Source organism: Hyperolius riggenbachi, chromosome 6, assembly GCF_040937935.1.
Source record: "Hyperolius riggenbachi isolate aHypRig1 chromosome 6, aHypRig1.pri, whole genome shotgun sequence".
Lineage (NCBI taxonomy): Eukaryota > Metazoa > Chordata > Amphibia > Anura > Hyperoliidae > Hyperolius > Hyperolius riggenbachi.
In genome coordinates this window covers 26,353,084-26,497,262 of record NC_090651.1, presented here as the reverse complement: position 1 = coordinate 26,497,262, position 144,179 = coordinate 26,353,084, and the positions used below count along the sequence as shown (strand labels likewise).

At 46.0% G+C, this 144,179-nt stretch overlaps 1 long non-coding RNA gene across 1 annotated transcript; it reads left to right on the top strand.

Moving 5' to 3' along the window:
• Positions 1-74,349: 74,349 nt before the first annotated feature.
• LOC137522386 (uncharacterized) lies at positions 74,350-142,160 on the top strand. Its single transcript, XR_011022278.1, has 4 exons — positions 74,350-74,729; positions 123,143-123,330; positions 133,576-133,687; positions 142,000-142,160. It is a non-coding gene; the product is annotated as an uncharacterized lncRNA (long non-coding RNA).
• Positions 142,161-144,179: the final 2,019 nt, after the last annotated feature.

Below are 144,179 nucleotides of genomic sequence, written 5' to 3'. Positions count from 1 at the left end.
CCGCCTTAACCTGAATGGTGAGCCGCTAGTGTGCCTGCGCAGGATCGCGGTAGGTAAATATTTACCTCACCGCTGTCTGGGGGACACAGCACGCTGGATTGCTGGTACACCGGAGGACGGGTGGGAAGGGGACCCCCTTAGGATCCAGAGCCTCCCCTCTCCAGAGGTAAGTATCAGCCAGAGTGTTTTGGGTTTATTTCAGTACAGATTTTCTTTAAAGAAATTTGAGCACTGTGTTTTGACGGCTCCCAAAATACTGCCTAAACGACCGCTATAGCCGTGATTCCCATTACGGCCTATGACATCGCATTGTGTGCCTAGATTTCTGCTCCATGAGATAGGGCTTGTGAACCGAGATGTAGAGTAGCCAGATAGCTCACAGTGGCTCAGAGCCACTAGAACGGTATACGGGGCTTAAAGAGCTCCTTAGAACCAAGGAGTGAAAAAGATTCCTAAGCCAAGGGCCGAAGTATGCATTACGGCGCTATCGCATAAGTTGAAAAGTTGGCCCCGTGACCATGACTTTGCCCCCTTCCATATTGCCTGACTTACTAAAAACATGTGCTCCCCTTCTCCAATACCTGCAACTGTTGGGGGTGATAGAAAACACCCTACAAGGAAAAAACAAAGAGACAACAGGAGCCCAAATGGTGCAGTATGTCACAGTAGTTGGAGGAAAAAGCGGTGGTAAGTGAATGATACTCACAAAGGCGGGTTGCAGAAGGGCAACCGACCGCTGTAGGCAGGTGGAGATGTATAACCCCAACTCCACTCGGGTATCCAGACAGAGCTAGAGATGATCGCACTCTTGTATCAAAAACACAACTCGATTGACCTAAAAAGTGGTCGGAGCCACCGAGGATCAATGAGAGATTAAACCCCTCCAAAAGGAGGGTAAAGGCACAAGGTAGGGGTGAAGAGGCGCTCAGATGTAATAAAATACGTTAAAATCAATAAAATAGAGAAAAGGATGAAGTGGCTTACCTCAGTGAAGACAAATTTATGTATTAGATGATTTTTTATTATGCACTGGCAAAGCGTTTCGTGGGTACATGCCCACTTCCTCAGGCCAAATAAAAAGTGCTAAACAGTGCTGTTAGCCACAAGTCAGGCACCTCCCTCCAATACCTGATATACCCGAGGTCAGGTCCGTGGCTATGTCAGGCCCGCCTCCCCTCTAATCATTGGTGGGAGTGCCCCCTCCCAGAAGTCAACATGGGAGGCTGGGCTACTGTGATGATTCAGCAACCCACAACTGGGTTGATAACGTCATTTTATGTTGTTTTTCTACACGTTTACATTGTGATGCGCTTGTGCCAGGATGATGTGTTTCCTGCTTATGGAGGGCTTGGATGTCACTATCAAAAAGCAACATTCCTGCCAAAATAAATAAAATCGTGTTATACCGTGTGCAATTTTTTAGCTACCAAACCCTTTTAGTGTTTGTTGTGATTGCATTCAGTCATGAGTGAAAACGCAGATATTCTTTTTCTCATTAATTTTTGTGAAAAATAACTTTAAATTCAACTTTCGAGCGAAAAATCCAATAAAAAGAAGTTTTGTTATTTTTTGTGCTTTTCATGAGTTTTTACGGTAAGAATAGTTTTTTTCGCGTTTTGCAGTAAAAATATAGTTTCCCGCGTTTTTATGCTTTTTGCTGTAAAGTATCGATTTTTGCATTTTCGATGTGAAAATTAATTTGGCGAAAATTCACCAGCAGCACTGATTGCATTACACTGCATGTCAAATGCAATGTGCATTATTATTATTTAGTATTTATATAGCGCTGACATCTTCCGCGGCGCTGTACAGAGTATATTGTCTTGTCACTTAACTGTCCCTCAGAGGGGCTCACAATCTAATCTCTGCCATAGTTATATATCTATATCATGTAGTGTATGTATCGTAGTCAGGGCCGGATTTAGGCCAAGGCCACCTAGGCCATGGCCTAGGGCACCACAGAAGCAAGGGCACCAAAGCAGCAGGCTAAACTGGTGCAGCATTTGCAAGCTTGCAAATGCAGCAATGCAGGGAGATCAGGCGAGCACCTGACCGCGGTACTCTGCTGCTAGCCGCCTGTGCAGCAGCCACCTTGCTCTCTGTGCACATTTGCATTATAGCCGGTGGCTATGGACTTGGACAGCATTGGAGACAGAAAGGAAGAGGAAGCTTCTGCACTGGAGACAAGTGGAGAAATGAGTGACACTGATGGCTGCTACAGTTTGAAGGCAAACTGGCTACCTATACTGAAAGGGAAGGGGGGGGGGGGGATTAAGGGAGTCATCTGGCTTCCTATATTGGAGGGAAAGGGGGGAGGGGGTCATCTGGCTACCTATACTGGAGCGAAAGGGGGAGGGCTGGTGACTGTGGCCTTGGACGGTAAAAAGTACAAATCCGGCCCTGATCGTAGTCTAGGGACAAATTTAGAGGGAAGCCGATTAACTTATCTGTATGTTTCTGGAATGTGCGAGGAAACCGGAGTGCCCGGAGGAAACCCACACAGATACGGGGAGAACATACAAACTCCTTGCAGATGTTTGAACCAGGGACCCAGTGTTGCAAGGCAAGAGCGCTAACCACTACGCCACCGTGCTGCCTAGTATGACACTACCCTAAAATATATATGGAAACAAGATTTAGAAAAATCACGCACATTAAAACATTAACAGACATACACAATGTAATTTCCTTATGCTCCACAGCCCGTCTATTCCCTTACTGACAAGTGAAATGGGGTGCTAAAAATAAACATGATGATTATGGCCGGTAAGGATGGATGGACATTCAGGATGATGTATTATAGCTCATTAATGCAGATTTTTTTTTTCCACCAAACCTGACGATGGAGATGATGGGAAGTATTGGCTGAACTTTTCACAGCCCCAGACATCTTCCAGAGCCTCGACAATCCAAGGCCTCGTGCGTTTTATCTGCCGCAACCTTTCACAGCAGTTCATGGCCTAAACAGAGTCCACAATGTTAACAAAAGTGTCATGTATAACAAATATATAAATACATAACATATGCATAGCTCCCAACTGTCCCTCTTTCAGAGGGACAGTCCCTCTTTGGGAACCCAGTCCCTCTGTCCCTCTTTCTTCCTCATTTGTCCCTCTTTCAGGACCCATTCACACTTAGAAACGCAAAACGCCAGAGATTTTTGCCGGTGTTTTGCAGGAGTGATTTTTCCGCAATTTCACGTGAAAAAAATCACTGAACACTGCGGTGATTTTGCCGCGATCGCGTTTAGTGCTTCTATAGCACTGAAACGCGATCGCCAGGAAATCGCCTGAAAATGGTGCAGGCTACGCATTCGCGTTTTGCGTTTTTGGCCGTTTGTGGGCGATTTGCAGTGATTAGCGCAAATCACCCAAGTAAGAACGGGCCCATAGGCTTTCATTACACTAGCGCTAGTGTGAATGGGCCCTCAGGACTCATGTGCAGGTCTATGTAAATGTATGTATTTTTCTACTGAAAAATGTGTTTAACTGACTCTAAACTTTATTCCCAGTCTTTAAATGTATACATTTCTTATTTTCATGTGTTAATATGAAGGAAAATTAACCAGTATAGAAAGGCCTAGTGTGGTTTTAATTATAAAACAACATATTTTTCTTTTGAAATCGTTATGGTCTATGTGACTAGGGGTGTGCCATAGGCGTGGCTAGGGGTGGAGCAGGGGCATGGCTAGGGTTGTGACATGGGCGTGGCCAGGGGTGGGTCAGGGGCGTGACTAGGGGTGGGGCAGGTGCGTGGCTAGGGGTGTGCCATGGGCATGGCTAGGGGTGTACCATGGGCGTGACTAGGGGTGTGCCATGGGCGTGACTAGGGGTGGGGTATGGGTGTGGCTAGGGGTGGTGCAGGGGCGTGTCTTAAGTGCCCCATTTTCTTATCTCACAAAGTTGGGAGGTATGAAATATGTTTTGTATTCATACATACTATTTATGTTTATTTACCTACATACATACAATTTATTTGTCTTCTGGGCCAGTGGTGTACCTACAATTCATGGGGCCCCCCAGCTAAACTTTGATGGGGCCCCACAATGTTCCCACCCCTTCCCTTCCCTCCCCTTGGTGCCCTTCATGGCCTTGGGGCCCATCTCACAAGGGTCAGAAAACAAGTGAGCCCATCATGATCTTCCCACTTGCCTCATGTGTAGCCGCAAAACACCTGATCTGAAGGATGGTCCCCTGTATCGGAACAAGGGGAGGTTAGTAGTGGGGGCCCCCCGCAGCTCTGAAATCCCCCTCTAATTAAGCCCCCTGCTAAGGGCGTAGCAAAGGACATCCAGACCTTTTGGCAAAATAAAATTATTCTAGGCCCCCTGCAGAAACCCCACCCATTATTGGCCAGTGATGCAGAAGCCCCTCCTCCCCCAGTATTAGTGCAGTGGTGATATCTGACTATATTTAGCTGATCCAGATGCCTTGCTTTTCCGCCACCTGCTCTATGCTGCATACACTGCTCCTAATGTCACATGATCGGGGATGTCACATGATCGGGGATGTCACATGATCGGGAGTCGTGTATGCAGCACAGACTAGTGAGTGGCTGCCAGGAATAGGAGGAAATCAAGAAATCAGGATCAGATAAATATAGTCGCAGCATATGCTCTGCAAAGTGGATGGGAGGAGGAGCGGGCCCCATAGCCCCTGTCATTTCGGGAGTTGGGGGGCTTTTGTTACACCCCTGGACCTCCAAATGTCACCTTTAGTAATTTTTCAAACTGCAAGCAGTGACTTCTATGAATTCTGAATGTCGCATCTGGAATTTCAGTCTTTGACAAAAGACGTATACGGCGGCATGGGAGCGATCCAAATGGATGGGGCTGGAAGAAGCCCCAGGTATGTATAAAATATTTTTAATTTTCAGCTCTGGTTCACTTTAAAGCATGGTGTAGCATGCCCAGCTGATGAATGCTAATGTGTGCAATAAATTAGCTAAGTCATTCCTTATCTGCCTGATATTCCTAAGGTCCGGCAGGCTATGGAAGTAGGGAAAAAGCCTCTGCTAAACTCTCAAATGTAAACTTGAAGGTTTGTTTTTAGTAATGAGCCACAATATTAGCGTGCATTTTTAATGTGCTATTGAGATGCCCCCTGGGTGCTTACAATGGTGCTTGGTTGACTTCAATATGTCTCCTCCATGAATCCCATAGACCTGTACGTCATTTACATAAATGCAATAAACTACAAATAGCATCTTCCAAGAATAACATGTCCCATGTAGAGTCATCACTAGATTTTTCAAAGGTCACAAACAATCACCCCCATAGTTAGTTGTAAAGTTGACCCTTTTGTTGATATAATCCAATAAGAGTCATCTCAAAAAACTGCACCAGCCACGAGGACTTCACCTTCTGACCACAATAAGTAGCTCCAATGTGTCCACAAATTACTGAGAGTCAACTCCTTCATTTTAAGGCAATCCAAACACATGACCACCACTGTTTTCGTAGAGTCCAAAATGTCACCTCCAGGAAGAATACAAAGAACCGCGTGCATTATTGCCACAGACCACAAAGACTCACCTACATTATTTCTATAAATCATCTCCAGGAATTCCATACATCACCAGAAGACAGTCCAAGCATTCACATAAACCACAGAGCGTTGCCTTCAGTATATCATAAACCACAAAGAAAAATCATATCATCTCCAGGAATTCCTAATGATTCAGACTGTTACAGTAATTCCACTTCCAGAACAGTTTTCTTTTCTTTAATTGACCCAACAAATGCTACTATAATTCTCAAAAACACCTAGTATTTTCCAGCCGCCCATGCCAGAAAAACAAACCCGTTTCCAAATAGCAAATAGCCAAGCTTCTTACCAGAAATGTTATTACAGAAATGTATTAGCGTGGGCGCCTTGACTGTGCCAACGTAAAAGACTTATACAATGTACCTGTCATCGACTCGTATTTCCTTGCTGTGCCTTATTTCCTAAATGATGATTCCATTAGTGGACCTGATCAAGAAAAAAAGGTTTCTGTGCTTGAAGTTCAAAACATTAAAGGGAACATTAAGTGGCATTTGACATGATAAGATAGACAAGCGTATATGACGCGGCGAGCAGACAAATGACGGCGTTCCATTTTTTTCTCTCATTGCCTAAAAGAGTTAATATTCAGCTATGCAACTGATATTTTTCCTCCAGTCAGGACCCAATCAGACTATAGCGACCATTACTGATAAGGAATTACAGTCATAAAACACTTGGCAGCCAGGGGAGTAACTAGAAATCACTGCCCCCCCCCCCTGCAAAACTATTGTTGGGGCCCCCTCCCGCCAAACAAACACCCCCCTCCCCCAGGCTTCCCCTTAAAACAAATGTTATTCTATTGGCTAATGCACCCTTGTGCAAAGAAAAGAAAAAACATAAATAGTTACCTAAGGGTCTGAACTTTTTAAATATGCATTTCAAGGGGGTATACTATGAACATTTTTTAAATTATAAGCTTGTAAATAGTGATGGACGCAAAACTGAAAAAATGCACCTTTATTTCCAAATAAAATATTGGCGCCATACATTGTGATAGGGACAAAATTTACATGGTGTCATAACCGAGACAAACGGGAAAATAAAATACATAGGTTTTAAATATAGTGACGTGGATTATTTTAAAGCTATATTGGACAAAAACTGAGAAATAATGAATTTTTTCCATTTTTTTTCTTATTAATCTTGTTAAAATGCATTTATAAAAGAAATAATTCTTAGCAAAATGTACCACCCAAAGAAAGCCTAATTAGTGGCGGAAAAAAAACACGATATAGATCAATAAATTGTGTTAGGTAGTGATAAAGTTATTAGCGAATGAATGGGAGGTGAAAATTGCTCTGATGCATAAGGTGAAAAATCCCCGCGGTCTGAAATGGTTAAACCATACTGGTCCTTTCTTTCATCATTAGTTTAATTTCACAATAACCTTAAGAAATATTTAATAGGTAAGAACAAAGTTTAGAGTCAATTTAAAATATTTTTCAGGAGAAAAATAAAATGCATTTACATTGATCTTTACATCAGCTCTGAATGAGGGACAAATGAGAAAAAACAGGGACAGAGGGATTGTTGGAAGTGTCAACAGGATTATTACCTAAACTGCAGTATAGTAAAATAACCACAAGATGTCACTGTGTGTAAAACGTGATGATGATCTTTATGGGATTGGTATTCACTCTGTGTTTCTCTCTGTTCTAAGTAAGCTGCATTACCTGATGGGGGTGTATGAGTTATCTCTGCAGTTTTTTTCTTCAGCAAAGAGTTCTAACCGGGGGTCGAGGCTAGTGTTGGGCGAACAGTGTTCGCCACTGTTCGGGTTCTGCAGAACATCACCCTGTTCGGGTGATGTTCGAGTTCGGCCGAACACCTGACGGTGCTCGGCCAAACCGTTCGGCCACATGGCCGAACTAAGAGCGCATGGCCGAACGTTCCCCGAACGTTCGGCTAGCGCTGTGATTGGCCGAACGGGTCACGTGGTTCGGGCCCGAACGCGCTCTGATTGGCCGAACGGTCACGTGGTTCGGGTAAATAAATACCCGAACCACGTCATATCTCCGCCATTTGTCTGTGGGTTTAGCTTTGGGTAGGCAGGCAGGGTAGTTCGCTCTCCAGCCACGCTAGCCAGGGTCCCCCCCAGTCATTGTGTGTCGCTGCTGGGAACAGTAGTACACCGCTCGCTCAGCCACACTATATATAGCATTGTTTACTGCCACTGTGTACCTCGCTCAGCCACGCTATATATATAGCATTGTGTTTTCTGACACTCTGTGTACACGGCTTAGCCTGACTAATATAGCATTGTGTGTACTGCCACTGTGCACCTCGCTCAGCCACGCTATATATAGCATTGTGTGTACTGCCACTGTGCACCTCGCTCAGCCACGCTATATATAGCATTGTGTGTACTGCCACTGTGCACCTCGCTTAGCCACGCTATATATATAGCATTGTGTTTTCTGACACTCTGTGTACACGGCTTAGCCTGACTAATATAGCATTGTGTGTACTGCCACTGTGCACCTCGCTCAGCCACGCTATATATAGCATTGTGTGTACTGCCACTGTGCACCTCGCTCAGCCACGCTATATATAGCATTGTGTGTACTGCCACTGTGCACCTCGCTCAGCCACGCTATATATAGCATTGTGTGTACTGCCACTGTGCACCTCGCTCAGCCACGCTATATATATAGCATTGTGTTTTCTGACACTCTGTGTACACGGCTTAGCCTGACTAATATAGCATTGTGTGTACTGCCACTGTGCACCTCGCTCAGCCACGCTATATATAGCATTGTGTGTACTGCCACTGTGCACCTCGCTCAGCCACGCTATATATAGCATTGTGTGTACTGCCACTGTGCACCTCGCTCAGCCACGCTATATATAGCATTGTGTGTACTGCCACTGTGCACCTCGCTCAGCCACGCTATATATATAGCATTGTGTTTTCTGACACTCTGTGTACACGGCTTAGCCTGACTAATATAGCATTGTGTGTACTGCCACTGTGCACCTCGCTCAGCCACGCTATATATAGCATTGTGTGTACTGCCACTGTGCACCTCGCTCAGCCACGCTATATATAGCATTGTGTGTACTGCCACTGTGCACCTCGCTCAGCCACGCTATATATAGCATTGTGTGTACTGCCACTGTGCACCTCGCTCAGCCACGCTATATATATAGCATTGTGTTTTCTGACACTCTGTGTACACGGCTTAGCCTGACTAATATAGCATTGTGTGTACTGCCACTGTGCACCTCGCTCAGCCACGCTATATATAGCATTGTGTGTACTGCCACTGTGCACCTCGCTCAGCCACGCTATATATAGCATTGTGTGTACTGCCACTGTGCACCTCGCTCAGCCACGCTATATATATAGCATTGTGTCTACTGCCACTGTGCACCTCGCTCAGCCACGCTATATATATAGCATTGTGTTTTCTGACACTCTGTGTACACGGCTTAGCCTGACTAATATAGCATTGTGTGTACTGCCACTGTGCACCTCGCTCAGCCACGCTATATATAGCATTGTGTGTACTGCCACTGTGCACCTCGCTCAGCCACGCTGTATATAGCATTGTGTGTACTGCCACTGTGCACCTCGCTCAGCCACGCTATATATAGCATTGTGTTTTCTGACACTCTGTGTACACGGCTTAGCCTGACTAATATAGCATTGTGTGTACTGCCACTGTGCACCTCGCTCAGCCACGCTATATATAGCATTGTGTTTACTGCCACTCTGTGTACACCGCTCAGCCAGACTATATACCGTTGTTTACTGACACTCTGTGTACACCGCTCAGCCAGACTATATACCATTGTTTACTGACACTCTGTGTACACGGCTCAGCCTGACTATAAAGCATTGTGTGTACTGCCACTGTGCACCTCGCTCAGCCACGCTATATATAGCATTGTGTTTTCTGACACTCTGTGTACACGGCTTAGCCTGACTATATAGCATTGTGTGTACTGCCACTGTGCACCTCGCTCAGCCACGCTATATATAGCATTGTGTTTACTGCCACTCTGTGTACACCGCTCAGCCAGACTATATACCGTTGTTTACTGACACTCTGTGTACACCGCTCAGCCAGACTATATACCATTGTTTACTGACACTCTGTGTACACGGCTCAGCCTGACTATAAAGCATTGTGTGTACTGCCACTGTGCACCTCGCTCAGCCACGCTATATATAGCATTGTGTTTTCTGACACTCTGTGTACACGGCTTAGCCTGACTATATAGCATTGTGTGTACTGCCACTGTGCACCTCGCTCAGCCACGCTATATATAGCATTGTGTTTACTGCCACTCTGTGTACACCGCTCAGCCAGACTATATACCGTTGTTTACTGACACTCTGTGTACACCGCTCAGCCAGACTATATACCATTGTTTACTGACACTCTGTGTACACGGCTCAGCCTGACTAATATAGCATTGTGTGTACTGCCACTGTGCACCTCGCTCAGCCACGCTATATATAGCATTGTGTTTTCTGACACTCTGTGTACACGGCTTAGCCAGACTATATAGCATTGTGTGTACTGCCACTCTGTGTACACCGCTCAGCCAGACTATATAGCATTGTGTTTACTTCCACTCTGTGTCTGCTGGGCCTGGGAACAGTAGTACACCGCTCACCCGCCACTGTATAGCATTGTGCTCTGTGTCGCTGCTGGGAATAGTGGTACTGTATAGCATTTCTGTGCTGCCACTGTACTGCTGCCAGTCAGCGTGTACTGTAAGGATAAGTGAAATGAGGAAGAAATCCGGTGAAAGAGGAAGGGGCAAGGGAAGAGGTGTTTCCCCTGACGGTTCACGTACAGGCCACAGGGGAGCACCCAAGAAAACCCACTCAATACCGCCCATGTTGTCCAGGACAACAACCCTCACAAATCCAAAAGAACAGGACCAGATAATTACTTGGATGACCTCTCAAGCGTCCAGCAGTGGGTTAAGCAGCACCAGCACATCACGCACGAGGTCCGAGTCCTCAGCCAGTTACAAGGAGCCAGTGGGCACAAAGCTGACACAACCGGCAGCGACACCACGCACACAACTGCCAGATAACCAGTCCTATGAATTACCTCAGGACACAATGGGGTATTCGCAGGAGCTATTCCCAGCCCAACAAACTTCCACCTATGAAAGGTCAATGGAGGAACAGCCAGAAATGTTGTGCCCGGATTCACAACCATTAACTGTGGGAAATGCACCGCGCACTGAAATACAAGGCGAGTCCGAGGAGGACTTGGAAACCCAAATCCCAGAGCAAGTTGGGCAGGAGGGGTTGCAATTGCAGGAGGTCGGCCGACAAGATCTGGAAGACGACGTTGGAGTGAGCTGCGCAGAGGTTGTTCTGGGGAGCTCTACTCCACGGCGGCGGCCCCCCACAATGACATATGACGAGTTTGAGGAGATGGAAGAGGAGGGTATGGACAATGTGGACAGAGACCCAGATTTTATTTGTGAACGAGAACATCGCCGTCGTAGCAGCAGCACAGATGAGTCTGTTGAAGAACCCACTGCTGCACGAGTTCGCCTTGTGCCACAAGGTAGGCGGCGCGCAATTTCAGGCACCACAAGCGTGGAAGTTAGAGTGAGAGGCAAAGGAGGAGGAAACAGAAATCGCCAGCAAGGAGGCAGGTGCTCCAAAGTCTGGGCTTTCTTTGAAGACTGCACTGAGGATGTTACCATGGCGATTTGCAAGGTGTGCAAGACTCGCCTGAGCAGGGGGAAAAGTATTAACAACCTCTCCACCACCAGCATGAGCCGCCACATGCTATCCAAACATCCCACTCTGTGGGCAAACGCGGCAGGACAGGGTACCAGCAACACTGCCTCCCTTGGGTTCACCAGACTCACCACCAGACCCGCCTCAGCAGCAGCAGTAGCCCAGCCATTGCGTGGTTCACAACATTCACAAACATCAGACGACGCTGACACTGTCACTTTCCGGAGTAGTGCTCTTGAGGTCTCCCAGTGTTCATCAAACACAACAACCAACAGCCCTTCCGTGTGCAGCGCTACGGTTCAGTTGTCTGTGTCGGAGATGTTTGAGCGCAAGAGGAAATTGCCAGCAAATGACCCCCGGGCCGTGGCAGTAACAGCCAGCATAGCCAAGCTTCTGGCCTGCGAAATGCTGCCATATCGAGTGGTGGAGACAAACAGCTTCAAGGGCATGATGTCAGTGGCCATCCCACGTTACGTGGTTCCCAGCCGCTACCACTTTGCGCGCTCTGCAGTGCCTGAGTTGCATGAGCACGTGGTCAGCAAAATAACCCGAAGCTTGAAGAATGCCGTTGCCTGCAAGGTTCACCTCACCACTGACACCTGGACGAGTGCGTTCGGCCAGGGTCGATACATCTCCCTTACCGCGCACTGGGTGAACCTTGTGGAGCCTGGCAGCGATTCCTCACCTGCTACGGCGCGGGTGTTGCCCACGCCGCAAACAGCTGCACCGCCGTCCCTCCCACTGGATAACAACAGCAGCACCTACCTCTCTGACTCCTTCTCCTCCAACGCATCTCAAAGCTGTACCTCTTTCGGAAACGCTAACCCAGCAGCAGTAGGATCGTGGAAGCAGTGCAGCACAGCTGTTGGCATGCGTCAGCAAGCGTTGCTGAAGCTGATCTGCCTTGGGGATAAGCAGCACACAGGGGAGGAAATTTGGAGGGGAATAAAGGAACAGACGGATTTGTGGCTGGCACCGCTGGACCTGAAACCGGGCATGGTTGTGTGTGATAATGGGAGTAATCTCATTCGCGCTTTAAGGTTGGCTAAGCTGACACACATCCCTTGCCTGGCGCACGTGATGAACCTAGTAGTTCAGCGGTTCCTGAGGACATACCCAGGCGTGGCCGATCTTCTGTTGAAGGTGCGTCGAGTGGCCAAACATTGTAGAAATTCCAGTACTGCTTCGGGGGCACTCGCCAAGATGCAGGAGCGCTTCAATCTCCCCCACCATCGCTTGCTGTGTGATGTCCCTACGCGCTGGAATTCTACGCTGCACATGCTAGCACGCTTTTGTGAGCAGAAGAGTGCAGTGGTCCAGTACATGACGGCGAGGTACCGAGGCGCATCCGGACAGCTGCCAAGCTTCTGTGGATCCGATTGGGCCAACATGTTGGACCTCTGCCAAGTCCTCCAAAATTTTGAGCAATCCACGTTGCTTGTGAGCAGTGACAACTCTTCAGTCAGCATTACCATACCACTGCTGTGTTTACTGAAGAGGTCGATGTTAAAAATCAAGGAAACAGCTGTCATGATGCAACTGGGGGAATCTGAAGGAGAAAACGATCAGCGTGATGGTACCAACATCAGGCCATCCGCCTCAGGGAACGCTGGCCCCAGCAGCTATGACGAAGAAGAGGAGGAGGAACAGCTGGAGTTGGAGCAGGAATTTCATGCCACCACTGACGAGGGCCAGAGCGGTGCACGTTGGACTTCCACAATTCAACGCGAATGGTCAGCAGAAGCAGACCAGGAGGAAGGTGACGACTATGATGCATCACAACAACTATCACAACGCTCACAAGAGGATGATGAGGATTCTGGTAGGACTCTGGCACACATGGCTCAATTCATGCTAGACTGCATTGAACGTGACCCACGCATTGTGCGCATTCTGGACAACACCAATTACTGGGTTTATACCCTTCTGGATCCACGGTACAAACACAATGTTCCAAAACTGCTTGAAGAAAGAGTCAGACAGGTCAAAATGGAAGAATACCAGCAGGCCCTTGTGGAGACTTTAGAGAGGAGATTGACATCCTCCCCCTCCTCTAGCCAGTTGTACGCAGACAGACTGACTTCCGCAAACCCAGGACGACCAGGAGGGCAGCAAACAACGCAAGCCGCAGCTAGTACCCAAAAGGGAACGGTATCGGCAGTGTCCTTGGAGTGGGAAAATTTTCTGACACCCATGCAGCAGCAGCCCACTGAACAGCAAGCGTGCAGATCCACCTCCAACACCGATCGCCTGGAGAAGATGGTCAAGGACTACATGTCAGATGACGTAGCTGTGTCGAACAATCCATCTGCACCCTTCAACTATTGGGTATCGAAGCTAGACACCTGGCACGAACTGGCAATGTACGCAATAGAGGTGCTGGCTTGCCCGGCAGCCAGCGTTATGTCGGAACGCTGTTTCAGTGCTGCCGGAGGCATCGTCACAGATCGGCGTATCCGCCTCTCTACAGAAAATGCAGACCGTCTGACTCAAATTAAAATGAATCAATCCTGGATTGGAAATGACTACGCAACACTCCAGGACCCCAACCAAGTAACATGACCAATGAACATCTGGGATGGTGTAGCGTTTCCGGTCCCTGTTTATTGAACCTCTCATCTGTATTACATTTATGACTGCATGGCGGCAAAAAGCATTGCTGCTATATCCGCACGCTTTTTGTCCTCATGCAAGGCCTGGGTTGTTGTGTCTCAAAAACCGTGGCCTTCTCCTCCTGCGCCTGCTCCTGTTCCATCACGTCTGCTGCTGCTGGGTTAGCGTTGCCGCGTGGTCCCTGTTTATTGAACCACTTATCTTTATTACATTTATGACTGCATGGCGGTACAAAGCATGCTATCCGCACGCTTCTTGCCCTCGTGCAAGGCCTGGGTTGTTGTGTCTCACAAAGCGTGGCCTTCTCCTCCTGCGCCTCCTCCTGTTCCATCACGTCTGCTGCTGCTGGGTTAGCGTTGCCGCGTGGTCCCTGTTTATTGAACCACTTATCTTTATTACATTTATGACTGCATGGCGGTACAAAGCATGCTATCCGCACGCTTCTTGCCCTCTTGCAAGGCCTGGGTTGTTGTGTCTCACAAAGCGTGGCCTTCTCCTCCTGTGCCTCCTCCTGTTCCATCACGTCTGCTGCTGCTGGGTTAGCGTTGCCGCGTGGTCCCTGTTTATTGAACCACTTATCTTTATTACATTTATGACTGCATGGCGGTACAAAGCATGCTATCCGCACGCTTCTTGCCCTCATGCAAGGCCTGGGTTGTTGTGTCTCACAAAGCGTGGCCTTCTCCTCCTGCGCCTCCTCCTGTTCCATCACGTCTGCTGCTGCTGGGTTAGCGTTGCCGCGTGGTCCCTGTTTATTGAACCACTTATCTTTATTACATTTATGACTGCATGGCGGTAAAAAGCATGCTATCCGCACGCTTTTTGTCCTCATGCAAGGCCTGGGTTGTTGTGTCTCACAAAGCGTGGCCTTCTCCTCCTGCGCCTCCTCCTGTTCCATCACGTCTGCTGCTGCTGCTGCTGCTGGGTTAGCGTTGCCGGTCCTTGTTTATGGAACCTCTTATCTTTATTACATTTATGACTGCATGGCGGTACAAAGCATGCTATCCGCACGCTTCTTGCCCTCATGCAAGGCCGGGGTTGTTGTGTCTCACAAAGCGTGGCCTTCTCCTCCTGCGCCTCCTCCTGTTCCATCACGTGTGCTGCTGCTGGGTTAGCGTTACCGGTCCCTTTTCCTGGAACCTCTTATATGTATTACATTTATGACTGCATGCCGACAAAAAACATGTTACCTGTGCAAAGAAAACAGACATTTCCCGCATTTAAAAGACAGTTTTCCCTTTGAAACTTTAAAATCGATTTTCTCAAAAACTATAAGCTCTTTTTGCTAATTTTTTTTTCCTCTTGTACCCACTCCCAAGGTGCACATACCCTGTAAATTTGGGGTATGTAGCATGTAAGGAGGCTTTACAAACCACAAAAGTTCGGGTCCCCATTGACTTCCATTATGTTCGGAGTTCGGGTCGAACACCCGAACATCGCGGCCATGTTCGGCCTGTTCGGCCCGAACCCGAACATCTAGATGTTCGCCCAACACTAGTCGAGGCCTGCGTGAATGCGGATGGACGAAGTCCACCTACTTTTTTTTGGAGAATAGACGTTGTCCACCCTTGCATGTGGAGGTGTGGCAGGCTGGCAGCGCAGTGAAGGGGAAATGGTGGGTACAGCGGTGTGGAAGGGGCGACGTCTCCCCCCTTCCCTCCCCTTGAGGCTCCACCTCCCTCACTCTCCCCTCCAGAACTAAACATTTGCAGCGGCTGGCAGCAGGCATCAGTGGGCGGGGACTTACCTCCTCCTCATTTCAAGTGTCGGAAGAAGTTCTGCGTGCCGCTGCTCTGGTCTAGACCAGACTAGCGGCAATGCAGAGTTTCAACTCCCGCCGAAATGAGGAGGTAAGTCCCCGCCCACTGATGCCCGCTGCAAATGTTTAGTTCTGGAGGGGAGAGCGTGGAAAGGGGAGCCCCAAGGTGAGGGAAACATCCCCCCTTCCCCACCTCTGTGCCCACCACTCCCCCTTCACTGCGCTGCCATACCTCCTTCTGGGGACACCTGGCTACATATACTAGACTGGACACCTATACACCTGGCTATACACCTGGCTATACTGGGGACACCTATACACCTGGCTTCATATACTGGGGACACCTATACACCTGGCTACATATACTGGGGACACCTATACACCTGGCTACATTTACTGGGGACACCTATACACCTGGCTACATATACTGAGGACACCTATACACCTGGCTATACTGGGGACACCTATACACCTGGCTACATATACTGGGGACACCTATACACCTGGCTATACTGGGGACACCTATACACCTGGATACATATACTGGGGACACCTATAGACCTGGCTACATATACTGAGGATACATATAGACACCTGGCTACATATACTGGGGACACTCATAGACCTGGCTAACTATTCTGGGTACACCCATAGACCTAATTACATATACTGGGGACACCTATAGACCTGGCTACTTATATTCTAGGGACATCTATACACCTGGCCACCTATTCTGGGGACAGCTATACACCTGGCCACCTATTCTGGGAATATCTATACACCTGGCCACCTAGTCTGGGGACATCAATACACCTGGCTACCTATTCTGGGGATATCTATACACCTGGCTACTTATACTGGGGACACCTATAGACCTGGCTAGCTATACTGGGGGTATCTATTTTGGGGGAACTGCTGTCAGATCTGTATTTTCGGGAACTGCTGCCAGATTGTGTATGTTTGGGGGACCACTGCTGCCAGATTATATGTATTTTGGGTGATACGTGTATTTTGGGTGATCCGCTGCCAGGTTACGCTTATTTTGGGGAACTGCTTCCAGATTATGTGTATGTTGGGGGAACTGCTGCTGCCAAATTATGTTTATTTTGGGGGAACCACTGCCATATTATCTGTATTTTGGAGGAACCTGATTACGTGTATTTTTGGTGAAATGCTGTCAGATTAGATCTATTTTTGGGGGATACACTACAGCAGAGCTCAAACACCCCTGGCAGACCTTTTACACCACTGCTAAGGTAATTTATATTTGGCCCCACCCATGACCACGCCCACATTCTACTGCTTGACCACGCCCATTTTCAGCTAAAATACCCTCAGTATACAGTAGGTAGGTAGCCAGGTATAGATGCTCCCAGTATGGTAGGTAGCCAGGTATAGGTGCCCCCAGTATAGGTTGGCCAGGCACTCTCTTCACTTCCTGTTTCTGCCTGGTGCTCTCCCCACACTTTTGCCACCTGAGGAAGTTGCCTCACTTGGCATCATGGGCGGACCAGGACTGCGTATTGAACTATCTTTGTTATGTTCTCTGTACAGCACTACAGAAGTTGTTTGTCCATATAACAAAAAAAAATAAATAAAAATAAACTTCACGTCTGCATTACTGACTAGAGGGTCACTTTGCAGAAAGCGTTAATACAGCATTAAGTAGGTCCGTTCGATAGGTCCACATCCACCCCTTGGAGCGGTTACTCATCCATGTAGCTCAGTGTTTATTTGGTTGTGACGAGAAGCAGAGCTAAAGAACTGATTACACCGCGTAGAACCGCGGAGCGCAACCTTAAGGAACGTCCCCGCAGAAGTTCCTTTTTCATGTTTCGAGCGGTAGCTGCTTCCGACAAAACCACATTGAAATCAAACAGGATTATGAGACCCCTGAGTGGCAGTCGCAGCAGGCGCACCCCATACATTACGCCTTAATTGTCTGCTGAGTGAATGAGCTTCAAAGCCCAGAAGGAACAAGTGATCTGTTTCAGGAGCAAACGTTCCTTCAGACATAATTCAATTAATGCCACATCCTGCTTCCCATCTGATGCTGCTGCTGCCTTTCTTGTGGGAAGCAGGTTAAGTCCAGCCGACAGAAGGAAGGCAGAGGGATGCATCTGGCTTTTCTGTGCGCAGGTTTCTCGCTGTGAGTCAGTGTGAGTGGCATTCAGATGAGAAACAGGCCCGCATTATTCCAGGCGTCCTTCTTGGGCCTCTGAGGCCCTTCCAGTTCTCCAGATGTGAGGGACATCACCAGGTGTTCTTGTCCGGAGGTTGCATGTGAAGAACGCGAAGATGTACAGTATCTTCAGACACGGCATTAGTTGTTGCTTTTTATCGCTTCTGCTTTTCCCAGAGAATGTTAAAGTAGAACTGAAGTCCAATGAAAGAAATGGCCCATGTAGCAATGTAATGGTAGTAACATTTTTTTAGAAGTTCTACTTTAACCCTTTCCAATCCAATGGTGTTCAGATGGAACAGAAGTGCCAATCCTAGCAAGAGAAGGCGCCACACTTGCTAAGATTTGCACAGCAGCTACTCCTGTTTTACTGCCTGAGGAAGTGGACGTAGTCACACAAAACGTATCGCAACTTTTAGAGTACACAATAAATGTTTTTGATGACAAATCTCTTGCTCAATCTTCTATGAGGAGGTAAGTGCTATGTCCTACGTTTTTACTGATTTTTATTTATTTTAATCTGATTAGTACCTCTGTTCCATCTGTATACCATATATCAAGTCCACCATTGGTGAACCAATCTTACCCCGGTTCTTCCTAAATCTGCAGAGAGCGACATCTTAAAGGGAACCAGAGATGAACGTTTCACACAAAATAAACATATCAGTCGATAGCTTGTAAAGAATAAATGCTCTACCTGATAATTTCGCCGCTGGTGTGCCTTTTTTAGTGTTTTTTATCCATTATTGCTCCAGGAAAAATCAAATATGGTCGCCGGCTCATATCCCTTCTGCTTCCGGGTTATGAGTAGTTCTGGATGTGCTGTCTAGGCTATATGAGACTAGGCTGCTATCTAGACTATATGAGAAAGGCTGCTGCAGCCTTTCATCTGTGTGCTTTCATTTTGGTATGATGTGCAGCTGCCTGTAGGAAGTGTCTCTCATAGGAATGAAACTGCAGTCATCATCATTATCTATGCAGACAGAGTGCACACAGAGCACACAGATCATATTGCAGCCACACTTGTCTGTTTCAGAGATTCTCTCTCAGCAGCAGCAGCCCCTCCTATGTCATCACAGCTCTCAGTATGCAAAGCAGGAAATCTGAGCCAGGAGGTGGCAGGTTTGGGCTTGAAAAGACTCCACAGAAGAGTGACTCAGCTATAATGATTCCTGGTCAAACCTAGACTGAGCCAGTCGGGGATTCTTATCACAGCTGATAATAGACTAATTAAGCAGATAAAAATGAAACTAAAAGCAGGGTAGGTGTTTACTGTCATGTTCCCACTGATAAATGTAATAAAATACATGAGGGTGCTTCGTCTCTGGTTCTCTTTAAAGAGAATCTGTACTGTCCGATTTGTACAATAAAAAAGATACCAATCAAGTTACTGTGATCTCCTGAATTCCTCTTTGCCGTTTCTGCTGCTCCTCACCGCAATCCTGGCTCTTAATCGCCAGTTTTAGGCAGTGTTTACAAACAAAAAACATGGCCGCTAACCAGGAAGTGATGTATGTATATATATATATATATATATATATATATATATATATATATACATATCCGCCCAGCGGATCTCTCAGAAACAGCCAAATCAGTCTGCAGACAGACTGTACACATGCCGGACTGTCGCTGGAACGCCCACCCAGCGGGAGGTGACGATGGACCCGTCGTTGCCTGCAGTCCGGCGTGTGCACAGACCTTTACTTTGACGTCATTATTCAAAACAGGCCATAAAAAAGGAAAAATTCAGTCCTAGCATAAAATCCAAGACTTTAGAGATTAGATCAAACAGCCCTTAAATACTAAACAAATTAGTTTGTACACTTTGGTTACAAAGGAGAAGGAAAATGCCAGAAACTCCAGCAGGTTAAATGCCTTGATTTAATTAGGTTCTTTCATAGAAACGTGTATCGGTTACAGTGCAATGGGGGAACATGTTTGCGATAAATCACAGAGATAGGGGAAGGAGCACTTAAGAATGTCCTAATGCAGTCAGGAATTACAGGAAAACACATACAGCAATAACCCTTCCAGGAACCTGAAATAACATTTCCAACGGGGTCAGGAGAGTTTTGGACTTTGCGCATGGAAAAACGATAATGTCATCTACCCAGGACATGCTTAGGGGCTGCTTATCTGATGTAAATCTAAATGAGCCTGGTCACAGAGCTGCTTCCACAGGGGCTGTTTATTAACGGCCATGCAAACGCCATAGGTCATTTTTTTATGTGTTCATGTTATTCATTTACTGTACCGAGGGCCGAGACATTCCACAGAGGAGTAAATGGAACCACCCGCGTCCCATTCTGTGGTCTCCAGTGCAGTCATATAGAGGGAATGGTTTATGGGGATGTTAGGAGATTTCGATGTTAGTTGTGATTTCGAAAAAGAGCACATTTCCACAGTGCATTGTGGGTCATTTCCTGTTGGTGGTGGGGTAGTTCTGACATCATGTGAGCATGGTTCCAACCTCAACATTTTTACTAGATTGATCCAATTCAAGTCAGTCATGGTACTTGACAATTCTAAGCTGCATCTAGACTTCACCAGAAGGGGGAGCAGGGTGGGTTTTGGTGCCAAAGGGGGGAGCAGCAGGCGCAAAGGGGGGAGAGAAGAATGCAGAGAGCCTGCAACTAATGGACAATTTTGGCCCCGCCCTAGGCGCTAATGCAAATATCGGCTGCACAGCGAGTGCAGTGATTGGCCCTGTAACAGAGCCATTTCCCACCCTGCAAGACCATTGGCTCCAATAGAAACATAAGTTGCCATACTTCTCCCCCATAGCCTGGGTGTGGCATGGAGCTGGGGGACATCAGAGTACATGGGAACAGCACAGGAAAGAAGAGGATGTATCTGTAGAAGGACATGGGACAGCGGAAGACATAGTGGACACATAGGGGGCAGCAGAAGACACAGGGACATATGTGGGACAGCGGGGACACAGGGGCACATGGGGGACAAAAGAACACGCATAAAAGACACCTATCCACAGAAGCGATGAATCAGATTCCAAACTAGTCACCATGGCCAAGACCAAAGAACTGTTGAAGGGTTTCAGGGACAAGATTGTAGACCTGCACAAGCCTGGACCAGGATACAAGATTATCACCAAGCAACTTAGTGAGAAGGTGGAAACTGTTGACACGATAATTCCAAATAAAAGGAAACACAAAATGACTGTCACTCCCCCTCGGTCTGGGGTTCCATGCAAGATCTCACCTTGTGCAGGTGCAATGATCATGAGAATGGCGATGAAACAGCCCAGAACTATACGGGGGATATTTGTCAATGATCTCATGGCAGATGGGACTCTAGCCAGTTGCCACCAAGAAAACAATTGACAACACTCTACGCTGTGAAGGACTCAATTCCTGCAAGGTCCCCCTGCTCAAGACAGCACATGTACAGGCCCATCTGCAGTTTGCTAATGCATACCTGAATTATCCTGAGGATGACTGGGTGAAAGTGTTGCTTTCAGATGAGACTAAAATTGAACTCTTTGGCCTCAATGACCCCAAGAACGCCATCCCTACTGTCAAACATGGAAGTGGACACATTATGTTTTGGCTTTTGGGTGTGTTTTTCTGCTAAGGGGACAGGACACCTTCATAGCATCAAAGGGAGTATAGGTGGGGCCATGTACCGTCAAATCTTGGGTGAGCACCCTCTTCCCTCACTCAGGGCATGGGTTATACAGCATGACAATAACCCAAAACACATGGCCATGGAAACAAAGGAATGGCTCAAGAAGAAGTACATGAAGGTCCTGTACTTGCCTAACCAGTCTCCAGACCTTAATCCAAAAGTAAATCTTTGGGGAGAGCTGGAGGTTCAATTTGTCAAACATCAGCCTTGAAACCTTACTGACTTGAAGAGGATCTGCTAAGAAAAGTGGGCCTAAATCCCTCCTGAGATGTGTGCAAACCTGGTGGCCAACTACATGAAATGTCTGACCTCTGTGATTGCCAACAGGTACTAAGTCATCTTTTGATAGGGATTAAATAATGATTTCACTCATTACAATGCTCATCAAGCTCTTTAGAACACTGGGCTTTTTAAGAGTTCTTTTGTTCTTATTCTGTCTAGCACAGCTACAATAAACACTAAAATTACAGACTGGTCATTTCTTGGTCAGAGGGCAAACAAGCAATATTAGCAGGGGATCAAATAGTTCTTTCCCTCGCTGTATTCTCTTCTAGGAGATCAGATTACACCAAATTAAATTCATTAAGTTTTAGTAAGTTATTGAAAAAAACGTAATTTATAGACAGGAAGAGGCAGGCTTGCCCCAATGTACCCTCCTATCACCCTCCCATTCACTCCTCTTACCCACCCCATTCACTCCCTTCCGGGGGTGGGGAAGAGGAGGGAATGGGAGGGAGATAGAAGGGAACATCACAGTAAGCCTGTCTGAAAATGTAACTTAAGGGACCCGTGAGATGGTAGACTAGTGCTAATTTATAAACAATTGTTCAAAACGGAAGCGTCAGATAAGGATAAAATAGGTTAAAAAAACTTTAAAAAGGGTGAGGAAGTGGTGGACTTACCTCCCACATGCAGTCTACTTGTGGGAGGTACTGTAAGTCCACCACTTCCTCCTCCTTTTTAAACGTTTTTTAACTATTTTATCCATATCTGGCGCCTCCGTTTTGAACAATTGTTTATTCTGAGTGTCCATTCTTGGTGAAGGGGCGTTACCCCCTTTTTTCTACTTCTATGGAGAGCGACATTTTTAACCCGAGTGGAGTCGGGTCTAATCTCCCCACCTGCCTACTGAGTGGTTACCACTCACCTTTGTGAGTATATCCTCATATATTTACTCTTATGACCAATTGGTTTGACATACTGCACTATTGGGGCTCTCGATCTGCTGTTTTTCAAGTAGAGTTAAGTTATACTTACCTGGGGCTTCCTCCAGCCCCATAAGTACTGTGGCCTCCCTTGCCATCCTCCTCAGCCCCACCATTAAGCCACCATGACTTCCAGTATTCTGGACAGTTGACGCCTTCTGCGCATGTGTGGCTTGGCCACGCGCACACCCCTTATTGCGCAGGCTCAGAACTCTCCAGGGGATGGGAGCACACGGCCGAGCCATGCATGCTCAGGACTCAGGAGCCCTCGACAAGCTGCGACTGACTGGATTACCTGGAGACATATCACCAGAAGGGGGTGCCTGAAGAGGATGGTGAGGGAAGTCACGGTGCTTATGGGGCTACAGGAAGCCCCAGGTAAGTATAAATTAGCGCTAGTGTACCATTCCTGGTACACTTTAAGTCAAAGTTTTCAAGGAGTGAATATGGGGGCCAGGGGGGACGAGAAGAGGAATGAATAACACAGAGAGGTATGTGGATCCAGCATGAACGTACCTTTCTACTTAACTTAGGTAGCTTTGCTTCAGGTCAGGTATCAACCCTCTGCAACTCTCCCATCCTCTTCACCTGAGGCCATCTGTAAAGGCAGACCTAAAATGTAACTTTCTCAGAACAAGACTCTTCATATGACTCAGCAGTTCATGTTCCTCACTTTGCTGAGCAGTTGGCATTTGAAGCGGAGGAAATGGAGTGGCCAGTATCTCTGAAGATTTATTGTCTGTTGAACAAGTCATTTTTGGAATTTAAATACCTAAGAAAAAAAAACCACGCCTATGAAGAAACTGGTGTTACTTAGATTGTGGTAGAATGATGAACAGCGTGACGCTGACTTGCGCTGGACTCACTCGGAACACTTTCCAAGCTGCTCTTGGTGTCGCAAGCCCGGAGGTGTAGTTTGAGAAATAATGTTGGGAATGATATTCCCAGCCCTGAATGTGGAATGCTGCCGTTTCAGCTGTTTTTTTTTAAACAAGACACATTATTCTTCAAAGATCCGTATGGGGCCAATGCAGCCAAACGCCAAAGTACACAGTTATAAGAACCCACGGTCAGTGGTGTAACTACAATTCATATGGCCTCTGGGTGGAACTTTGATGGCCCTCTTCCCTTGCCTCCCTGGTCTTGAGGCCCATCTCACAAGGGTCATAAAACCAGTGTGGGCATCATGATCGTCACACCCAGGGCCGGCCTTAGGTTTCAAAGCGCCCTGAGCGTAACCAAATTTTGGTGCCCCCCCCCATCGTCTTTGCACGACCACTCACACGTGCCCATGTGCAAGATCCCCTTTAGGGCTTGATTCACAAAAGAGTGCTAACTGTTAGCACGGCCGTTTTCGCACGAATTTTACGCGCTCAAGAATTTTCGCACAAAATGATAACGGTTTTCGCGCGCAAACGCGAATTTTCATGCGAAATCGATAAACCGTTATCGTTTAGCGCAAAAAAAATGCGATTGCGCGCAATGCGAAAATTCGTGCGAAAACGCCTGTGCTAACAGTTAGCACTCTTTTGTGAATCAAGCCCTTAGTGTATATAGGCAGATCCCTTTTGGTGTATATAGGCAGATCCCCCCCCTCCTTAGTGTATACAGGCATAACAGATTCCCTTTTAGTGTATATAGCTCGACAGATAAATAGTGTATAGTATACAAGCAGATCCCCTTTGTCCTCTATAGGCCCCCACACAAACACACACACTTTTCTGCTTGTAGCTGGGGAGAGAAGATGGCCAGGAGTTTGTAGTGACAAGCAGGTCTCTCTCTGATTAGTGCGCAGCGCAGACATCGCCTGTGAGCAAGGGGTGGTGCTACTGGCATGCACGGCTCACACAGACTCACCAAGAGGCAGCACCCCCGGCGGCACCAGGGGGCGGAGCTACCACTTGCAGCAGCCACATACGGACCCGAAGCCCACAGCCAGCAGGTAAAAATGTGGCCAGGGCCAGTTTAATGCACATCATGTGCGCCCCCCTGGAAGCCGGCGCCCTGAGTGACCGCTCCGGTCGCTCAGGTCAAAGGCCCGCTATGGTTACACCCATAACAAGTGTAGCCACAAAATTACCTGATCTGAAGTATAGTCCCTCGCATTGAAGGAAGGGAAGGTTAGTAGTTGGGGACCCCCACAGTTCTTCCCTCCCCGCCATTACACTCTCCCCTCTAGTTAAGCCCCTAACTACGGCACATCTTCCTCTTGAGAAAAATGGACATGGTTATTTTGGGCCCATCAGTTTTGGCACCAACTAACTCTTCAAACTTGTGGAAACAAATGGTGAGTCATTGCTCTTGCCTGCCCACATTATGATTTGATCAGCAAGCAATATGAGTCTGCACCACCTTCATATCAAACATCTTAGTTTATTATATAAAGAAGTTTACATTAAAACAACTGTTGGGCTCCTGCCCTTCTTCAAAACCACCACCAATCAGATTACATATCTTAATGAGAAGACCTGATGGGAGACTGCTCAACTACTATGCATGTCCCTTCAACTCAAGTCAGCAATCCTATTGGTCGGCACCTTTCTCCAAAATATAGAGGTAGCATACCCCAAAACCTTTAATAATATGGTTCTTAAATATCTCACCTACAAGATGCATGAAGAGAAACCAGCTGATGCAGGCACGTTCCCATGGGTGCCAATCCTGAGTATGCCCCAAACTTGCATACATGCAAAGTATCATCACTCACCAGGAAGCCATCAACCAATCATGAAGTGGCATATCCTTAGACAACAGTGCCGACCAATCCTAAAACCACGCCCACATTATACCATCTACTTCCTGGTATGCGATGATGATTTGATGCAACAAATGAGGACAACAAATCCTAAGCACCTAATTGCAGACACATTTACCGATACTTAATGTAGCCAGGTTTGCTAAATCACTTATCATATCCCAAATCTAAATGCCTGGAGATGCCTTTGAAAGGCTCACATTATTCCTACCTGGCACTCTTGCTGCATACTATATATATTATCCAGTAAGGAATGCCCGACGTGCGTTTCGCAGCGCTGTGCCACTTCTTCAGAGCCTATTTAACTTTTGTCAATCTGCATCAAAATTCAGATTCCACTCACCATCAGCCTGGATAAAAGCAAATCAATTACATGCAGATGTAAACGAGAATCTGGGAGCAGAGATACACTAGTGTACGCAAGTTGAACAGTGCAGGGAGATCCCATCCTTCGATGTAGGTATATGCCTGAACTGTGTGAACGAGGTGCTCAATAAAAATTGTATTTCACCTTGCTGCAAGTCTGATCTCAAATTTTTATTTGGCAATGTGGTCTGATCAGTCAATTCAGTTCATTACAATAATGCAGACATGTCCAAAGTCCAGCCCAGGGGCCCAACGAGCCATTTCTGGTGGACCCCAAAGCTTTATACAGTTGTTAATTCGATGCGGCTCACAGCCATAGCTGCTGTGCCCAGACGCTCCTGATTAGTAGCTGCCACAGTTGCCACTGCGGTATATGGGTTATTTCCCGCTGAAATTTTTTATGTGACAAGATGTCACAGGCATAGTGTACCGAACGGCATCCATCAAAAATTGTGTTTAAAGCGGACCCTGAACTCAAAACTTCCACTGTAAAATATATGCAACAGCATAATAACCTTTAAAGAAAAACCTTTCTTTGTTACAGCTGATACAAATCCTGCAATAAACCTGCAGTGTGTCTACTTGCTGCTTTCATGGAAGCAGACATATTGTTAACATCCTGTGTTTTTAAATGAGCTTATCTGCTGTGGCAGTCAGGTGCCACAGGGGAGAGATCAAATTACAACTTGTGATTAGACAGAAATGAGGGGGAATTAGACAGGCTAAACTCTCTAAATACATACAGGATGCATTTCTCTGTTTTCCTTGTGTCCTGTGCAAGAGTTCAGGTCCACTTTCACTTGGCTAGTTTAGCCCCTTAGAACTCAAGAGCGGGGATATGGCCCTGGGCCTAAAAAGTTTGGACACCTCTGCATTAGTGGCTTTGAAAAATAGTTTCATGACATTTGAAGAAATTCATAAATAAATTTAAAGGGCGTTTTATACATTTTATGTGAGTCATCCTGTCTATGTGCAGGAAAACAAAGCTTGTGATAATTAAAAAAAAAATAAAAAGAAGCGTATGAGCAAAGCAGATTGCTGATGATTCTGCAGCACAGATGTTGAAATGGAGCTCTGAGAACTCTATAGCAGTTCTGGACTGGACAGAAAGACGTGAGTGCTACAGTATAAGGCCCACCAGACACATTTGTGGCTAAGAATGCCAAACCAACGAGGGAAACTTGTGTATTGAGTTCTGGCCACATTGTACCTGAAGTCATGGAGAGCCAAGTGCAGAATATTCATAGACTGCTAGGAGCTTTATTGTTGTTCTGTTACAAAAAAATCAGAGAAGCCACCGAAACTCCCACAGATCTGCAAATACATACCGGCCCAACTGACAAATGCCGGATTTGCCCGATTACACTCCAGGCCAAGAATAACATTCACTCCCTCAGTAGAGTTTTACTGTTTATTCGGAGACTAAAGAGGCTTAAAGAACACCTGTAAGGAAAAAAAAAAAGTGCCGGGGAGGGGGGGGGGTCGGGGAGGTTGGGGGGGGATTACTTACCTCGGGAGTTGGAAGCCTCTGGATCCTAATGAGGCTTACCACGTCCTCCTCGGCCAGCCCAATCCTGTGCTGGGACCCCTGTACAAAAATAAAACCGAAACGATCCATGTGCCGCTGCGCGCAGGTGCAGTAGCGGCTTCCGCTAGAACTCTGGTAGAAATAGCTGAGCCTGATCAGGTCTGCTCTGAGGCACCTACGCCTGCGCAGTAGAGCTGATCTGATTGGGCTCAGCTGTTTCCATTAGAGCCCAAGCGGGAAGCCGCTACTGCGCCTGCACGCACGCCAACAAGCGGACGAGAAGGAGGTCTTCGTGGATCCCAGCGCTAGAAGACCAGGAGCCCATATGACTTCACACTCTGGGAAAGCCCACATCTGCCAGAACCTCCCCCAAAAAAGCCTCTTTCCATAATTAGCTGCACACAGGTACTTTTTAATCTCCCTGGTGGTATCCCCAAGTCAGGCTCGCAGTGGAAAAAAAGCTGCCAGTAGAAGTAACCCCGAGCCTGACTCGTGGTAGCTGCGGGTCAGCTTGTGCAGAGCATAGCGTGCAGCATGAGTTTTAACTCGCCTCCCTTGGGATATGCTTAGAGCAGGGGTGTCAAACTGAAATACAAAGTGGGCTGAAATTGAACAGTGGGACCTAATCACAGGCCAACCTCAATGTCTACGGGCCACCTTCCTCCCTTAAAAAGTTCCCTGGTCTCTAATGGCCCCCCTCCAACTCCTATGCAGATCCCTGGTCTAGTGGTCCTCCTCCCCTCCCCTATACAGTTCCCTGGTTTCTAGTGGTCCTCCTTCCTCCCCTATACAGTTCTTTAGTGTTTAGTGCATTCCCCCACCTCCCCTATATGGCTTCTTGTATGTTCTAGGGCTTCACCTCCAATATAGCTTCCCTGGTGGCCCAGAGTGGGCCAAATATAATGCAAAGTGGGGAAACCACTTGAGGGCCAAATGTAATGGCTCTGAGGGCCAGATTTGGCCCACGGGCCGGAGTTTGACTTGTATGGCTTAGAGGAACCTGGGAAACTTCAACAATCAGTGGTGAACTGGAGTATCCAGCACAATTGAGAGTATTTATTGTTTATAACGTGCAAGCTCACCACATAGGGCATAGTGCAAGCATAATGAGCATGAGTACTTATCTTGATGTGACTCTGGATCAGAGAAGGTGGTGGTGGGTGCCAGAGGGTGCACAGCCTGATGACCGTTTGGCGGTGCTTAGCTTCTTCTTGAGGCCAAAAGTGCAGAACCTGGGATGCTTCTGGTCTAAAAAACACACGATTGGTTCGCACGATGGCCAGGGGCCCCGGACCTCTCTCACTGGCCGGGGCCCCAAGGCCAATATGCGATACCTGGAGGGGAGTGCAGGTGGGCCCGGACCTCTCACACCCAGGCTCTGGACCTCTCACATCCAGAAGACCCACCAACACTGCCTCCATACTGAATGCTAAATTCAACACACAACAACCACAAGCAATAGAACACAGCAGTCCATGCATCCAGCTACATTTAAGTGGTCAGCAGGTGCTCGTCAGCCAATCAGGATGCACTGTCATACACCCTTTACCTGCCATACCACATCTAGCAGCCATTAGCATTCAGGTGGGAGGCTTCAGTTGGACGCCATCGCAAGATTGCGCCGCTAGCAGGACCGCCCCGTGCAGGCATCCCTCCCACAGGGGTCCCTCCCTAACCGCTCACCTGTCCGCCATGTCCTAGAGCTGAAAGAAAACGTTTAAAAACACACGATTGGTTCGCACGATGGCCAGGGGCCCCGGACCTCTCTCACTGGCCGGGGCCCCAAGGCCAATATGCGATACCTGGAGGGGAGTGCAGGGGGGCCCGGACCTCTCACACCCAGGCTCTGGACCTCCTACATCCAGAAGACCCACCAACACTGCCTCCGTACTGAATGCTAAATTCAACACACACAAGCAATAGAACACAGCAGTACATGCATCCAGCTACATTTAAGTGGTCAGCAGGTGCTCGTCAGCCAATCAGGATGCACTGTCATACACCCTTTACCTGCCATACCACATCTAGCAGCCATTAGCATTCAGGTGGGAGGCTTCAGTTGGACGCCATCGCAAGATTGCGTCGCTAGCAGGACCGCCCCGTGCAGGCATCCCTCCCACAGGGGTCCCTCCCTAACCGCTCACCTGTCCGCCATGTCCTAGAGCTGAAAGAAAACTTTTAAAAACACACGATTGGTTCGCACGATGGCCTCACTGGCCGGGGCCCCAAGGCCAATATGCGATACCTGGAGGGGAGTGCAGGTGGGCCCGGACCTCTCACACCCAGGCTCTGGACCTCCTACATCCAGAAGACCCACCAACACTGCCTCCATACTGAATGCTAAATTCAACACACTGGACTATCTGCTAAGATATCTACTGGATTTTTTCTTTAACTTTACATCTCTTCAAGTTCACTTTAAAAACACAAGAATTCTGATTGGTTGATCTCAATAACCGCTCTGTTTCTTGCTCCTGCGTTGACCTTGATAAATCAGCTTCACAGTTTGATGTGGCACGTGATATCAGTTCTTTCTTCAAATGTTTAGGATCAAAGGTATCACCTGCCACAGGGAGGGGGAGATCAGCTGAAGAAGGGCTTGAGGGCTTATAGAAACTTTCAATGTTTTCCTTTTCCTTTCAACACAGTCTGACGTTAGAGTGGGCAGAAGATAAGCATATATATCACAACTGTTTACACCGGTATTCGTACATGTGATTTATCCCGGCCATATACCTTAGCACGTTTTTTTTAAGCTACGCTACCACGGCTTGGAGTCGATAACTTTTTTATGATCATTCGCTAAAACTAGGCTCTAAATCACTCTAGCAAATCTCTACCAAATGGAAAGTATGTACTCTACAGAACCTCCGCCTGTTATTTATCTGTTCCTGATCCGCTTTGATTTAGGGTTGCGCATTGGACCATGGTGGAAAAAATAAGTCTACAAACAACACAGTCCAAAAATGATTTGTTGTAAGAAATGCCGTGACTCCGGCAAATAAATCTAACATTTCAGACATCGTAGACAGTTTCCCGAGAGCTCTTTCACACATATGGAAGAATACAAATAACCACACACCCTTCTTCGGAATATTGGCATCGAATAAAGTATATGAGATTTAGGCCCCTTTCACACTTGGACATTTTCATTGCATTTTTATTGCAGGGTAATGTTAAAGCCGGTTTCACACTGTGGATTGGCGGTAGCGGTGCGGCCCGGGGCCACACTGCCAGACACAGGCCTTCTAGGATTACCGTGTTAGGAGGCCGTAATGCCCGTCTGGCAGGCAGCCAAGGAAGCAGGACGTGAAGCTCATGTTAGTGAATTGATGATGAAAGTCTATTGGACATTTTATACCTGACGCAGTGCGATGCGCCGAAAAGATCACATCTGACACGAAAGCTATATCGCTTTATCGGGTAACATGCGTCATCGGAAATCATGTAAGTCCAGGGCAACGCACGTATTTTACAATCTTTCATGCTTGCATTGCGTTGCGCATGCGCGGAAGAGTATGTTTTACTTCCGTGCAATTGCATTTCCGTAACATTCTTATTTCGGCCACAGGAAGTGACCGCTAGAGAGCCTTACTTATAGTTTGGCTGGCTGCTAAAATATACATTACCGCACATTACCGTGCGGATCTCCAAAACCTATTTTTAAAGTTGCGGTGGGATGGGATCATCCAATCGCACCGCAACTATAACGCTGGTTGTTGGTGTGAAACCGGCCTTACTAAAAGTGAACCAAATACATGTCTTTGATCTGAAAATGTGTATGGTTTACAGAGCAGTTACCTTTCACAGCCCGATTGCGCTCCTGTAGCTTGGAGGGTTCTGTGCCTGCGCAGTTAACTCAGACTATAACTGCGCATGCACAGAACTCTCCTGGGAGTGAGATTGGGTGGCGCATGGCTGGGACCGCGCATGCACAGAACTCTCCTGGGAGTGAGAATGGTTGGCGCACGGCTGGGACCGCGCATGCACATTGAAGCGTAATTGAGTCTTTCCGTGCGTCATTATGCTTACTGCTGTTTAGTGCATTCACCCCACAGTTACATAGTTTGTTGATTTGAAAAAATAAATTCGTATATCGAGTTCAACCAGAAAGCATGGTACTAGCATAACAACTAACACTAGCCCATATCCATATCTCAGGTGATCCAGACAAAGGTGAAAACCCATTATAAGGCTTGGACCAATTTGCCCCGAAAGGGACTCTTTCGCATCTGTAATCAGCAACAAGGATGTCTCCCTTGTGAAGACATAAGCAAAGCAAGCATTCAATAGCGCCAACCTACCGTACTTTGGTCATCCACCATTGAATGCCCATCCTCATCCTTTAGGACCAAAGAAAGGATGAGGTGGAAAAGACACCTTGAAAAAAAAACACAACAGACAATGGCCTCAATTCACTAAACTTATCTCCTGTCTTTAATAACTCTTCTAGAGTTATCACCATGGTGATAAGGCATGTCGTATTCAGGAAACATTTAACCTCAGGCAAACCTAAAGTTAACTCTTCTGTCTTTAAGTTAACTCTTCAATCCTTAAAATAACTCCAGAGTTAAAGACAGGCTGTTTATTAACTGCGTGTGAAAATAACTACAGAGGAGGTAAATTAACTACAGAGGAGGTAACTTAACTACAGGAGAGGTAACATAAGGAATGAAGAGATAAAATAACTCTCTCACTGTGTGGAGGTAAGTTATCTCTTGCCTTATTATCTCCAGCATGATCTTAGTGAATTGAGGCCAATGTCCTCCATTCACTAAGCTTATCTCCTGTCTTTAATAACATTTCTAGACATTTTACATCAGGCAAACCTAAAGTTAACTCTTAAGTTAAGGTGAGATCTCTAAAGTGAATTCTTCAGTCCTTAATTAAAATAACTCCAAAATTCTAAAGTTAAAGACAGGAGGCCATATGCAATTCACTTTTTCACCCAAGTTTTCTCCAAGGTGATATTTTTACAACTTGTAAATAAAATGCTTTTTAAACCACCAGCAAGCGAACAAATACTCAAAATAATTTGGATGGTACGTTTTCACGTACTTTTTGGTTCTTATTCCATTGCAAAGTGCTAAAAAGCTATTTAAAATCGAAAATGAAAAATGATCTCCTAGGAGACAACTCAGGTGAAAAGTGAATTGCATTTGGCCCAGGCTGTTAATTAACTGGCGTGAAAATAATTACAGAGGAGGTAACTTAACTACAGAGGAGGTAACTTAAAGTGAATGGGAACCGCATTTAAAAAAAAAATGAAGCAAATACTTACCTAAGGAGAGGGAAGGCTCTGGTTTGTATAGAGCCTTCCCTCTCCTCTCTCGGTGCCCTCTATCCTGTGCTGCCCCCCCCCCCCCTTTCAATCCCCCGCCAAAAGGGTATTTGGAAGTCTTCGGGAGCCGTGTCCTCCCAAAGACGTGCGGCTCCATACTGCACAGGCGTGAGCGTGCAAGAGAGCGTGTTTGCGCAGGTGCAGTACAGGGCCGCCTTTCTTCAGGAGCACTTGGGCTCCCTGAAGACTTCTGAAGCCTCCTTCGGCCGGATAAAGCAGTATTTGACTAATTTAGTCAAATACTGCTACCGGGCGAGCCAGCACTGGATCGAGGGGACCAGGAGAGGAGCTGGAAGGCTCTATAGGACCCAGAGCCTTCCCTCTCCTTGGGTAAGTATGTCTCATTTTTTTTAAATGCGGTTCCCATTCACTTTAAGGAATGGAGAGATAAGATAACTCTTTCACTGTGTGGTGGCAAGTTTTCTCCTGCCTTATTATCTCCAGCATGATCTTGGTGAATTGATAATAAGGCAAGAGATAACTTACCTCCACACATTGATCTTACCTTATTAAGGTATAGAGATAAGTTTTCACAGTGAGAGAGTTATCTTATCACTTCAGTCCTTAAGTTACCTCCTCTGTAGTTATTTTCACATGCAGTTAATTCACAGCCTTTTTTTTAACTTTAGAATTCTGGAGTTATTTTAAGGATTAAAGTGTTCACTTTAGAGATCTCGCCTTAACTTAAAGAGAACCTGAACTGATAATAAAAAGTCAAAATAACCATAAACATGTCATACTTACGTCCCATGTAGTTTATTGTTCAATCTCTTTCTCCTCTCCTGCGTCCCATTTGTCCACTGTGATCATTGGATTTCTCTGTCCTCCATTTTAAAAATGGCCATTACCACATAACAGCTTTCTGGTCAGCACACAGTTAAACTGTCATATCACCCACTTGGGCCATAGGGAAACATTGACATTACCTTGCACAGGCAGTTGTAACTGACAGCAGCTGATATATATAACTGACAGCAACTGGTATATTTCAGTTCTGACCAAATATTGTCAGAACTGGAAGGGATCACTGTAAGAAGAAAATGGTGAGCCTCTGAGAGGAATTGGCGGTGAGGTAAGTATGTAATATTCATTTGCAGCTACATCATGTGTTTATTTTAACCTCCTTGGCGGTCTGATTCTTTCCAGATTTTAGGGTCTAAAAGCGGTGCAATTTTTTTTCACTCTTTCAGACCCTAAAACCTGAAAAAAAATCATTCTGGCAGGGAGATCTGCAGCAAAAAAAAAAAAAAAGTACCTTCCTGGGCTCCTGTGCTGCAGTTTTCTCTTTGCCCACAAGATGGCGCTAATATACATATAAACAAACTTCTCTATATTTCTCTAATATAGAGAAGTTCGTTTTCAATATTAGCCCCGCCCCCGATGACGTCACGCTGCCACCACCGCTCTGCTGCTGCCACCACGGCTGCGCTGCTCCAACTGGCTGCCGGGTCCCCGGAAGAATAGCGGGGACATGGGGGATCCCGGCGGCCAGGGAAAGACCCCACACTGCCGGGGAGAGAGGCTGGAGTCCCGCTGCGCAGCGAGATCGCGCGCGGGACTCCGCAACTACAGGTAAAGCTCTGCAATGCCTACCCCGACCTGAGCTCGGGATCACCGATAGCAGCTGCTTTTTTCTACCCCGAGCTCAGGTCGGGAAAACCGGCAAGGAGGTTAAATAATTTTCCTCGCTTCAGGTTCCCTTTAAAGACAGAAGAGTTAACTTTAGGTTTGCCGGAGGTAAAAGGTTTCCTGAATACTACATGCCTTATCACCATGGTGATAACTCTAAAACATTATTAAAGACAGGAGGCCACAGGACTAGAGTCGGCCAAACATAATGCAAAGTAGAGTTGGGCCGAACCTCCGATTTTAGGTTCGCGAACCGGGTTCGCGAACTTTCGCGGAACGTTCGGTTCGCGTTAAAGTTCGCGAACCGCAATAGACTTCAATGGGGATGCGAACTTTGAAAAAAAAAAATAATTATGCTGGCCACAAAAGTGATGGAAAAGATGTTTCAAGGGGTCTAACACCTGGAGGGGGGCATGGCGGAGTGGGATACACGCCAAAAGTCCCCGGGAAAAATCTGGATTTGACGCAAAGCAGCGTTTTAAGGGCAGAAATCACATTGAATGCTAAATGACAGGCCTAAAGTGCTTTAAAACATCTTGCATGTGTATACATCAATCAGGTAGTGTAATTAAGGTACTGCTTCACACTGACACACCAAACTCACCGTGTAACGCACCGCAAACAGCTGTTTGTACTAGTGACGGCCGTGCTGGACTGGTGCGCACCATGGCGAGAGTGCAGGTTTTTGTGGCTTTACAGCCCATATGGTCGGCCTGGCTGATGTAGCTGAATGACAGAACAGTGACTGTCCAGCTGATCAAATTTGGTCTGACCACAATGAAGCAACGACCTTATTATCTTTTGTGTGCCCCCCGAGACACTCATCTAGGCGCCGGTCATTGCTTCATTGTGATACGCAAGCCCCTTCACCACGGCAAGGTAATGATCACGAAGGGGAATGGGCGCATGTACATGCCTTTTCTTTTGTTGTTGCAGCTGCCCTCAGTGCAGCCAGAAAAATTAGGCAGTCATGTACACGCACCATAAAAATTATTACAGCGGCCGCTGCTAGCAGCGGCCTAAAAAATTCAGCAATCCGCCTGGAGTCCCGGACCCTGTTGGTGGTGGCGGAGAAGGTAGTGAAGCGGCCTGCAGGCAGACATGCTGTGTGGAGGGACTGGGAGCGACTTAGTCTTTTTGGGGCAGGCCAGGCAGCCAGTCACACGGCGTGCAGGCAGAGATGCTGTGTGTGCGGGGACTGACTTAGTCTTGGGGCGGGCAGCAGCCCTCCGGGATCCATGCCTCATTCATTTTGATAAAGGTGAGGTACTTAACACTTTTGTGACTTAGGCGACTTCTCTTCTCTGTGACAATGCCTCCAGCTGCGCTGAAGGTCCTTTCTGAGAGGACGCTTGCGGCAGGGCAGGAGAGAAGTTGGATGGCAAATTGGGACAGCTCTGGCCACAGGTCAAGCCTGCGCACCCAGTAGTTCAAGGGTTCCTCATCGCTGTTCACAGCAGTGTCTACATCCACACTTAAGGCCAGGTAGTCGGCTACCTGCCGGTCGAGGCGTTGGTGGAGGGTGGATCCGGAAGGGCTACGGCGAGGCGTTGGACTAAAGAACGTCCGCATGTCCGACATCACCATGAGATCGCTGGAGCGTCCTGTCTTTGACTGCGTGGACACGGGAGGAGGATTAGTGGCAGTGGTACCTTGCTGGCGTTGTGCCGTCACATCACCCTTAAAGGCATTGTAAAGCATAGTTGACAGCTGGTTCTGCATATGCTGCATCCTTTCCACCTTCCGGTGAGTTGGTAACAGGTCCGCCACTTTGTGCCTGTACCGAGGGTCTAGTAGTGTGGCCACCCAGTACAGCTCATTCCCCTTGAGGTTTTTTATACGGGGGTCCCTCAACAGGCAGGACAGCATAAAAGACGACATCTGCACAAAGTCGGATCCAGTACCCTCCATCTCCTCTTGCTCTTCCTCAGTGACGTCAGGTAAGTCAACCTCCTCCCCCCAGCCGCGAACAATACCACGGGAAGGTTGAGCAGCACAAGCCCCCTGCGACGCCTGCTGCGGTTGTTCTCCTGCCGCTGTCCCCTCCTCCTCCTCCTCCTCCTCCACCAAAGAAACACCTTGCTCATCATCCTCTGAGTCTGACTCGTCTTCTGCACACGACCTCTCTTCTTCCTCCTCCTCCCCCCTCTGTGCTGCCGCAGGTGTTGAGGAAACAGCTGGGTCTGATGAAAATTGGTCCCATGCCTGTTCCTGCCGTAACGGTTCCTGGTCACGCTCATTCGCAGCTTCATCCGCCACTCTACGCACAGCACGCTCCAAGAAGTACGCGTAGGGAATTAAGTCGCTGATGGTGCCCTCACTGCGGCTCACCAGGTTGGTCACCTCCTCAAACGGCCGCATGAGCCTGCATGCATTTTTCATCAGTGTCCAGTTGTCGGGCCAGAACATCCCCATCTTCCCAGACTGTTTCGTTCTACTCCAGTTGTAGAGGTACTGGGTGACGGCTTTCTTCTGTTCTAGCAGGCGGGAGAACATGAGCAGGGTCGAGTTCCAGCGAGTGGGGCTATCGCAAATGAGGCGTCTCACCGGCATGTTGTTTTTACGCTGAATTTCTGCAAATCGTGCCATGGCTGTGTAAGAGCGCCTCAAATGCCCACAGAACTTCCTGGCCTGCTTCAGGACATCCGCTAAGCCAGGGTACTTTGCCACAAATCTTTGAACCACTAGATTCATGACATGTGCCATGCAGGGTATGTGTGTCAGCTTCCCCATATGCAAAGCGGCAAGCAGATTGCTGCCGTTGTCGCACACCACGTTGCCTATCTCCAGGTGGTGCGGGGTCAGCCACTCATCCACCTGTTTCTTAAGAGCAGCCAGGAGAGCTGCTCCAGTGTGACTCTCCGCTTTGAGACAAGCCATGTCTAAGATGGCGTGACACCGTCGTACCTGGCATGCAGCATAGGCCCTGCGGAGCTGGGGCTGTGTAGCTGGAGAGGAGAACTGCCACTCAGCCAAGGAGGAGGAGGAGGACAGCGAAGAGCATGTAGCAGGAGGAGAGGAGGTGGCAGGAGGCCTGCCTGCAAGCCGTGGAGGTGTCACAATTTGGTCCGCCGCTTTCTGCTTGCCATCGTTCACCACCAGGTTCACCCAATGGGCTGTGTAGGTAATGTAGCGGCCCTGCCCGTGCTTGGCAGACCAGCCATCCGTGGTCAGGTGTACCCTTGACCCAACGCTCTTCGCAAGAGATGACACCACTTGCCTCTCAACTTCACGGTGCAGTTGGGGTATGGCCTTTCTCGAAAAATAAGTGCGGCCTGGCATCTTCCACTGCGGTGTTCCGATGGCCACAAATTTACGGAAGGCCTCAGAGTCCACCAGCCGGTATGGTAACAGCTGGCGAGCTAACAGTTCCGCCACGCCAGCTGTCAGACGCCGGGCAAGGGGGTGACTGGCCAAAAGTGGCTTCTTCCGCTCAAACATTTCCTTCACGGACACCTGACTGCTGCTGTGGGCAGAGGAGCAGGAACCGCTCAAGGGCAGAGGCGGAGTGGAGGAGGGTGCCTGTGAAGGTGCAAAGGAGAAAGCGGCAGAAGCAGATGATGCACCTGAAGGAGGAAGAGGAGAAGGAGGGTGACTTTTCTTTTGTGTGCTGCTGCTGCTTTTGCTCAGGTGGCCATCCCATTGCTGTTTGTGCCTTTTCTCCAGGTGCCTTCGTAAGGCACTTGTCCCTACGTGAGTGTTGGCCTTTCCACGGCTCAATTTTTGTTGGCAGAGCGAACAGATGGCTTTGGTCCGATCTGAGGCACACACATTAAAAAATTTCCACACCGCTGAGCCACCCTGGGATGTGGGCACTATGGGGACCTCAGCAGCTGATGCTGAAGGGCAAGTTGGCTGGCTGTACATAGGTGGCGATACATGGTGCCGGACTCTGCCACCAGCTGTTTCTGACGAAGAGCTGCCCCAGCTTCTTTCAGCAACTTCTCTCCTCCTACTACTCTCTGACTCCCCCTCTGAACTGTCCCCCTCTTCATCTCCTCTATTGGGAACATACAGAGGATCCCTATTACCGTCATCATCGTAGTCATCCTGCCCAGCTTCGCTTGCCTCAGACAAATCCAAACTTGCACCATCAGTAGGTCCTTCATCCTCCTGACACGTTACATCCATAGTGTTGCCGCGTAACTCAGACATATTAGCTGGTGAAAATTCATCTGGCTGTAACAACAATGGCTGTGCATCAGTGATTTCAACACTAAATAATTCTTGCGAAGTGTCAAATGCAGCGGAAGTGGTGCTAGTAGTAGCGCTGGTGGCTGAGCAAGATGAGGTGTTCTGTGTCGCTAAATACTCAACCACGTCCTGACAATCTTGGGAGGTGATGGGACGTGCCTTCTTCCGAGCACTGTACTGTGGGCCAGGTCCACACGAAATTACATTTACACGACCTCGCGCAGACCTGCCGGGTGGCCTTCCTCTGCCTCTGCCACTACCTCTTCCTCTTCCTCTACCTGTTTTGTCCATATTGGGTATGCACGGAGTGGTATATCACACTGCGTGCACTCACGTAGGTAGGTGGGTTCACTTAACTGCACAGGTATGTGCACTGATGCGGTGGGTTCACTGAACAGAACAGGTATACAGTGGCGGGTTCACAGAACAGGTATGCAGTGGCAGGATCACTGAACACAATAGGTATGCAGTGGCGTGTTCACTAAACAGGTATACAGTGGCGGGTCCACTGAACAGAACAGGTATACAGTGGCGGGTTCACTGAACAGGTATACAGTGGCGGGTCCACTGAACAGAACAGGTATACAGTGGCGGGTTCACAGAACAGGTATGCAGTGGCAGGTTCACTGAACACAACAGGTATGCAGTGGCAGGTTCACTGAACACAACAGGTATGCAGTGGCGGGTTCACTGAACAGGTATACAGTGGCGGGTCCACTGAACAGAACAGGTATACAGTGGCGGGTCCACTGAACAGAACAGGTATACAGTGGCGGGTCCACTGAACAGAACAGGTATACAGTGGCGGGTTCACAGAACAGGTATACAGTGGCGGGTCCACTGAACAGAACAGGTATACAGTGGCGGGTTCACAGAACAGGTATGCAGTGGCAGGATCACTGAACACAATAGGTATGCAGTGGCGTGTTCACTAAACAGGTATACAGTGGCGGGTCCACTGAACAGAACAGGTATACAGTGGCGGGTTCACAGAACAGGTATACAGTGGCGGGTCCACTGAACAGAACAGGTATACAGTGGCGGGTTCACAGAACAGGTATACAGTGGCGGGTCCACTGAACAGAACAGGTATACAGTGGCGGGTTCACAGAACAGGTATGCAGTGGCAGGATCACTGAACACAATAGGTATGCAGTGGCGTGTTCACTAAACAGGTATACAGTGGCGGGTCCACTGAACAGAACAGGTATACAGTGGCGGGTTCACTGAACAGGTATACAGTGGCGGGTCCACTGAACAGAACAGGTATACAGTGGCGGGTTCACAGAACAGGTATGCAGTGGCAGGTTCACTGAACACAACAGGTATGCAGTGGCAGGTTCACTGAACACAACAGGTATGCAGTGGCGGGTTCACTGAACAGGTATACAGTGGCGGGTCCACTGAACAGAACAGGTATACAGTGGCGGGTCCACTGAACAGAACAGGTATACAGTGGCGGGTCCACTGAACAGAACAGGTATACAGTGGCGGGTTCACAGAACAGGTATACAGTGGCGGGTCCACTGAACAGAACAGGTATACAGTGGCGGGTTCACAGAACAGGTATACAGTGGCGGGTCCACTGAACAGAACAGGTATACAGTGGCGGGTTCACAGAACAGGTATGCAGTGGCAGGATCACTGAACACAATAGGTATGCAGTGGCGTGTTCACTAAACAGGTATACAGTGGCGGGTCCACTGAACAGAACAGGTATACAGTGGCGGGTTCACTGAACAGGTATACAGTGGCGGGTCCACTGAACAGAACAGGTATACAGTGGCGGGTTCACAGAACAGGTATGCAGTGGCAGGTTCACTGAACACAACAGGTATGCAGTGGCAGGTTCACTGAACACAACAGGTATGCAGTGGCGGGTTCACTGAACAGGTATACAGTGGCGGGTCCACTGAACAGAACAGGTATACAGTGGCGGGTCCACTGAACAGAACAGGTATACAGTGGCGGGTCCACTGAACAGAACAGGTATACAGTGGCGGGTTCACAGAACAGGTATACAGTGGCGGGTCCACTGAACAGAACAGGTATACAGTGGCGGGTTCACAGAACAGGTATGCAGTGGCAGGATCACTGAACACAATAGGTATGCAGTGGCGTGTTCACTAAACAGGTATACAGTGGCGGGTCCACTGAACAGAACAGGTATACAGTGGCGGGTTCACAGAACAGGTATACAGTGGCGGGTCCACTGAACAGAACAGGTATACAGTGGCGGGTTCACAGAACAGGTATACAGTGGCGGGTCCACTGAACAGAACAGGTATACAGTGGCGGGTTCACAGAACAGGTATGCAGTGGCAGGATCACTGAACACAATAGGTATGCAGTGGCGTGTTCACTAAACAGGTATACAGTGGCGGGTCCACTGAACAGAACAGGTATACAGTGGCGGGTTCACTGAACAGGTATACAGTGGCGGGTCCACTGAACAGAACAGGTATACAGTGGCGGGTTCACAGAACAGGTATGCAGTGGCAGGTTCACTGAACACAACAGGTATGCAGTGGCAGGTTCACTGAACACAACAGGTATGCAGTGGCGGGTTCACTGAACAGGTATACAGTGGCGGGTCCACTGAACAGAACAGGTATACAGTGGCGGGTCCACTGAACAGAACAGGTATACAGTGGCGGGTCCACTGAACAGAACAGGTATACAGTGGCGGGTTCACAGAACAGGTATACAGTGGCGGGTCCACTGAACAGAACAGGTATACAGTGGCGGGTTCACAGAACAGGTATGCAGTGGCAGGATCACTGAACAGGTATGCAGTGGCAGGATCACTGAACAGGTATGGAGTGGCAGGATCACAGTACAGGTATGCAGTGGGCTGAGGGCTCACTGAACAGAACAGGTATGCAGTGGCAGGATCACTGAACAGGTATGGAGTGGCAGGATCACAGTACAGGTATGCAGTGGGCTGAGGGCTCACTGAACAGAACAGGTATGCAGTGGCAGGATCACTGAACAGGTATGCAGTGGCAGGATCACTGAACAGGTATGCAGTGGCAGGATCACAGTACAGGTATGCAGTGGGCTGAGGGCTCACTGAACAGAACAGGTATGCAGTGGCAGGATCACTGAACAGGTATGGAGTGGCAGGATCACAGTACAGGTATGTAGTGGGCTGAGGGCTCACTGAACAGAATAGGTATGCAGTGGCAGGATCACTGAACAGGTATGCAGTGGCAGGATCACTGAACAGGTATGCAGTGGCAGGATCACTGAACAGGTATGCAGTGGCAGGATCACAGTACAGGTATGCAGTGGCAGGATCACAGTACAGGTATGCAGTGGGCTGAGGGCTCACTGAACAGAACAGGTATGCAGCCAGGAAGAAGTTAAGCCTAACTAATCTTTCCCTATATGAGAGACTGCAGCAGCTCGCCCTACTCTCACTAATGCAGGCACACGAGTGGCCGTAATGGCCGCCGCTGCCTGCCTTATATAAGGCGGGGTGGGGCTCCAGGGGCTAGTGTAGCCTAATTGGCTACACTGGGCCTGCTGACTGTGATGTAGAGGGTCAAAGTTGACCCTCAGTGCATTATGGGGCGAACCGAACTTCTTCCGCAAAAGGTTCGCGTGCGGTACCCGCACGCGAACCACCTACGTTCGCGCGAACCACGTTCGCCGGCGAACCGTTCGGCCCAACTCTAATGCAAAGTGGGGAAACCACTTGGGGGCCAAATTGTATGGCTCTGAGGGCCAGATTTGGCCCGCGGGCTGGAGTTTGACATGTATGGCCTAGGGGCACTAAAAGTATAAATACGGCCTTGGGCAGGTGGGAGCCATGCCCTGCCTCCCACTTTCCTCCCACGTTCCTCTCTTTACAGATTGACGGTAAAATAATTCCTGTGCTTTAGTGGAGTTAATAACTGCATAATCTGTTATAACAGGACAGACTCTGCGAGATGTGTCTGTTGTCATATTCATCCCATGAAGGGTATGATTGATGTTGGCACGCCCTTTCTCCATGTGAACGCAGAGATTTGTGCCCGCTGCACTCCAGTGCGTTCAGCCCTGAAACTTCCCACGATTGTTGTTTTCCTTTAGGATGAAATATATGGAGTGTTTGGAATCCCTGGAAATGTCGAGTCCTCTCTCTCTCTCTCAGTCCAGTGCACTCCCGGAATTCACAGGAACTATGGGCTGCATTTCTACAGCGTGAGCCAAACTCCGGGAGATAGGAAGGAGCGGGGTCTATTTATGCTGCGAGACCATGCACATAAAACGCACAAGACCAGACGCTTATCTGTGACCCTCGTTTTATTCTCAGGCATAAATAACCCGACTACAGGAAGCTCGCAAGACAAACCCCGACGACATAACACGCTAAGGAAAAACAAAGACCGTTCATTGACAAAACCAATGGCTACCATTGCTTCCCCAAAAATAATACAGTGCATTAAAAGATGTGGTGGGGCCTTTTTTCAGGGGATGTCTTATATTTCTATGAACACACAAGTTCCTGTGGGGTGTGTCGTCCTGCCTTCCCCACTGTGCCACCTCCTCCTCTGCTGGATCCACCTCTTGTGTGTGCCCCTGTGTCCCTCTTGTACCTTTAGTGTCCTCCTGGTGCCCCCCTCTGTATCTGTGTCCTCCTCTATCTCCTGTCCTCCTGTGTCCCATGTCCTCCAATGTCCCCCTGCATCCTCCTCTAACCCCCAGCGCCATGCCGCGCTGTCCCCCTTGTCATCTGGTGTCCCCCCGCATCCCATCCTCTTGTTTCCCCCTAGCTCCATGTCGATGTATCTCTGAGCTTCAGCCTACACGGAAGAAGTATGGCAACTTGTGTAGATGCCGGCAGAGGGGCTTAACCCACTTGCCTTGCCTGTTGGGTGTGCATATAATAACGGCTCCGGTTAAAAAGGGCACAAGATATAAAAACAATATTGAAGTTATCGTTTAATAAAATTTGCCCCAGTATATGCATTAAAATATACAGTAGCATTAAAATATACTGATATTCTACCATTCCCCACTATAACCTCTATTTCACCCCCTTCCCCCCTCCTCCCCCAGTGTTGCCTAAACGTAATCCTCAGTTTTGTTTGTGTAATATAAATTAGCATATGATTGTTTATGGTTTTATGTAACATAGAATTAAAAAAATGATAACTTAGGAGTCAAAACGTAAAAAGTTGTTTTTATAGTTTGTTGATTTGAGTTCTTTTGAATGCTGGGAGTTCTTTTGAATGCTGGGAGTTCTTTTGAATGCTTGGAGTTCTTTTTATCTATAATATATTCCTCCTCTTCCATTTATTTCCCTGCCTAGCTGATCACTTGTGTTTACAAGCAAGGCTGAGGTGACTCAGTGATTGGATGGGAGGAGGGCAGCTAATGAAAACACAATGAGTAAGAGTAGGGAGGGGGGAAACAAGAGTCAGGGAGGATATGATGTCAGCATTAGCTTGGCAAGATGGCCACTGCCTAGAATAGGATTTTCTGCTTTTCCTTTATAAAATTCACAGGAATCAGTACGTGGATTGCACAATACATCTGTTATGTAAGTAGAGGTAGTATTTATCTGGTATGTGGTTTTTATTTCTAGGTTAGCAAGGTGTCGCTTGTTCTTTAAAATACTATACATGGCACTATTTTTGTAGGTTTTTTTTATTTAAAGGACTACTACAGGGAAAAAAGTAAGCAGTTAAAATCTGACAGAATCTACAAGTTTTGGACTAGTCCATCTCCTCATGGGGGATTCTCGAGGTGTTTATTGTTTTCAAAAGCATTTCCTGAAAGACATTTGCTAAGTATATGTAATGATCTGCTCGGATGTCTGCATGGGCAGACAGCTGTTTGTCCATTCTTTAGGTCTGAAGGCTGCAGGTCTCTGGAAAAGAGACCTGTCTTCGCTTTGCAAGTTTCAGAGATGCTCTGCTGAGGAATTTGCATACACTTGTCATGCAAATTGCCTAGCTACCTCCTTTGAAGGCTTGCAGTATAAATACCATGTTCTCCCAGAATCCCTTGCTGGTCATGATGGTTTGTTCCTGCTAACTCTCCTAGAAGTATCAGCCTTGCTATTGTTTGCTAAGATTATCTTAGAGTGATTCCTTGGGACTGCACTAGGCATCCCTTCTAGTGCAGGCAGGTTGTATTATCTGTATTGCCTTGTTCTGTCTCTCTGTCTCGATTGTCTTGTCGCCAGCGGCGGTCGACAGGAAAACATTCTGTCTGTCTGGGAGTGTAGGCCAGAGCTGCGGTTGCTACTGGCTGCTCCATTTGTCTGTCTTGTCTGGTACGAACGCTTGCTGTAGGCTCGGTGAGGTAACCATTTAGCAAGCGTTCGCGTTCTCTATTTCGTGTTTGTGTTTCATTGCTTAGTTAGGGTGGCACGCTTATCACTGGGCACCTAACGCGCGGTGATCGTGTAGTAAACGCGTTCGCTGTTGCGAATGAGTGCAGTGTTCGCGTTTAGCTAGCGTTTGTTATTTTCCTTGATGTTCTGATTGTTCTTGCTTGCGGTGCCTTTTGCTACACTCGTGTTCTGTCCTGCTCGGTCTTGTGTCTCTTGGCAATCGCCAGTCTTGCGATTGCGTTCATACTTTGTTTCTGCGGATGTGTGTTCACCGTTGCTGGGTGGCGACTAGATTGGTGGACACACATTCATTCTGTCTCTGTGCTCTCTCTCTACACTTGTGCTCTGTCTAGTTCGGTCTTGTGTCACTATTGGCAATCGCTACACTTGCGATTGCGTTCCCACTTCGTTTCCGTTGTTGTGTGTTCACCGTCGCTTGGTGGCGACTGGATTGGTAGACACACATACATTCTGTCTCTGTGTTCTCTCTCTTTAAGGGCTATCTTGCCCTGCATTGCTTCAACTCGTACAATTCCCACCTGGCATCTGTGGCCGTGCAGAGGCTGTGCTCGTCTGCACTCCACAGCTCCATCTGCCGGTGGGAATCTCCCTCTACAGGTGCATAGCACCATAGCTGGGTTCTCTCTAATTACACGCTTGTGGAGGATTTCCGTAGTGTCGGCGCGCGTCCTGTGCGCTGACCACGGAAATAATCCCACAATCGTTACAGTATAACTGAAAAATAGTGTGCATGCAAGTAGGGAGGCTGGTGTCTTACTGTTGGCTAGACTTGGCAAATGCTGTTCAGGAAATGCTTTTCAAAACATAGAAAACCTTGAAAATCCCCCATGAAGAAATGGACTAGTCCTAAACCTGTCAGGTTTAAACTACTTACTTTTTTTTGCTATGGTGGTCCTTTAAAGTTTTTTTTAGTTCACTTCATAAAATCCTGGTTGTTTTATGTCAGCATAACTTAACTCAGTGCCCATATTGGTTTCATTTAGTGATTTTGGTGATTACTTTAAGCCAACATCCACTTTTATTTTTTTACAGGAAAAAAAAATCAAGGCAGGTTGAATTTTCCAGTCTCCCTCCTCTGCGCCTTCTTGCAGAACAACAGGAGGGAATGTGAGGCAAGGCCGTAGGATATATACAAACATATCAGGTTCTGGCATTTCTTTAAATAATTTGCCTGCGTTGTACTTTGTCTGCCCCAAAGAAAACAGAGATAAACGGGGGAAACTGGATCCGAAACGGAGAGCTTGCCTGGTGATTAAACAGCCAGCCGTGCGAGCAGGAGGCTCGAAGGAGAGCGCCTGTTCTGGAATGTCACAGCAGCAAAGGCTTCTGGGCCTGCCAATCCTCTCCGCCTCATTTACCTCTGCAACAAAAGACAAACAAAGTGCCTTTTTTCCATAAGTTGGGGCATCCTGCTGTCTCTACACATCTCCCATGCTAGGAGTCACAGATAGGTAATTCACTCTATAACTCCCAGCTATGCTTTGATTTGGGGGCCAGCCAGAAGGAATGAGCTGTGAAGTTTTTTCTTCCTTTTTTCCGTTACACGCAGTCACATAAATCATGAGCCCTGTGGAATGCCAAAGCCGAGCTCAGGAACCTGCTTGGATGGCAGAACAGAGAGGCCTGACAGTGCCGCAGGTGCAGCTTCTGGAGAGTATCCTGGTTGCTGGCCTGGAAAAGGATGGGGTGAGACAACTGTGGTCAAAGGTCATGATGGTCTTTTTTATAAGGCCCCTTTTTACAGTTGCTCTGCGAGTGTGCGTTGCGTTACCCTGTGTTACTGCAGGGTAAAGCAACAACACTGCAAGGCAATGGTAACAGCGTTGTGTTGTCCCAGTTGGCCACCAAGCTACATTACCACAGGAAGTACCGTAGTTATCGCAAATTCTATAACTGCTTTTAAGATTGCTTACTGTAGATGTTTTCATTGCATTGAACGATATCAATGGCTATAATTATTGGGTAATTCCCAGCAAAGGTGATCCAGGGATTTTATCTAATTGCCATCTGGAATCAGGAAGATTTTTTTTCCCTATTGGGGCTAATTGGACTATGCCTTGTAAGGGTTTTTCACCTTCCTCTGGATCAACAGGGATTTGTAAGGTTGCAGGGTTGTGTTGTACCATATTTTCTGGTTGAATTACATGGATGTATGCCTTTGTTTAACTCAAATAACTATGACTAGTACAACATTCTCACCATAGAGGACGAGGTTAATTGTTCTGAGGACATTTCACATAGATAATTTCTTACCTTGTGAGCCAGAATGCAACAGAATTGATTGAAAAACCTTACTCCATGTCAAACTATTTAAAGGGAACCTGAGGCGAGAAAAATATTGAAAACAAACACATGATGTAATAATAATAATAATCAACGTAGCTGCAAATGAATATTACATACTAACCTCACCGTCAGTTCCTCTCAGAAGCTCACCATTTTCTTCTTACAGTGATCCCTTCCAGTTCTGACAATATTTTGTCAGAACTGAAATATACCAGTTGCTGTGTCAGTTATATATCAGTAGCTGTCAGTTATATCTGAATGTGCAAGATAACGTCCATGTTTCCCTATGGCTCAAGTGGGTGATATTACAGTTTAACAGTGTGCTGACCAGGAAGCTGCTATGGGGTAATGGCCCTTTTTTAAAATGGAGGATGGAGAATTCCATTGATCACAGTGGGCAAATGGGACGCTGGAGAGGAGAAAGAGATTGGGGAGTAGACTGCACAGGAGGTAATTATGACCTGTTTATGGTTATTTTTACTTTTTATTTTCAGTTCAGGTTCTCTTTAACTCCATCCTTACCAAAGTTGAGAATTTTTTTATGAAGTATTTTAGCTTTCTTTCACAAAAAATTCACTAGCCAAAGCAAGGCATAAGCACCTCTCCAGCAAGCTATTACTGCTCTTACTAGACCTGGAAAGAGCCAGAGCATGACTTTAAATGTTGTAGGGCTTTCTCAATGTTTATACCTCATTTCCCTCTCCCTCACATGGTGGACCCCATGACTTGAGAGATCCCAACCACCGGGGGTCATGTGACAAGGGTGCCCACTATGACCTCCTGCCATAACAGAGCTGCCAACATAACTGACTCTAGTCATCCATTATAAGCAGGCCCGGGCTGAGGCAGAGGCTCAGGAGGCACCAGCCTCTGGGCACAGCCTTGATGCATCTGTGCCTTCCTGAGTGCCCCATTCACCCAGCTATATGCAGAGCTAGGCATGCTTCGCTCACCTCTCAGTGCCTCAGGTGCAGGGATCCCTCTTCAGCCTTTCTGTCGTACACTGTCTCCTCTCTATGATCCCCACTAGTCGAGTCTCTTATTATGTGTGCCGAGGGAGTCATAGAGAGCAGACGCTGCATGACAGACAGGCTAAAGAGGGATCCCCACGCCTGCGGCACTGAGAGGTGAGTGAAGCACTCTTCACTTTGGGGGGATCTATACTGGGTTGGGTGGGGGGCTGCCTAATACTGGGAGAACATCCTGCTGTATAGGATGGTGCCTAAACTTAAGACCCCCCCCCCCCCCCCCAGGTAGTGCCTAACCCTAAGACCTGCCTGAAGGTGCCTAACCCTAAGACCCTCCCCCCAGTGGTGCCTAACCCTGAGACCCCCCTGGTGGTGCCTAACCCTAAGACCCCCCCCCCCCGGTGGTGCCTAACCCTAAGACCCCCCCGGTGGTGCCTAACACTAAAGAAACGTAGAAACAATAACAGATTTGATGATGTAAAATTTGTACGTACAAAATAATATATGGGCTACAACAGGTGCCCTTTGTAGCCGAAGTTGGTATATGGGCTACACCAGAAACCGTTTTTGTAGCCGAATTTGGCATATATGGGCTACACCAGGCGCCCTTTTTTCCAGGTGCCCTTTTCAAATAGACGCTTATTCAGGCCCTTATTACAAGCATGGCCACAACTAAACCTGCAATGGAGACAGATCCCTATATCAGAAGGGGGGGGGGGGCAGCCTGGGCCCAGTCTGAAAAAGAGCGATTGCTTCTGACACTGAGCTTACTGGAGAAATGCAACAATCAGTCATGGGGAACAGGATACCTCTGAAATCCATGCATTGTCAGAGGCTAGGCTTACTTGGCATGGGACGTCACTATCCTGTTGTGAAACTTGTTTCCCTGTCCTGTTGTCTTTCACAGCGCAACCACTAAGTCCACAATTATACAGCAAAGAATTTCACATGGCAGCATGCTGGAGGACGGCAACACATGATAAAAGCAGCCTCATTTCCAGGACCAGCAATCCCTTGGCCCTCAGACACAATGTGCAACAATGTGGAATTCATGTTTAATATTCAAAGTCCTGCTCCGAGCAGAGATGAATGTACTGCAGCCAACAGCTTTAAAGTGGACCGGTAGTGAAAATAACATAATAAATAAAATTGCTTATTTTTTCATTTATAGATTGTTGAGTCAGTGTTTGCCCATTATAAAATCTTTCCTCAACCTGATTTACATTCTGAAATGTATTACAGGTGGAGACATCTTTAGATCCGCCAGGTGATCTGTACGGAATGTTGGTTACTGAGAGTTCTATGCACAGAGGGAGATATTGCTTGCTTGGAAAAAGCTGTGATTTCCCACAATGCAACGAGGTTCACAGACTGACAAACTGTCAGAACCTTGGTCACGACATCACGCTGTGGGAGGGGTTTCACCACAATATCAGCCACACAGACATCCCCCCCCCCCCCCCCCGAAGGATCCATTTGAGAAAAGGAAAAGATTTCTCATGGGAAAGGGGGTATAAGCTACTGATTGGGATGACGTTAAATCCTTGGTTACAGTTCCTCTTTAAAGTGGTCCTGAACTCTTGCTCCAGACAGAAGGAAAACAGAGAGAAATGCACTCTGTATGTATTTAGAGAGTTTAGCCCAGGCATAGGCAAACTCGGCCCTCCAGCTGTTACAGAACTACAAGTCCCACAATGCATTTGCCTTTATGAGTCATGACTGCATGACTGTTGTAATAAAGATAAGAGGTTCAATAAACAGGGACCGGGCGTCAACGCTAACCCAGCAGCAGCAGACGTGATGGAACAGGAGGAGGCGCAGGAGGAGAAGGCCACGCTTTCAGGTGCAACTCAGGCCTTGCATGAGGACAAAAAAATGTGTGCGCAAAGCAATGCAATGAGTAGTTTTCAGGACACAATGGGCTATTCGGAGGAGCTATTCCCACCCCCACAATCTTCTACCTGTGAAAGGTCAATGGAACAGCCACAAATGTTGTGCCCGGATTCACAACCTTTTTCTGTGGAAAATGCACCTCGCACTGAAATGCAAGGCGAGGCCGAGGATGAACATGACGTCAACAACTCAACATGACGCAAAATGGGGGCGGAACAGAAAGCTGCTTTCAATGTTTTGAAGGCCTTAATTGCCTCCGGTGGCCAGTTAGATGCATCATTCATCACACCCAAATCCCAGAGCAATGTGTGCAGGAATTTGAATCGCAGGAGGTGTACCGAGATCATCTGGACAAGTGACCAAGTGACCAAGTGACAAGTGACCAAGTGAAAAGTGACAAAGTGACCAGTGACAAAGTGACAAAGTGACAAAATGACAAAGTGACAAAATGACAAAGTGACAAGTGACAAGTGACAAAGTGACAAGTGACAAAGTGACAAGTGACAAAGTGACAAAGTGACAAAATGACAAAGTGACAAGTGACAAAGTGACAAGCGACAAGTGACAAAGTGACAAGTGACAAAATGACAAAGTGACAAAGTGACCAGTAACAAAGTGACAACTGAGAGGTTGTTCTGGGGAGCTCCACTGCACTCAGTCGCATATGAGGAGAGGTCTCGTCGGGACTGCTGATCCTCGTCAGCTTGCTCAAAGCCTTGAGGGTTCCTGAAGATCCTCTGCTTGGAGTTCGCCGGGGTTCAGCTTGGTGTCGGGGTCGGCGGCGTCCTCCTCACTCCAACGTGGCAGATCTTCTGTTGAAGGAAAAAAAAAAAAACATTGTTAAAAGTCCAGTACCGCTTCTGAAGGACGCACCAAGAGATGCAGGAGCACTTTAATCTAGCGCACCATCGCTCGCTGGGTGATGTCCCTCCCTACGCGCTGGAATTCTACGCTGCACATGCTAGCACGCTTTTGCGCAGTGCCGAGGCGCATTCCAGCAGCTAGCTACCAAGCTTCTGTGGATCTGATTGGGCCACCATGTTGGATCTCTGCCAAGTCCTCCAAAATTTTTAGCAATCCACGTTGCGTGACTGAGCAGTGACAACTCTACAGTCAGCATTACAATACCACTGCTGTGTTTACTGAAGAAATCAATGTTGAAGATGGAAACCGCTGGCATGATGCAAGTGGGGGATTCTGAAGATGAAAACGATCAGCGTGATGATACCAACATCAGGCAACCTGCCTCAGGAAACGCTGGTCCCAGCTATGACAAAGAACAGGACGAGGAACAGCTGGAGTTGGAGCAGGAATTGGATGCCCCCACTGCCGAGGGACAGAGCGGTGCACGTTGGACTTCCACAATTTAGCGGGAATGGACAGCAGAAGAGGAAGAAAGTGATGCTGGTGACGAATATGGTGCATCACAACAATCACAACGCTCACAAGAACATGAAGACAGAGGAGTCTGGCAGGACTCTCTGGCACACATGGCTCAATTCATGCTAGACTGCATTGAACGCGGCCCGCGCATTATTCACTATTCATTATTATTCATTATTCTGGAATCTGGACAACACCAATTACTGGGTTTATACCCAGTTTATACAAACACAATGTTAAAAAACTGATTGAAGAAAGTGTCAGACAGGTCAAAAATGGAACAATTCCAGCAGGCCCTTGAGGATGGAGACTTTAGAGAGGAGATTGACATCCTCCTCCTTCTCTAGCCAGTTGTACGCCGACAGACTGACTTCAGCAAACCCAGGAGGACCAGGAGGGCAGCAAAGAACACAAGCTGCTGCTAGTGCCGAAAAGGGAATGGTATTGGCAGTGTCCTTGGAGTGGGAACATTTTCTGACACCCATGCAGCAGCCCACAGAACAGCAATCGGGCAGTTCCACGTCCTCCAACACCAATCGCCTGGAGAAGATGGTCAAGGTCCAGGACTACATGTCAGATGGCGTAGCTGTGTTGAACAATCCATCTGCAGACAGACGGTGAGTGTGACAGGCAGCACAGAAGGACCATGGCAACTCACTCATAGTACCACAGTTTGATAGTGCTGCCCAAAAAATTATATGGATCCGTGGACCCGGGCACTGCGGGCAGTACTGGGAAGTGGGAACGCAGATTTTAGTACCTAAACACACGATACAACATGTTTTCCGGGGTCGGACTCTGAGGCACATACAGATGGTCCCGATCATCATCCTCATCATACAACTCTTCTCCTGAGTCTGACCCACCCACCACCTCTGCCACCCCAACATCCCCAGACACAGACCCCTCATCGTCCTCAACATTAACTTGGGATGCTGGCCTGAGCCAGACCTCCTCCTCCACATCAGGCCCCATCATCTCCTCAATGGCAGCCCTCATTAATCGCTCTGGCGACGGACCGATGGACACAACGTTCTCCTCCGGGGAGGGCTGCTGCTGACCACTGGCTGCTGGGGTGGATGTTATAGCTTGCGTGGGGCGTTGGCTGTTGCTGTTGTTGGGAGTGCTGCTCACAGCGGAGGTCTCTGAGGAACTCATGGTGAGCTCATATAGTGGTTGGCGGTGAGTGGAGTATTACTGATCCCAGCAATATACACACTGACTGGCAGAGTACGCAATGCTATATAGTCTGGCTGAGCGGTGTACACAGAGTGGCAGTACACACAATGCTATATAGTCTGGCTGAGCCGTGTACACAGAGTGGCAGTACACACAATGCTATATAGTCTGGCTGAGCGGTGTACACAGAGTGGCAGTACACACAATGCTATATAGTCTGGCTGAGCCGTGTACACAGAGTGGCAGTACACACAATGCTATATAGTCTGGCTGAGCGGTGTACACAGAGTGGCAGTACACACAATGCTATATAGTCTGGCTGAGCGGTGTACACAGAGTGGCAGTACACACAATGCTATATAGTCTGGCTGAGCCGTGTACACAGAGTGGCAGTACACACAATGCTATATAGTCTGGCTGAGCGGTGTACACAGAGTGGCAGTAAACACAATGCTATATATAGCGTGGCTGAGCGAGGTACACAGTGGCAGTACACACAATGCTATATAGTCTGGCTGAGCCGTGTACACAGAGTGGCAGTAAACACAATGCTATATATAGCGTGGCTGAGCGAGGTACACAGTGGCAGTACACACAATGCTATATAGTCTGGCTGAGCCGTGTACACAGAGTGGCAGTAAACACAATGCTATATATAGTGTGGCTGAGCGAGGTACACAGTGGCAGTAAACAATGCTATATATAGTGTGGCTGAGCGAGCGGTGTACTACTGTTCCCAGCAGCGACACACAATGACTGGGGGGGACCCTGGCTAGCGTGGCTGGAGAGCGAACTACCCTGCCTGCCTACCCAAAGCTAAACCCACAGACAAATGGCGGAGATATGACGTGGTTCGGGTATTTATTTACCCGAACCACGTGACCGTTCGGCCAATCAGAGCGCGTTCGGGTCCGAACCACGTGACCCGTTCGGCCAATCGCAGCGCTAGCCGAACGTTCGGGGAACGTTCGGCCATGCGCTCTTAGTTCGGCCATGTGGCCGAACGGTTTGGCCGAACACCTAATGGTGTTCGGCCGAACTCGAACATCACCCGAACAGGGTGATGTTCTGCAGAACCCGAACAGTGGCGAACACTGTTCGCCCAACACTAGCGCGCACACGTGAGGCGCATTTTGGAGCGCAGAAGAGCCTGACCTGGCAGCCGGCCTGGCCAGGTCTGGTGCGCCACCAAAGGCGACCGGGAGCCTGTGGAGCAGCGGCGAGGGCACGCCCTGCCTGCCACAGGCTGGAGGAAGCCCCAGGTAAGTGGATGTGCATTTTTATTTTTTTTTCTCCCCACCGTGAACCTTCCCTTTAATGTCCTCCAGTGTTCCCCATGTGTCCTCAGGTGTCCTTGTATCCCCATGTGCCCTCGGGTGTCTCCAGGTGTCCTCCAGTGTTACCCATGTGTCCTTGTGTCCTCATGTGCCCTCAGTGTCTCCAGGTGTCCTCAGGTGGTCCCCATGTGTCCTCAGGTGTCCCCAGTGTGGTCCCCATGTGTCCTTAGATGTCCCCTGCTCCCTGTGTGGTCTGCTCCCCATGTACTGTAATTTGTGTATCAGCACATATTTAACACTATGCCCCTGGTATTCCGTGTGGTCCGCTTCTTGTCGCCCCCCTCCCCGCTCTTTATGTGCTTCCCTCCCTGCTTGTGTGTGCGCTCCCCCTGAGTGTCAGCATAGCTGCCGTCTTACTATTTCAGCCGCTCTCTGAGAACGCAGACCTGGGGCCGGGGGGGGGGGATGAACACACAAGTGGGGAGGGGGGAAAGCACATAAGAGCGGGGAGGGAAGTGACAGGAGGCAGACCACACAGGGAGCCGGGGGCACATAGGGCGGCACAATGTTAACATACGTGCCGGTACACAAATGACAGTACTTGGGGAGCAGACCACACAGGGAGGTAATGCAGGGAATCCCCGACGTTGCGGCGGTGCATAACGGCGGGTGTTCGTATGTCGGGGATTCCCTGCATTTGACGTATTAGACGCAGGGACTTTTTCTCCCCATTTTTGGGGGAGAAAAAGTGTGTCTTATACGGCGGAAAATACGTCAATGGGCACTGAGACAAAGGCAGAGGGTGGAGGAACAGAAGAAAGTTAATGGTGAATACATTAAGTGCCCACTAGGCCCCCTCTGCTCCAGGGCCCCATAGCAGCTGCTATGGCTATGCCCCTGGCAGTAAGTTATGTCACATTTGCAATTACATTTTAGCTTTCGTTTAAACGTTTTGAATCAGGACTTCTTGCTTTTACTGATGGCTAACACAGTACAATACTCAACTGCTTTACTGTTAAAGTCATTAATTTGAAAGGATCTAATCACGTTCATTGCCAGGGCCGGATTTACCATAAGGCACTGTAGGCAGGTGCCTACAGGTGCCGGATGGTGGAGATACGGCTCACTCCCCTCCCCAAGTGGCGCTCTCGTTCTCTATGCAAAGTCCTGAGTAGAGCATAAATGAGCGGTTACTCACAGCTCTCGGCATTCCATTGATGAGATCTCCCTTCAGCCTGAAGGCACCTCTAGCTACCTAATACTTAGGTGCACATCTAGATATCTAATACTTGAGGACACCTCTGGCTATTTAACCCTCTGGGCGATACAATTATATCGCCCAGGAGGTGGCGCAGCACTATTTTTAAAAAAAATTTATTTTTTAAATCATGTAGCGAGCCCAGGGCTCGCTACATGATAGCCGCAGCGCAGCGGCATCCCCCCACCCACTCCCATCGCCTTCGGCAATCAGAGTAAGTAGGAAATCCCGTTCAGAACGGGATTTCCTGCTTGGCTTCCCCGGTCGCCATGGCGACGGGGCGGGATGACGTCACCGACATCATGGACGTCGTGACGTCAGAGGGAGTTCCGATCCACCCCTCAGCGCTGCCTGGCACTGATTGGCCAGGCTGCGCAAGGGGTCGGGGAGGGGGGGGGGGCTGCGCGGCACTGCGGGTAGCGGCGGATCGGCGGCGATCAGAAGTTACACGCAGCTAGCAAAGTGCTAGCTGCGCGTAACAAAAAAAAATTATGCAAATCGGCCCACCAGGGCCTGAGAAATCCTCCTGCGCGATATACCCCGAGCTCAGCTCGGGATTATCGCTCAGGAGGTTAATACTAAGGGGCACTTGTGGCAGGGGAAAGGTGACAGCCAGTACACTTGTAGTGGGTTCGGCAAGGGTTGTAGGTTCATGAAGGGTGAAGTCTAGGGTGCCAGGACATCTGTGCCTATACGCTCCTGTGAGGTAAATCCGGGCCTGTTCATTGCATTCATTTTGTTAGTTTACATTGAAAGCTTGCAAGGGCAGGGCTCTCTAACCCTTTGAAATTTGTAATACATTTTATTCATCAGTTTACATTTGTCACCGTAATTACTATGTCTACCTATTATGTTTTATGTATCAGTGTCTATATTTGGTGTATACCATTGTCTGTATTACTATGTACCCCATGTGTTGTTCTTACACTGTACAGTGCCACAGCATATGTTGGTGCTTTAGAAATCAATAATAATAATAGTCAAGGAGGATCCATCTGAAAATGGCGCACGTTGTTTTCGCTAATCCGTTTGTCACTTATCGCTATTTAACGTTAAAGCCTTATTGTTATTTAGCGTTAACACACATAACCCTCTCTGTACCTATCCCTAACCCCTAGACCCCCCTGGTGGTGCCTTACCCTAACCACCCCCCTGGTGGTGCCTAACCCTAAGACCCCCTGGTAATGCCTAACCCTAAGACCCCACCCCTGGTGATGCCTAAGACCCCGCCTGGTGGTGCCTAAGACCCCCCCCCCCCCCCCGGTGGTGCCTAAGACCTCCCCCCCGATGGTGCCTAAGACCTCCCCCCCTGGTGGTGCCTAATCCTTACCACCCCCCTGGTGGTGCCTAACCCTAAGACCTCCCTGGTGGTGCCTAACCCTAAATCTCCCCTGGTGGTGCCTAACCCGAACCTTGACAGTGTTACATTAAATCCATTCACCGTTTTGCAGTTAAATAACGTCTGCAGTTTGGCTTATGTAGGGTACTATTGATAAATAACGTTACTGTGCGCAATAATGTCTGCAGTTTGGCGTATGAACAGCGATATTATTCCCTGTGCGCCATTATTATGCAGTACTAACGATAAATAGCGATAAGCGTATCTTTTTAATGCGGCGCCATTTTTATGCATAGGTGCTGCGCGCACATTATCCACTGATCCGAATTAAGGATGTTATACCCAGAGAAAGCAATCCTCATCACTATACAAGACCAGGACATAATATTGAGCAAGCAGCATAGCTTCAGTTACTCGTACGACGAACTCCATATGGCATTTCCCGTCTAAGTCCTTTGCCCCCTGTGCTGTTCTTTATTGAGGGAAAAATGTATTTAATTACCAGGGTTGAACTTGATATGGCCAAATAATTTCACACTGTGCCTGAAATCAATATTGGTAATTTTTCGGTTTAATGCTTTGGACTGGAAAATAGAATATTTGTCTAATAAAGATAATGCCATATTCCATGCAAGCATCCAAGGGCTGAATCACGGATGGAAGCTTAGGCTCCATCTAACTTTTAGAACACTCTGTATTTTCCTCGTAGGACAAAGACACGTTAATTCATTCAGCATGTACCCATTTTGGGGGATTGAATGGAGAAAAAGAAAAAAAAGAAAAAAAAACCTCACGCTGACTCAAAAAGAAGGTGCGTGTAATAGAAAATGGGGATTCTTTACAGTGGAATTTGGAAAAACCCCATTATTGGAGGTAATCAGATATCCCCCTCATCCCAATAGAGTAAAGAAATGATTTAACTACTTAACCTAATTGGGGCAGTATATCTACAGCAGGACTTCATCTAAAGATTCAGGGGTGCAAAAAATCATCTTCTGCTTTCCTGCATGCCTGTGCTCGCCCCCGTCACTGGCCATTAGCGCACAGAATGGTGAATGGGAACATATGTTCCCAAAGCCAAGTGCCTGAATTATGAATGAACTCTGCAGTAACAAACAGCAGTGATCATTCATTGAAATTTTGTGAAAAAAGAACCCAAAACTAACTTTCTCATTTTTTTTGTGTGTAGAAAGTTGTGATACCGCCTTACATTTTTATTTTCAGTTTAATTTTCTGTTGAGTTTAATCATACTGTCATAAATGCTGTTTAGAATTCACACTCTGCCTTCTTAAGCTGAAAGAGAATTATAAATATTGACCCTTTGAACTTTCCTGCACTAAAACCTTATATCACTATTTCTCAGCTGTTTTAGCTTTTATTTACTTTTCTGTAAATCTGACTGAATTCAATAAGCTGTTTGACAAGCGTTTTTGCATAGATAACAACGCAAGTTTTTCTTTTAACGCTTGCTGTACTGGAAAACATAAAGGGACTTCAGACAGTTTCTTACAATGGCTAGTATTATATGTACCTATGTTTATCTCATCATGTCACATGTCATGTCTGTTACATTTCAAAGAGACCCTGAACAGGTTAAAAAAAAAGAATTTACACTTACCTGGGGCTTTCTCCAGCCCACCGTAGGCCATGAAGGCCCTGGCGTCCTCCTGGCTCCTTCCCTGGTCCCGGTCCCTGTTCTGGTTATACAATGACTTTGGCCTGAAGTTATCAAGTCTGCTTCCCGCTGCGGATGTTTGCATTATCACACCGGCCGGCTACGCGTCATCATGCCAGCTAACGTGACTGTGAGACCTGCTGATGGGCAGTTCAATCTTAGAGAACTGCGCATGAGCAGGACTTTCACACCGGCTGGCATGATGATGCGATCGTCCGCAGCGGGAAGCAGACCTGACGACTTCAAGCCGAAGTCATTGTGCAACCGGAGCAGGGACCGGGATCAAGGAAAGAGCCAGAAGGACGCCGGGGGACCTCATGGCCTATGGTGGGCTGGAGCAAGCCCCAGGTAGGTGAAAATTCTGATTTTATAACTTGCTCAGGGTCCCTTTAAGGGACTTTTCTAAAGTGAGGTCATGTTCACTTTAAAAACCTTAAGCCTAGTCTTAAACACTTTCCTTGTGAGTTTGTGATGATGTGACCACACATCAACCCTCCTCCAACCTGTACGAAAATCAGTCTCTCAAAAAAAAGAAAAAGAGTCTGCATCACGGCTGGCTTGGTTGTATAGTTTTTGAGGTAGAGGATTTTTGTTTTTTTAATTGTAAATTCAGATTGTGTCAGAACGGGGTTGATGTGTAACAGAGTTTCTAATCTGTGGTCCTGGAATTCAGCTGTAGGTTTTTTTCTCATAAAGCATAATGAACCAGAAGGGATGTGGTATCTAATTTGGCCAAAACAAATTTATGATTCACAAGCAGTGACTGTATTTGTTATAGTTTGTTAAGTGGTTAATCTACTCTTTAAACGAAATCAGGGCCGAGATTTCTAGTCTGGTTTTTATCATAATTGAAGTTTCGGAAAACTCTTCCTGAACATTTGCAATGGATAAGGAGACCTTTAGAAAAAAACACAGGGAGCCCGGATGGTGCAGTATGTCTAATAGTTGCAGGATTTTTGAAAATCAATAAAGTCAGTACTCACTGAGTAGAGGAAGAGCAACTAGAAGAGCTCTGGAAGAGCAACCACCAAACAGTGCTTAAGGAGGATAACCGCCTCCAAACGGGTACAGCTCTCCGTCTGTACAGGTCGCACTCTGCATAAAAAGAACCTGAAGCCTGGAGGCCTGAGGGGAACACTCCTCGAGGGAGGGGTGTAGCTGTGAACAACACACAAAGGAGAAGCGCCCTAGAGTATTCAATATTTTACAAAAATTAACCACTTTTTCCACCACTACAGTATATCTACGTCCTCTGAAAACAAAATTGTGTAAGGGAAAAAAATGCCATACAATGAAAGCCCAGTGAGTCTTAAAAACAATATATATTTCATGTAGGTGTTATAAGTAGGGATAACATTATTTCTGATTAAATAGGGACATAGCTAAAATGTCAAAATTGCTCTGGTCCATAAGTGGGAAACAAGGTCTGGATGCAAAGTGGTTAAAAACAAATTGAGGTGGCTCACCTCATACAAGAATTCACTTAGGGTACAGTACGAAAAATTATTTTTGAGCACTAGGCAATGCGTTTCGTGAGATTCAACTAAATTCATCAGGCCATTCACTATGCCTACAAATTATTAAATACAGAGTGTCCTCTGTACTTATTAATTTGTAGGCACAGTGAATGACCTGATGAAGTGAAACCAAAAATATTGTCACCGTACATGTATGTACGGTGACAATATTTTACTTGGAAATAAAGGTGTATTTTTTCTGTACTGTGTTTGTTTATGCTATATCAATAATTACAAACCATTATTTGCACAAATAACACTAATATACCTTCATGAGATACATACTAAAAAGCTGAGTCTCTAAGGTAACTAATTATGTATTTTGTTTCCCGAAGAGAGAGATTCATTTTTTAACATAACCTGTTTTATAACTTGTAGAACATTTCCTAGAAAACTGTATAAAAAGAAAAATACTGCACAGGGAAATTTTACGTCTGAAATGTTGTCTTTGTAATACTGTCAACAGAAAAACTTGGTCATGAGATATTTGTCCACCTTCATTGTAGAGCACAGACCACCTCAGTTTTCTGTGAAGTTCCTTCAAGAAGACAAGAGTTAACCAAGTTTATTTCCTCCAAATGTTAATTTTTTTCTCATAAAAGAAGCCACAAGAATGCTCATTAGTTTAATAATTTCCTGTCTCTGAACCTTCAGCTAGTTTCTTAGACAGCGTGGAACCTGTAAAACAATCTAAAGGAGAAGAACGCCCAATGTGAGATTTCAAGAATACACACACACACGGGTGGCTTTGGCCATTGTCTACAGCTTTCCAGTTCCGTTAGGCAGCTCTTCAGTCATACATCTTCCATACTTGGCTGGCCTGGAAGTATCAGGCAAAGTCTTGATGTGACTTTGATTTAGCATGCATGGGCCACAGACTCTGAAAGGTAAGACCAAAGCCAAAGTCCACAATCTCCTCTCCAGACATCTTTGGTGTTCCGTTTGCTTGCTCTTGGCGTGGTCTGCCCTGTTGTGTGGAGTACCATTTTATGACCATAAAAAAATGTTGACTTTATTAACACGCCTTTTGGGATACATTTTTACAAGTCATTTTTTGACATTAATTGCTGACTAATCTCTTTTCTTTAATAGAACTGGCTGTCTTGCCAATGAAAAACTTGTAAAGCAATCCAAACATTATTTTTGCCCGCTTCTGGAATTATTAGGATCCTCTAGAGTGTTATCTAGTATAGGCGTATTTTTAGCCTATAAACGCAAAACCATTACCTTTGGCAGATTTTACTGTATTCTTAGAATCTCTGCGTTTTTTAAAATGCCATCAAACTAGAGCAAAGTTCTAGATTTTGCATACATTTCTAACATTTCTAAAATTTTGCCTTCGATACCCCAATGAGTACTTAGCATTTAATGCATATAAAAATATTTATAAAAAAAAATCTATTAGGAACATATATGAACAAGCAAATATGTGGTTAAGTATTTTGAACTCCTGCTTCTGGTTTGATGGGTCACATTTTGTGAACAAAAAGAAAACATCTGTTAAAGGACCAATGGGGAGTCCAGGAAGGAATTTCAAAGATGCTCTGTGGCTTGCTATACGTAGAATAGCAAGGGCAGGCTGCAGGGATCAACATGTCTGGCACTCTTCGTTGTTCATCAGGTATTCAAGGATATTGGCGAGGGACATTTCCAAGGATACTGGTGTGGGATTATCCAAAGGTAAGTATTTATTGCTAATTTTGCATAATAAAAAACTGACTTTTTTACCATTGTGTTTTTATTTCACTTTTAACTCTTTGTGAAAATGGGTACCTGGGGAGGGGGCAGGCACCTGGGAGTCCCCTTGTTTAAGGAATCCCCCAGATACCAAATTGTACCCCCATGGCCTACACCCACAGGCATGGGGGTAGTTACTCCCACTCTCCTCCTGGGTACAGAGGTGAGAATGAGCCTCTTGTCCATGGATTGGACAAGAGCTCGGAGGTAGAGGGGGAAGCTTCACTGCCTCTTTCTTCTAGAGCCCCCCCCCCCCCCATTCCATGTATGGGTGACAAGGGGTTTTGTTTTTTTTATGTAAAAATGTGTATACAGAACTCTGAGAATGTCAGCAAATGTCATTCTCCCGCTTTAAAGGGACTCCGAGCTCTGAAAAAAAAGGAAAGTTGTACTTACCAGGGGCTTTTTCCAGCCCAGTGCTGGTCGGGAGGTCCCACGCCGGCGTCCTGGCTGCTCTCCTTCTCCCCGCTCCGGAATGGCTGGCAGGCCGCAGCCCGGGCGACACTCTCCCGAGTGTCGGGCTGCTTCTTCCGCATATGACGCGGATTACGTCACACGCCGGCCGCCTCGCGTCATCACGGCGGCCGGCGTGAAAGTACTGCGCATGCGCGCTTTGTTCGCGCATGCGCAGTACTTTCACGCCGGCCGGCGTGATGACGCCGTGATGACGCGAGGCGGCCGGCGTGTGACGTAATCCGCGTCATATGCGGAAGAAACAGCCCGACACTCGGGAGAGTGTCGCCCGGGCTGCGGCCTGCCAGCCATTCCGGAGCGGGGAGAAGGAGAGGAGCCAGGACGCCGGCGTGGGACCTCCCGACCAGCACTGGGCTGGAAAAAGCCCCTGGTGAGTACAACTTTCCTTTTTTTTCAGAGCTCGGAGTCCCTTTAAAAAAAAAAATTCTTTGAATTCTTAAAATCGATATTCTTAAAACCTACAAGGTCTTTTTGGGGAAATTTCCCTTTTGTTCCCACTGTTCTCCTTAACATACCCAGCAAATTTGGTGATTCTAGCATGTATGGGGGCTTTGCTATGAACCACAAATGCCGGCACCATTGACTTCTATGCAATTCAAATTCGGTAATTTGATCAACCTGAAAATCTTGGCCAGTTCGATTGGATGACCGTTGAATCAAACAATGATCTATTTGACCAACAATGTTATTGAGGAAAGGCGAGTATATACAAAAAGAAAGATATCCCAGATACTGGATATCTCTTTGGAGAGTGTTGGGTTTGTTATCATCACTATTCTAGATATGCGCACGCTTTCAGCGAAGTGGGTGTCGAAATGTTCTAGCAGTGATCAGAAAAGTAATTAATTAAAACATTCAAAGCTGTTTTGGCCCAAGCTGTACGTGACCTTTTAAGCTAGGTTAGGATGGAACCTGCCTCCACACCTATGATCCTGAAACCAAGAAACCGAATGGTGCCACAGTTTGTCCCCATGGCTAAAGAAGTCCCACAACCATAAATAGGCCAAAAATCATGGTGTCCATTTTCTAGTACAAACACTTTATTCTGTTGGTGGACTACCTACCTCACGGCTCTAGAATCACCTAACATTAATATGCTAACCTCCTGGACCAGCTGAAGGAGGTATTTAAAAAACAAAACGCTGTGGAAAGTTGACAAAAGGGATCCTTTGTTTGCAGGACAATGGATCTTCACATGCGACCAAGGTTGGGGCTGCCAAAATGAACACCCTGGGTTTCCAATTGGTCCACTATACCCCCTACTCACCTGACCAGACCTGGCCCCTTTGGACTATTATCTTTTACTATGCTTGAAGGAACACCTGAAGGGGCAACGTTTTGAGGACATTGCTGACGTCAAAAATGCTTCTGAAAGCTGGTTTAAGGGCCGACCAAAGGACATTTACTTGAAAGGTCTATAAAAGCTGCAACTACACTGTACCAAGTGCATCAGACTCCGGGAGGAGGGGTGGATATGTTAAATAAATGTGTTAATTCATAACTCTGGCTCTCTTCTTCCTGGGAAACGCCAGGAGCTTATCAGCACCCCCTCGTATTTGTGAGCGTATTTCATATTACCATCATCCACTGATAAACTCTAAATGCGCACTTTAGTTTAATGGGGCCTTTAAAGAGGTAGAGTGGCTGCCAAAGTGCTGACATGAATGAGAAACGCCACTATCGCTGCCCTGCCAAGCTGGAGATTAGCGCAGTCATTTCAGCAGACCTATCATCCGAAGAGGAATTCCTTCAATTCCGCAATCTGTCACAAATATCGGTTTCATCTCGTGACTCTCTTATTGGTTTTCAACCTGTGATCACAGGTCACCCGTCAACAAGTCTAACTTCACAAATCCCATGCCGCTTGGCCCTCGTCCAGTGAAAGGTCATCAAGATTCTTCAGGAAAGCGTGTATAATTATCCTCGCTAAAACGCCAAGATAGGGGATTTAAATAGTAGTCGCAGCCAAAAATGAGGAAGGAATAACTTGGATATTTTCAAGCAGGGCTGTTCCCAGACTTGAAGAAGTGAGGGTTATAGCTCCTGGGAGAAAGTCCTGATGAATGAATCATGTGAGCACTGCTTCTGGTCTTTGGCCAAGTAATATGACGACTGATGGACAAAGACAGGTACAAAGAAAACTGCAGCATAAAAGCAGAAGAGTTGGCCACATATACAGAACATTATTATTCTATAAAACTGTAACGATTGTGGAATCATCTCCGTGGTCAGCGCACCAGACGTGCGCTGACGCGGCGGATTTCCTCCACAAGCGTATAATTGAGGACACCCAGGCTAGGTGCTATGCACCCACAGAGGGCAATTCCCACCGGCAGATGGCGCTGTGGAGTGCAGGCGAACACAGCCGCTGCACAGCCACAGATGCCAAATGGGAATTGTACAGATACAGGACAAGGTACAATCAGGCAGGGCTGGATAGCCCACAGGGAACAGAGCAAAGAGACAGAACCAATGTGTGCCCACCAAACTAGTCGCCACCAAGCAACGGCGAACACACAACGGCGGAAACGAAGTAGGAAACGCAATCGCAAGAATGGCGATTGCCAATAGCGACACAAGACTGAGCAGGACAGAGCACAAGGGTAGCAAAGGCACAGCAAATCATACAAAGAGAAAGATAAGGAAAATAACAAACGCTAGCTGAACGCGAACACTGCACTCATTCGCAACAGTGCACGCGTTCGTGTGCGGTCTCCGCGTGTTACGCACAACAGAGACAAGCACGCCTAACTAACCAAAGACAGACAAACACGAAACAGAGAACGCGAGCGCTTGCTTAACGGTTACCTCACCGAGCCTACAGCAAGCGTTCGTATCAGACAAGACAGACAAACGTGAAACAGGAACTAGGCAGAAAGGATCCACCGCTCTTCGGTCAGAGCAAGTGTGATCCAAGCAGAAACACAGATCAGAAAGATCCACAGCCGCTACCGCTAGCGGTTAGTGCGATCCAGGAAGACAGATCAGAAGGATCCACAGCACTAGCGCTAGGCGAGTGCGATCCAGGCAGACAGAGTAGCAGAACAGAAGGATCCACAGCACTAGCGAAAGTGACCAGCGTGATCCAGGTACAGAGTAGCAGAACAGAAGGATCCACAGCACTAGCGAAAGTGACTAGCGCGATTCAGGTACAGAGTGACAGAACAGAAGGATCCACAGCACTAGCGAAAGTGACTAGCGCAATCCAGGTACAGAGTAGCAGAACAGAAGGATCCACAGCACTAGCGAAAGTGACTAGCGCGATCCAGGTACAGAGTAGCAGAACAGAAGGATCCACAGCACTAGCGCAAGGCGAGTGCGATCCAGGGAAGACAGATCAGAAGGGGCTACCAGTAACAACCGCTGTTCTGGTTAGCACCCAGACACACAGAACGACTTCCTATCGACCACCGCTGGGACAGGACAATCGCAACAGAACAAACAAACAGATAAGCAATCCTAACTGCACTAAGGAAACCTGCCTAGTGCAGTTTTCCAGGAATTACTCTAAGATAACTTCAACAAGAAGTAGCATGGCTGACACTCTCTCCAGGAGTGTTACACAGGACTGAATCCTTGAAGGAATGACCAGCAAAGGACTGTGGGTAATCCCAACCTTTATACTGGCAGTCATCACAGGAGGCAGGTAGAGGATTTGCATAACGAATGTATGCAAATTCCTCAGCAGCAAGCTGCAATACTGACAGAAAGTCTCTCATAAAGAGACCTGCAGAATGCAGACCTGAACAGTGGTCAAAAAGCTGCCTGTCTGCACAGGCAGCTGAGCAGATTCTCACAAAAACATAAGAAGACTTCTGATTCATTTCCCAAACTCCTCTCAATGGTGACCGTGACCAGTTTTACACTTTTCCCACTCTTTCTAATGGTTCCCATTCCATGTCCAGCTGCCCTCTTCCATGTGTAGCATTTATTGTCAGCAGCAGCAGCCCCCTCCTCCATGGTTAAAGGGAAACTGTAGATAGGATTTAAACAAACTGTTTCACTTACCTTGGGCTTCTGCAAGCCCCCAGCAGCCGTCCTGTCCCGCGCCGGTCCTCCACGAGCCTCTGTTCTCCCGCCGCCTGTCGCTTCACTTCGTTTCTCTACTTGTAAGTTGAGACCTGCGCAGCCCTGAGTATCCTTTCTACGCGTTCCCATTTGCAATTGCGCTATTGCGGACTGGAACGTAAAGAAACGTTACGCATGGCTAGAGCCTTGCAGGTGCAGTGGCCCGGCGGTGAAACCGAAAGCAGCTGGCGAAGGGAGAACGGAGGCTCATGGAGGGCCTTCGCGGGACAGGATGGCTGCTGGAGGCTTGCAGAAGCCGCAGGTAAGTGAAACAGCTTGTTTTAATCCTATCTACAGTTCCGCTTTAAAGCAATCTTAACAGCTCCTGGTTTCAAATAGCTGAAAGGGCTGCCATGTTTGAAACTTTGAAAGTTAAACACCCCCTCCAACTCCCTTTTCACTGCCATTACCCAGGGTTGGTGTGAACTTTATCAAATGTGACATATTTTACCTGTTTGCAGCACAGTGAACCCCTCCCCCCTCCAATGCTGGTTTGGTTTGTTTGATTTTAGCTTTTGGTAAATTAAGTTTAATTAGAGGAGTCCTTATCTGCCTTCAATTTTCTGTGGCTTTCTGATGGCTTGCAGACTCTGGTTTCCACTAGCGCGAATCTGCATGCATTTTCTGCATGCAGATTCACATGACAATACAAGTCAATCGTCCTGTTTCCACTACAAAATTCTGCACAGCAGAGCCATCAGAATTTGCACTCCACACGCATTATGTGCGATTCACTTGTAATGTAATTAATAGGAAAGTCACATGCGGTTTAGCCATACGATTTTCCACACGTACGTTTTCATGAAAAAGTACACAGGCACTGACATTATTAAAATCGCGTACCGTAGTTATAAAAATAATTGACATACATCCGTATACGAATTTGCATCCGCATACAAATTCATTTACGTGTTTTCCGCAACGGAATCGCAACGCACTAGTGGAAGCATAGCCTCAGGAAGTATAGGAAGTAGAAGAATACTGCCTGTAATTAACCCTTAAAACTAAAAAGAAGAGATAAAATGATTTTTTTGTGATGAGCCATGTTGTTAGTATGCATTTTTAATGTGCTTTGAGGATGGCCTGGATGCTAAAAATGAAGCTCAGTTCACTTTCTCTATACCATTCCCTGAGTAGCCCCTACACCATGCGTAACCTCCATGTACAGCAACTTTCCTCCCATTCCATGTGTAGCCCACTCCTCCATATGGCACATCCATGTACAGCAGCCCCCTCTTCCATAGGTAACCTCCATGTCCAGTACCCCCTTTCATTCTTTGTGTATCTCCTTCTTACATGATGTGTAACGTATGTACAGCAGCCCTCCCCCCATTTCTTGGAGTCGGGACTGCTGTTCACACACTGGATTCTCTACAGAGGCGGTCATTAACAGTGTGTGCATGTAGTGTGTGTAGCTTTAGGCTGCACAACTAGGGCACCACAGGAGGAAGGACACCAAAGCAGCAGGCTAAACTGGTGCAGCATTTGCAAGCTTGCAAATGCTACAATGCTTGGAGATCAGCCTGACCACGGTACTCTGCTGCTAGCTGCCTGTGCAGCAGTCACCTTGCTCTCTGTGCACGTTTGCATTGTGGCCGGCAGCTATGGACTTGGGCAGCATTGGAGACGGAAAGGAAGAAGAAGCTTCTGCATTGGAGACGAGCGGAGAAATGAGTGACAGAGATGGCTGCTGCGGCGTGAAGGCAATCTGGCTACCTATACTGAAGGGGGTTGGGGGGGGGGGTGAGGAGGGATTAAGAGAGTCATCTGGCTACCTATACTGGAGGGAAAAGGGAAAGGAGTCATCTAGCTACCTATACTGGGGGAAAGGGGGAGGAGTCATCTGGCTACCTATACTAGAAGGAAGGGGGAGGGGTCATCTTGCTACCTATACTGAAGAAGGGCGGCTGGTGACAGTGGCCTAGGGCAGTAAAGAGTACAAATCCGGCCTTGTTCCTACCTTTTTGCTTTAAACTGTGACAGGATGATTTGAATGTGAGCAAAAAACAGCAAGCTTGAGTTAGCAGAGAAAGGTAGGCTGCAGATTATTTCAAATCAGTGCATTAGGCAGATATCAGTCAGCAAGGAAGTAAACTTTTTTTTTATTATTATTATTGCTGTGAGAAGGTTATATCTGATTCATTTCATTCACACATGGAGACTGAATTATACTGCATGGTTTAAGTCATACCTAAAGAGGGAACTGAAAATAAAAATAGATACATACCAGGTGCGTCGCTAGGGCAAGAGATTTTGGAGCACTTTCCTGAATCTCCGCCCATGCTGCCCCAAATGTTATCAGTGGTTTCCTGTGCAGGAATGTTGGGCTCGACTTCTATTCTCCCTCTTTCCCTCTCATATATATATAGCTAGATACTAACCAGGCTCTGGGCTCCATCAGATGATAGAGCACCACCCGCCAGGTCTCCAATGCCGCTCACACTACTGTCTGATTCAGTGTCAGCAGCATGGCAGAGAAGACAGCGTGGACCTGGCAGATGGTGCTTTAATGTCTGATAGAGCCTGGTGGGTGTCAAGCTGTATCCTCCACCACACAGAGGAGCAGTGAGAGGAGGGGGCTCCAAGATGATTTGCCCACCTTGCCACCCCACCAGCCACCAGTGTGGGCCACCCCACCAGCCACTAGTGTGGCCCACACTGCCACCCTACTATACTAGCCACCAGTGTGGGCCACCCCACCAGCATGGCCCACCCAGCCAATAGTTTCTGCATTTTTTTTATGTGGGGTAGTGTTTGTCTTATTAGTTATGTTTTGCTAGTCCTGAGTAGGACCCCTCTTTGCTTTCAGAATTGCCTTCATTCTTCATGGCATTTTGGTCATATTGCCATGGTAGCATCACACAGTTTTTGAAGCTTTATCATCTGCACATCCATGATGTGAGACCACCACATCATGGGGAAAACCCTGCATTGTTATGTTTTGGAAAAAAAATTCAGGGCCCTTTTGAATTACACTGTTACACATGCGTTGGTCTTCAATGCCTTCTTACTCTTTTACTTATTGTATCTGACTAAGTAAGGTATAATGTTTGATGATGAAAACCTGTTGTATTGTCTTTAAAATTATTTTCAATAAAAATGTATTGATACAAAAAAAGAGTTGCACTGTTACATTACTGTTGACTACGCCCATGTCATAGTCACGGCCAATTTACGCTTCACATGCTGCTCTCAACCTTTCTCCTTGGTGTCCCAAGGTTCCCCGGATCTTTTAGGATCCTATCAACGCCCGTTATACCTCAGTAGAGGAAAGACTCTGGATACTCCAGAGGCTTCTCCGAATTTCCTGTGGCCCACCGTTCGAGAATTGGGTCCCTCTCAGCATATTCAATAAGGGCTTGTCAAATACGGTTTCATGGCCGTGCTCCTATTTGTGTGAAAGCATGACCAAACGGCACATGCAGGGGTGTAGCCCAGTAAAATGAAGCTTCTCATGCATGGCTTTTCCCTCTTTACATGGACAGGCATGTGGCCTTGGAGCTGAAGAAGGTTCTGGTCAGCAGCAGTGGCCTTGCAGAGCAGATCGTAAAACGCATTCAGTGGAAAATAATCCTTCAGCTGATCCATGATCCCCCCACCCAGCGCATAACTGCAAATCATGGAGACCCCAGGAAAAGACCATGGGACCCCCACAGCCCAGAGGCCAAGGGTATTAAGAGAAGTATGTTTGCTATAATCCGTTTCATAACAGTGTGGCCCCCATGACTCCCTCACCGACGACAAGCATGGCCACAACAACACCTGCTGTGGAGGGGACCCTGTATCGGTGTAAGGGTGAGGACCCTCCAGAGCTTTTGGCCCCCCTGAAGTTGCAGAGCCCACTCCCCCAGTAGGCAAGGCCAGCACTACCATAGAGACAACGGGGAAATTTGGCCCAGGACTCCCGAATGCTGTCAGGCCTCCGCAGGTCTTAGCTGACTTGTGCCCCGCCTATAGAGAACCCGAGGTGGGCAGATGGGACACATATTATCTGCCTCATTACATGCCTCTGTGTCCCCTACACCACCGCTCTCTGCCGCCCTACCCGCAGCGCTATACCCGCCCGAGATCGGCAACATTATTTGTTGCCATCTTGGAGGTAAACACAGGAAAAGGGATTCCCTGTTCAAAAAAACCCACCAGGAGCATTCTTACAGGATTTCCAGAGCTCTCTTCCCTGGTCGCGCCCCCTGCCGCTTGCCCGCCTCTCTGTACGCTGGATGAGAGAAGGAATCTCTCATCCCAGCATCATGACCTGTAGGTCACAAAAGAGAAAGTGGGCCAATGCGGCCCACAGGAGCAGTGGTTTTTGCAGCTACCTGATCTGCTCAGCCCCACGGATCAGGTCACCTATCTTTTTTTTTTTTTTTAACCTCAGGCTCTCTTTAAGTTGCTATGCTGACAAAAAAGGTGCACAGTAAAGTTGAGAGGGGAGATTTGGGGGAGGACTCGGGGTCCCTGGGGGGTTGAACATGCTGTGGGAGTGGGGGGGGGGAGATTTTGCCCCAGAGCTGGCCCTACTAGTAGGTACTCCTTGCCCCACCCCATTATCTTTTTTACCACCAAGCGGCGCACAGCAAATCCTTCCAAGCGATTTTAATGAGCTGAACTTTTCATTTCCATCTGCTCCAATTACGCTGATGTTAAAAACAAAACAGTAACTCCACGTCCGAAGCTCAGAACATCAATCCGCGTTCTGGCTCCTCTGCCTGGTCCCAATTAAAATTAAATAAAGCTAATAACCAAAACCCCTTTAAAAAAGAGAAAAGTTGCGGTGATGGTGGTTACCGATGTTCGTACATCAAGACAAATGGCTGAGAAATATTTAACTTTCATATTCGCATTCCATGTTAATTGGGACAAATTAAACTTAAAACAGGCCCTCTAATTGGGAATATCTAAAGTGCAGATATCTGATGGGCACGTCTCCGTGATCCCGGCCTGTGCGAATACGAGACTTCTCATGGCGCGCCGCCCTGGAAATGTCAGCTTTAATAAGAGCGCAGTACAAATCACAGAAAGCTGCGCACAGAACAATAGAACAAAGGCGAGGAGAGAGCTCGGAATGTTTCTAATAGTGGAGCATCTTCTGCAGGAGGAGGACGGCAGGCAGCTGCCGGAGGACGTTACGATGAGGGCAGCAACCACTCCGACGGTGCTGAAAAGGGGATGATGGGTGTCGAGAAACATGCCTGCCGCTTTATCTCTGGCTTATAGGCAGCTATCGAAAAAAGTGCATGGAAATCTGGGCTCTCAGTAATGCTGGTAATAAAATAGCGGTATTTAATACCAATATTTTACTATTAAAGTGTAAAATATCGGTATTAAGATATTTTACTAGTGCTAAACCTGCTCTCACTCACACCCTGATGCCTAACTCTAACCATCCCCCCAACAAACACCCTGATGCCTTAACGGACCACTAACCCTAGACCCCCCACACAAACTTCCGACCTGATGCCTAACCCTAATCCCCCAAACTTTTGATCTGACGTCTAAGCTCCCCACCATAAACACCCTAACTCACCCCCAAACCCACCCCCACACAAACTTCCGACTTGACGCCTAACCCCCCCCCCCCCCGCACAAACCTTGCACTTGACGCCTAACCCTGACCTCCCCACCTCTACAAACACCCTGCCTGAAACCTAACCCTAACCCCCCCCCCATGACCTTAACCCCCACCGTCAATTGCTGCCAACCGTGCTGCAAGAACAAAAATAAAGTTCTCGGTGCCAATAGAAATATCGGCATTGAGCCATAATTTGGGCTCAATGCCGATATATAGGCTCCTGTGGCGGCACCCAAATTGCTTGCTTTGGCCTCAAGGGCCTCAACGAAAGCTTCTACAAGTGACTAGTACTAATTGATCCAAAAGTCAGTGTGTGTGTGTGTGTGTGTGTGTGTGTGTGTGTGTGTGTGTGTGTGTGTGTGTGTGTGTGTGTGTGTGTGTGTGTGTGTGTGTGTGTGTGTGTGTGTGTGTGTGTGTGTGTGTGTGTGTGTGTGTGTGTGTGTGTGTGTGTGTGTGTGTGTGCGTGTGCGTTGTGTGCATGCGTGCGTGCTTGCGTGTTTGTGCGTGTGTGAGGGGTGGAAACGGGGCAGCAACAATTTAATGGGTTTTACTACTGCAGTCCTAAGAGAGTGTACTATAGAGTGTTTGTATGTAGAACAGAGGCGACAGCAGGATAAAAGTCAATAAAAATTTAAAAAAATTGCTTGGAGGAAGAGGTGGGCTTGCCTCCCAAAACCAGACACGAGATCCTGTCTTCATATAAATCAATACATTTATTATACGGTACCAAGGCAAGCCCTCCACTTCCTCCAAGCAATTTTTAAAAATGTTATTGACTTTTATCCTGCTGGCGCCTCTGTTCTACATACAAATACTCTGTGTCCACTCCTGGTGGAGGGGAGTGCTAAGCCCCTTTCTTGTTTCTTTACTACAGAAAGTGACTTCTTAAAGAGACACTGAAGCGAGAAAAAAAAATATGATAAAATGAATTGGTTGTGTACTATGAATAATTACTAGAAGATTAGCAGCAAAGAAAATATTCTCATACTTTTATTTTCAGGTATATAGTGTTTTTTCTAACATTGCATCATTCTATAATATGTGCAGATTACACAACATTCAGCATTCAAAACGATTCTTTCAGAGCAGTCTGTGAAGTAATGACATCTCCTCTGGCAGAGGAAAAGTAAATAGTCCAAGAACAGTTGAGATAATAATAGTCAGATAACAGCCCTCTCCATGACTAATGCTGGATACACACGGTGCGTTCGTGCACTCGATTTTCCCGTCGATTCCCGTCGATTCGTTTATTTCCAACATGTCCAATTTGGATTTCGATGGATCGTTAGGTCGATTCGGCATACTTTACATGCGAATCGACCTAACGATCCATCGAAACCCAAATCGGACATGTTGGAAATAAACGAATCGACGGGAATCGACGGGAATCGACGGGAAAATCGAGTGCACGAACGCACCGTGTGTATCCAGCATAACTTAGTCGGAGAGCTTAATGGCTTGTTTTCATAGAGATAACAAATGGAGTTTCTCAACTCTTCCTGTACTGGAAACAATTAGACTGATGTATCTGATCTTAATGTTTTATTTCTTAGCTGTACTACACATACAAATCATAATTCATAATTTTTTTTTCGCTTCAGTGTCTCTTTAATCCTGAGTGAGGACAGGTCTAATCTCCTCACCTGCCTATTGAGTGGTTGCCTGAATGGTAACCCATGTTTGTGAGTATAAATTCTCTCACTAAACCACTTACCAATTGTCTTTAACATACTACACCATATTGGGCTCTCGTTTTTTTCTGTTTTATTTGTACTATAGAGTAGTTTCTGTTGCTTAAAGTGGACTTTAACCACTGTAAATTCCAAAGTGAAACAGAGCCAGAATGCCACTTACTGTAACTACTCCCCGCCCCCCTCCCCTGACTAGTGACTAGTACATTAAGCAGTAGGGAAGTAATGTGGTGGCTCTGGAATGCAAAATTCTGTGGGTGGCGCTGCACTACTTTCTGTGATAGGCTGGCTCAGTGGCACAGGTAGAAGCAGAATACCCCTCAGGCCACACTAAAGGCTCCTCCCGCCTACAGATGATATAGGCTAGCTCAATGGCACAGGTGGAAGCATATTACTCCTCAGGCCACACTATGAGGCGCCTCCTACCCACAGATGAGATAGGCTGGCTCAGTGGCAAAGGTAGAAGCATAGCTGGCTCAGTGGCAAAGGTAGAAGCCAGAGTTTCCCTCAGGCCACACTATGAGGCTCCTCCCACTTTCAGATGAGATAGGCTGGCTCAGTGGCACAGGTGGAAGCATATGACCCCTCCGGCCACACGATGAGGCTCCTCCCATCCATGGAGGAAATAGGTTGGATCAGTGGCACAGAGAAAAGCAGAGTCCCCCTCAGGCCACACTAAGAGGCTGCTCCTGATGGTAAAGGCTGGCTCATTAGCACAGGTAGAAGCAGTGTAATCCTCAGGCCACACTGTGAGGCTCCTCCTACCCACAGATGAGATAGACTGGCTCAGTGGTACAGACAGAAACAGAGTACCTCTCTGTGATAGGTTGACTCAGTGGGACAAGTAGAAGCAGAGTACTCCTCAGGCCACACTCAGGGCCGGATTTCTGGCAAGGCCAGCCTAGGCACTGGCCTAGGGCGCCAGAAAATGAGTCTTGTTTAGGGCGGCTGTCGGGTAGCAAAGTGTGAGGAACCAGCTCAATCAAAGCGCTGGACGGCCTGGACCGCGCTATCATTAAAGCCTCCAGCTGCAGGCAGCCTGCACTCTCCTCCTCTGCCAGCAACCACACTCTGCAGTGACGGTAGCCAGACCCAGTCCACCCTGCAAAAAGTTTAGACAGCAGCGGGCGGCAGCCGGGGGCGAGCTGGATGGCCGGGTCTGACATGTGACATGTGGTGGCAGCGGTAGTTGGGGGATAAAAGATCCCGGTGGGACACAGGAAGCAGGAAGAGATCATGCCCGGGAGGCAGCCAGTGTACACAAACCAGCTTAGTAGCGGCTAGCTGAGTGTCCTCCACTGCATGCCTCACGCAGTCCCATCTGACTTCCCTGCCAGACCATTGAAGTGATGAAGGAGAGGACCAGAGCAGCGGCAGTACAGAGATGATCTTGCAGGGTACGGCTCTGTGTTCCTGGCTGTCACAAGTTCTCCCACCCCGCCCCCCTCTGTCTCCGGGCTGCATGCTTCACATATAAATTTCTCTACTGCCGGGTGAGAAACAAATGTAAACTTTGTCCTCCCTCCGATCAAACTGGCTTCCACAATTTGGAGATTTCCACACAAACATCAGCTGGGGTGAGTGATATGGGGACAGAGGGAGAAAAAATAAACAATGGCTGTCTGCACTCAGGTGCAATTTAGATAAGGTGACTGACTTGCTGGTGATGAGGGCTGCTACTGACTGCTCTGTCTGTCTCAGCTTGCTTGACTGTATGATTGAGATGTCTAAACACATTACTTGTTTTTTTTTTTTGCATCAATATCCCTGCCAATTCAATCATAATGATTGAATCTGGCTTAGATTGATGCCACAACATGGTCAGTCACCCAATTGAAGGTTTCCATTGATTTCCAGCTGAAACTACCAATCTGTCATGCTGGAAAAATCGTAATAGTCGAAAGAGCCCGATTGGGTGCGGATGGCAGTATCGTTGATGACTCCTAACCAGTCTCCCCTACAAGTGTATGTGTCCTACCCCCAAGCCTGTGGTAAGTGTGTGGATGCAGCACACCTTTCACACTGGTGCAACTCCTTCACCTTCTCCTGTGTCCAGCTTTCTTCATTGCCACTGGAGCGCCTGTACCACTGCTGCATCTTGTACTGACATAACTACTCAAAAACGCTAGACACAGGAGGAAGTGAGAATTCACACAGTCCTGACAGATGATCCTGAAATATGCCAGAACAATCGATTTTACTCTGATCATCAGATCAAATCAGAGTGGAATTGATTCCTACCACACACAGTACAAAGATTTTTAATAAATTCCAGCAGGACATCAATTAGAAATTGATTGAACCGTAGCATTACACTGTTCTATCCAGTGCAGCGCTTTGCGCCGCAGACAAACTGCGACATCAGGCCAGTTAATGTTAAATATTTAATCTAGTTTGATCAATACTTTCAATCATTTTTAGGTCAAAATTGATCAAAAAGCATTCTAAAAGAAATAATTTGCGAAATCAACCCCCTGTGTAACAATTGTGGAATTATTTCCGTGGTCAGCGCACAGGATGAGCGCTGACACAGCGGAAATCCTCCACAAACGTATAATCTGAGAGAACCCAGCTGCGGTGCATCTGTAGAGGTGGATTTCTGCTGGCAGAAGGAGCTGTGGAGAACAGAGGAACAATCCCTCTGAACTACCACAGATGCCAGATGGAATTGTACGTGGGGAAGCAATGCAGGACAAGATAGCCCCTAAAGAGAGAGAGCACAGAGACAGAATAAATGACAGACTTAAGGAATGGTCAAACAGCTGTCTGCCTGTGCAGACAGCTGAGCGGATCATTACACCCTGCAGATTTGATTACTGATTAATTCTTCCAGGAAATCGATACATGTATGGGCTTCATGGAAACAGGGATGAAAGGCAGTAGCATAATTTATTTTTTGTGTGTGTGTGTGTGTGTGGGGGGGGGGGGGGGTGTTAAAAGTTGGCCTAGGGCTCTGAAAAGTAGAAATCCGGCCCTGGCCACACTATAAGGCTCCTCGCACCCACAAATGACACAATCTCTTAGCAGTCTTTGCAAAGGCAGAAAACTGCCATGGCAGTTTTTCAGAAAGGGGTTTGGCTAATCAACAAAACCTGCATTTGATTGCACAATTGGTCAGTTTTTAGACATTTGCTAAGCTGATAGTGTGGGTTTTATTTTATTTATATTGGAAGTCAGCTTTAATCTGTATGAAGATCGGTCCTTTAGACTCCAAGCTTTCAACTTATGGTGAGCTTACCTGAAGGGGCAAAGTAGGTGATTTTTGCACCATTCCTCTTATTTTTCCAATGGTCTCTTTAGCCATTCTTTGAAAAATTTCACTTAAATTGCGACGGGGAAGAGGAAGGACTGTAGGACAGGATGATGTATGGGCAGATCAACCAAGAGACAGATCTCTCTGTGATTGAACCTATTCCGAAGGAGATCAGTTGAGCACCATAAAAGGCAGGCCGATTTCCAATCAATTTCAGCAAAAAATCTTTTGGTAATCTGCCTAGTGACTCCACCTTTTCACCCCCTCAGCGCTCGAACCCCCCCCCCCCCCTACTTCCCCCTGCGTGAATACTTTACCTTTTGGTGTCTGCTGCTCTGTCCTCCTCCTCACATACGCACATCCCTCGTGGTTGCCGGCGGATAGGTAGGTGCGTATGTTACGTCATACAACCGCCCACATGCAATCCGTCCGCAACCATGAGGGGTGCATGTAAGCGAGGAAGAAGACAGAGATAGCGGCTGACTCGACAGGTAAAGTATTCATATACCAGGGGGGCACATTTCGCACTAAGGAGGAGAGTGTTGGGGTTTCATTGCGTTTGCCGCTCTTCCCGATATCGCACACCGTTACCCGATCGAGCATGTTGGCCCAACATCTTGCACCATGTTCAATCGTCAATCAGGCACCAATTTTCATTTATTATAATTATAATAATCGAATCGGATGGTTGATCAGCCACCAAGTCGCCTGATGTGTGGCCATCTTAACTGATAACATAGTTGCTGGACAAACTATCAGATTGATACTTACCTTCTCCAGACCCTTCTGGATGCTGGGACCCCCTGGAACATTGCGGCTGCACTCCCGTACTTAAACGGGGGGCGTGGTTGCAATGCACCTGCACAATAACGCGGACCCGTTTGGGCTTTGGCAGAGAAAGCCGAACCCGACAAGGGCTTGTCGACAGCTTTCGGGAGTCCCAACGCAGGAACGGCACAGTGGAGGGCGACGGGGGCAGCCTGTGGATTATTCCTCATAAATAAAAGTAGAAGCTAATGTGCTATCAAATGTGGCAGTTTTGCAAAAAATGATTTGTGATATTCTCGCCGACTAAATTATAAGTATAAGAAAAATCTTGCGAAACTACCAGAGCCTATTCCAGAGCTCGTCCCTCGCGGCCACGCCCTCACACTTTTATTTTTGTGTTGGGAGCATTGCATCCCCTTTTCCTGTCTTTTAATTTAATAGAACGTCACCCAAAGGATTACTAAGGGAACGCCAAACATTAGAATTACATCAAATGTAGTTTCCACCAGTCATTAGGATCACAACACATCATGTACATTCCTATCCGAGCCATTCCTTCCAATTACAGCGCGCTCTCCGGGGTCCCAGAGGAGGCGGTTTTACTGCGCTGCACGTTTCAGACACGCCGACTCAGATTCTGTTCTTCTGACTCTGAGGATTAAAGAACATCCTCCTCCTCACTAATGCAGGTGTAATGGGAAGAGCTGCTTCATTACCCGGTATTACCTGAGGGGGGAGGAGGGTGATGGATCCCCTTCCTGAGGCGGGGCTTGTCAGCCGGAGGGGATACAATCTGGTGTGCGGACCCCAGTGGCCACTTCTGTGGTGTTCATTTACTCTGTGCCAGCTGATTTGGCACATGTTCCACATAATCTACTTTTTATGAACAGATGGATTTCATTTCCTGGTATTTAACTGCCTGGCATATCTGCTCGCTGTAACATAATTATGTGCTGAAGGGAGCGAAGTCAATGAAAAAATATATAGACTGTGTGAAAAGGCAAGTGTAAATTTCACGTTACATCCCAATCTATATATCTGTCTGTATATCTACCTGTCTGTCTGTGGGCCGGTGCACACTTAGAAGCGCTAGCGTAATCGCAGACGCTCAACGCTTTTAGGCCTTGTGTTCGGTTGCCATGTCCGTCCGCGGTGGGCTTTTTTTCCCCGTGTTTTTTAAAGCGTTTTCTGGCGATTTTCTGCGCATTCGCTCGTTTTAGTGGGCGTTTTTGTAAGCGCGGTCTTTTGATCCGGAACAAAATCCGGAGAAAATAAATACAATGTATTTAAATATAAATGCTCATGCAATCGCTTGCCAAAGCGATTTTGTGAGCGTTTCGCGTTTTTTCTTTACCTTCCATTGAGACAAATCGCCTCAAAAATGGCCCAAGCACCGCTTTTCAAAGCGGATTGCAAACGAACCACTCTGATATGAACTCTCTATTTTGAAAATCGCCTGCGCGTAAAATTTTATAACAACGCCTATAATGTGAACAGGGCCTCAGGAATTGATTTTTCTAAGCCATTCTAGGCATGTGCCTAGTGATTTTCTATTTATACCTGGCGATTTTTGGAACATTTTTGTGTAGCATTTCTTTATGTACAGAACACAGCTGCAAGTGTACTGGTTTTATTTCAAAAACGCTTGGAAATTCACTGATCTAGCGCTTTTCAGAGCAATTTTCCTCTTTCCTATACTTAATATTGAGGCTGAATTGCCTTAGAAATTCTGCAGGACTCGTGTTTGCGTTTTGGGAGAAATCACATTACTCTGGTGTGATCTATCCCATAGAGAAACATTAGCCAAGCGCTTTTGAAAGTGTTAGCACTCTAGGTGTGCATCAGCCTTGTCTGTCCGTCCATCTGTCCATCCATCCGTCAATCTTAAGATGGCCATACATCAGGCGACTTGGCAGTCGATCGACCATCCGATTCGATTATTATAATCGATCGATTATTCTATCGGTGCCTCCAAAATACATGCCTGATTGACAATGCGACCAATTTAGGGCCGAAATTGGTTGCATTAATCGGACAGACATGATGCAAGATGTTGGGTTGGCTTGCTCGATTGGGTGCATGGCGGTATCTGCGAGTGATATCGGGATGAGCGAGGAACACGATGCAACCCCCGACACTGCCCCCCTAGTGTGTACTGTGCCCCCCAGTGCATTATACATTACCTGTGCGTGGCCGCCACATGTCCTCCACTAACTTCAGGCGCAGTCTTTAGCTCCATACACACGCCCCAGTAACAGGGCACGTGTGTGATGTGATGTCACACATGCACCCGCGTACGCCGGCAACCATGTGGGGCGCGAGTATGGAGCAAGGAGTGCGATCAGAGAGTGGCGGACAAGCAGCAGACAAGGATCGGTAATATAAAGTGCACTGGGCTCCGAGGGCACATTACGCATTAAGGGGCAGTGTCAGGCCGGCGAGGCCGCGGATGCGACGTCACAAGGCCGATTCCAGATCAATTTCAGCATAAGTGTGAGAAAACGCGGAAGAGCCGCCGCAAATACTCAGAGTGAGGCGGCTGATTCCGCGTCTAGCATGGCATCTGGAGTGTTTAGGCACGCATCCACTAGCGGGACGGAACGCGGAGAAACCGCCGCATGCCCAGCGGTCAGGGCGGCGGAGTACGCGTCCGACGCGGCAGTCGGTACGCATAGGCCTATTACTGACACAGTGGCTGAGCATGGGGAAACTGCCGCATGCTCGGTTGGCGGTGCGGCTGCCCCCGCGCTCGAACAGGCTGACACATTACAACACATGTCTGGTGTGGCTGGGACTGATAGTCCACAATGGCTGAGGAGGACACGCGCGTGCGCAGAGAGGCGGGGCCTTTATGACAGTCAGAAGGGAGTCAGCTGACCAAGCCGGTCAGCTGACAATTTCAGCAACTTCCATTGGTCCGGCAATTAGGGGAGGCGCTAGTGAGCGCTGGTGTATATATACTGGATGCTGGTCGTTTCTCTAGTGTCTGGTGTTGCGATCACTACGTGGTAGCACTCAGGCCTTGTCAGTATCTGTGTTATTAGACAGTTTCCAAGGTGTCGATGGCCAAGGATCTAACACCTTAGTCTAGGAAGTCTTTTATTATCTGTATTATATTCTAGATCAGTTTCCAAGGTGTTGACGGCCAAGGAACTCACACCTTAGCTTAGGCATTGTTGATTATTTGTTATGACCTTCTGCTTTCCTGACCATTCTTCTGATCTCTGATTTTGTACCTTTATCATTCTGATACTCTGTCGCCAAATCTCGGCTAGTCTCTGGATTCTGCACCTGCCTCCTGTCTCTGTACCTTATCTGTCCGTGTGTTTCAGTGCTGGGCGTAATGGAAAAAACTACGCTTACGGATCATTACGCGTAATTTTACGCTATTACGCATTACGGAATTACGCTTACGGTGTAGACATTCATTTACGGTACATGTCTGTAATTACGCATAGCCCTTACGCAATTACACGTAAGAATACCGTAATTCAGGTTGTTACGTTATTGGCTTACGCGTAAATTCCTACTAGCAATTAATGCGGTCATGCTGCCAAGCGGAAAAGTTGACGCATGGATCAATGTTAGGTAGCCGCCGACTTTAAGGGTTAATAGCAAAGCCCCCTTAATGGCTAAGAGCCTCAAATTTGGAGAATATATTAAGGAGATCAGAAGGAATAAGAGGAAAAATTTTTTTTTCAAAAAGACCTTATAGTTTTTGAGAAAATCGATGTTAAAGTTTCAAAGGAAAAATATATACATTTAAAAACCCGCAGACTTTAACGGTTAATAGCAAAGCCTGCTTAAAATTTAGGAACACCAAATTCACAGCGTATATATTAAGGGGATCAGTGGGAATAAGAGGAAAAAATTTTTTTTCAAAAAGACCTTATAGTTTTTGAGAAAATCGATTTTTAAGTTTCAAGGGCAAAAATGTCTTTTAAATGCGGAAAATGTCAGGTTTTTTGCACAGGTAACAATAGTGTTTTATTTTTATAGATTCCCCCAAGTGTGAAGAGTTTTACTTACTTTGTTCTGAGTGTGGGAAATATTAAAAAAAAACGACGTGGGGTCCCCCCTCCCAGACCTCTTTAACCCCTTGTCCCCCATGCAGACTGGGATAGCCAGAATGCGGAGCACCGGCCGCGTGGGGCTACGCACCCTGACTATACCAGCCCGCATGGTCCATGGATTGGGGGGTCTCGGAAGGGGAGGGGCAGCCAAGCTTTCCCCTCCCCCTCCGAGCCCTTGTCCAATCCAAGGACAAGGGGCTCTTCTCCACCTCCGATGGGCGGTGGAGGTGGAGGCCGCGATTTCCTGGGGGGGGGGGTTCATGGTGGCATCTGGGAGTCCCCTTTAAAAAGGGGTCCCCTAGATGCCCACCCCCCCTCCCAGGAGAAATGAGTATAGAGGTACTTGTACCCCTTACCCATTTCCTTTAAGAGTTAAAAGTAAATAAACACACAAACACATAGAAAAAGTATTTTAATTGAACAAAAAACATAACCACGAAAAAAGTCCTTTAATATTCTTAATTAACCATTAATACTTACCTGTCCCTTTAAAAGCCAGTTCCCACGCAATATCCTCGGAAATATACTAATCAGTTACAATGTAACAAAGTTGTTACAATGTAACAACTTTGTTACTTTGTAACTCCACCGCACCCGACGTCACTCGCCGCTCACCCGCCGGCCGCCGCATACACGCTAAGTCCCCGCCGGCTCCCGCCGTCCACTCCGCCCACACCTGTCACCCATATACATGCTGGCACCCATGGGTGCCAGCATGTATATAGGTGACATGTGGGAGAGGCGGGGAGGGCAGCGAGAGCCGGCGGGACTTAGCGTCCTGCACGGACCACAGAGCTCTGAGCTATATAGCTCAGAGCTCTCTAAAGCATCTTTGTATTTGGGCTCCAAGGAGCCCCATTGGTCCGTAGCAGACCAATGGGGTTCCTTTAAATCAGAAGGAACCCCATTGGTCTGCTAAGGACCAATGGGGCTCCTTGGAGCCCAAATACAAAGATGCTTAGAGAGCTCTGAGCTATATAGCTCAGAGCTCTGTCGGGTGAAGGACGCTAAGTCCCGCCGGCTCTCGCTGCCCTCCCCGCCTCTCCCACATGTCACCTATAAACATGCTGGCACCCATGGGTGCCAGCATGTATATGGGTGACAGGTGTGGGCGGAGTGGACGGCGGGAGCCGGCGGGGACTTAGCGTGTATGCGGCGGCCGGCGGGTGAGCGGCGAGTGACGTCGGGTGCGGTGGAGTTACAAAGTAACAAAGTTGTTACATTGAAACAACTTTGTTACATTGTAACTGATTAGTATATTTCCGAGGATATTGCGTGGGAACTGGCTTTTAAAGGGACAGGTTAGTATTAATGGTTAATTAAGAATATTAAAGGACTTTTTTCGTGGTTGTTTTTTGTTCAATTAAAATACTTTTTCTATGTGTTTGTGTGTTTATTTACTTTTAACTCTTAAAGGAAATGGGTAAGGGGTACAAGTACCTCTATACTCATTTCTCCTGGGAGGGGGGGTGGGCATCTGGGGGACCCCTTTTTAAAGGGGACTCCCAGATGCCACCATGAACCCCCCCCCCAGGAAATCGCGGCCTCCATCTCCACCGCCCATCGGAGGTGGAGAAGAGCCCCTTGTCCTTGGATTGGACAAGGGCTCGGAGGGGGAGGGGAAAGCTTGGCTGCCCCTCCCCTTCCGAGACCCCCCAATCCATGGACCATGCGGGCTGGTATAGTCAGGGTGCGGAGCCCCACGCGGCTGGTGCTCCGCATTCTGGCTATCCCAGTCTGCATGGGGGACAAGGGGTTAAAGAGGTCTGGGAGGGGGGACCCCACGTCGTTTTTTTTAATATTTCCCACACTCAGAACGACGTAAGTAAAACTCTTCCCACTTGGGGGAATCTATGAAAATAAAACACTATTGTTACCTGTGCAAAAAACCTGACATTTTCCGCATTTAAAAGACATTTTTGCCCTTGAAACTTAAAAATCGATTTTCTCAAAAACTATAAGGTCTTTTTGAAAAAAAAATTTTCCTCTTATTCCCACTGATCCCCTTAATATACCCTGTGAATTTGGTGTTCCTAAATTTTAAGCAGGCTTTGCTATTAACCGTTAAAGTCGGCGGGTTTTTAAATGTATATATTTTTCCTTTGAAACTTTAACATCGATTTTCTCAAAAACTATAAGGTCTTTTTGAAAAAAAAAATTTTTTCCTCTTATTCCTCCTGATCTCCTTAATATATTCTCCAAATTTGAGGCTCTTAGCATTTAAGGGGGCTTTGCTATTAACCCTTAAAGTCGGCGGCTTTTTTATATTATACGGGAGCGTAATATTACGCGATTACGGCAGACTGTGTAATTTCAATGGGAGTTTACTGTCTTACGCGTAATTTGTTACGCGTAATAACGTAACCTACGGTCTACGCGTAATTAATTACGTGTAATACCGTAACCTTACACGTAACGCTTACGGTGCATTTGTAGTGAATTACGATGCGTAATTACGCTAATGCATAATTTCGGCCCAGCACTGGTGTGTTTACGACCTGACTTGTCCGACCTCGAGAACTATCTCTCCTGTTAGGAGATAGCTCGCAGATCTGTCAGTGACACTTCTCCATTGGTGTTACTCACGCTCTGTCCTTCCCACTGTCAGTCTGACTCCTCCCCGTGGAGAGTCCAGACTACGGAAGGAACCAGTTGCCGAGCAGTATTCCTATCTGCTCTTGCACCTGTCTTCCAGGTGCGATCCTCAAAGTATTACTGTTGTACCAAAACACTCTTATCACTCAGGTGTCCAGAGGTTAGAGATATATTTGATTATCGGTGATACTGCAGATCATCAATAATCTGGTATATATCTGCATTCTCGGTGATACTGCAGATCGCCGGTAATCAGATCCTCTCTGTGTTACACCGATCGTTACAGAACGCCAGACCCAAAAAACAAATGGACGCACACACTGACCGTCTGGGCACACTTGCCACTTCGGTGGATAACATCAACCAAGTGCTGGGTAGTCACAAGACGATGATTGACGCCTTGTCCGGTTCTTTACAAACCCTCCAGACGGCTGTGAATGAGGTGCGATCCCCTCCTAGCACAGACATACGTATGCCTGTACCTGAGAAATTTTCTGGTCACAGATCTGACTTTCGAAATTTCAGAAGTAGAGTGTTATCATACTTTGAGTTGAGACCTAGATCTTCAGGAACTATGGCCCAAAGGGTCACATTTATTAAGACCTTGTTATCAGGCGATTCCCAAACTTGGGCATACAGTCTGCCCGCCGGAGATTTAGCTTTAACCTCGGTAGATGAATTTTTTAAAGCCATGGCAATAATTTACAACGATCCAGACATTGCCTCGACTTCTGAGCGGAAGCTCAAGATGTTACGTCAAGGCAAGAGTCCGGTCGAGGATTATGCTGCGGAATTTAGGAGGTGGTCAGTTTCAGCCAGGTGGGACACCTATGCCCTATTAGATTGTTTTTTATCAGGGTTATCAGATGAGGTCTTAGATCTTATGTGAAGTCAGCCCGAACCTAGAACTATCGATGAGGCCATTTCATCGGCCATTAGGATTGATCGCAGATTACGATATCAAAAACAGACCCAGGGTAGAAACAACATTAAAATGGTGTCCTACGCTGCGCCTCCCGTGACTCCATCTCCTCCCGCCTCACCTCCACCCGTGCCAATGCAGATTGGCCGGTCCAGATTGTCTCAAGTGGAGCGGAGACGCAGGATTTCGGAACAGTTGTGTCTTTATTGTGCAGAGGGGGGTCATAGAGTGCGGAATTGCCCTAAAAAGTCGGGAAACGCTACTGCCTAGGAGTAGTTGGGGGTAATACCCTAGGCGCACGACTCTTACCCCTAGAGGATAAACGGTTACTTCTTCCTTGTACGATTACATGGGAGAATAAATCTGAAGTCTCTGAGGCTTTCGTAGATTCCAGCTCAGCAGCTAATTTCATGGATTACGAATTTGCTAAGAGATTGGGTATCCCACTTACCCCGGTAAAACCACCCATCCAGGTTACAGCAGTGGATGACTCCCCCCTGCAACGTAACCATCCTCTGTCTCAGACACCAGAGGTGAAAGTCACTATAGGGGTACTGCATAGGGAAAAATTACAGTTTTTTGTATTACACATGTCTACCTCCACAGTCATCCTTGGCATGCCATGGCTACACCTTCACTCCCATCAGTTTAATTGGGCCATGGGTCAGCTAACAAACTGGTCAGCCCATTGTTTCCAGCATTGTTTAGTGAAGGTGACCTTGGGTCAGACCGGGATTCGGGTGGAAGGAGTACCAGAACAATATTCCGAGTTTTCTGATGTATTTTGTCCCAAAGCTGCTGATCAGTTACCTCCACATCGCCCTTTCGATTGCCCCATTGATCTAAGTTCAGGTTGTATGCCCCCTAGAGGTCATCTCTACAATTTGTCTGGGCCAGAAAAGGTGGCCATGCAAGAGTACATCCGTGAAAACTTAGTCAAAGGATTCATTCACCCTTCCCGGTCACCTGCCGGAGCAGGTTTCTTTTTTGTTGAGAAAAAAGACGGAGGCCTTCGGCCATGCATTGATTACCGGGGTCTGAATAAGATTACAGTAAAAAATCGCTATCCATTACCCTTGATAGATGATTTATTCACGCAGGTCACAAACGCTAAGATCTTCTCGAAATTGGATTTACGGGGTGCATACAACCTGGTGCGAATCAGAAAGGGCGATGAATGGAAGACGGCCTTTAACACACCCAACGGGCATTACGAGTATCTGGTGATGCCCTTCGGGTTGTGTAACGCCCCGGCCGTCTTCCAAGAACTAATCAATGAGGCATTCAGGGAGGTGTTGGGTAAATTTGTTCTAGTATATCTAGATGATATACTTATTTTCTCAGACAACCTTTCCGAGCACAGAACTCACGTCAAGTTTGTGCTGAACAAACTAAGACTGAACATGCTTTACGCCAAACTGGAGAAATGCATTTTTCAGAAAACTTCTGTCACCTTTTTGGGGTACATAATTTCCACCTCGGGTCTTTCTATGGACCCTGCTAAGGTCTCTGCTGTGTTGGAGTGGCCCCAGCCAGTGGGCCTGAAGTCCCTTCAGAGATTTTTGGGATTTGCTAATTACTATAGAAGGTTCATAAAGGGGTACTCCACAGTCATAGCACCCCTTACCAGTCTCACTAAAAAAGGGGCAGATACTAACCACTGGTCCCCTGAGGCTCGAGTTGCTTTCTCCACTTTGAAAAAGTTGTTTTGCTCTGCACCCATTCTGATACACGTAGACACCTCTTTTCCCTTCATTGTTGAGGTAGACGCCTCAGAGGTTGGAGTAGGGGCTGTGCTGTCTCAGCGCTCTGGGTTACAGGGCAGATTGCACCCGTGCGCTTATTTCTCTCGTAGGTTTTCACCAGCAGAGAAAAACCACGATATAGGTAACAAGGAACTTCTAGCCATTAAATTGGCCTTTGAAGAGTGGCGTCATTGGCTAGAAGGGGCAGAACATACTATTACGGTTTACACAGATCACAAACATTTGGAATACATTGAGGGGGCTAAGAGATTGAGCCCCCGTCAGGCTCGATGGTCATTGTTTTTCTCGAGATTTAGGTTTATAATTACGTACACTCCTGGTAGTAAAAACGTTAAGGCAGACGCCCTGTCCAAATGCTTTGAGCCAGAGACAGCACAGCCCTCAGATCCTGAGACTATTATTCCACAGAAAGTTGTGTTGGCAGCCACAAAAACTTACAAAGATTGGAAGGAAACTTTAAGCCCTTTCCAACAGGATGTTCCTGAGGTAAAGCCTCAGGGGGTTATGTTTGTGCCACTGCCTTTTCGCCTTCCAATATTGCAGATGTTCCACTCGCACAAGAATGCTGAACATCCTGGGGCCTCCAGAACACAGGACCTAGTCGCTAGGTGTGCTTGGTGGCCGTCATTGGCAACAGACTTCAAGGAGTATGTAAGAGAGTGTGCAGTATGTGCAAAAAGTAAACCCTCCCGCCTGGCACCTGTGGGAACGTTGCAGCCTTTGCCCACCCCGAGTGAACCGTGGACCCACTTGTCCATGGATTTTGTGGGGGAACTTCCGAAGTCTGAGGGCATGTCGGTCATTTGGGTGGTAGTTGACCGTTTCAGTAAAATGGCCCATTTTGTGCCCTTGAAAGGACTCCCCTCGGCCCAGGAACTGGCCGATCTTTTCATCATCCACGTTTTCCGACTACATGGTATTTCGGAAAACATAGTGTCAGATCGGGGAGTCCAATTTATTTCCAGATTTTGGAGGGCATTTTGTCGTCAAATGGGCATGGAACTGTCATTTTCATCGGGCTACCACCCACAGACCAATGGTCAGATTGAGCGAGTGAATCAGTCATTGGAACAATTTTTAATATGTTATGTTTGCGGATGCGCAAAATGATTGGGTCAAGTTCTTGCCATTCGCAGAATTTGCGCACAATAATTTGAAAAGCTCTTCCTCTGGGTTTTCGCCATTTCAGGTGGTTACTTGGAAGTTGCCCAAGTTCTCCCCATTGCCAGTAGCTTCCACTCCGTTTCCAGCTCGGGAGGCATGGCAAAAATCATTTAAGGATAATTGGGGGATTGTAAAGAATAATTTGGAAAAAGCTTTTCAAAGTCAGAAAGGTCAAGCTGACAAGAGACGTTCATTAGAGTGGAAGTTCCAACCAGGAGATTTGGTCTGGGTGTCCACCCGTCATTTCGCCCTGAAACAACCCTCGCCCAAGTTGGGTCCCAGGTTTGTGGGTCCTTTTTCCAGTTACCAGGAAGATCAACAATGTTTCTTATGCCATTGATCTTCCTGCCAGCATGCGTGAGGTTAGATCTTTTCATGTGTCCCTGCTTAAGCCAGCAGTCCATGTGGGTGCCACTCCTCCTCCTCCTGTGATGGTAGATGACCAACCTGAGTACGAAGTAGAAAAGATTTTAGACTCACGGTTGGTACAGAACTCAGTACAGTATCTAGTTCACTGGAAAGGGTATGGTATAGAGGAAAGAACATGGGTACCTAAATGTCGCATGCACGCGGATAAATTGAGAAAGGAATTCCACGCTTTGTGTCCTGAGAAACCCGGTAGGAGTTGTCCGAAGTCCACTCCTCAGGGGGGGGAGGGGGGGGTACTGTGAGAAAACGCGGAAGAGCCGCCGCAAATACTCAGAGTGAGGCGGCTGATTCCGCGTCTAGCATGGCATCTGGAGTGTTTAGGCACGCATCCACTAGCGGGACGGAACGCGGAGAAACTGCCGAATGCCCAGCGGTCAGGGCGGCGGAGTCCACGTCCGACGAGGCAGTCGGTACGCATAGGCCTACTACTGACACAGTGGCTGAGCGCGGGGAAACCGCCGCATGCTCGGTTGGCGGTGCGGCTGCCCCCACGCTCGAACAGGCTGACACATTAAAACAAATGTCTGGTGTGGCTGGGACTGATAGTCCACACTGGCTCAGGAGGACGCGCGTGCGCGGCCTTTATGACAGTCAGAAGGGAGTCAGCTGACCAAGCCGGTCAGCTGACAATTTCAGCAACTTCCATTGGTCTGGCACTTAGGGGAGGCGCTAGTGAGCGCTGGTGTATATATACTGGATGCTGGTCATTTCTCTGGTGTCTGGCGTTGCGATCACTACGTGGTAGCACTCAGACCTTGTCAGTATCTGTGTTATTAGACAGTTTCCAAGGTGTCGATTGCCAAGGATCTCACACCTTAGTCTAGGAAGTCTGTTATTATCTGTATTATATTCTAGATCCTAGGTTCTCAACGTGCGGTACGCGTACCCCAGGGGGTACTTCTGATGGTTCCAAGGGGTACTCAGACTTGCTATACTTCACCAAGAATAACAAATTTAGAGTTTTAGAAAATGATAAATCCCATTCAAACAACACCAAATTAGTATTTTAGCTAAATAAAAGCAATAGTAAATGCTTGGAAATTGTTTAGAACCAATTATCATGTAATATGATACATGCATACATTTGTCTAGGGGTACTTGCGATAATGTTTACTATGCTAGGGGGTACTTGGCGAGTACAGGGTTTTAAAAGGGGTACATACTAATAAAATATTGAGAAACACTGTTCTAGATCAGTTTCCAAGGTGTTGACGGCCAAGGAACTCACACCTTAGCTTAGGCATTGTTGATTATTTGTTATGACCTTCTGCTTTCCTGACCATTCTTCTGATCTCTGATTTTGTACCTTTATCATTCTGATACTCTGTTGCCAAATCTCGGCTAGTCTCTGGATTCTGCACCTGCCTCCTGTCTCTGTACCTTATCTGTCCGTGTGTTTACGACCTGACTTGTCCGACCTCGAGAACTATCTCTCCTGTTAGGAGATAGCTCGCAGATCTGTCAGTGACACTTCTCCATTGGTGTCACTCATGCTCTGTCCTTCCCACTGTCAGTCTGACTCCTCCCCGTGGAGAGTCCAGACTACGGAAGGAACCAGTTGCCGAGCAGTATTCCTATCTGCTCTTGCACCTGTCTTCCAGGTACGATCCTCAAAATATTACTGTTGTACCAAAACACTCTTATCACTCAGGTGTCCAGAGGTTAGAAATATATCTGATTATCGGTGATACTGCAGATCATCAATAATCTGGTATATATCTGCATTCTCGGTGATACTGAAGATCGCCGGTAATCAGATCCTCTCTGTGTTACACCGATCGTTACAATAAGACTGAAACTGAGGGACTAGGCTCATCTGCAGCTTATTGGAGACTCTACATACCTGAAGAAGCCAAAACCTAGAACCGAGAAACGCGTTGCAATCTGTGAGAGTTTTGTTCAATCGGATCAATAAAATGACAGTTCTTAAAGAGACTCTGTAACAAAATTTTCAGCCTTATTTCTTCTATCCTATAAGTTCCTATACCTGTTCTAAAGTGGTCTGGATTACTGCAGCCTTTTCTAGTTGCACTGTCTCTGTAATATATCTAATCTTCTTTTCTTTGTCAAGCTTTGTCGACCCAAAGAGGAATGAACTGCCTCTGCTGTGATAGGGAGAAATTATGCACGCCCCCTCCCGGCTCTGTGTGTGTGCTTTGTTTATCCCACTCAGACAGGTCTCTGCTCTCAATTTCAGCTTGTCTGAGGGGGAGGGTGCCGCCCATGCTGAGGAACTGTGAGACTTCCTGACTGGAGTGCAGAAAGTTCGCTATGTAATAAAGACTTGTAGTATACTGTAAAATTATATATATATATATGTATATATACATATATATATATCCTACTAATATTATAAATGGGAACGTTCGGATGTTTGGATGTTTGTTACTCGATCCCGCAAAAAAGGCTGAATGGATTTGAATGAAATTCTGCACACACATAGTACATAACCTGGAATAACATAGAGGATACTTTTTATTCCCATAACCAAAAAGTGGGCGGAAGACAAATACAAATTTCACTGAAAAACTTAAACAGCAGCCATTTTTACACTGTTAATGGCAGAGTTCTCAAACTTTGCACAGTTGGTCACTGGGCCTACAACAGCCAATCAAAATTCACCTATTGCTTTTCAAGGGGAAAATGTCATTGCTGCCATTCTTGCACTGTTAATGGCACAAACCCCAAACCGGGTACAGTTAGTCATTTGGTGACTGGGGTTAAAATTCAGGAAAGGGGGTGGAGCCACAAACAGCCAAACATAATTGATTCATTTCAATGCAAATTATTGATGCCAAAGACCACAGGGCTCGCAAACTTGGTCATTGAGTAATTGAGTAATTGTGTGTTAGGGTTAGTAAAATTGGGCGCAGCCAACACCAGCCAAATACATAAGCGGGCAATGCTAGGTCATCAGTGGGCGGAGACAAATACAAATTTCACTGGGAAAATTTAAACAGCAGCCATTCTTACACTGTTAATGGTAGGGTTCTCAAACTTTGCACAGTTGGTCACTGGGTGACTGGGATTAATATTCATAAAAGTGGGTGGAGCCTACAACAGCCAATCAAAATTCACCTATTGATTTTCAAGGAGAATATTTAATTGCTGCCATTCTTGCACTGTTAGTGGCACAAGCCCCAAACCGGGTACAGTTAGTCATTGGGTGACTGGAGTTCAAATTCAGCAAAGTGGGTGAAGCCACAAACAGCCAATCAGATTTGTTTCATTTTAATGCAAGTTATTGATGCCAAAGACTGCAAAGCTCACACACTTGGTCATTGAGTAATTAAGTAATTGTCTGTTAGGGTTAGAAAAAGTGGGCGCAGCCAACACCAGCCAAATACATACCCGAGCAACGCTGGGTCATCAGTGAGCGGAGAAAAATACAAATTTCACTGGAAAAATTTAAACTGCAGCCATTCTTACACTGTTAATGGTAGGGTTCTCAAACTTTGGACAGTTGGTCACTGGATGACTGAGATTAATATTCATAAAATAGGGTGGAGCCTACAAAAGCCAATCCAAATTTATTTATTGCTTTTCAAGGGGAATATTTAATTGCTCCCTTTCTTGCACCTGGGTACATTTGGTCATTGGTGACTGGGGTTTAAATTCAGAAAAGAAGGTGGAGCCACAGCCCATCAGATTTGTTTCATTTCAATGCAAATTATTGATGCCAAACACTATAAAGCTTACAAACTAGGTCATTGAGTAATTGAGTAATTGTGTGTTAGGGTTAGAAAAATGGGGGAGCCGACACCAACCAAATACATACCCGGGCATCGCCGGGCCGTCAGCTAGTATATATATATATATATATATATATATATATATATACGTCAGCTAGTATATATATATATATATATATATATATATATATATATATACATACATCACTTCCTGGTTAGCGGCCATGTTTTTTGTTTGTAAACAATGCCTAAAACTGGCGATTAAAAGCCAGGATCACAGCGGGGAGCGGCGGAAACGGCAAAGCGGGATCCAGGAGATCACAGTGACTCGATTGGTATGTTTTTTATTGTACAAATCGGACAGTACAGATTCTCTTTAACCTCACTACTGTAGGAGGTAAGTTTATGTTTACTGTTTCTATTTTTAAACTGTTGTTAATCATTTAATTCACTTTGGCTTAGGATTAGGTAAATTAGGTGTGATTGGAATGAATGTGCAAACAGGGCCATCAGCTGCAGTAGAGACTAGTTTAGTTGTTGGGTGTGAAATGTCTCTCAAACTCTCAAAACTGCCTGCTGCTCACAGTCACATTCGGATCCTCCTGTCCCCCACCCCCGCTGCCAGCTACTTTCACTTCGCCTACAGACCCGACAGGCCTGGCTACGCATAGCCTTCTATGCGTTCCCATTGGCAATAGCGTCCTGCGCCTGCGCAGGGCACTACTGCGGACGGGAACATGTAGTGGGAAACGTGCGGCCAAACCTGCGCAGGTGCAGTGCGCCTGTCAGACGAAAACAACACTAGTTGGCGGCGGGTACGGGAGAATCCAATTGTGACTGCGTCCGCATGGGACAGCTGCAAGGGGCTGGTAGAAGCCCCAGGTGAGTAAAACTGATATTTTTTTTTTAGACTTAAAGGATCACTATTGTGAAAATCATAAAATTTAAAGTACATGTGAACATATACAAATAAGAAGTACATTTCTCCCAGAGTAAAATGTGCTATAAATTACTTTTCTCATATCTTGCTGTGACTTACAATAGGCTGTAGAAATCTGACAGAGCCGACGGGTTTTGGACCAGCTCATCTTCTCATGGGGGATCATCATTGTTTTATTTATTTTCAAAAGCACTTCGTGAATGGCAGTTGCCCAAAAAAGTGTGTAGCGAGCAGGGAGGCTGGCTGGCATATTTGTATAAATTCTTTGCAGGGAGTATGTTTATAAAGATTCAGAATAAAGGCCATGCTGAGAATCCCCATGAGGAGATGTTAGTGACAGCAATGTTGGAGAAATGTAATGTATAGCTCATTTTACTCTGGAAGAAAAATACTGTATTAAGTTTAACACTTTTTCGCAATAGTGGTCCTTTAAAGAAAACCTATACTGAAAATTAAAAGTCAAAATAAACATACACAAGTCATACTTGCCTCCTGTGTAGTCTACTCCTCAATCTATTTTTCCTCTCCTGCGTCCTGTTTGTCCACTGTGATCAATAGAATTCTCCGTCCTCCATTTTGAAAATGGCTATTACCCCATAACAGCTTCCTGGTCAGCACGCAGTTAAACTGTAACATCGCCCACTTGAGCCATAGGGAAACATGGACACATCAGTTCTCCTCTCAGCTGTAACTGACAGCAACTGATATATAACTGGCAGCAACTGATATATTTCAGTTCTGACAAAATGTTGTCAGAACTGGAAGGGATCATTGTCAGAAGAAAATGGGGAGCATCTGAGAGGAACTGATGGCAAGGTAACTATGTAATGTTCATTTGAAGTTACCTCATGTGTTTATTTTAAATAATTTTACTCAGTACAGGTTCTCTTTAAGGATCCCTCTAAACACAGCACCAGAGCTCTGTCACAGGCTTTGCAGGTATTGAATAGTTGAGATAAAATATCTGAAGCACTTGCTGGGTATCTGCTGGGGAGTCGGGGACATAACGATCACTGATAAGGATTTATACCACAAGTGAAGTTAAACTTTGAGTATATTTGTTGTGCATGCCACTGAGCATGCTGGTAGTTGTCCGCAGACAGGCCATCCCCCATTAATACAGCTTTTCCTGGTGATCTATGGTGCTGGTCGGTCTTCACCTCAGCATTCCATTTCTCCTGTGTATTCTGGCTTATGTAGCTTCACTCCTCAGCAGAATGATGTTCTGTAGCCTGGTATTGTCAGCAGTCAGCACATGCAGCATATACTGTACAAGTGCAGATAAAAGCCTTCCAGCACTCATGGGAAACCTCCGATAAACAGAGCGATGCAGTTACTAACTACTATGACACACTGTATGCAAACTGCATAAGTGTGTGTGTATGTGTATATATGTGTGTGTATGTGTATATGTGTGTGTATGTGTATATGTGTGTGTATGTGTATATGTGTGTGTATGTGTATATGTGTGTGTATGTGAATGTTTCTATGTGTGTGTGTGTGTGTGTGTGTGTGTGTGTGCGTGCGTGCGTGCGTGCGTGCGTGCGTGTGGTGTATCTGTGTGTGCGTGTGTGTGTGTCTGTGTGGTGTGTCTGTGTGGTGTATGTGTGTGTGTGTGTGTGTGTGTGTGTGTGTGAATGTGTGTCTGTGTGGTGTATCTGTGTGGTGTATCTGTGTGGTGTGTCTGTGTGGTGTGTGTGTGTGTGTGTGTGTTTGTGTGTGTGTGTTTGTGTGCATGTGTGTGTGTCTGTGTGGTGTATCTGTGTGTGTGGTGTGTGTCTGTGTGGTGTGTGTCTGTGTGTCTGTGTGGTGAGTTTGTGTGTCTGTGTGTGTATGTATGTGTCTGTGTGTGTATGTATGTGTCTGTGTGTGTATGTATGTGTCTGTGTGTGTATGTATGTGTCTCTGTGTGTATGCATGTGTCTGTGTGTGTGCGTGTGCATATGTGTGTGTGTGTGTGTGTGTGCCTGTATAAATGTGTGTGTGTCTGTGTGTGTGTGTGTGTGTGTGTGTGTGTGTGTGTATGTGTCTGTGTGTGTGTGTGTATGCATGTGTGTGTGTATGTACGTGTGTGTGTGTATGTATGTGTGTGTGGGAGTATGTGTGTGTGTGTATATGTGTATGTGTGTATGTATGTATGCGTGTGTGTGTGTGTGTCTGTGTGGTGTATCTGTGATCTGTGTGTGTGTGTATGTGTGCGCGTGTGTGTATATGTGTGTGTATATGTGTGTGTGTGTGTGTGTGTGTGTGTGCGTGCGTGCGTGCGTGTGTGCGTGTGTGTGTGTGTGTTTGTTTGTGTGTGCGTGTGTGTGTGTGTAAAGATAGCCAATGCCATACAATTGTTATACGATTGGGCAGCATGATGACATAGTGGTTTGCACTCTTGCCTTGCACCGCTGGGTCCCCGGTTCCAATCCCAGCCAGTTCACTATCTGCAAGGAGTCTGTATGTTTTCCCTGTGTCTGTGTGAGTTTCCTCCAGGCACACAGTTAATTGGCTTCCCCCTAAATTGTCCCTAGACAATGATGCATACAATACATACATAGACATGTGACTATTGTAGGGATTAGTAGTTTGTGAGCCCCTCTGATGGACAGTATAGGAACAAGATAATATATGTACTCTGTACAGCGCTGCGGAAGATGTCAGCGCTATATAAATACTAAATAATAATAATATTTCCTTTTAATTCAAGAATTTAAATTTTCTTGATTGATTGTAACATTTGAAAAAAACCTGACCAATGTGCCACAAGTGTTTTTCGACGGTTATGAAAATAGATTATTGAGAACTCAATAAATAAACTCAATTCCTTTTTTTGTAAAGGTTGATCAGAAAAAAATGTGACACTCAGATCTAATCCTACCCTAGTCATAATGTAATGCCCTACCATATTATTATTATGTATTTATATAGCACTGACATCTCCTGCAGCACTTTACAGAGTACATAGTCATGTCACTGACTGTCCTCAGAGGAGCTCACAATCCAATCCTACCATAGTCATAGTCTAATGTCCTCCTAACAAATTGTTAGGCTCAACACACACCATACAATCTTGGTTGTACAGATTTACCAAATCTATGTAGTATAATGGCCAACAGATTGAAAATACCTTGAATGATTGATTGGATAAGCTCTTATACTACATGAAAGTGGTAAGATTGAACAACCAAGATTGTATGATGTGTGTTGAGCCTTATGTATTTATATAGCACTGATTTCTCCTGCAGCACTTTACCGAGTAATTCCCCCCTCCCCTCCTTGTCCCCACTTTCCCTCCCTTGGGTAACAGCCACCCTAGGCCACAGCCAATATGGCCTTTGTAAAATTCCAGCCATGAAGGCCACAGAGGCTTAGCAATAGTCATAGCAGACATAGCAACTGCTATGGGGTCCTGGAGACGAGGGGGCCCAGATGGTACTTAATGTGTTCACTTTTAACTTTGATTTATTGCTCCACCATCTTACTTTGTCTCAGTTCTCATGGACTGTACACAGTGCGCCTTGCATGAGAATGTAAATTGACCAATCAACTCATATTCATAGGGTAGGGGCAGGTAGCATTGCTCAAGAGTTCCTAGATATGATGGACCCACTAGAGATGAGCGTAATGACTTAATTACGATTTTGTCGAAATTTCGCGTAATTAGTGTAATTACGATTATGGCCGTAAGTACATAATCGTAATGAAGAAGGATTTCGTGAAATTCCGCGTAAGCGTAATTTTCGCGTAATTTTCGCATTACAGTGGGTATCGCGAAATTACGTTTGCCTTGCATGCAATCGTTTGTAAGCGTAGTTACATAACGTAATTTCGCGATAGTTCATATTACTGTAAGCGTTAATTTTCGCGACGTTTTCGCGTTACGGTGGGTATCGCGAAATTACGTTTGCCTTGCATGCAATTGTTTGTAAGCGTAGTTTACACCCTTGAACTGTGCATGCTTAGTTTTTACATTATTTAACGCGAAATAGCGTTTATATGCGAAAATTTGTTAGCGTTCGTCTGACTACCGCTGATTCGCTTCTGAAGAAATGTGAAATTACGGGATGGTTTAACGCGAAATTACGTTATGGTTTAACGCGAAATTACGTTATGAACGAAACGCGAAATTACGCGTTGAAAATTACGCTTACGGTATTTTCAATTACGATTTTAATGCCAATTACGCTACCATAATTTCGCATCGTAATAGCAAATTTCGCATGCGTAATTATAGTAACGCGAAATTTCGAAAATTTCAGCTCAACCCTAGGACCCACAAAAAAATTGCTATAGGGCCCTATAATGACTAGCTATGCCACTGGTAGGAAGCTGAGTTCTAAGCATGGCTTTCCATGCTTTGCTGAACATCGAGGTCACCATAGGTTCCCCCCCCCCCCCTTACAGTATGCTGGCTCCGTCAAGCCCTTGGTTTCATCTCTGCTCTCCTACCAAGACAGACAAGTGTTGTTCTTTGTCAGCGCAAGCCAAAGAAAAAGAATGTGACGGATTGCTTACCGTTACAAAATATCTCATTACAAGAAAAGGAAACATGGTGGCGTATCGCTTTCCTTCACGAGCCAGTAACTCGCAGGGCCTGCTTGTCTCGGCTTGGCTTCCCTGCTCCCAACCATCATCTCTCTTCTTGATCACGCTTCAAGACAAAGTTTCGGAAAAAAAGAGTAAGAGTTATAGATCTTATCTCAGGCTTCCAGATTTCAACTTCAATCTCCTATCAAAGCACCTCCACTCAGCCTAACCACAGCCGGGCAAAACGCTTTGCGTGCAAGCAATGCGACGTAGGAGGGGAGAGGCAGAAAAACGAGACCGGGCAATTTGTAACACAAACCGTAGCTTTTCAAGCAAATAAAAGCACATAATGTACCATTCTGTGGCTGATCAGCGTAGCTGCTCTGAGCTGTAGGAACATTTTTTGTAATTTTTTTTCTTACGTGCTCAGATAAATTCAAGAAAGAAAATCACCACTTAGGGCTGGGACCTACTACAAAGCGCTATTGCAATGGCTAGCGATTTGTGGTAGTCCTTTGTAAGGGCCGGTTAACATTTGAAGTGCAAATTGCGGTCATGATTTTGCAGCACAAAATGTTGTGGTTTTACCGCGATTTGCAAATGTGTTTCCGGTTTAACCTTCCTGGCGGTAAGCCCGAGCTGAGCTCGGGCTATGCCACGCAGGAAGATATCTCAGCCCCTGGTGGGGCGATTTGGGCCATTTAAAGTGCTGTACGCGCAGCTAGCACTTTGCTAGCCGCGCGTATAGCTTGATCGCCCGCACACAGCGGCAGAAAAGCCCCCCCGCCAGAGCCCTGCGCTGCCCGGACCAATGAGTTCCGGGCAGCGCTATGGGCTGGATCGGAGGCGTCTGACGTCAGGACGTCGGCTGACGTCCATGACGTCATTCCGATCGTCGCCATGGCGACAGGAGAAGTCAAACAGGGGAGCGCGTTATATACGCGTTCCCCTGTTTGCTATTGATGCCGGCGACGATCGCACTAGAGGGACACATGCGCCCTGTAGTGGTGTTTCATGTAGCTACCACTCTGGTAGCTTTACATGAAGCAAAAAAAAAAAAAATTAAAAAAAAAAGGATTTTTGCCTATTTGGCAAAAAAAATTAACCGCCAGGGAGGTTAATTGAACAAGAAACACAATGCAAAGTAGGGACACCAAGAGCCAAATATAGTGTAATATGTACTGGTGATTGAAATGAAGTATGATAGAGTAATAAGGGTTAAAAGGCAACCACTATATAGGCAGGTGGGGAGATTAGACCTGACCCCACTCAGGATTAAGAAGGCGCTCTCCGTAGATGAGGAAAAAAGGGGGTAACACCCCTCCACCAGGGGTGGACTTGATACAGCATAGCATGGCTACAGAGGAACAGGATAAAAGTATCTAAAAAGTTTAAAACTTCGGGGGACAATGCAACGCGTTTCACAGGTTTGATCCCGCTTCATCAGGCAATAACAACAAAGTAATAGCAGATGTGGTCAGTAGAAGAGCCAGGCACCTGACCACATCTGCTATTGCTCCGTTGTTATTGTCTGATGAAGCGGGATCAAACCTGCGAAACGCATTGCATTGTCCCTCGGAGGATGTAAGTAAACTTGTTCTATTTGACAAACACATTGGCAATTTTTGTGTCTGCTTGGAGGAGGTAAGTCAAACACTGCCTCCTCATGTTTAAACGTGTTAGATCCTTTTGACGCCTCTGTATCCATACTAAAGAATCACAACACAGTTGTCCCCAAAGTGCTGCAGGCAGCGCATTTGCTATTTGTTCAAATCGCAAACACTGCAGTGAGAATAATCCCATAGGGATACATTAGTCTGCAGTGCTTTGCTGATCACCAGCTATCATCAAAATGTTACAAAACCGCCAGTGTGAACTAGCCATTAGCGATTTTAGAAGTGATTTCTAGAGATGGCCCGAATGGTTCGTCAGGGAACGGGAACCTGCGAATTTCAGTGGTTCGCATTCGTCCACGAATGCGAACTTTATGGCGGTTCGATTCGCCTCCTATACTACATCATTAGGGTCAACTTTGATCCTCTACATCACAGTCAGCAGGCACATTGTAGCCAATCAGGCTACACTCTCTCTTGGAGCCTCTCCCCCCTTATAAAAGGCAGGCAGCGTCAGGCATTGGACTCACTCGTGTGCCTACAGTAATTAGAGAAGGGAGAGCTGTTGCAGACTCTCATAGGGAAAGCTTAGTTAGGCTCTTGTAGGCTTCTTAGCTTGCTCCTTGCAGATTCTTATTTCTAAAAAAAAGCACCCCTCAACAGCTCTTTTGAGAGCTAATCCTTGTTCTTGTGATCCATTTTTTTTTCTGTGTGTGTCCCACTGACACTTGTATTGCATAGACAACCTTGGTAACTCCTACTGTGTGTGCCACTGCCAGCCAGGCCCAGCACATTCAGTGACCACTACCTGTGTGTGTGACAGGTGCACATTGTAATACCCATCACTGCATATACCTACCTGTTGCTCACAGTGCACCCACCTACCTACGTGAGTGCACGCAGTGTCACTGTGCCTGTCTGGTACCTGTCTATGTGTGACAGGTGCACATTGTAATACCCATCACTGGATATACCTACCTGTTGTTCACTTCAGTGCACCCACCTACCTACGTGAGCGCATGCAGTGTCACTGAGCCTGTCCGGTACCTGTCTGTGTGTGACAGGTGCACATTGTTATACCCATTACTGCATATACCTACCTGACAGTCACTGTTGTTCTATCATTGAGCTACCACAGCCCGGCGACCATATGGGCTTGAAAACCGCCATGGCCTACACTCTCGCCACCGAGCGCACCAGTCCAGTACGGCCGTCACTACACAAATAGCTGTTTGCGGTGCGTTACACAGTGAGTTTGGTCTGTCAGTGTGAAGCAGTACACTAATTACACTACCTGATTGATGTATACACATGCAAGATGTTTTAAAGCACTTTAGGCCTGCAATTTAACATTCAATGTGATTTCTGCCCTTAAAACGCTGCTTTGCGTCAAATTCAAATTTTTCCTGGGGACTTTGGGCATGTATCCCACTCCGCCATGCCCCCCCCCCCCCCTCCAGGTGTTAGACCTCTTGTAACATCTTTTTTCTAGTTTTCAAAGTTCGCCTCCCCATTGAAATCTTTTGCGGTTCGCGAAAGTTCGCGCGAATCGAACTTTCGCGGAAGTTTGCGCTCGTGGTTCGCAAACCAAAAATCGGAGGTTTGGGCCATCTCTAGTGATTTCCCTGCTTATATACAATACGTTAGAGTGGAAACGCTCTGAAAATGTTGAAAGTCCTGCGATTGCAATTTCACTAATCACAATCGCTCCAGTGGGATTTGTTCCACCCTCTTACATTGGTAAAGCGTTTTGGGAAATAGCTAGCGATTGAAAGCAATCCTAAAACACTGCCAAAAATGCTCTAGTGGGTCCCAGCCCTTACAGCTTTAGCGGTTGAGAGGCTTGAGGACACATTAAACATACCTCTCAACATTTTGAGATCAGAAAGAGGGACACTTAAAGGGGTTCTGAGGCAGTTTTAAAAAACAAAAAGTGTCACTTATCTGGAGCTTCTACCGGCCTCCTGCAGCTATCAAGCTCTGCGCTGTCACTGAAGCCGCCCCCGTTCATCGCCGTCGGTCACATCCAACTATTCGTCTAACTAGATGAATAGCACTGCGGCTGTGCGTCCTCGCTCCTGGGCGCATTATCGGGCGCTTACTGCGCAGGCGCAGTATGAAGTTTTCTTTCTTAAAGCGGAATATAACCCAGAATTTCTTCTTTGCTCTAAAAGATTATTTACAGCATATAATATACTAACACAATGTTTTTTTTTAGTAAAACGGCATTCAAAGGGTTACATCACAGGGCTGACTCTTTCTTCTGCAGGGAGAACCCGCTTCCCAACTGCTTATAATCTTATCTTGTGTACACATTCTTTACTTGATACATTTATATAAACATTCTCTGGCTGTGCAGGACTTCAGCTGATTAGTGCTGGGGTGAAAAACAGGTCAGAAATCACTGCTGGCAGCATTCACAACAGAATGACAACATTTATAAATAAAATGCACCAGCAGCTTTAAAAGTAAATAAACTGAACTTTGGGAAGTTATAATATCTTAATGAATATTAATACTTGTGCACAAAAGCAAATATGATAATTGTATGGGTTATAAAAAGTAGGAAAACACATTTTTGTTGAAAATGTTGTCAGAGTTTTAAACCGCTTGTAAGGGGGCCACCGAACCCCTTTAAGCCACACTCCTGACACACCTCTAACCACCCCCCTGACACACCCCTAATCCTGCATACTATAAAGATTTCATAAGAACATTATGTTGTTTTATAATTTAAACCACACTGGTCCTTTCCATCCTGGGTCATTATCCTTCATAGTAACATTTGAAAATAAGACATTATATATATATATATATATATACATACCAGTATATATAGGTATACTGTATATATGGGTTCCTTTTACCATTACAAGTTGCGAGGGAAAGGCTTACGTTTCTAAGAACCAAAAAACTACGTAATGCTCAACAATTTAAAGAAACACAAGAATGGACTGCAGACAGAAATCACCGGGGAGCCTGAACAACAGAAAGGCTGTAACACAAGGCTAACATTTCCTATGGGCTACATAAGGGCTCCTAATCGAATTGTTACAGTGTAACATTACAGAATGCCTGTTTAAATCACACTGTAAAAACATAGGAGGAAACTCACCGTTATTGAGTTTCACAAACACAACGTTCCTGCTATGACCGCGTTGGCACAGGGGGCGTCTAATGCGTTCTTTACATAAACAAACCAACTCGAGAAATAGCTCGGAGCATTGTTGAATTGTTGGGTATCTAGAAATAACTGAATTCCTTCCCATGTCCATGGCCCTCTACAGAGATATCTAGGTCTACAGATTTCTCAGATGTAGTATTCTTCTTTATCCTCAAAAGGAGATGTCTGCTTAAAGTGATCCAGAGACGAAGCACCCTCATGTATTTTACCATATATATCAGTGGGAACATTAGAGAAAACACATACCATGCTTTCTGTTTCATTCTGCACTGCACAGCTTGTTTATCAGACCTGATAAAATCCCTGACTGAGCATTCAGTCTGGCTTTGCTATAATGACTCAGCTATAATGATTCCTGAGCAGAGCCAGCAGGAGGCAGGCTTGGGCTTGAAAAGACATGAGAGAACACACACTGAGCTATAAATATTCCTGAGCAAAGCTAGACTGAATGCTCAGTCTGGGATTTTATAAGGGCTGATTAGAAGCAAGCTGTGCAGTGCAGAATGAAACAGAAAGCAAGGTAGGTGTTTTCTCTAATGTTCCCACTGATATATATGGTAAAATACATGAGGGTGCTTCGTCTCTGGTTCCCTTTAAAGTGATCCAAGTAGCATTTTTAGCACCGACGGCATCTCAATAGCCCATTAAGAATGCAAGCCAGCAATGTGGCTCATTATTGAAAAAAATTCAAGTTTTACCTCTTCTTTTTACATTTAGGGCATTTTTTACATTTAGCGCAGGATGCTATTGTGGACAGGAACGCGAGCAAGGATACGCGTGGCCACGGGAACTAAGCGGCGGCGGGGGATGGGAGGATCATTGAGGACCGGCGTGGGCACAGGACTGCTGCAGAGGACGGATAGAAGCCCCAGGTAAGTGAAACTCTTTTTTTTTTGTGGCTTTAGTATCCCCACGAAATGGTGTAGAATCCCAGTGAATCCCAGGGAATCCCAGTGATGTACTTCCTTCCCAGCAGAGCAGGGGGCACTGTGCATATGACCCTGTCAGCCCACTCAGCCGCAGGGTCGTATGTTTGTCATTTTTGCGTTGCGTTGGGAGGCCACAGGAACATTCCCACCGCAAGACCAAAAATAGTTATAAAACCAACCTGAAAGTACAAATAAAAACTTGATGAAGATTCTAATTCATCCCCATTCTACAGGAAATGACGATGGGGACACAGACATAAATAAATCCTAAAATTCCTAACCTTTTTACCTGACTAAAATTTTTGGGTCCGAAGTTGTGCTTAAAACAACGTTATTATTATTTAAATAGCGCCAACATCTTCTGCAGCACTTTATTATATTGTCACTAACAGTCCCATAGAGGGGCTCACAATCTAATCCCTACCATAGGCGTATGTCTATATATGTATTGTGTAGTGTATGTATTGTAGTCTAGGGCCAGTTTAGGGGGAAGCCAACTCACTTATCTGTGTGTTTTTGGGATATGGGAGGAAACCAGAGTGCCTGGAGGAACCCCACGCAGACACTGGGAGAACATACAAACTCTGTGCAGATAGTGCCATCTGGGATTCAAACTGAGGACCCAGCGCTGCAATATCAAGAGTGCTGCCCACAAGGTTGTTTATAATTAAATAATGTTATCAGTTATAAGACACAAGTCTGCATTTCTTGCATTATTTGCATGATTGCAGTGGAAGCTGTGCGGACGTGCTTTGATGAGGAGACGAGGACCCCGGGAGCCCCTCTAGTGTGTGAATTCTTTAGTGAGTCATGTAGTTGTGACAGCCAGCTCACCGATAGTGCGTCCCTTTGTTCTGGAATCCAGGAAGTCACAATAAGAAGCAGCGTGCAAAGGAAGTCACTGCTAAGAGATGTAAAAGATTCTGACACTGAGTTAATATTTCCCATATTGCAGCTGCATTCCCCTGCCGGGAACAGGCACAGGTGGGGGGAGCCCTTCTCTTTATAGCCTATGCACGCTGTATGAATATCACCCCATTCAACTATGCTCAGGTGTTACCACGTTTTCAGAGGCTGGGGGAGGGGGGGGGGGTGGCTGAGATCTTGCTCAAGTAGACATAGATAGCTCGCCAGAAGTAACCACTAGAAGAATATCAGTAAAATTACCTATATTGTATTATTAGGCTCTATTTAATTACCACCTTTTGCGCAATTTTTGATTTTTCAATTTTATTTGATTAGCCGCACCCAGGCTATGCATATACATAGGTTAGGATTTAGTAAAGGTGGCCACACACGATACAATAAAATGATCCGGTTTTACAGTAATTCGATAAAAACGATCGCATCTTCCAAAAAAATCGAAAGCTTTTTTTTCATTCGACTGAAAAATCAGATCGGATTTCCCGTTTTCTTCAATTTTAATCGATCCGGACTGCCAGATATTTTTCTTCAATCTTTCTAAAGATTGTATGGTGTGTGTTGGATTGTCATTTTATTAATATACATACCCTAGCAATTTTGTTAGAGTTTCCAATCATTTTTATCATAATTGGGGGAAGAATTGAACATAGGTGTGGGGTACATTGGTCATATTTTTGAAATGTTACAATCAGTCAGAAAAATTGATTGCAATTCTTAAATTGAACAGATATTTAAAAAATTGTATGGTGTGTGGCCACCTTTAGTGTTAGGCCCCTCCAATGGAGGATTGACTTCTTCGCAGTGGGAGGGACGAGTACTTAATAGGTTGCATGCAAGCTGTTACAGGAAACCAACATCCTCCTCCAGTGGTAGACAGGTCATGTGTATGCTAGGTGTGTATTATATCCCACAAGTGGGGCTTGCACTCTTTTGCAGGTAGGCACTAGTCTGTTTTTAGGTAGCGCTGCTCATTTCCTTGCTATGTATTAATCTATTTAATTACTATTGTATAGTTTTTACCGATATTTTACTATTGCCCAACACGACTACATTCTCACTTGAACCCTCTTTCTATTGGTGCCTAACCCGAACTGACCCTACCAACTGGTGCCTATCCCTGACCAATCCAATCCTCCCAAACAATGCCTGATTGTAACCGAACCTCCAAACCAATGCCTAACCATAATGCCCTTTTCCACTAGAGCGTTTGCGATTGCTGAATCGCAAAATCGCAAATCGCTAGTGATTTCTAAATTGCTAGGGTTGTTACTTTATCATAGAAATCACGAGAAGTATTTTTCACTACAGTGATTCGATTTGGAAATCGTAAATCGCAATCGCTTTCTGCAATTTTTACAATGATAATGCAATGCAAATGAAAATCGCAAATCGCATAACAGAATTAATGAAAAATCGCAATCGCTGGCATTTGTGATTTGTGTTTGCGATTGCTAGTGGAAAAGGGCCCTAAGGGCCTGTTTCCACTAACAAGTGATGCGAGTGCGGCTACCTAGCATCACTTTCGCTGACGTCCGCGTCACTTCCGCATCTCCCGATGCAGAAGTGTATGGAGGGGACGGCGGCCGGATTCGGCTGTGTGAGAATCTGCAGCATGCTGCAGATTCTCGGATCACTCCGCATGGAATGCATGCAATGGAATCTGTTACATTGCCGTGCATTGGATTCAGGACACCCGGGGTGGGATGCAGCTATATAGCCGCATCGCACCGCTTCTAGTGGAAACGGGCCCTAACTGATCCCCCCCAACTGATGCATAACCCTAAGAAAACCAAGCAAAATTATTTTAAATAAAATGTTATCTTAAAGCGGAATATAACCCTGCATTTCAACTTTGCTCTAAAACATTATTTACAGTATATTATATGCAACCAGCATTTTTTTTTTTTTACTAGACCAGCATTGGAAAGGTTACACAGAGCTTCAAAGTTCCTGGAGAGAACTGCAGACGCATCTGAAGCTTACATAGATACATTTTGTTTACATAATGTGTGGAATGTGACTCACTCTCTCTGACTGAGAAGGAGCTGGAGGACAGCCAAAGAGTGTGTAACATTTATCACTTGTTACATTCTATTTAGTTAAATGTATCTATCTGAACTTCTGCATATCTCTCCACCGAACTTTAAACCTCTGTGTTTAACCCTTCCAATGCTGGTCTAGTAAAAAAAAAAATGCTGGTTGCATATAATATGCTGTAAATAATGTTTTAGAGCAAAGTTAAAATGCAGGGTTATATTCCGCTTTAAAATAAACACGTGATGTACCTGCAAATAAATATGACATACTTACCTCACCACCAGTTCCTCTCAGAAGCTCACCATTTTCTTCTAACAACAATCCCTTCCAGTTCTGACAAAATTATCTATGCAAAAAAGCCACTGAGCTCCACGACTTTCAAAGTCGCAGAGAGATCTGTCTTCTGAAGCTTATGATCTCAAGTGTCAGTCACTGTATTGTTTTTTTTCTCTGCCCAGGACAGTTCAAAAGTTCACTGGCCTGCTCTGTAAAATCATTTAGAATGCTGAGTAGTGTGTAAAATGCAAATATTAGAGAATGATGCAATGTTATAAAAAAACACTATATAACTGAAAATAAAAATATGAGAATATTTTCTTTGCTACTAATGTTCTAGTAATTATCCGTACTACACAACCAATTCATTATTTCATATTTTTTTTATCGCTAGTGTCTCTTTAACCCTGACCATACCCCAACCATAATTCCACGCTGATTTGCCACTAATTATCCGTCATGTTTACAGCCCCAATTATTTATAGCTGCAATTTGTATAGTGGATAGCCCCAGACTAGCAATGTTTTCGGGCGGCTCTGGAAGACCAAATTACCAGGTATACCTGTTAATTAATTCTGTCAACATGAGCGCCTATGGTGGCGCCCAGATTCTGTGGCCCCTCTTTCGCCATGTTTATCTGTTTCGGTCTGGTTCACAGGTGTGCACGAATGGCCGTGAGCAGCCTTATGGCCGTACATGGAGGTGAGTGCGTGTGTGCATCATGCAACATGGGGTTACACGTCAAATGGCATGTGTCCTTGCATAGCTGTGATTGTTCCTTAGCATACGTATGATTGCGCCACCGGTGAGTTGGGTGCAGGGTGAGCTGAATGCAAAGGCGTATCTATGGTTTCCAGCGTCCGGAGACAATGACAATTTTTGCGCCCCCCCCCCCCCCCACCTGGACAAAATGGGCGTGGACATGCATCAGAATGTGGGCGTGGTAATGGGTGGAGACAGATGGAAAAATGCTGTTTAGATAGCCACATGTGCCCTCTTCACCCATAGATAGACAGATGTGCCCCCTTCCCCATTTAGATAGCCAGATGTGCCACCATAGCCAGATATGCCCCCCTTTAGATAGCCAAATCTGCCCCCCTTCCTCCTTTTTATATAGACAGTTGTGCCCGCTTTTTTTTGCTGCTGCTGCTGCTGCTTCGGGCAGCCAGGAAGCCACCTCTCACGTGAGTGGGGGTGCAGCAGCTGTGCTGAGCGCCCTCGCAGTGCTGCGCCCGGGGACATATGTCCCCCCTTGCCCCTGCATAGCTACATCCCTGGCTGAATGACGGCACACCATCATATTCATGGCAGTGTTAAATACTTCTCCCCTTCCGAGTGGTTGCAACTTGGAGGGAGAAGTCATTCAGGGTCAGGCGTTTGCCGACGCCCAGCTTACTTGCTGAGCCCCAAGCGCCAAAACCACCTGCTTTGCACCCAAAGTGTTGCAGAGGGTATTTTAGACTCCCTACTGTGAGTCCTCACCAGTACCAGTGGTGTTACCAGTACTCTGAGTGTAACTGATCCTTGCCATCAATCTGCTCTCTGGCCTTTGGCTTTTCTAGTTTTCTTGATACCGCTTCCTGCTTGTCTTGACAACACCCTTCCTTTCATCTGCACAGTCTATTCGACTGAATGCTGACCTCTGCCTGACTGCTGGTTGCTCCTAACCACTCCTCCTGTGCCAGTGCAGCCCATTTGTATAATGGTGTGAGTAGAGGAGTTTGTTGCTCCCTAGAGACGGTAGACTGATATATATGCGTGTTCCCTAGAATGGCAGAACCAGACAGGTCTCATTGTGAATCCCAGGTTCATGGGCATGAAGTGTTTTACTTGCTTGCTGACTAGTATAGCTAGAGTAGGGACCCATTTTATCCTGGAGGAAACCTCAACGCTGGTGAAAGGGTTTAGTGTGGAATGGGAAGTTACTATACATGTTTGATCTTGTCACTTAAAATATCACAGCTAAAAAAGATAACATCAGGCAGGCTTTTTTGTTTGGTGGGACTTCTGTCGTATCAGCATCATCTGTGTACACTGCCAGAGAGCAGGGCACAGGCAGAGCAACCTGGGATTCAAGAAAAGTTTTCTGTGATAAAATATTGAAGATATGACTAAACACTCAAAAAGGATAAATTAATAAAAGGCAGAGCAGTGTGCAGCCAGTGACGGCTCCAGCTTAAAATTTTTATAGGGGGCACAAAATAGGCACGATGGCTGGCTCATGGGGCCCATTTGGGTGATCAAAATCAATGATTGTATGGCGAGCTTTAGATATTTTTTGCCTAACCTAGTGATAAAATTAAGGCTAACTAGTTCAGCAATGACAGAAATTAATTACAAGGGATCTTGCAAGACGCATGAGGTATTTATGGAAAATAGGCAAGACCCTTGGTTTACTTAGCACCTACTTAGACTCCGGCTGACATGGAGAGTTCTTTACAGACCCTATCCTGTTCAGTGTATGCTGCTGGAGCCTGGAAACTGTTGACTGTATGTTACTGAGCAGGGAGGGCACTCAGAGGGGCATATTGATTCCCAGGTGCAGCCAGAGCCCCAGTACTACCACTGGGACTGTGCCACTGCCACGGTGCACAGCTGAGCATCACCAGGTGGCGTCATCCTCCCCTGTAGCGTACTTTGTGCTGTAGCATACTTCGTATGGCTCCTGATGCGTGTCAACATCAAGCGCCAAGGAGGAGGAGGCAGCACGGCAAAATACAAAAGCAAAATGTTAGCATTTTTTGAAAAATGTGTGGACAATGGGACTATCTGAGATCCCGGTTATCTCTAAAACAGATTGTCAAAGCATCACCGGACACATGTCCTCAATATGCTGGGCATATTTTGTCCCGCCGGTTCGGCTCTTCCCCTGGTGACAAACTAAGGAAGTCTGTACAACATGGACCATGGACAGAAAACAATTTGTTCATCAAAGGAAACAATTCACAAGCAAGGCAGAACCACCAGATCCTCCGCTCCGGTTCACTCTGTCCAAACAGGGCTCAATTACTACATTTTTCCGCATGGCTGAAATTGAAAAATATTTTGATTAATTCAAGATTGATTAAAAAATCTGCTGCAAATTAGGATTCTGAAGCTATCAGGTCATTAATGTTCTTGAGAGGTTTTCTTTATAGTCGGTTGTAGTCCAACTACGAAGACTCTCAAAAGAGCGCAGGATTAAATCCAGATATTTTCCTATTCCTGCCTGCGTTGACTCCAGTGGCACAATGTGTAATTATTATCAGCATAGAGGCTCTTTTAGCTATTTTAATAACGTGAAGTAGGAGGTAGAGTTAGAGGAAGTGGGGAATTAAGCTTCAAGAATTAAATCTCAGCTGTTGTGAAACATTCCTTCTTTCACCTAATGAACATTGCAAAAATTAAGCACCTCATACCTCCAGCAGATCCTCCAACCCTAGTTCACGCCTTCATCACATCATGGCTGGACTGCTGCAATGTCCTCCATGCAGGCCTATCCAAATAAAGACCTGTACCGCCTACAGCTAGTACAGAATGCTGACACAAGACTTAACTAGCCAACCCCGCCATTGCTACATAACACCAACCCTCCGCTCACTCCACTGGCTACCGATAAAATTGAGAATTTTGTTTGACCTCCTTGGAGGTACACAGCTTCAGAGGCTGCGTCCGCGGGAGGATATCTTTTAATAAAATGTGTTTTTTATGTTTTAGCTAGCACTTCGCTAGCTAACTATGTCCCCCAAGCCCCGCCGCACCTAACTAAACCCCCTGATCGCCGCCGGCAATATTTACCACTCCGCGATCCCGCGAGAGCCGCAGCTTCACCATTCAGCTTCACTCAGCGCTATAGTGACAAGACAAGACAAGACAAATAACATTTATATTGCGCTTTTCTCCTTGCGGACTCAAAGCGCCAGAGCAGGGCAGCAGCCACTAGGGCGCGCTCTATTGGCAGTAGCAGTGTAAGGGAGACTTGCCAAAGGTCTCCTACTGAATTAGTGCTGGCTTACTGAACAGGCAGAGCCGAGATTCGAACCCTGGTCTCCTGTGTCAGAGGACATGATGTCTGACGTCATTGACGTCATGCGCAGTCCCGATCCTCCCCATAGCGAAGCCTGGAGCTGATTGGGAGACTGCGCCATCGCGGGATCCCTGGGGAGTACGACTTACGGATGCGATCGGGGGGGATCAGTGGAGAGCGGCGAAACTTGGGGGACATAGTTAGCTAACCAGGTCCTAGCTTAAGCATATACAGCACATTTTATTTAAAAAATCCTCCCAGGGCCATGTTATCCTCTGCGGCAGCTAGCCCGAGCATAGCTCAGGGCTACCGCCAGGGAGGTTGAGATTGGCTTATTGACATTAAAATCCTTGCACAGTGTGGACCTTGGATACCTGAAGGACTTGTTGCAACTGCATCACACCCCTCACAAGCTTAGATCAGAAGGATCTAATAACTTGGTTACCACCTCAATATTGTATGATTGCCAGTCTGGCTCTGGGATATCCACCAGACCCCAAGCATTTGTCAAGTTTGACTTGTGGATGGCCGAACACATTCCCAGCGAATGGTCGCTGCTGTCAGTGCAAACTATAGGGGCTGTTTGTGCCTATACTTAACATTGAGTTATTTTTGGCCCTTCCACCTGAAGTCAGGTGGGACAAGATGGCCAATTAGAGATTTTTTCTACATGGGCCACTCCCACCGCCTATGAGGCCTCTGGGTCCTAATGAGGCTTCCCTGTCCTACTATGCCTTCTCGTTCCAGCGCTGGCTAACCCAAACAGCACACAACAGGGCTTGTCAGTGGATTTTTTGGGGGTGACAGCGCTGGATGGCATCAACTTAGGAGGAAGGGGGAAACCTCTTTAGGATTCAAAGGCTAACCCCTCCCAGGGTAAGTAGCCCTCAAGTTTCCCGCTACAGGTACACTTTAAGAGATAATGGGCTTCATTCACTAAGACAAATACCATGCCTTATCCAAGTTAGCACGCCTTATCAGAGATAACACGCCTTATCAAAGTTAAAACGCCTTATCAGAGTAGCATAGCGAGCGCTACAAACTTATGCCTGTTAATTGGCAATGACGAGAGCTCCACTCCTCCTGCTCTGAGCCCCTGCGGGTTCGTAGCACTCACTGTGTTACTCTGATAAGGAGTGTTAACTTTGATAAGGCGTGTTGGGCTTGATTCAGTAAACGGTGCTAACCCAGTTAGCACGCCTTAAGACTTTGGGCGTGATAACTAGGGTGCCAACTGGGTTATCACCGTTTACTAAATTTACATCGCGCGCAAAGTCCCACACTGAAAACTTTGCGTGACCACAGCGCGGTGTGCGTGAAATGTTGCATCGCGGTGCGACGAAAACGGTGCGTTGATGCGCCTATAAGGTCGCATTGAGTGCGACTTTAACGTCACATGGTGCGACGTTAAGGTCGCACCCAATGCGACCTTATAGGCGCATCGGGTGAGCTGTTTTTGCTGTGCGCGCGCAAAGTTTTGCGCATGGGATTGTGCGCGCGATGTGAATTTAGTAAAGGGTGCTAACCCAGTTAGCACCCTAGTTATCATGCCTAAAGTCTTTAGATGTGAATTTATTATGCCTAAACTAACTTTAGGCGTGATATAGGGCTTTTCACAGGCGTGCTAACACTTAGCACGGTTTACTGAATCGAGCCCGTTATCTCTGATAAGCGTTTTAACTCGGATAAGGCGTGTTGTCTCTGATAAGGCAATATGAAAGGAAGGGAGGGTTTCCTCCAATAAATGTAAAATATTTTATATTTGTCATCATGCAGCTGAAAAAAAGGCTGCTATTTATTATTATAAGTTAGAAAATAGATTTTATTTCTGAAATCTTGTATTTTTAATTTGGGTCCACTTTTTTAAGCGAGTGTTAACCGGCCTTTATTCACTGGGTCCTCGTCTTCTAACCTGCCGTGTCTTCTTTTTGTAAATCATCCTGGGGCCGTTTCAGCCGACTTCCAGAACACCCTTCAAGTCGATCGAGCATTTCAGCCCGACATCTTGCAGCATATCTGATCATAATTATCTAATCAGATGGTCGATCGGCTGCCAAATCGGTAGATGTATGGCCACCTACTACATCTTTGTACAATTTATTAGTTAATTGGCTGATCTATCCATTTGTGTATTATCTGTACCCCATCTTTGTTTTTGTAACTGTGTATCCTGTATATTCTCTGCTGTACTGCACCATGGGACGCACTGGGGCTAGGCAACTCCAACATGATCATAATAATTGAAAGTAATAATATTTATTCCTGAAGTTACAAAGTTTCTATGTCTTGAAAAACACCGACCTAATAGAGCCTCACCAAGGGCCAAGAGTCCCCCCCCCCCCTTCCCCATCTTTCCAGGTTAATTAGTTTCACTGCCTGACCTGTACAAGCAACGTGCAGCTGCAAAGCCTCATTGCTAAAAGATGAAGTCATGGCACGGAGCGGGGCTCAAAGGATCCTCCGCATAACACTATTACTCTTTCAAGAACTGCAGATGCACACACAGAAAAGTCATTAGGTAACCTAATGAGCGGAGTTCACATCTCCCGCATGCTCCTTATTGTACACGACACCCTTGAAGCCCTGGGGGCTTTGTTGGAACAAATGAGTTCCATTGTGTTACCCGATAGCCCGGCAGAGACCAGCAGCTCCTCCGTCCGAGATTCGGAGGAGAGCAGAGCCGCTGGGTAACCTGGTCAAGCACTTTGCGCAGGTTCTAAATCCGTACCCTCATTATACAGACTATCGCGTCAATAATGCGCCATGTAATTCCATACTGGCCTAATTGGATCCCATCAGCAAGGTTCACCATGTGGGGAAAGTTGGGGATTCAAAACATCTGGAAGGAAGGGAAGTCTTTTTTTTTTCATGTTCTTATCAAGGTGAATAACATACCGAGGAACAGCTGGATTGTGTAATGTTAACAAATCTGAGGCATTGCTTTAAAAGAAACACAACAAATTACAGTTGGCGTATGGAAGAGATTTTAACGACATTCACATGAAGTACGTAAAAGGGCTTGGAAAAATGTATTTAGGGACTCCATATAGCTAAAGGGTCTTCCCACCTTATGCTCGAAAGTGAGTTGTTGGTAGATGCTGGTGAGTTGAATGACCTAACCGTTTCTCTTGTCTCTCTGGTGGGAAATCTTGAGTTGTCAAGTCTGGACACCAGCTGTAGCTATTATTGCAGGAATGTGCAGGTGAAAAGGAGTTCATGAACCACTTTCTCCTTCAGTGTCCCATCAACACCGAGATGTACACATTTCTGAGGAGGAAACTTGGTGGCACTTCCAAGCTGAGATGGACCAGGTGAAGAAATGTGGCATTCAAATCCAGAGGGATTTGTCCTACGGAAACATTTTTGTAAATCACTCTTCACCTATTTTAAACCACTCAGAAGACTTTGCTGAGGTGCTGAGGGTATTTCTTTTTTATAATGACCACATGGGTTATGATGAAGAGGACTTCTCAAAAGTCACTCCTGAAATAAAAAAATTCAGGAGGCCCGCACACTCAATGAATGAAAAGTTGTTTATTAATTACATCTCAAGCCAGATGTACATTCAGACAACCAACAGACATTTTGGAGCCATGGTGGGCAGAGCCAGAGTTGCCATAGAGGCAAAGGGGGCAATTGCTCGAGGGCCCCAACCTCTACAGGGGCCCTGCATTGCTGACCCTGGCAAAAGCTGCTTACTCGCACTTCTCACCGGGCCCCTGCATGTGATGTCTCAGCAGTAATTACTCACCTGTCCTAGTGGGCGGCGGCTGCACAGTCCGGGCACTCTAGCCACGCTGTCCTCCTCCTTCTCTATGACCTGGTGCATGTTATGTGTAAACATGTGCTGGGTCATAGAGAAGGAGGAGGAAGGATAGCATGGCAAGAGTCCCCGGACTGTGCAGCCACCGCCCGCTGGGACAGGTAAGTAATTACTGCTAAGACATCACATGCAGGGGTCCGGAGAGAAGTGGGGTAATGGGCACAGGGGTGGGGGGTGGATGTTCAGTTTGCAGAGCCCCTGGTCCCTGGAACCCCTTACAACAGCCCTGGTGGCGGTCCCCTTTGTCAAGGTACTTAACAGAATAGTATCATCCTTCCTTTTCAATATTTTAGAAGCCTAGAATAAAGCTCGGGGTTGGAGTGTCGCTTTATGCAGTATATTCCACATTTCTTCTCGTACAGGAATGTTCTATAGTACATGAAATAACCTCTGGCCTGCAGAAACCAATTTAATCCAAAATGAGGTTTATTATTGTATTAAATCCTGCCCATTCGCAATGCATATAAAGGAACGTGTGCAGGGGATTTATGTCTTTAGGGAATACAATTTTTAATTATCCAGACAGGCCAAGTTTAATAAGTAAAAAGCGCTGGTGTAGCTTGACTGTAATTGTTCTTGTCATTCCAAATTTGGAACCATTTGCAGATAGATCATTGTATAGAGAATAATTTATAAGAAATATCTTGACTTTTATAGTTCTAAATGTAATTTTGCCTTCTTAAAATAGAAGGTATCCTACCTAATAAAAAGCCCAGAAGCCTGCTTGTATGGGCTGCGTCCGTGTCAGGCTCAGAGTGCGCAGGCGGTGCGGGTGGTTGCGATTTGAAACAGGCGTAATTGGCTTGTTTGAGATATCGGCCTCAATTCACTAAGCAGTTTAGACTAGTCTACTGATGGTTTTAGACTACTGATGGTTTGGTGTAAACCAGCAATCAGTCGCATCCAAAGGGAATTCAGTAATAATTACCGAATGTTTTAGACCTGTTTTTAGACTTGGTCTAAAACAGTCGGTAATTAGGTCTAATTACCGTACAAGATATCAAGATACCAGTGGCTATGACTGACATCCTTCTCATCTGATGACCTCTCCTCTGGATATAATTGAACTCCTGCACAATTAATTCAAAAAGCTCAATTCTTACATCTAAAATACCTCACAGAAATACTTTACCAACTGAAATCAGCTGGTCTAATCTCTGCCAGAACAAGTGGGCGTGGTTACTCCTTGTTTACCTTGTGAATTGTGTAGTTAGTGAATGTTTTAGACCAGGTCTAAAAACTGGTCTAAAACATTTGGTAATTATTAATAATTATTAGTGAATTCCGTTTTGATGCGACTGATTTACACCAAACCATCAGTAGACTAAAATCATTAGTAGACTAGTCTAAACTGCTTAGTGAATTGAGGCCAATGTAGCTATAGTGCTCACTATTAGGGCTGCTCAAATCCGATCCGGGAGACATCCGGATAGTTGCTATCCGGATATCTCCCAGTAAACCTGTGCAAGGTGGGCGGGGGGGGTCAATCTTATCTGTCTGACGTCTTCTTTGACCGCCCCTCGGCGCCTCCCACGATGCGGTCCAAGCGGCGGTCATGTGATTACAAACACTTCCTCCTTCCGGGTTGAAGGAGGAAGTGTATAGTCACGTGACCTCCGGAATGGAATGCAGCGTGGGAGGCGCCGAGGGACGAGTGAAGAAGACGCCTGATGGGAAAGATGAACCCCCTCTCGGCCACCCACACAGCTGCTGTAATTAGTAGGATGAAATTCGAATAACCATATTCAAATTTCATCCGAATTCGAAGTTAAGAGCATCCCTGGCTAGCTACAGGTGCACTATACACAAGCAGTTCTCATACCTCCCAACATTTTGAGATAAGAAAGAGGGAAACTTAGGCCACACCCCTGCCATGCCCCTAATCATGCCCCAGACACACCCCTTGTAATGCAAACCATAAAGATACAGTATAATTGAAAAAATATGCTGTTGTATAATTCAAACACTGGTTCTTTCTATCCTTGTTCATTTTCCTTCATAATACCATTTAAAAATAAGAAATATATCAATGTAAAGGATATCATATAAATAACATTTAGAGTATATTAACCACTTTACCCCCACCCATACGAATTTCTCCGTCCCTTTTTCCATCCTTTCACCCCCAGGGACGGAGAAATCCGTACTTTCCGCGCTCCCGCCGCTGCCCGCGCTCCCGCTTGCTCTAGCGCGCACTCCCGCTTGTAAACACGCCGCCGGCCGCTCGCCCGGAGATCAATGAACGGGAAAATCCATTCCCGTTCGTTGATCTAAGCCCCGCAATGATCCGCTGCTTCTCCGATAAGCAGCGCGATCATTGTGAAAAAAAAAACTTTCCCAGCCTCCTAGTACTTCCTCCAAGCGTCCGGAAGGACGCTTGGAGGTCGCATTAAACAAAAAGTTACTGTTGCCATCTTGAGGCCAAATAGTAAAACTACACCCTAAAGCATTTTTTACATACAAATACATTACTTGTACACAAAAAATTAATTCATTACCTCCCACACTCCCCATTTTTTTTTTGTAATTAAAAAAAAATAAAAAAAATGTACAATTAAAAAAAATACATAAATAGTTACCTTAGTAGGGACTGAACTTTTTAAATATTTATGTCAGGAGGGTACAACACTGTTACTTTATAAACTATGGGATTGTAATTAGGGATGGACGCAAAAATGAAAAAAAATGCATCTTTATTTCTAAATAAAATATTGGCGCCAAACATTGTGATAGGGACATAATTTAAACGGTTTTATAACCGGGACAAATGGGCAAATACATTTCATGGGTTTTAATTACAGTAGCATGCATTATTTAAAAACTATAATGGCCGAAAACTGAAAAATAATGAATTTTTTCCCACATTTTCCTATTTTCCCATTAAAACATATTTAGAATAAAATAATTCTTGGCATAATGTCCCACCTAAAGAAAGTCTAATTGGTGGTGGAAAAAACAAGATATAGTTAATTTAATTGTGATAAGTAATGATAAAGTTATAGATGAATGAATGGAAGGAGCGCTGAAAGATGAAAATTGCTCTGGTGCTCAAGGGGTAAAACCCCTCAGTGGTGAAGTGGTTAAAGACATTTTTTCAGTGGAAAAGTACATATATTTACATAGATCTGTGCATGAGTCCTGAAAGAGGGACAAATGAAGAGGAAGAAAGAGGGACAGTTGGGAGCTATGAGTTGTGGATGCTTCCTGGGGCAGAAAGAGATCATTATGGGAAACCACAGTTCACTTAAAGAGAACCGGAAACAAAAAAAAGTTCCCCTGGGGGGTACTCACCTCGGGAGGGGGAAGTCTTAGGGTCCCAATGAGGCTTCCCCCACCCCTGTAGCTGCAGGTAATCCAGCGCTGGCTCCCCCGAAGCGTCCGCCAATCCTCCCTCGACAAGCCTGATAAGCACTTATTTATTTACTTTTCCTGGCTCCAGCGGGGGCGCTGTTGCGGCTCTCCGCACGGAGATAGGCGAAAATAGCCGACCTCCGTCGGGTCTGCTCCACTGCGCAGGCGCAGGAGACTTGCGCCTGTGCAGTAGAGCGGCCCGATTGAGATTGGCTATTTTTGCCTATCTCCGTGCGGAGTGTCGAAACTGTGCCTGCGCTGGAGCCGGTGAGGTAAATATTTCCATTGCCGCCGTTCCAGGAGGATCATCGCCGCTGCTGTGGGACTAAGGAGGACGGGGGAAGCCTTAATAGGATCCGGAGGCTTCCCCCACCCGAGGTGAGTACCCTCCAGGGGAGGTTTCTTAAAGTTACAGGTTTTCTTTAAAGAATGAACGTTGGTGTACACACCGCTCTACCCACCAATCGCTGTACTGTGCAGGATCAGGTCAGCAAAGCCCACAGTACATGTCAAGGAGGAGGTCCGCACCAGTTCAGGATTCTAGATGTATGTCTTTATTCAGGACGTATCCAATATAAAATAGACACATGCATCAAATTGCTGACATGTTTCGAGCTATCTCAGCTCTTAATCATAGCTGGTTTGAAAAATTGCAACACCCCCTATAAATAGGAGGGAGTCACAAATCCGCCTTCCAAAATCCCTCCCCCAAATGGAGGTGGGAAGAAAGGCAATCTTTCACAGTGATAAACAGATACGAGATCCCTACCATCTGCCACAATACAAAATGCTGTGTACAAAAGGATAAAATATTGTTCACATATGAAAATGCAAAATACAGAATATAAAAAGAGACTCTGTAATTAAAAGAAAAACCCTTGGGGGGGGGGGCAGCCTCAGGGTCCCAATGAGGCTTCCCGCATCCCCGTAGCTTCAGTGCATCCAGCGCTGGCTCCCCGACAGGCCCTCGACAAGGCTTGGCAAGAGGGCGCAGGTGTGGTCAATATTTACCTACCGCGATCCTGCGCAGGCGCACTAGCAGCTCTTCATTCAGGTTAAGGCGGAAATGGCCGAACCGGATCGGATCCGCTCAACTGCGCGGCCGCAAAGGACTCGCATCAGTATTAGGTAAACCGCTGAAGGGTTTTGATTCAGTAGTGACAGTGGTATAGCAATAAGGGATGCAGAGGTTGCGACTGCACCAGGGCCAGAGGGACCCACTAGGGGCCCTCCATCTATTGTATTAGCTTTTCATTGGTTCTCTGCTGGTAATGAACACCTCTATATGTGTATTGAATAGTGGTAATCCTTAACAGAAGTGTTTCCTTAGACTGGCCATACATCCGGCGACTTGGCAGCCAATCGATCATGCAATTCGATTATTATAATCGGAATCGGATAAGAATCGGTGCCGCCAAGTGAATGCCGGATTAACGACGCAACCAATTTCAGGCCAAAATTGGTCCCATTGCTGCAAGATGTTGGCTGACTTGTTCAAACGGGTGCGTGGCAGAAACGGAGAGCGATATCGGGATGAGCAACAAAACCAGTGGCGTAGCTAAGGAGCTATGGGCCCTGGTGCAAGTTTTAAATGGGGCCCCCCAAGCACTCTATACATAACAATTGATACGGCGCACCAAAACCTGCCAAGGATTTCCACAGTGTCAGAGGTGCAAGTAGGGCATGGGGAACAGTTTGTTAATGATCACTACCATTTAAAGTATCTATAAAAGTGATTATTACTCACACAGGGCCAATAGAGAGCTAATATTGTGCTTGAGGGATGGCCCCTCGGGGCCCCTCTGACCCACGGGCCCCGATGTGGTCGCTACCTCTGCAACCCCTATTGCTGTGTGTATGTATGCATGTAATGTATATGTGCTGTAATGTAGGTGAGAAGAAAAGCAGGTCCGGCACCAGTCGTCAATGCTTCAGTGAGGTTTTATTATTTATTTGGCCTCTGACGAAGCAGGGGGACCTGCGAAACGGCTGTCAGGCCATCCTTTTTGTACCTCCGTGTAACCTTACTGTACCCATTGGAATAAAATCTCACTGAAGCATTGACAACTGGTGCCGGACCTGCTTTTCTTCTCAGCTACAATTTGTGATACTCTCACCAGGTAGAGAGCACAGTCGGCTCGGTAACCTAATTCCAATTGCCTTTCCAGTACATATCGAGTGCCAGTCACCTGCATCTCCCTTTGTCCTGTGCTGTAATGTGAATTTATACATTACCTGTCCTGTGTCGCGGTACCCGTCCATCTTCCGAAGCTCTTCTATTAGCCGCATACACGCTGCCGGCGCATAGCACAGCGGCGCGCGACGTCACACACGCACCAAGCCGGCAGGGTGTATGTGGCTAACTGAAGAGAGGCTGAAAACGAGTAGCCACCGCGACACAGGACAGGTAATGTATAACTGCACATTACAGCACATATACATTACATGCATACACACAAAGCGGTAAGGTAGCAGACATGGCGGGCTCGGACAATACCGGATCAATTTCAGCATGAAATTGGCCTGTGGTGTGTGGGCAGCCAACAGACCTCTCTCTAATCACATTCAATTAGAGATAGATTTGTCTCTTGGTCGAATCTGCCCATCATCGCTAGATGTATGGCTACCTGTTCTCTCTGACACTGCAGTTGTCCTTGGTAGGTTTTGGGGCTTCACATCAATAAATAGACTGCTTGGGGTTCAATGTAACACTCTCACTGGGGCCCCAAGTTCCACCACTGGGTGGACATTATCAGGGCCGCCATCAGAAATTTTTGGGCCCCATACAGAGCAAACCTATTGCTCCCTCCCGTGTACCCCACATAGCAAATCACAATCTTTGAAGGCCTGAACACTTATGTCTGTGTGACCGCATTTCACATGCTCCCATGGCTGGGAGCGTTCTGCATATGCTCAGTTCATTCAGCTATTGAAGCATGATGGAAGAGCCATGCGGCCCAGAACAGTGCAAGCGCTGTAGACTACAGGGGGCTAGAAGGAGCCCCAGGTAAGTAAAAAATCCTTTTCTCCCATTCGTCTCAGATTTACTTTAACCACTTCACCACTGAGGGGTTTTACCCCCTGAGCACCAGAGCAATTTTCACCTTTCAGCGCTCCTTCCATTCATTCGTCTATAACTTTATCATTACTTATCGCAATGAAATGAACTATATCTTGTTTTTTCCGCCACCAATTAGGCTTTCTTTAGATGGGACATTATGCCAAGAATAATTTTTTTCTAAATGTGTTTTAATGGGAAAATAGGAAAAATGTGGGGAAGAAAATAATTATTTTTCAGTTTTCGGCCATTATAGTTTTTAAATAATGCATGCTACTGTAATTAAAACCCATGAAACGTATTTGCCCTTTTGTCCCGGTTGTAAAACCATTTAAATTATGTCCCTATCACAATGTTTGGCGCCAATATTTTATTTGGAAATAAAGGTGCATTTTTTTCATTTTTGCGTCCATCCCTAATTACAAGCCCATAGTTTATAAAGTAACAGTGTTATACCCTCTTGACATAAATATTTAAAAAGTTCAGTCCCTAAGGTAACTATTTATGTATTTTTTTTAATTGTACATTTTTTAATTTTTTTTTAATTACAAAAAAAAAAAAAATGGGGAGTGTGGGAGGTAATGAGTTAATTTTATATGTAAAAGTCATTTATTTGTATGTGAAAAATGTGTAGGGTGTAGTTTACTATTTGGCCACAAGATGGCCACATTAACTTTTTGTTTTAATGCGACCTCCAAGCTTCCTTCCGGAAGCTTGGAGGAAGTATAAGGAGGCTGGACACGTGAGTTTTTTCTCACAATGATCGCGCTGCCCATAGGAGAGCAGCTGATCATTGCGGGGCTTAGATCAACGAACGGGAATGGATTTTCCCGTTCATTGATCTCTGGGCGAGCGGGCGGCGGCGTGTTTACTAGCGGCGGGCGGCGTGTTTACGAGCGGGAGCGCGGGCAGCGTCGGGAACGCGGAAAGTACATGTTTCTCCGTCCCTGGTTGTTAAAGGATGGAAAAAGGGGCGGAGAAATACGTACGCGCGGGGGTAAAGTGGTTAATGACTTTCACCTCCTGGACATGGTAGCTATGTCCAGGAGGCTACGTGCACTCGTGCTCACTCACTCCCATCCACGGATTGTTAGCCCAGGAATCAGTAAATCGGGCCATGGTGCCCCGATCACTGATTCCTCTCCCCCGCAGAAAAAGCCACAACTTCTCTCGGAAGCCTTGCTTTTTCTGCCTCCCATGTACCCCTACGTCCCTCTAAGCGTACATGTTACGCTTAGAGTGACGTCATGTAAACAAACCTAAGGTTGCCATCTTGTGGCCAAAAAGTAAAACTACATCTACATAAAAAATAAATAAATAAATAAACATATATTTACATTAAAGTGAAGGTTCACGGTACTAAAAAAAATAAACTGCACTCACCTGGGGCTTCTTCCAGCTCCTGGCAGTCGATCGGTGCCCTCGGCGAAGCTCCTCTCCCTCCGGGCGTCCAGCGGTGAAGAAGCCGACCTCGCCAGGTCGGCTACCAGGTCGGCTTCCGTGCGCTCCACGGCGGGGGGCCACGTGGTGTAGAGACGTCATCGGGTCTCTACTGCGCAGGTGCAGAACTACTGCGCCTGCGCAGTTGAGACCCGATGACGTCACGTACATCACGTGACCCCCGCCGTGGAACGCACATGACGCCGACCCGGAAGCCGACTTGGCAAGGTTGGCTTCTTCAGCGCTGAACGCACGGAGGGAGAGGAACTTTGCCGAGTGCACCGATCGACTGCCAGGAGCTGGAAGAAGCCCCAGGTGAGTGCAGTTTTTTGTTTGTTTTTTTAGATGCGTGGATTTTCCCTTTAAAAAAAATTACTATTTACATCCCACCCTCCCAAAAATACGCAAATAAAATGTTTAATAATTAAAAAAAACAAAAACATTACAATAAAAAAAACACATAAATATTTACCTAAGGGTCTAAACTTTTTAAATATCTATGAAAAGATGAAATATTTCTATTTTTTTATTATAAGTTTGTAAATAGTGATGGATGCAAAAATAAAAAAATGCACTTTTATTTCCAAATAAAATATGTCGCCATACATTGTGAAAGGGACATAATTTAAATGGTGTAATAACCGGGACAAATTGGCAAATACAATACGTGGGTTTTAATTATGGAGGCATGTATTATTTTAAAACTATAATGGCCGAAAACAGAGAAATAATGATTTTTTTTCCATTTTTTTCTTATTCTTACTGTTAAAATGCATTTACAGTAAGGTAGCTCTTAGCAAAATGTACCACCTAAAGAAAGCCTAATTGGTGGTGGAAAAAACAAGATGTAGATCAGTTCATCATGATAAGTAGTGATAAAGTTATAGGCTAATGAATGGGAGGTGAACATTGCTCGGATGCATAAAGTGAAAAAGGGCTGAAGTGGTTAATCACTAACTGACTAAGGTAACTCCTGAATGAGCCTTCTGGCACCTCTCGTCTCATTTATGGGCAGCCCATGTGTGGCACTGTTTATCGGACCCCAGATTCACTAGGGCCCCATACCCCAGTCCCCCCTGTGATGCCCTGAAGGCGGAGATTATTCTTAAACCCCATACATTAAAACCTGGACCATGTGGGCCTAGTTTACGAACTTTATAGATTTCCATTTTTTTACGTTTCTTAACAATTTTCTTTTGGTTTCTTTTTTTCTTTCTTTTCTTTCCGGATAGCTATTTCTTTATGCTTCCGGACAGGCAGACTTGCTGAGCTTCTGTGCAATCGGCAAGAAAAGGGAGGAGCTTTGCCAAGGCTGTGCTACAGAAGCAGCAGGTCCTCGGGTCGATAACTGTAGCCATGCTGTAGCTGACATTGGGCTATCTGAACAATCACATGACTTTCTGTAAAAATTCTTTGGCAGGTGAGACGTTTTCAAGTATAATTTTTTATTAATGTGTATTTTGTGGTCTGGGGTAGAGTTATGCTTTAACTGCATCATTTCAGAAAATAAAAAAAAGATAAAAATAATAAATTATTTGTTGACCATTTCCATTTATCACATTAATGTAGTTTTGGCCTCTCTTTTGGCCAAACTTTTAATGATAGTTAAAAAAACACATGTATTTAGATATCAAATGCAAATCCCAGGCCGGCCTGCTTGTTTCATGTCTGCAGAATCTCAAAATCAGCAAAGCCTGTTGTCGAGTTCAGACGCAGTCCATGTTCATTTGATTAATTTTTTTGGATCTAATTTTCATACCCCACTTCCGTCCCCTCCGGCCCCGCATTTTGTTTTCCCTTTAGAGAGAGGTGCTGATGATGGAGTTTTCATCCGACCACCCATTAAACTTATTTACTTAGTATGGACCGGACACGAGGGCAGTCTACGAAGACGGGCCTTCACCCACGCTTCCGGAACCACCACATGCGATACGATGATGTAATGCAACCTTCTAACTCTGTTTTATTTGTTGAACTATCAGTCTTCAGTATTAAATTAACCTTAGTTCATACCCATTAGCACAAAAAAATATTTGAGGAAAAAGAAATGTCCTTGCCACACTTCTGATAGTTGCACAGCGGTCAAAAATGAAAGAGGATGTCCTTGATTCTAGAAAATCCTTCCCCAACGCCCAACCCTTTTCTGTATTAGGTTAGCTTTAAAAAATTGAAAAAAAAACAAAAACTTGCGGATACCTTAAAATCTTTTTTTAAAGGGGCACTATGACGAAGAATTTTAAAATTTAAAATATGTGCAGACATAAACAAATAAGAAGCATGTTTTTTCCAGAGTAAAATGAGCCATAAATTACTTTCCTCCTATGTTACTGTCACTTACAGTAGGTAGTAGAAATCTAACAGAAGCGACAGGTTTTGGACTAGTCCCATCACTTCATGGGGGGATTCTCATGGAATTATTTATTTTCAAAAGTACTTAGTGAATGGCAGTTGCTCTGTCCAACTGCCAAAAATCTGTGTAGCGAGCAGGGAAGCTGGCCAGCATCATTGTTTAAATCCTATTTAGGGAATATTGTTATAAAGAATAAAAGCCTTCCTGAGAACCCCCTATGAAGAGATGGACTAGTCCAAAACCTGTCGCTTCTGTCAGATTTCTACTACCTACTGTAAGTGACAGCAACATAGGAGAAAAGTAATTTATGGCTCATTTTACTCTGGAAAAAACGTACTTCTTATTTGTCTATGTTTGCACATATTTTAAATTTTAAAATGTTTTGCTATAGTGCCCCTTTAATATTCCAATGACATCATCATTGTGCTCCTATTGCACTATCCTAGCAGCAGAGATATTGGGAGTGATTTATGCGTTCCTGGTGGACGCAGGATACTTGGGCTCCTTTCATGAAGCAGCTAAGATAAGTAGTGTAATAATTTAGATCTCAGATGTAATGTTTGGGCACTTTAAAGAGGAAATGTAGTGAAAATAACAATGAATAAAATTGATTATTTTTTACAATATTCATTTAGTTATTATTATTTAGTCAGTGTTTGCACATTGTAAAATCTTTCCTCGCCCTCATTTACATTGTGAAATTTATCACAGGCAGTGACAACTGTAGTTCTGCCAGGTGATCTCTATGGAATGTTCGTTACTGAGAGTTCTATGCACAGAGGGAAATACTGCTTGCTTGGCAATTGGAAAAAGCCGTTATTCCCTGAAACGAGGCTCACAGAAAGCAAACTGTCAGGACCATGGTCAAGACATCACATTATGGGAGGGGTTTAACGGCAATATCAACCGACACAGTCCCCCCCCCCCTCCCGGATGATCTATTCCCGAGAAGGTGAAGATTTCTCATGGGAAAGGGTATATCGGCTTCTGATTGGGATGAAGCTCAATCCTTGGTTACCGTCTCTGTTTAAGTAGTTAGATGTAAAAGAGACAGCATGAAAAATAATGTACAGTGAACTTTATTCCAGAATGAGAACGTTCAGGAACTTTGCCTTAGAATATATAATTAAGTAGGTATCCCTGGGAAAGTGACATTTTATTTGCAGGGAAGCTGTAGATCTCACCATATACATGTCAACACGTGCAAAAAAAGAAGCAGTAATGCCCTCTTCTGTCTAACGACATTTTCTTATCAAAATAATATTGTCCCCATAAGATTTTCTTGGCTATTTATTGCTATGGAAGTTATATTTGTGTCCTGCGTCTGAATGTAGCGGGAGAGACCTCTGGTCCGGTGTAGATGGTGAATTTGATAAATCTCTGTCTGGTGCTCAAGTCTTGGGCTCTCCCAGAATCCTTGTCAGACGTGGACAAGATTCCCAGAGTTTCGCAGACGCTACAATCCATATTTCATTGTTATTCCTACTTCAAGGAAAACGCCAGACATTCGTAAAACATAGTCCTAAATATACATTGAAAGGTTATCCACCCATATCTTCTTTCTGTTTGTCTTTGTACAAAATAGACGTCCATAAAGCTTGGGTTCTGTAACAGGTATCTCAGCTTTGTCTGGCCTCTGTGGATTTAAGACACCAGCCTTGTAGAGCATACAGGGTTTGAATAACTGTCACCTGAAGCGGTCATTAGTGATCATATCGAGCAACGACTTAGAGCTGTACAATCCACTTATTCCTCTACAGGCAGCTGAACTGCTCATTTGTCGGGCAGTTTAGCATCCCGGCTGTAGGCCACAAGCGCCATTCGGCTGCAATTGCATGCAACTTAATAACAGGGTTTGGTAACTTCATCAATTCATTTGAGCTGTTCCAAAAAATGTGTGAGGATCTTGGTCTTTGAGGACGGGAATTTGGCATCCCTACTTTTGATGGTTGTCAGAGCCTTGGCTGATTCCATTGTTCTTTACCCTGATCCCTATTGCTCCATCAGCCCAGGGCCGGTTCTACACTATTTGCCACCTGAAGCCAATTTTTTTCTTGCTGCCTTCCACCCCCTGGCAGGTCTTAGAAGGGGTGACACCCGCCCAGCAGCAGTGGGGCTGACATAATTCCTCCCTCTCCATTGGCCCTCCCTCCTGTGTCCCCTTGCAAAGCTACCGCAGCGGTGTGTTTTTGTAAATCTCTCACCTGTCCATGCTTTTCGGCAGCCGACTTTTCTCTACTTCCTGTTTCCCTGCATGACGCAAAAGGAAACAGGAAGTAGAGAGGAGCTGGCTACCGAGAAGCTTAGGTATGTATTTGGTTGTTGTTGGCTTTGCCCACTTTTTCCAACTTTGACACAAAGTCACTCAATTACTAAGTTTGTGATATTTGGGGTCCTTTGAATCAATAATGTGAGAATGGAAGTACTGTATATTCTGGTGTATAAGACTACTTTTTAACCCTTAAAAATCTTCTGAAAAGTCGGGGGTCGTCTTATACGCCGGGTGTCATTGATGCCGGGTGGTACGCGATGCGCCTACACTGATGTTTACGCGATGCTCATATGCGCATACGCAACATGCTGATGTTTAATTTCCGGGTGCTGGAGATTCTGCAGTCGCTGCATATGCTGGGGAGAGCTCACCGCTCACATAGTAAGGTCTGGGACGCCCAGGGTATGGAAGAGAGAGATTGCACTGTGCCCATAAAACACGCCTCTTCCACTCGTCCTGTCACTGCCTCTCAGAACTCGCTGCTGAGGACTGTAGTGAAGCAGCGCAGGCACACATGTGCCAGATCTGAGAAGCAAAGAAGGAGGTAAATAGGATACAAGGGCGGGGCCAGAAGGGTGAAAGAGGCGTGTTTTATGGGCACAGCATGATCTATTCTTCCATACCGCTCTGATAAACAGGGAGAGCTGACCAGTCCGCTTAGGGAGAGTTGACCAATCCAACCAGTCAATCCGCTGTGTACTGTTATACACTGGGTACCACATACAGTACAGCACCAGTATCTGATCATACATAGCACCAGTATATGATGTCTTTTTTTTATTTTTATTTGGTGTGTGTTGGAAGAGGGGTAGTCTTATACAGCAAGTATATCCCAAACTCTATATTTTAACTAGGAAAGTTGGGGAGTCGTCTTATACGCCCAGTCGTCTTATACGCCGGAATATACGGATAGTTAAAATTTTCCTATTGAAATCAATCAAACAAATCTGATTGGCAGTTTGTGCCTCTGCCTCCTTTTCTGATTTTAAACTCCAGTCACCCAATGACCGACTGTACCAAGGTGTGAGGCCTTTGGCATTAACCATTTGAAGAACGATAGCAATTTAAATATTCTTTTGAAAATCAATAGGTGAAATTTGATTGGCTGTTGTAGGCTCCTATCACTTTCCTGAATATTAATCCCAGTCACCAAGTTACCAGCTGTGGCATGTTTGAGAACCCTACCATTAACAATGTAAGAATGCCTGCAGTTTACATTTGCCCATGTAAAGTCATACCTCCCAACTTTTTGAGATAAGAAAGAGGGACACTTTAAGATACGCCCCTTCCACACCTCCAACCACACCCTCACCCCACCCTTCACCATGCATATCACAAAGAATTCAGAAGCAAAAGATGTTATTTTATTATTCAAACCACACTGGTCCTTTCTATGATCATTATTTTTTCTTAATTTTAACATTTGATAATAGGAAATATATTACGGGAATAAAGTTTAAAGTCAAAATACATTTTTAGTAGAAAAATACATATATTAATACAGATCTGTACATCAGTCTTAAAGGATGGACAAATAAGGAAAAAAGGACAGTGGGATTTGGTTCCCAAAGAAGGACTGTTCTTCTGAAAGAGGGACAGTTGGGAGCTATTGTAAAGTGAATGGCTGAAATTTGACTGGCTTTTTGATGCTCCGTCCACTTTACATGACTTTTCAACTTGGGTCACCAGGTGACCAATTTTGGCAAGTTTGGGGACTCTGGCTTTATTACTGTGAGAATGGCAGCCTTTTACATTTCCCCAGGCTCAGATTTACATCACAGGAGCCTATAAGCACAGATGTCCTAGCACCCTAGACTTCACCCTCCATCAACCTACAAACCCCCGCCTAATCGCACCTCCCTTTCTCCCTTGCCTAGCATAGGCAGCTACATGTGCCATCTAGTATTAGGTAGACCAGAGGCACCCTCAGTATTAGGTAGCTAGAGGTAATCCAAAGCATTAGGTAGCAGAAGGTAGATCTCATCTCTGGAATGCTGAGAGTCATGTGAGTAGCCTCTCATTTACACTTCGCTTGGGACTCTGCATTGCATAGGGAAGGAGGGAGAGAGGCACTTGGGGAGGGGAGAGAGCTGCCTTTCCATCATTAGGTGCCTGTAGGCTCGTGCCTACAGTGATTTATGGTAAATCCAGCTCTGCATTATCCTTATTGACTTGAAAGGTTCTGCCCAGGTGGGAAGGTAGTGAGATCCCCACAACATATCCTCCCAAGTAGTAAGGGATCTGCCAACCAGGTTTCGTTGAAGGTGGCACATACACATACATACATACATACATACATACATACATACATACATACATACATACAGTACACACATCCAATTTTATATAAATAGATTTAATTTTCCCTACAGTTGCTCTTGTAAGTATATACATCTGTCTATTGTTTTGCATTCGTGGAGAAAGCCAAATATCGTAGATGGTAAGTGCCCGGGGGGAGATCTTTAGATGTAAGACGTTGCTTATAGTATACGTATACTGTACAAGGTGTGCTGCAGATGAGATCCTGACAGGCCTACATCTCCTGGGTCCATCAGCAGAGGAGAGGCTCATTTCAGAGGTGGACTGAACATGCTGCTGATAACTCTGGCTGTTCTCTGACTCTCCCCTCAATCGCACCGGACGTACGGACATCTTGGCAATGGGGAAAGCCTTTGTTATTTTATATGAAATTACATTTCTCTCTTCCACCTCAGCTCATAACCCGGTTTTGTGTTACAACGAAATTCCCCCATTGTGCAAGTTTTGAGGCATAAAAGTGACTTAATCAAAATCTATCACATTTCATATTAGTTAATACAGTTTATATCTCAATACATTTTCACATTAAAGCTTTTTATTGCTGCTAGATTGTCTGTCTCTGTGGCGGGATCGGCTGCTCTGCCTTTACGACTGGGTTGGAGGACAGTCTGAAGAAACAGGTTATTCAGGTGCTGGCCATTTTAGGTGGGTTTGGAGGAGGCAATCACAGAAATGATGACTTCTGATAGGTAAGTATTGCTAGTTAGTGTAGCAGAACTCTTGGAGAACCATGTGACCAGGTTGATCAGGTGATCAGTTTGTGAGGCTTTGATTTGCTGGTCGTGATCATGTGCTAAAGCAGGAAGTGATCTTAGCAAGTCGGAGGCTCAAGGTGGACACAGACGACACAATTTTTTTAAATTTCTTTTCAACTCAAAGATTTGACTAACATTTAAAAAATCTGATAATTTTTTTCCCAGTTAGGAAAAAAAATGATTGAAAGCTCTGAGAAAATTGCTTGGGTGTATGTATTAAGAAATTGACCATCTTGATTGGCCAGTTTTACCAATTCCATGTAGTAGCTTACATACACAATCTGTATTCAAATTCTGTGGCCCACATACTGCATGGGGGTGGTAAAATGGGTCAATAATTGGGCAATCAAAAATGGATGTGTGTATGCACCTTAAGGAATCACTGACAGCTAGAGATGTCGCGAACATAGAATTTTCCATTCGCGAGCTGCGAACGCGATCTTCTGCAAATGTTCGCCAACATGCGAAACGCCATAGACTTCAATGGGCAGGTGAGTTTTAAAACCTACAAAGACTGTTGGAAAAGTTGCTTCAAGAGGTCTAACACCTGGACTGTGGCATGCCAGAGGGGGATCCATGGCAAAAGTCCCACCAAAAATTACAGAGTTGGCGCAAAGTCGGATTTTAATCCCTAAAGGGCAGAAATCACATTAAGAACAGCTCTGGGTGTCAGTGGGCTGTGGAGTGTCTCACACACACACACACACACACACACACAAAAACCACAGGAGACCGATGTGCTAGCCCTCAAAATGGCTGTTTGGGGTGCTTTCACAGCAAGTGAGGAACAAGAACACAGACCTAGGTAATGCTTTCCCTACCTATCTGCAGCAAGTCTGTCCCTGCTCACACCAACAGTCAGCAGCCAGCAGAGAATAAATCCAATATGGCCACCGAAACTGCTTTTTGATAGGGGGGGGGGGGGGGGTCCAGGAGGGGGGGTGTTAGTAAAAAAGGGCGCACAGGGATAGTGGACAAAAAGGGCGCCACCATAGACTGCAATGCAAAATATCGGCTATTCTGTGCCCGACAGGAAAAAAGGGCGCCCGAGAAATAGCGGTTACAGGGATCGTGTTAACAAAAGTTTGCGTTTACAGAATAAGGTTTATAACAAATATCGTTTACAAGTTCGTTTTGAGTTTGTGTTATACTTATTTTTTCGTTTTTAAATTTCGCTTATATCAGTTTTTACTTATTTTTTTAGTTTAAAAATTTCGCTTACAAAAGTATAACAACTAAATTTTAGTTTTCACTTCTTTGATCATTTAAAAATTTGTTTTTATATGTATAATGCGTAAATACCGTTTTCAACCATATTGTATTGGAAATACATCGCTTTTGGTATTAACTTTGTTTTTACACTTATAATGCATTGATTATAGTTACTAAAATATCGCTTTTAATATTACTGTTATTTTAAGATTTCTAATGCATACGTGATTGCAAGGCTATCTATTGTATTGTACATATTTGTATATACTTTTCTCTATTTATAATATTAATGTATACGTGATTTTAAGGCTATTTTAAGGATATTTGTTCTATTACAAATATATAAATTATTCTATTCATGTTATTTGTAGAGAAGTATTTTAAGGATTAAATATATTATTGCTCATATGTGTTTAGGGTGTTTGTGCGGTGGGGATGGTTAGGTTTAGGCATTACCAGGGGGGTCTAGGGCAGTGTTCCCCAACCCTGTCCTCAGGGCCCAACAACAGTGCATGTTTTGTGGAAATCCACAGAGGTAGCTGATCAGCTCTGCTGGGACACTACTTACCTCACCTGAGCATGTTTGTGGTTTCCTGCAAAACATGTACTGTTGGTGGGCCTTGAGGACAGGGTTGGGGAGCTCTGGTCTAGGGGTTAGGGATAGGTACAGGGAGGGTTAGGTATAGTTACAGTATAATATACGCAACCAGGGGGTGGTTAAGGTTAGGCACCACCAGGGGGGTGGATAGGGTTAGGCACCACCAGGGGGGTCTATGGGTTAGGTACAGGGAGGGTATAGTTACAGTGCAATATAGACCACCAGGGGGATGGTTAGGGTTAGACATCATCAGGGGAGATATAGGGTTAGGCACCACTAGGGGGGTGCTTAGGTGTAGGCACCACCAGGGGGTGGTTAGGTTTAGTCACCACCGGGGGGTGGTTAAGGTTAGGCACCACCAGGGGGTCTTAGGGTTAGGCACCACCAGTGGGGTGATTAGGGTTAGGCACCACCAGGGGGGTCTTAGGGTTAGGCACCACCAGGGGGGTGGTTAGGGTTAGGCACCACCAGGGGGGTGGTTAGGGTTAGGCACCACCAGGGGGGTGGTTAGGGTTAGGCACCACCAGGGGGGTGGTTAGGGTTAGGCACCACCAGGGGGGTCTTAGGGTTAGGCACCACCAGGGGGGTCTTAGGGTTAGGCACCACCAGGGGGTCTAGAGGTTAGGGATAGGTACAGGGAGGGCTCTGTGTGAGAATAAGGTTAGGTATAGTTACAGCACAATATATGTAATATATACAATTTATTAAATGATGTAGATTTAAACAACGAGGGGGTCTAGGGGTTAGGGATAGGGAGAGATCTGTGTGAGCCTACAGTTAGGTATAATTACAGTAAAATATTTGTAAAACCTACCATTGCATTGCTATGCTTAATACAAGTGTAAATATCGTTTTTGTTATAGACGCTATTTGACGTTTCTTTTCAAAATTCGTTTGTTGTTATAGACGGTATTTTGCCATTTCATTTCCGTTTATTTCACCTATTTAGCACTAAATTTTCATTTACAACCCCTTAAAAGAAAAATATGGTTTTGCATTAAAACTTAAAATTTCGGCTATACCCCGCGCCCTTTTTTCCAGGCGCCCTTTTTTGATACACGCAGGAGGGGGTGCTAGCTGATAGGCTGCCATGTGTCTGCTGATTGTGAGGTAAGGGTTCAAAGTTTAGCTCAATGGTGATGTATAGGGGGCGGGTGGAACATGCCAAATGTTTGCTGTTCGCCGCAAATGCGTACAGCGGAAGTTTTCGCAGAATACTGTCCGTCGGCGAACAGTTCAGGCCATCTCTCCTAACAGCAATGGAACAAGAAAACTCTGTGAACATTAGTTACCATTAACATAAAGAAAGCTGCATTTAGAGTTTGACTAATCCTTTCCTAATTGAAGTATCGAGTATCCAGAAGCTGAGATTACCTGCCTGAGAAGTTCTCTTAATTAACTATCAATGGCTGTTAATCCTATTTACCCCATAAACGGCCATCCCCATGGAGAGCGGGACTTCCCGCTGCTCTGTCGTTTCCAGTGGTCCTCCTGATTCCCAAACATAATTGTACCACTGCTGGGAAGCCTGGGCCGGTAGGTAGAGCAGAGATTCATGTGGATGGTCCTTAGTTGCATGAGGAGAATGGCTGCAGCAATCAACCTCTGCAAGGGGTAAAATACCAATTACCCGAAGGGTCCAATTGAAACTTCTCACCCTATCATCCAAATCTCTACATAAGTTGTGACCTTCATACATTTCCGCATTAATCCCAAGATACCATGCCACTCAGATCTCGGGTCCCAGGAGACCTTCTTGTCCTCTAACTTGGTTACCACTTCTCACTCCAGCATCCAGGACTCCTCATTAGCATCACCTCTCCTTTAGAACCCTCTCCCACAGCTAGTCCATCATGCTCCAAGCATAGAAACCTTCAAACTTACCATCAAAACACACCTTTTCAGACAAGCCTACAATTTGCAATATTTGCTAACCCCTGTGCCTCCCCCAGCTAGCAGGGGAAAGGACCTCAGCTTATCGTTTTTTATTCGGCTGTAATTTATCATATGAACATGTACCAGTATTGGTGATGCCTCACACCACACCTCAACTATGGCGTCAATTCATCAACCCTGTTCAATAAACAAAAAACAAGTCACAAAAATTCCGCATTCAGTATTTTAGACTTTTGTGCGCTAATTCATCAATATTTTCACAGGTATGATAGACGTTCGGTAATTTCCCCGAAGCCCAGTTGTCGAAAACAGCAGAAGAGACTGAGTTATCTGTGTTGTTACATCTGGTCTCCGTGCAGAGACAGCATTACAATAGTAAGAGGCATCCTGACATTCCTTTAGATGTATAGTACATGTTTTGTTATACTAACTCGGCTCGCTCTGAATCTGTCTATTAGTTTCCATTAGTCTTCCTGAACATTTTATTTCTTTGCCACAGCTTAGATACACTTCCAAGAAACTTTAAACATGCCCTGTTTAGGTGATTTCCCCACTAGCTCCTCCACATCTTCAAACGGGAACCAAAGAGGTTAAACTGCTGAAGGGAGGCAGAGGAAGCATCTTTTGTTCCATCTCTATCTGCTTGCTGCCTGGGGGGTAGGAAAGCAGGACCGGCCGGAGAAGGCTTCGGATAAAATCAAAATCACTTGCAGGAGACAGAGGCTTTTTCTATTGGCTTTGGCTCCTGGCAGTCATAGGTAATCCTCTCTACTTCTGTGAGTTTTGTGAGTCCCGCAATGATTCTGCACTGATTTCAAAAGAGAAGAACTGCAGGTAATCATCCAGGGCTTTACCGCATGCTGTAACCTTGATGAATTGACATTTACTGACATTTGTTGAGGTGTTTACCGCACAAGATGTAATTTTCCTCACTGCTCGGTAATTCCAGCTTTCCATGCGGTAACAGCCTTGATGAATTGACATTTTCCTAAGCGCTAGGTAAAACCAGCTGTTTTCAGCATGCATGACCGAATGCAGTTATGCTTGGTAAATTGACGCCTATGTATTTGTACTTATATTTCTTGATGTCCGAATTATGCAGAATTTTAAACCTCTCATGTATCTATGCTCCCTACTACAATATTTGGTTGTACTGTGTACAGAATGAAGATGTTAGCGTTATATTACTAAAATATAATGACATTTTAGGCCAATTACAACACTTGAAAATACTCTGAAGTATTGGACCAATAGATAGAGACGTGTACCACGGAAATCAGAACACCACGAAAAATGTAATCCAAACACAAGAGTCATAAATTTCAGAGTCTAAAAATTCTGTGGTATTATAATTTCCACTGTATGCTTCTGTCTTGTAATTGATGTCGGTAATGCAGATTTTTATGGAACTCTGATTTCTGCACTCCGATTTCAGATTACCGCTGTGGAAAGCTGATTTCTGATCAGAAATTTGGGAAAAATATGGATAGGTTCTCTTTCATTTCACTTGGAGTACACTCGGGAGGTTTTCTGACTCTATAACAGCATTTGATCATATCTTCTAACAGAGATAAAGACCCTCTAATTATGTTGCTTGTACTAATCATCGTTACCTCATCTTTGATTGCAGCGGTTATTGTGGTCAGATGTTGGGGGGAGCGAGGTCAGTGGAACTGCTGCTTTTAAGACTGTTTGTGTTTCCAAGAGTGAGATGTTCTGAGGAACATGTCATTATATATCTGCCGGAGGTTAGCGGGGCAACGCTCTGCAGCGCTCTCTGGAGAGGTGTCTGAGCCGATAATCTGCAAATCATTAGCAGCGAAAGGAGAAAAAGGGCTCAAAAGAGAATCAGTGATTGTGGATTTTACAACTTAATAGGCCATTGCGCTCAGTTCCTGTATGGAAAAAATATCTAATGGTTCCCGAGAGAGGCGTCTAAAAATACGACCTTACATGGCATCCTTCACACACACACAGGGACGAGTTTATGGAGCAGAGCATGGACTTTTTTTCTCCTCGACCCCTTCATGACTTGGGCACTTTGAGCTTTGCGGCTGGGATAATTTTCATCATAAGGCTTGGGAGGGTTTTTTTCATTAGCGCTCATTGTTTTATGGATCTTATGTATTTTTGCAGAACGTGCCACAATGCGCCTCTCGGTGCTCTTTGAAATGTTCTGGGCAAAACAAGCGAACAGGCTGTGGAGAAAGTTCATTTAAGGCACGACACCAGAAGAAAGAAATTCATTTTTGGTTTTAAAGGACCACTATCATGAACAATTGTAACATTTGAAATACATGTAAACACATACAAATGAGAAGTACGTTTCTTCCAGAGTAAAATGAGCTATAAATTACTTTTCTATCATGTTGCCGTCACTTACAGTAGGTAGTAGAAATCTGACAATAGAGGCACCTCTAGCCATTTTGTCACTCCAGGTGAAAAAATCTGTGGCGCCCACTCCCCGTGTGGTGCCCCCTGATGAAAATAATCGTAATGTCGCAATGTTTCACCATAAAATAAAATAATCGTAATGCTGCAATCTTTCACCATAAAATAATTGTAACGCAGCAAAGTTTCACCATAAAATAATTGTAATGCAGCAATGTTTCACCTAAAATAATCGTAATGCGGCAATCATTCACCAGAAAATAATCAGAACACAGCAATGTTTCACCAAAAAATAAAATCGTAATGAGGCAATGTTTCACCATAAAATAATCGTAATGTGGCAATCTTTCACCATAAAATAATCGTAACGCAGAATGTTTCACCATAAAATAATCGTAATGCGGCAATCTTTCCTCAGAAAATAATCATAACACAGCAATGTTTCACCATAAAATAATCGTAATGCGGCAATCTTTCCCCAGAAAATAATCATAACACAGCAATGTTTCACCATAAAATAATCGTAATGCAGCAATCTTTCACCAGAAAATAATCATAACACAGCAATGATTCACCATAAAATAACAAAATGCGGCAATCTTGCACCAGAAAATAATCGTAATGTGGGCAGCGTTTCACCATAAAATAATCTAAAATGGCCAGCGTTTCACCATAAAATAATCATACTGCAGCAATGTTTCACTACAAAATAATCCTAATGTGAGCAAAAAAAACGAATGTTCACCTATAAAAAGAAAAGCATTCACTCACCTGCAGAAGACTCCTCTCCCTAAGCGCAGCTTCCCCGATGATTTTCAAGCAGCCAGCCTGCAAAAGTCCGGAGCTGACAGGCAGAGCAGGTCTACAGGAAGATGGCACCTGTACTGCAGACACATATAGTCTCCAGTGCAGGGCTTCGGGTGCCAACTTCCCGTAGCCATGCTCTGCCTGTTGGAAGACTATGCAGGTTGGAGCGGTAAGCTGCAGGGATGAACTGGCGCGTCATCTATTAGACGCTGCGGCCAGTTCACAATGGGGGTCCCACAGTCTGGCAGGGGAAGGTGTGTTCCCCGAGGCCCCCCACAGAATCTTCGGCAGAGTAGTGTCTCGCCTGTCCTGACGGCCAGGCGCACTGCTCCTCTGTCCAACCATGCTCCCTGTCTTCATCCACCACGGTTGCATCTTCTCTGTGACCCACAGCATGTTATTATGTAGTAACAATGGATAGATCATGGAGGAGAGGTGCCCCCGTGAAGATGAACCCGAGAGTGCACGGAGAAACAAACTGACAGCGGAGTGCGCCCGCAAGGACAGGTGAGACAATATTCTGCCTAAGAATTGAGTGGTGACCTTGAGGGCCCGGCATCAGGTTACCTATACTGAGGGAGAATCTGGCTGCCCATAATGGGGGGGGGGGGTGGCTACCTATACTGGGAAGGGGGGCATCAGGCTATATATACTTGGGGGAAGATAGCTACCAATGGCTGAATCTGGTTACCTACACTGGGGGACGTTGTTACCTTTACTGGGGGGGGGAGGGGGGGAGGGGGCAGTGCACTTCAGAATCTCCCCCTTTGGTGCTGGAAAACCCTGGCCCAGCCTGGCTCCCACCACTATATAAAGTTTCTCTGTAGGCTTCGATGTGGCAATGGACTAGGTAAATGTTCTTTGTTGTAGTCGGTCTGTCCAGGGAGGGGGACATACGGAGCACTGGCTGCACTACTGTATTTGTCAGGGGGGGGGGGTTAGCAAAGTGTGAGTAACACACTTGCCTTAGCACTTGTTGGGGTGGAAGGGAGACACACTTGCTGCACTACTTTGTTGCCTAGAAAGGGGGGGGGGCGAGTTGGAGTAACATCCACTTGTTGTCAGACTACCTGTTTGACTGGGAGTAGGGTGGGGTGGGGTGGGGAGGAACACGGTTGCCACACTACTTTGATAGAGGAGGCGGGAATTGGGTGCAAGATATACATTACTTTCTTGTTTGTTTTGGGGCGTCAGTACTCATTAAAGAGAACCAGAGATGAAGCACCCTCATGTATTTTACCATATATATCAGTGGGAACATTAGAGAAAACATCTACCCTGCTCTCTGTTTCATTCTTCAATGTTCATAACTGCTTGTTATCATCCCTGATAAAATCCCCGACTGAGCATTCAGTCTGGCTTTGCTCAGGAATATTTATAGCCCAGTCTGTGTTCTTTCATGTCTTTTCAAGCCCAAGCCTGCCCCCTGCTGGCTCTGCTCAGGAATCATTATAGCTGAGTCATTATAGCAAAGCCATACTGAATGCTCAGTCAGGGATTTTATCAGGTCTGATTAGAAGCAAGCTGTGCAGTGCAGAATGAAACAGAGAGCAGGGTAGGTGTTTTCTCTAATGTTCCCACAGACCTATATAGTAAAATACATGAGGGTGCTTCATCTCTGGTTCACTTTAAGGGGGATGGGCAGCACAATCCTCAAATCCGGCCCAGTCTGAGACACTTTACAAAACGGGCCATTATTAACCAGGGGCGTAACTACAAATCATAGCCCCCCCCCCCCCCCCACCAAAACTTTAATGGGCTCCCCAATGTTCCCACCCTTTCCCTCACCTACCTCTGATGACCCTCACAGTCTCGGGACCTTACAAAGGTCATACAACAAGTGGGCGTGTCCAGTTGCAGTGGCTGCTCCCCTGTAGTTATGCCCCTGTTATCAACCAGTGAATGACTAGTTTCACCAATCTGCTCAACTAGCAAGACAAACTTGCCTAGTTTCCCCAACCCTTCTATTCCACGATGCCAAATTTACACCCAATCGGTACGCAGGTTAGATACGTTATTAAATTCTACGTTTACCGATATGTAACCTTTTCCCATTTTTAATGGAAAATATTGACACAGGATTTCCAAGGCTCTTGGTTATCTTAAGAGCATTGGAAATAATTACCTTTAAATTGGTTTCAGACATTTCCCGGATTGGCCATTTGAAAACGCAATGTCTCCTCTATTTCAGATGGATACTTCAGTACAATCCTCTATTAGTTCAAGGATAATCCAAAACGCCATGAGATCTGGTGAAAGGCTGCTATTGGACGAGACACTTCCTGCAGCTGATAACCGGAGCGGATGTTGTAGATTCCTCTAAAATGCTCTCCCGGCTGCCAAACATGTGCTTTTGTTAATCTGCCTCCTCATCTTTCAAACTAATTATCCTTCCCATTATACTTCCAGGGACAATGTGCTTTCAGTTAATATTGAATTTCACTTCAATTTACTGTGATTAGATTGTCCCGTTCTTATTCCTAGATTGTCATTGGCAACCATCTATAGGGGCTTTATGGATACTTCCATGCAAAAGGATAAACATTTGATTGGCTGGCTAATGGCAGAGTTGCCCAGCTGATCACTACGGAATGCAGCTGTTGGTTCCAACATGAGTTAGGTGTGTGCACACGTACCATTGATGTTGTCCATCAGGATAGAGATTGATCCTGCAGGCGGCACTGTGGGGAACACATGCTGGGCAGATGCATCGCTATAGCTGAGTGAAGTGTACTGTTGCTATCAGGGGCGTTGCCAGCCCCAAAGATCCGTAGCACGTGCCACGGATCTATTCTTGGGTGCCCCAGATGTTCCCCAGGAAGAGTCAGGCAGCAGGTGGCAGTACTTACCTCCGGTTTCTTGATCTCCAAAGTCTGCAGACATCTTCTCTTCCGGGCTTCTCCTAGTGTCTGAGAATGAATCAGATCCTAGAGCTCCTAGCACCAGATTCTCAGATGCTAGGGGGAGAATTGCCAGCTACACAGGATGTCTCCAGACTTGGAGAGCGAATGGAGGAGATGAATAGTTCCACTCGCTGTGCTACTTTGCTGGGAATATGGGGAGGGGGGTGCGAACACACACAATGGTGTGTTCTTACTGCCCCCCCACGCTGTAGGCAAAACAATTTCCGGCAGGGCACCCAGTACTTGGCATGCCCCATAGAGGGACCACAGCACCCAGCATGGCACCCCAGCACCCAGCATGCGCCCATAGAGGCACCTCAGCTCTCAGCATGTCCCATTAAGGCCTCTATGGGGGCATGCTTGGAGCTGTTGTGTCATGCTGGGTGCTGTGGTGATTTTATGGGGGCATGCTGGGAATTTTGGTTCCTCAATGGGAGACCCATGGGAGCATGGGAAGGGGTCCACTAGAATGTCAGTGGGACGACGACAGCCACACAAGCCTCAGACCAGCCTGACAGTAGAAAGCCAGACCAGCGCTTTGTGAAGTCCACAACCAATTAGACAGTCTTTGCGGCGTTTAGGACGAGCATGTTATGCTTACACCAATTGCAGATTTTCTCAGTCTCACTGCGGTAAGCACATTCATCATCTCCGCTGATGAGGCCAAGGGTGGTGGTGTCATCCACAAATTTAATGACCTTAGCGCAGTCGGCAGTTGAGGGACAGCTGTTTGTATACAGGAAAAAAAAGGATCTGAGACAGTACACACCCTTGGGGGGCGCAAGTATTTGTGGTCCTCACTCGGAAGAGGCAGCTGCCAAATTTGACTCGTTACTATCCTATTTGTGAGAAAGTCCTTGATCAAGATCAACCAAAAAATAAGGTGCAACACTAGCCTACACCGTCACATATCTCCGTTGATCCAGAGGAGGGCGAAAAACCCTTACAAGGCTTGGGCCAATTAGTCCTAAAAGTTTTTTTAAAAATTCCTTCCCGAGTCCAGATGGCAATCAGATAAATTCCCTGGATCAAAATTGCCGGGAATCCTATATAATAAAACTGCAGGTGTCTGGCCCCTGTCGCCATAGTGGGCATGTGCAGGGCTGCGTGCCATTCATACACACAGGGGCCACAGGGGCTCTGGATGCAGCTGCACAGGCACAGTGCACAGCTAGCGCCCGCTAATGGAAGTGGCATAATGACTAATTATAGTCATGCATCTGAGCCCCTTGTGGCTAATTGTTGATGTGTGACGAAGAAAAGAGGGTAGGAGGATTGGCCATACCAAATGGGTAAATGATGACCCATGAATAAGCCCATCTTCTTTACTTACCCATGCCCCAGTATGCCACTCCCTCATGAGTAGAGATGATCAATGAGATGCAAATTGTTCCGATATTATGCAAATGTTTATGCAAATGTATGCAGTTTGAAATTGGACCTATTCTATTGAAACCCAGGTATAAATTGATTGGTCCATTTTCAAGCTGCACACATTTGCATAAAAATTTGCATCGGCTTGGAACAATTTGCATATCTGTGATCATCCCTACTCATAAGCCACCTATTGCCCCTCTTTCATCTCACACATGTGCCGCCCATCAGCCCTCCCCCTTTCCACAGAACAGCACACATTACTCCCCAATAGTTAAACTGCATACCTGTACGGTGCTCATGCCTTAAAGGGGAACTGAAGAGGTATATGGAGGCTGCCATATTTATTTCCTTTTAATCAATACCAGTTGCCTGGCAGCCCTGCTGGTCTATTTCTCTGCAGTAGTATCTGAATAACACCAGAAACAAGCATGCAGCTAGTCTTGTCAGATCTGACTTAAGGCTTCTTGCACACCAAGACGTTGCATTAGGTGGCACGTTAAGGTCGCATAACGTGCACCTAACACAACGTATGGTGCTGCAAGAGCCGACGGTAGAGTGAGCCGCGTTAGGCGGCTCGAGTCCTATAATGTCTCCCAGAGTGGCGCTGATTGGCCAGCGGGACCACGTGATGCGGAGCGAGACACTCCGCATCACGTGGTCCCGCCGGCCAATCAGCGTCCGCCAGTGCAGTGAATATTAAGTAGCCATGTGCGCGGCTACTGTAGCTGGCTCTCCCCGCCTCCTCTCCGCCCCCCACTGCGCATGTGCAAACAGTCTAACGCGGCTATAGCCGCTCCAACGCCGTAGCATGCTGCACTTTGCACAGAACGTGCAGCGTTACATGTAACGCAACGTGGGCTGTGTGAACAGCCCACTTGTGTTACATTGCTGTGCGTTGGGGGAGCGTTACAGGCGCACTAACGTGCGCCTGTAACGTCTTGGTGTGTAAGCAGCCTTAAAGTCTGAAACACCTGATCTGCTGCATGCTTGTTCAGGGGCTATGGCTAATCGTATTAGAGGCAGAGGATCAGCAGGGCTGCCAGGCAACTGGTATTGCTTAAAAGGAAATAAACATGGCAGCCTCCAAATACCTCTCTCTTCAGTTCCCCTTTAAACTGTCATACTAACCATCAATCAGTGATGTTTCAGGGTGACTAAGACTGAGTGTGTCTACCTATCTTTAACCTGTGCTCTGCTCTGTCCTATCAGCAGGCTGGGGGAGGGGCTTTGCCCATGATGTGTGTCTCAAGTGCCTGAAGAAAAACGGTTGGTCAGAGAGCTGCTTGTCCCGGAAGTGCTACGTTGCTTGCTGGGCTATCGGAGTCATGGGCGCGGCTGTACACTGTATCTATTTCATCTGCGTATCTAGCTGTCCGCCTAGGGGTTCCATTTTAAAATAAAAAATGTGAAGCAACAGCTTTATTTTTCATACCATAAAAGTTCAAAAGAGGTTATTTTTATTATTATTAGGAACTGCATAGCAATCCTGGACATTTGCATGGAAATAACCGATCTCCTCTAAAGTTTATATAAATAATCACCGGCGATAAGCCACGCAAACTCTTGTTTTTCAATGCTAGTGGACTGTAAAAAAAAAATCACATTTCATTCTCTGCCGCGAAGCCCAGAACTTTCACAACAATTAATGAGAAGCAGACTCCATCCCGATACTTTAAGAAACGTTCCCAGATCTTGCCAGAAAACTCTCCGGACACGTCGTGCTTTTATTTTCAGCTCCGCTTACTCTTTTAAGTTGGCTTCATTAATAATAAATGTTCAATTATTTATTAGCATCCTCTGTTCTCCGCTGTGACAATTCCACAGTTTCAGAAGCGTTTTGAGAGATTTTTCTCATTCCATTAAAGAGACTCTGTAACAAATTTTTCAGCCTTATTTCTTCTATCCTATAAGTTCCTATACCTGTTCTAATGTGGTCTGGATTACTGTAGCCTTTCCTAATTGCACTGTCTCTGTAATAAATCTTATCTCCCTTCCTCTGTCCTGTCTGTCGGGCTAAGGCTTGAATGTGTGGAATGTGCAGGGCTGCTTGTGATTGGATAGAAGTGATACACACCCTCTGCAGGCCCCCTGCACACTCTGTATGACTCACACACTCTGTTTATGTGAGCCTATCCCAAGCTGGTTAGTTTGTTTGTAAACACTGCCTAAAACTGTTAATTACAAGCCAGGATTGCAGCAGAGAGTGGCAGAAACAGCACAGAGGGGCACAGGAGAAAATAAGGAATAGAATGGTATGCTTTTTATTGTAAGAATATTAGAGTACAGGTTCTCTTTAAATTGAGACATCAAGCTGTAATGTCGCCATGGCACGGATGGCTCAGAGCGGGCGTTTTGATAAAACGTTATTTTCTTGTGTTTTTGAGACAGCGGTTAAAGGATACCCGAGGTGACATGTGACATGATGAAATAGACATGTGTATGTACAGTGCCTAGCACACATAACTAGGCGGTGTTCCTTTTTTTCTTTCTCTGCCTGAAAGAGTTAAACATCAGGTATGCAAGTGGCGGTTTCTGTCCGGGTCAGGACTGAGTCAGACGATAGTGTAACTCTCACCGATAAGGAATTACAGCCATGAAACACTTTCTTGGCAGAAAATGGCTTCTGAGAGCAGGAAAGAGATAAAAAGGGCCAATAGTTCATAGATTTTAGCTCTGGCATACTTCAGTGAATGTGTCATTGAGCAGAGGCAATGAAACAGTAAAAACGTAAAAACTAGATTTAAATACAAAATAAAACTGTGGGATATCTAAAAAAAAACAAAAAGCATTTTTAGGAAAAGGAGGATAGATACAATTGTTTATCGCATCCATTTATTTTCACCTCAGTTGTCCTTTAAAGGGGAACTGAAGTAAGAGGTATATGGAGGCTGCCATGTTTATTTCCTTTTAAGCAATACCAGTTGTCTGGCAGCCCTGCTGATCCTCTGCCTCTAATACTATTAGCCATAGCCCCTGAACAAGCATGCAGCAGATCAGGTGTTTGATGTTTCAGACTTTAAAGTCAGATCTGACAAGACTAGCTGCATGCTTGTTTCTGGTGTTATTCAGATACTACTGCAGAGAAATAGACCAGCAGGGCTGCCAGGCAACTGGTATCGATTAAAAGGAAATAAATATGGCAGCCTCTGTATACCTCCTACTTCAGTTCCCCTTTAAGAAGCAGAGATGGCCAATAATTTAGTAAGGATTCTGGCTTGCATGCACATGATATGCAGATTTGGTCTAATCAAATGCATTTCCTGTTGTTTTTGATTGACCCAAATCCAAACTGCATACAACGGCATACAAATTCCATAAAATTTGCATACAAACTGTATTTATTAGTATCTAATTGACCATTTCTAGTAAAGCTAAATAGACACAGAAAA